Consider the following 111,222-nt stretch of genomic DNA (forward strand, 5'->3'; position numbering starts at 1 on the left):
AAAATAGGATGCTTGACTGTGTTTATAGAAAAATGTGAATTGGTCCACTTTGATTCTTAATGCTTTGATTTTTGTGCACGATTGTTTGCATTCATCCATTTGATAAATATCTTATCTCTGTGCAGTGGTGGCTCGTCTGTTGGAACTGTCCTATGAGTTATTTAATAATCTTAATTGTTTTAAATACTTATTTGTCTTCTTTCTTGTTTGTAAAGTTGGAATTTTGCAACAATTTTTTTTTTTTCTTTTCACTTCTTTTGCTCCAGGAGATTGAAATTCTGTGCTATGTAGCAGTCTCAATGACTATGCAATATATTAATATTTTTGAAATTTAAATTACCATTTGATCATTAATTAAACTAAGTTTTGGTCTCTCATTGTGGTGCCACCCACCGAGAAGTTTCAGAAATAGTAAATCTGAAAAAGAATCATTGATTTTAAACATCTTTTATGGTGGCGCTGGTTGACAAGCCGTCACTCATTAGATGTTTGGTATAATAATGTATTTATACTTCACTCCCACTTCATCTACAAAGTGAAAAAAAAAGTAATGCTCTTGTGAATGTTCCAGTGATATCTTAAAAAAGGAAACTCAAAGTAAATAAAGATGAATTGCTTAGAAACCAAATATGGAAATATGGATGACAAGATTAATAGCTAAACTCTTTTAATGCAGCTCACGAGCTTTTAACCCTTTCTGGCAAAAATCATTATTTAAAAAAAATGAAGACTGGAAAAAAAATAAGCAGTTAAATACTTCATATTTAAAAAAAATTCATTTACTCGTGACTATTCACAAAATTATTAATCATTCATTTCTTAAAAGAATGGTTAATAGTTTTTATGTCATATTATCATCCAGGTTTCATCAAATTCTCTCAAACTCAATTTTTTTTTAAATGCGTAGACAGACATGTTACTTTGCCTATGCCAAATGTCCAAGAAAGGGTTAACACTCGAGAATAATGGAATTTTTGTGTGCACATAGCATAAACTGTTGGTTTCTTCAAAAGTTTTTTTTTCTGTTGCCCTCCGGAGAGATGACTTGAAAAATGGAAGAACCTTGTTGTTCTGGTGTTGGCTTCAGGGCTGAATTGCTCCAAAATCAACCCTAGTTGATGCATTTTAAATCTGTAAACGTTCTGTTGCGGGTGTAGGGTGTAAATTTGGAGGGGGGGGGGAGCACAAGCAACGTTCTCGTTATATGACAACTGTTCAAAACGGTAAAATCTATCCCCTAAAGCCCTTATGTGGTTTCAAAACGCTTTTGTTTGAATTTAACTAAAGAAAATTAGCCTCGAAGAAATTGTAATTAGCGACAAATTGAACAAATCGGTTATGGCAAATTTACTAGATCTAGTGAAGGTCTTATTACATATTTCTGCACTCTAGTGAAAATATGTAAAATCAATTTATTCCCAAAAGGAATTAAATGATGGTCTTTATTACTTAAAAAAATTTTTTTAATGCATGTGGTTTTTCTGTATGGTTCATTGAAACTTCTTTTAGATTTTTGCAAATATGTATTTGGAGAATATTGTTTACTATCTTCTAAACATTTCCTTAATGCCATTTGTTTAGGGCAATAGTCTTATTTGGCATTTGCCAATGATTTCGTTTCAATTTTTCCACAGTACGCGAAACTTCTCGCACATGTGTGTTCAAATTCCTCTAAAGATATAGAAATTTAACATGTAAAAGTATACGTAGTGACATAGCGAAGGTAAATTGCACCCGGAATTTATTGTCTTTATTTTTGTTCGCTCCCTACCTCAGGAGAAAACTTCTGATTTAATAAATACCAAAATATCTCTTCATGGTACCTCCAGAGATCCTCTTCCTTACATCTTCCCAGACCAGTGACCTGATGGTAAGTTCTGAAAGTTGAATGTTTCATGATCGAAACTCAATTCTTCTGAAGAATCACTTTGTTAGCAAACCCTTTGGAGCCAGGTGTTCTCCCAGCTCAGATGTCATACGACCATGGATTCAGACTTGCGAGGTTCGTTCCAAAATCGGCCAAAGATGAAAGGTTTCTTGACAGAGCGGTAAATTGACTCGATGAGTCGAATTAAATTCATATAGTACTCATATAAACTAGGTAAAATGACAGCATGTCTCATTGATTCCTTGTTCCGAAAGCTTTGGCGCAAAAAAAAGTTTTCAAACATGCTTCGTTTGTTATCTGTTAATGTATTGCCTTTTCATCGAAGAAAAGGGACCAACGTCATTGGTCTCAAGTTCCTTACGCAATCCACTAGTAATTACCTTCTGCGGTAATATGACAGCTAAAAAATTTTTTAATGGATTTAGAAATCTGTGTCTGAACTATGGTTGCTAGAACTTATTGATAATGATTCTATGATTTCAAAATGATGTCTGCTGCCGGCCTACTTGAAAAAAAAATTCTTTATAAGCTAAGCGATGACTACTCCAAACGCACTGGTTTCTTATCTTATGTGCGCTCGCTTATCTTTGCGTACAAATACTATGAAATTTAACTTCATCAAATGTTATTCGACCCCATTACTCTATTCGACTCTACAGTTGCAGAGTGCGAATGAAATGGCTATCAGGTTTTAATACGGTCTCTTCGCTTTAAGTTGTCGTCAATGACTGAGTGATGGTGAATGCCATTCCCGATAGGGTTTTATATTTTTGCCCGTCTATCAGAATTGCATAAAAGCACAAACATTGTGTTTCTATTACACCCGGGTCATCTGAACACTTTGCCGTTTTGCATCTTTGCTTTTTCAAACTCAATCTTCATCGCTTTTGATTAAACTTTAGCAGTCTCTTCAGAATCTGAAATTGCACCAAGGATCCGTGAAGTGGAATTAATGGAGTAGTTTCAGCTGATCTTGGTGAACAAACTGAGGGTCAGAATAATAATGCTTTCAACAGTAAACTCCGAGTGCTACTGTTAGCATATTTTGCAATTGTCTTATTGTAGTAAGGCATGCTTTTAATAAAAGTTAACCTTTCTATTGGACAAGTATATATTTCAATCCAAAGCTGCATTTCGATGCTCTTTCGATACTATTAAAACACAAATTTTAGAATGAGTGATAAAAAAGCAAACCTTCTAAAAGTATTAAAAAAAATGTATTACTCAAAATACAAATTACTGTTTAATACTGGTTTTTTTATCGGTTTTTTTCCGACAAAGAATTGCGAAATCTGCCAGATAATGATTTTTTGTTTGAATGAGATCGTAAAGTTACTTTAGTCATTTACATTGACTTGTGCGCTCGCCATTGCTTGATTTATTTTAAATTTTCGTGCGAGGGTTCCCAAATTCTACAGGACACTCGGGAAAGTAAACTTTTTTCAGAATCGTGGTAACGATGTATAACGACCACCAGGATGTGAGGAAAGCTTCACGTTACAAGGGAGAAAAAACGAAGTCTAAGAAATCCTTTGAAGGCAAGGAATAAAATATCCAAATCCCCTTTTCTTCATCTCTCCCGGGGTTCTTTTTGTTTCGGCACGGACATGAATGTTGTGTATCTAGTTGAATGCTTTTGTGTCGTTTGTACATAGGAGCTTTCTAGTGTGCATTGTGTCTGAAAAAAAAAGTAGCTTATAAATTGTATGCTTGTTTTATAATGGATGCAACAATCACACCTAATGTTTTCTGTTTCCTTTAGAGCCTTAACATGATATGTACTATTTTTTGTACAGTGCACTGTTACATGTTTTATAATAATTAAAGATAAGTTCTTCCATGCAGTCTTGTGCTTCTTTGCCGAGGGCGGGACCGAAATAAATCTGCCGAATAAAGAGCAATGTTTTAGAGTGGTTTTGTTAGATAAAAATATCGACACTTCTCGGAACTCAGTTGTGCCTTTAAAACATTATTTTGATACTATCATAGCAATTAGGAGCTGTAGGGTTTAAAGCCTCTTTCTGAACAGATTAAATGTGTTAAAATTTTGAATCAGTAAGAGCGATTAGAAAGGAGAGAGAGAGAAGCGCCGAACTGGCGACTCAAGTGCGATCCGGTTGTTTTCGCGTTTTTTTATTTGTTTGAAGAATTATTAAAGCTTTTGCTTTCTTGCTGGTAGTTTAATAAATCTGTTGTCCCTCTTTCACCAAGAGAGGCCTTTCGTAATATTAGTACCTTTTTCTGTCGTATGAGGCCTAGTTGTTTAAATTCTTTGTCGCAAGTTGAGATCGTCATCGAAAAAAATCTGTTTTCAGCTCTTTTGATTATCAGTTCGTAGGACAGAAGAAATGTGGCCCAGACTCTGCTTATTACTATTGCATGGGCCCGTAGATCATGCTATTGTTTTATACTATAGAACTGTATAATAATGATCTTTAAAATCAACAGTTTGTGGTGGCCTCCTGGTAAGGTGACGGTTTTGGACCCGGAAGGTTGAGACTAGATTCCATCAAAGAGCCGTTCTGTAAGCGAGGCTGGTACATTTTAAATCCGTCGGTGCCAAATACTCTCTCTGGTGTGATGCGGAAGCATGGAGAAGGAGGGGGGCATCTCAGATATCGTCCTTGTCATCTGACCGCAGTTCAAAATTACGAAGTAACTCCCAAAATAGTCCTAGTGTTGCTTGAAAACAGGACTTTAATAAACTTAACCCTTTAAAATCAACTGACAATATTATGAAGAGTGATTGAGTGTCTCATGAAATGAAATAGTTTTACTATTCTTGATAACTCTCTAAGGGTCCTTACCCTGAGCATTTGTCGTGTTCTATTCTATGTTAAATCACTATTACGTCACTTGTCATTCTTTCACATCTTTCATTTCTTTTAGTTTAAAGATGGAGTTTTGTAATTGAATTTCCTTCACTTTAGATGAGTTGGAAGAGGTGTTCTGCGATTCACGTTTTAGAACCGCATCGCCACTGATTCATTTTAACCTCGGCACATTGAATTCTTCGGTAGCGAATAGCACGCATTCTTTCAGATAGAGGTCTTAAGGATGAAGAAGGAACTTTTGCGGGAAAAAAAACATTAATCATGATATATAATCAACATTAATAAATATGATAATAAATTTTTGTTATGCATTAATAAATATAAGGGCTATTTTAGGACGGACCTCGTCATTTTAAACCACGGTCAGATGATGAGGACGACACCTGAGCTGACACTCCCCCCCCCCTTCCCCTCACCATGCTTTCACATCACACCTGAGAGAACATTTGGCCGACGGATTTAACGTGTACCAGACTCGCTTACACAACGGCTCTTTGGTGGAATCTGGTCTCGAACCTGAAACCCTCATCACCGCTGCCTCACTTCATATATGAAAAAGTAACAAAAAAAATTCTGCCACAACATTCACCGGGAGTATGTGCCCCTCGGCTTATTCATGCATGTAGATTCATATCATCTTTCTTTTTTCGGGTGTCATTATAAAAGCATGCATCTTTTGATCGTATTACAGTTATAGGGATGAAGGAGGGAGGCAGCAGTTCCTCCAATGTAACAAGTTCGCAAGAACGAGTCTCTACCTCACTCCCGCCATCAGCATTCTGTGACACCCTATTTAGCGTTTCTGTTTCATAGAATAGTGTAGGAAATGGAATATAATTCTTGAACTTCTTTTCTACAGATTTTTATTTTTTAAATTTGAAAATAAGGACAATTTTCAGAGTCGCGTCAACTAAACAAACACTGGTCTTTGCCAAAAAATACGGAGAGATTCCTTTGTATTTCCTACCCCCACATCTATATTTAAAACACTAACTACATGTGGAAAAATGACTCTTATTATAAATTATGGAATGGGAACAGTCAGATGCAAACAAACTACCGTATGAACGCTTCAGACTGTTTCATTTAAGTTTTCACATTTTCACTTTCATTGCTTTGTTAATGAATGAAGCTTCAAAATATCATTACAAATTCTTATGATAGGACTCAGAAGGAAAAAGCCAAAAAAAGAAATTAAAAAAAAATAGTCAAAATTTAATCGAGCGCCTTAACCATTGACATATGAGTAGTTTTTATAAAAATCAATAGCCATACTTTTCCAAATTGTGATCACTTAAAAAGAGTTTCTGTGCTAACTCAAAAATTGCCTTTTTAATGGCATAAATTTCATTTCTGTACCGTGCTGCTTTTGTTTTTAAATAAATCTTTTAATGTATAAACAATTTTAAATGTTTATGACGAAATTCAAAGTCATGCATCAAAACATTCAATAGTATGCTTTGCAAATATTAAAATTAAGATTAAAAAAAATACTTTCTTTGGTTATTAATTTCAAAATAAGATTTTTATTTCGTCGCAAATACTTTTATTAATAAGCAAGCATTATAACGTGTTTTGATTCATTCATTGTGCTTTTCCGTCTTATCAAATAACTCATTGACAATTTTCTAACAATATCCATTCCATAATAATATTTTGCAACATAAAAACTCAATACGGTACACTCCCGAGTATCCGACCTAATGTGGTGCACGGGTGATCCGGAATTATATGAATTCATTTCTTTGCCCGCCAATACCAGAGGACGCAGTTTTTTATACCAAAAATCGCTGATATAAAAACTATTTTCTCACTTCATATTGAGTAATAAACCCTCCATTTATCGTAAGCCACGTAGAATGTGAACACGGCAGCGGTCCGGTGAATCATAGAAGCTTTAGTTTAGTTATATTAACGTCCCGTTTGAAGCAACACTTGGGCTATTTTGGGACGGACCTCGTCATTTTGAACCGCGGTCAGATGACGAGGGCGACACCTGAGCTGGCACCCTCCTCTCCACACCACACCGGCGGGATGACGTTTGGTCAGAACAGATTTAACGTGCAACAGACCCCCTTACACGACGGTTCTTCGGTAGAATCGGGCCCCGAACCTGAAACCCTCCGGTTTCGAAGCCGAGACCTTACCACCAAGCCACCGCGGCCCTTAGAAGCAGAATCATTGAAGCAGTTGCCGGTAACGTGTCGAATTAAAATAGAAGGCTTTGTACTGGTAATTTATATACTGCACTGACCGTTTCAAGAATTTATTAGTGAAAAAGTAAGTTCAAAGATATAAACTGTTATTTAACACACATTCTGAAATGCCTAATTTAAATGCAGTAAACACTAACAAAACATTAACGTAAATCGTAGACTTGGTTCTTAAGAAAATGAGCTCAAACTTAATTTATTTTTCACTGATAAATGATTACACTGGTAGGAAAAGGGAACCCTAATATAAGAATCAAAACTTACAGTTTTTAGGTTTTGAAAAAGTGCTTAATAGATAACTGCTTTTGCATTTTAGCTTTCTTTCAATATCTTTGGCAATGTTGTCAATTCAACGTCTTGTCTTTCTGATTTCATTACGATAAGAAAAAAACTACACCGGATTGTACGGAAGCCGGATACTCGAGATTGTGTGCTTTAATCTGGACGAAAAAATTTGATCCCAAAGGCGGCTAATATAACTCAAATGGTAACCATTAGGCAATGTTTGTCTGGGCTTTTCATAAAAACTTATCAATAGTGTCAGTGATTCATAGTTGAGAAACATCCCAAAATTTTGAAAAGACTATGCCTATGAAAAGCATTTCTTCTACAATGAAACAGGCTCTACCAAATGTTATAACGGCGAAGGGTATGAAGGCAGAATTCCTGTTGATTGGAATTTGGCCATTTAATTAGGACAATTTCGACGGTGAAGACAATCCCCTTCCCGCAGACTTATCTTAGAGATGAGCAATGGACGTGCAGCAAGCTCCTTTCCTATCAGATGGAAGAACTCTCCTGCATAGCAAGCATTCATCAGAAATTGGTCTCTTCTTCAAAAGATGGGAGGCGAGACTCACAGGAAAGTAAAGGCGTTTTTAGAAGATGAGATCCATAACCAGTAACCGATAGTGAATGCCATTTTAACAGATTTACTAATGAAAATTACAAACTAAGAACTATCACGAATGGGAAGAAAAACTGTATCAAACAAAATAAAATCTTTCTGAGCCCTTCTCGAATATAAGCTGGCTTCAATGTTGCCATTGATTAATACGTGCCCATCGTAAAGCTTCCCAGCCAACATACCTAAAAAATTGCAACTCAAGTCGTAATTATGGCGATGGATCATTAGTATGGCGTACAAAATCAAGTGAATTATGAATAAATTCCGTAGAACTTTTGTGATTCAATTGAAATTATTTAAAAATAAAAACAAAAGTATTATATTTGTTTTAATTAATATATTGTATGTAACTATAACCCCATCTAATGACGTACATTATATTGTGAGGTAACTGATTACAATATACATGGGTGTATAAAACTGTTAATACTTTTTAATTATTACTAAACGTTTTTTAAAAAAATATATTTCATGAATCTTCAATAATTAGAATAAATTTTAAAATATGTTCTTGAACGTTCTTATAATAGTTTCGTCTGAATAAATTTCTAAACCTTTTTGTAATTACTGACTCCGATCTTCCCATCTTAACGGTACCCACGTACTTATAAATAAAATTTTTAATTCAGTCCTGAATTGGATTCAAATCAAGTCATTTCTCGGTTAAACATTCAAAATTAAAATCCGAATACCTCTTATTTGTTTTGAAAAAATGTGTTCCAGACTTTTTCCGCACCGTGGAAACTAGATGAAATCATCTTTCTAAACTCTCTTCCGATAGTGAGAAAGAGATTGTAACCGGCCACTTTCCATGTAACAAGTAGACAGACATCCCGGATGTCCCGAGTTTCCACTCTAGCCGGATTTGAATTGAGTTTATCAGATTGTTTTGTTTGATCATAATTAAGGAAATGTCTCGTTTTTTTGTAAGTTATTCATTTATTCGATTATATTATACGATGAAATATAATCTTAAGTGGACAATAAACGCATCTCGCATTATAAAGAATATAATTTTTTTTATATATATGTAACAGAAGGAAATAAAATGGTGCAGAAGAGTCGCTTTGTGACCTGGATGAAGTTCAGAAAATTTTATCACTAACAAGTCTCCAGACAAAGCTCCAATGAAAATACTGTTTCATTGTCATTTTATTAAAGTTGTTTGGATAGGTGTGCAGCCATAGATGGCTGAGAAGGAATGGAACAAAGCTGCGTCTGTGTTTTCATGAAATTTGGTCATTCAACCCAATGGATATCGACGAAATAAAACAGCAACGAAATGTTTGTTCTCCCAAAAATGCTTGAATATCCTCTTTTTGGTTCCCAACATTCAGAGACGCGAAACAATGACAACATATGAAGAAATGAACTTCGTGTCTCTATTCCGAACAGTTCAACTTCAAAGAGGCATCTTTTTCTGTTGGTCGAAATGGCGCTGTTTCTATGTAGATAAGAGTCCTTTTACTTTGGAATGCACTTCATTTTTCATTCTGTCTTGAAACAATTCGGATGACACACATCACTTGATGAGAAGGAACTGGTCAGGCTGCTTCAAAGCGTATTGCGGCTTTGCCATTATTCCACAGGAAAAATGCGTTCGGCGTCACAACCTGAAAGAGACCTCCATTCAGTATCAAATGTAATAATCTCTTTTTCAGACAAAAAAAAAATTGTTTTATTGGTTTTAAGTATAAGATATGCAATATGCACGGCGATAAAGTTTAAGAGCAGGTCGAGTGCATCCAAATACGGTGGAACCTCTCTTAATTCGTTCCCGAATCTTATTCGTAATGAGAATCAATGTAAAATAAGCCAATGCATTCCATTCCGAATATATATAATACTCAAAAAATTTATAATAAAGCATGCATTATAAATAATAAATGACATTATTTTATTAGAAAATTATCTAAAGACATTTGTTTTTGGCTACACTCGAAATGTTGCGAAAATGAGACGCAGCATTATCATTAAATGAATTTGCAGAGTTCATAGCTACTGCCTTATCAAGGTAACTTCTCAACATAAGGTGCAATATATGGTTCCCATGTTTTCAGTGCCTTCCATATTTTATTGGAAAGTTGTTGCTTCTATTATTTCTTCCCTTCCTCCCCAAATCTCCTCCGCTGCTTTTAACACAGAATGTAGCACCATAAGCGTTTCGATGGTTATGGCTGTGTTCTTCCATCTCGCTGATGTTGTTGCTATTCTCTTCTAGCCCCATACTATTGGAAAGAAAAAAAATCTCGTTGATTAAGACTCCACAGGTAATTGCCCAAATTCCTCGGAATTGCCTTTGACAATGCTAATCGATCAAAACATTTTCCATGTAGATGTAAGGGTTCTCTTCAACCAAGCCCTCAACGCATACTGAAACAAGCCAATGTGACAGCACGACGTTTCCTCGCCACTGATTCTGTGAAACAACGTTCGTTAAGCAAGTCACTTTGTTACACTCATTAAGCAACTGTAGTTTTGTTTAGCGAGAATAAAACTCAAGCGTGCATCACAGCCACCGAATTTCTCTGAAATAAGCCTTCCCAAATTTATTGCATCCCTTTAGTAACATATGGAAGCACCGCACGAGGGCATATCTTTCAGTATTGTTACGGAACTCATCCGGAGAATATTCGATGGCAAGTTCGATAACGACACTTGATTTAACAAGAAAACGCAGGTAGCAACGCACAGTTGAAGAGCGCACAAAAAGCATCACTTGCAGAAACGAATAAAACACCCGCAAACAGCAAATCTCTACTCAGTAATGGCACAGCTAGAGAGCACAATCGACATTCCAAACAAACAATTCACTCCCCGTATGGGCACTTCTTCTTTCACAGCATTTCACTAGGGAATGGAATCTTCTGGAAAGATACCTCGATTTAGATTCTTATATACAGGGTGATTTCAAATTCATGGTATAAATTGAGAGGGGAGGTAGAGAACAAGAAAGCGAATAATTTTCACCTAAAAAACCCAGATCGCAATCCATTTCTTTAATCATAAATACAGGGTGTCCCAATTCGGCTATTTTGTTTATTTCTGCATTAGTGAAGGTATTTTTATGAAATTTTCAACAGTGACACATTCATTTAAAACAATGTATTTCACAGAATTGTATGAGCACAAGCAAAGCAAATAAGAGACGAAAAGAAAGACGGAGCGTTTAATGACCGCGTCGTTGATAAGTTGCAAGAACTGTTCAAAACCGCGTTCGCCAGCAGCGATGCGTGCTTGTGCGCCCATACATTTCTGTGACAACAAATGAATCACTATTAAAAATTTCATCAAAATATCTTCACTTGTGTAGAAGTTAGGAACAAAACATCTCGTTTCAGTTCAAAAGAGGCACCCTATATTTATGACTAAGGAAATAGATTGCAACCTGGATTCCTTATGTGTAATTCTTGTTCTCCAACCTGCCGATAAGTTTGTACTATGAATTCGGAATTGCCTTAGAAATAATATCGTGATTCTTGTCAGGACCTTTATTTTTGTCACCAAGTCGCCACATGTTTGATAAGATGGAGGGACATTGACCTGGCTTTCGACATCAGAGATGGACGTATAGCCAGCCTAGTTATCTACTTGCTTCCCAGTGATTTCTTTCTGTATGAATTCTTGTAATCTCTGAAGATTAGGGGCTGTTTGAAGCAACAGCATATGCATTATGAATATATTCATCTTTGCAAACTTTGTATCTTTTCGGATGGCAACGATTCTGTAGTGTTACGTACACATTGATTGGCTAAATTGTTTTGCGAATCATGCACGTATTAACTTATTTTAAATTTTTCTAGAATCGCTAATGCGCACATGTGAGACTTACGCATTTACTTTCTTGTATAAATTGTAATGTACGGTTATGCCCGACCATACACTTATAAATTGTTGGAACCCTTGTGCATTTTATCTCGTGTGTATAGAATTTATTAAAATCATATATTTTGTTACGATTTCATATATAAAAAGCAATACACCGCCTTTAAAAGTTTAAAAAATACTATTATTAAATTTTAATTATATTAGAACTTCAGAAAATATAGCATTACGATGAGCTGCTATAGAATATTTTTTTTATAAAAATTACCCGAGTTGCAATTTAGGATAAAGGCAATTTAGGAAAGGTTTTTTTCCTGCTTCTATTATAAAAATTTGCTCAGTGCAAATCTAGTTCACATCCTCAAATTTGCGCTATGTTTGAACAAAGCAACATGCAGGTAGATAAAAATAAGAGTGGCAATATGCGTAAAACAAAAGCGTTTACCATAGGGTAGTCGGTGGCAATGTGAAGTATGAGAAAAACTACTCAATCAGCAGTCAACTGCAACTTTTATTCTTGTTCAACGAGGCAATGTTGAAATCTGGTCATTTTAGTGCTACTTTTTCGCAAAAAATTTGTATTTGCTGATAGTGTAACTTCGGGACTGGTGGATTCCACGTTCAAAACCTGATTCCAATAACTCGACTAACATATGGGCCTGTTGGATTCTCAATATCAGACTTAACACACATCTTTCTGATGGTGTGGTCCTGATCTTTGAGGTTTCATTCCCGCTCCTTTATCATGATTCAAAAAGGCGATGTCAGTTCCCAAATAACCTTCGTGTTACCTCAAAACGAAGCACTAATATAACCATGAGCATCATCTTCAGTCTATTCGAACTTACAGAACATTCCACAGTGAGATTCCTTCCTTTCGGGATCCTGTGAAGTTTGACGGCCACCATAGGCAACAGATACCTCTCTGGGTTGAATTTGGAAGAAGGGAAAAACAGGTGGGAAAACCCCTTATTAGGATAGATGGTGATATTCGGCGACAAGTCCTGACCTCTGTCTCCCTGTCAAAAGAAAGACGCATTAAATATATAAATGAACAAAGTAAATACATGTTCTTTCTTAACCTTCCGATTAAAAATGATAACATGATGATTTGCACCATTTCGAACTCTGCCGTCGTTGTAGAGGAAGGTATCCGAGAGCGTGCATAGCATCATGACAAGTGTTTGAATTTAAAAAACAAACAAAACAAAAACAAAAAACAAGCATTTTAACAGTGCTTGGTTTAAAAAAAAAAGAGTCCTTATAAAATGCTTAATTTTTTTCGAAAAATGCAACTTTTTTTTTTTTCTTTTTTTTTTTGGTTTTCGCAGACGCTGAATACGATACTTCGGAAACAATCATAAGGGTTTGTTTACTGCATGTACCAAGAAAGAAAACAACAAAATTGAAGAAATCGGAGCATTAACTCAGGGTGAGACAGATACAGAGTTGCCAATACATATTAAAATAACGCTTAAAGACTTTTCTTCTGAAATATTGGAATGTTTTTTCCGAAAGGACAGTACGAAATTCTGACTGTCGTACTTGTTGAGACTCAAAAAACATTCGAATTTCAATTTTTAGTGCTTTAGATGGTGCAGAATCTATTTTAGTTATACCTCATAAAGATATATGATCAACCTTTTATGTGTTCTTAAAGAATAATACATAGATTGGTCCGATTGAAGGAAAATAAGAATACAGCCAGATGAATTCGATGCACCAGATAGTTGCTCCAATAGCGTTTCCAGTGAATCCTCTCTAGTTAGTGCGTTACATGTGCTATCATTGTTTTCGTTAATAAGTCATTTTGGTGCAATCCCTTGAACGACTTATAACACAGATTTTACTGTATATATTGAATTGTAATTCACTGCAATGTTTAATTGTATTAATCAACTGCGTAAAATCAATCCAGTATGATAAATTTGAACTCAGTTCCATAAGTTTTCAATGATCATGATTTCTTTCGCCGTGTATTGTTTTTTAAAATGTTCCTATATTTTGGACAATTGTTTCACTAATCATGTCAAATTCTGTTAGATCTGGTACTTAAAATTTTTGGAGGGAAAAAAAAAGATTTTGCAAACTTATTCTTTAGCGTTTTCAGATTCAATCATTTTCAACAATTTTAGTTTCTTCTCTTTGTGTAAACCTTAAAGAATTTTTGTTTTTCGGTGAAATCCCTCAGTACAGGTTAGAGTGAAGGTTTGTCCTGATTGACAGAACAACACACAGCATGAATCATTGAAGTAAAGAACAGGAAATTTGACTGTTGTTGCTTCATAGGTATTAAAACCCTCCAAGAACAGAATTTTTGAAATTTTAATAAGAAATTTAACTAAAAAATAAAAACTAAATTTTATTTTTAATAATAATTTATTAATAAACATTTTTTCTACTTTAATGTCAAAACATATTATCGCACACAAATTTTTATACCATCTTAAAGACTAAAAAAGTAGCTTTTCTGTGATATTATTTTGTTTGAATGAATTAATGTTCTCTTTAGTTTCAGATTCAAGTTGTAACAATTATTTTTATTGGAATAGAATTCAATACTTTCATTGTCTCATTGAATCGCTAAGTCACGTGATTTTACTGCTGTTATCATCAGGATAAAAAATAATACTTTCAGTGCTTTGATTTAAATTTAAAAACTTAAAGTAATTGAAAAATAAGATTCTTCACTTAATGAGAGTCGTTAAATTTTAAAGCAATGTTATATATTGTCGCGTGCTTACTTCAAAAAATACATTTCAAAAGTATATCCCCTGGCATTTTTTACTTTCATTTTGCTTCTGACAACAAAGTTGGTATCTTTTTAACTTCGTGAACTTATTTCCATTATTTATGAAAACTAGGAATTGTTAAATCACTTCCATTTCTTCGTAAAATAAATAATCAGGTTTTTCTGCAATTTTTTAAAAAGTTAAAATAAGAAATTTGTTTTTGCAAATAAGTTAAAAAGCAGGGTTTTATTCAAGTTTTGAAATGTGAATTGTATTTAAAAAAATGATTATAAAATAGCATTCTTATGTTGTCAAATTCATGACAGTTTTGCCAGTCTTAAAATGGTAGCCATCCTGGAATGCTTTAGCTCTTAGCTATACAAGGGTTGCAAATAAAATTCTCTAGATTGCTAATTATGGCGAGACGGAGTAAGAAGAAATTTTCATTTTCCGCACCAAATATCTATAATTTTACTTGCTACTGCATACATAAAAATATAATACGAAATTTTTGGTCCTGCTTTGCTTTTATATCAATACTGACATTTTCAGAAATGATGTATCCCAGACTTTTATTATTAATCTTATAAAAGTTGACTTACGTTTCTGATAACGGTAGATTTTTTCATTTTTATGATCCTTTTTTATGCTTTTATCAAATTCAAAAAGACAATTCGTTTTGCAGTAAAAGACTTTGCCGAATATAGAAATAAATATTAAAATTTAAAAAAACATACATTAAAAATTATTTTTAAAAAAATTAATAAATATTATGCATTATTATAAAAAAGAAAGTATCCTATTCTTAGAAAATACACAGATTTACGTATGCATGCATATACAAAGAGGCTTAATTTTTTTTAAAGCTAAAATACTTTAAAAATGATAAAAGTACTAAGTTTTTTGCAGCAATTTTTCCACTACTCACCCTGTTTATTTCACTTTTAATCACTTGTTTAAGTATCATTGGTGGAAAAGGTATCTATTTTATTGTTGGGCACTTATTTAACTAGACTTACTTCATGCTTGTAATAATGTAATTTTATAAACAACTTTTCATTTTCTTCCTCTTGTGCTAGAATTGTGAAAACTTTGTACATTTGGCCGTTTGATAGCAGTATACTATTTGTAGCTGTACAGTGTAGAAAAAAGGATGCATTTTTGGGAAGAGAAATATTTTTCAATGCTTTCATCAATTTTAATATACCGATCGATATTTTATTATATTGGTTATGCCTTGGAGGATAGATAGCACTCACTCGCGTATTTTTCAACATTGACACATTTTATTTATTTATTTATTTTTTTTTTTATTTTTGGAATTAAGAATGTCCTTAAAACCCCGAAGTGTCTTTTGCAATAAAAAATACCCTTATTCATTCTTACAGGATCAAAAATATTCAAGAAGAGTTCTGATACAACTTTACCCAATGGGGAATTAATAAGCATTGGAATGTTTCTCTTACGTGGGCGTAGCAGTGAACAGGCGAGAAGCCAGGGTCGTAGTGGTCAGCGGTGTCCGTTGGTATATGGTCCGAGAAACGGGGTCTCCAGTCACCCGTCTGCAAAGAGAAATAAAAAAAGGGAATCAGGGTTTTCAGACATTTTATCACTATTGAGCCTTCACACAGTGCAGTAAGACCCCGAACAGGTGGGATTGAAGAGGTCTCTTGGCACATAAATAAACGCGAATTTTAATTAATTAGCCGTTTGCGTGAATATTTGATAGAAAAACATTTATAATGCAATTTTCTTACAAATCAATACACATATCAAAACCAGAGTGAAGGGTTTTTTTTTAATATTAGGCACGTTTTGTGGTTCATTTTACAGAGGAGAAAACCAAATATGGAGTCTGAGGGACTTCCTATCCATGGACTGGGGCCAAGACCGGACAAAGATCTACAATGTTTGGGGAAAAACTCCGCTTATCAAATTTCATTTATATAAGACATTGCATTGTCGATTTATCATACTCACATTCTACGAAATACAGGGTGGCCATAAAATAACTTTCCCTGTTTGGCGGCATCTGCAGCTAAAACGAATGAACGAAATGAAATCCACATTTCACATACAGACTGTAGAAGGCATGGGAAGATAAATTCCTCAGAAGAAAAAAAAATGAGTACCAAAAGTTGCCGATAGGAAAAATACTGACGCTGTGAGAGTACAGTTAAGAATGAATTCCTAAAAATCACAGAAAATAATCTTTTATTCATCAACATAAGGATCCCCTGGATGCCGTGCAACATCTTCAATATTCTGACCTCCCCTATGTACAACATATTGCATACGTTCTTCACTACTGCGTATAGTCAGTTTCGATGTTCATAACAGTCCATCTTATGTTCTGTTTCAAGACATGCAGGTTTGCCTTAGAGCAGTCATGGCATTACGCTATCTAGAGAAGAACAGTTTTACCAGTAAAGCATGCTGACGTAAAGTTGGGCACACATTAAGCAAACATCAACAGTCAAGAACTGCTAACAAGTCATTTGCTTTACAAGGAATGCACAGCACTGCTTGTGATGCACACACTAAGAATTTTATATTATCCATCTCGATATGTAAACATCCTCGTCAGTACTTGACAGCAGTACCAATATAACTCCTATCGGCAACTTTTGGTACTAATTTTTTTTATTTTACGGAATTTCTCTTCCCATGCCTTTTACCATCTATATATGAAATGTGGCTTCATTTCGTTCATTCGTTTTAGTTGCAGAAGCCGCCAAACAGGGAAAGTTATTTTATTACATTAACAATTGACAGACAATTAATTCTCAAGGATTAATCTCAAAAATTGTTATAAACCTAAAGATCTAATGGTTTATGCTTGATTTCGTCTGTTTAGCTATTTGCTTTTTGAATTATCGTATTCGAAGATCCAATGAATTTTTTGATTCGGGAAAGTGAGAATTGGAGTTTCATTTAAAGTTAGAGGTAAAAATTTTGGTAGTTGTAATATTTTTTTTCTAATATATTTCGTGTATTAGAAAGAAAAAAGAAACCTTGTTCCTAAGCTACGATCTGAAAATATTTTTTCTAGCAACAGCAGTGATTGTCTTCTGACTAGAGAGACTAGGCAGCTGCTCAGATCAGCAAACAGATCGATTTAAAAGTCAGTTTATTTTCTTAGTTGCCATTTAAATAAGGTTGTAAAAAAGGATAACTCTATAGATTATAAAATATAAGGATAACATTAAACTATAAATTGTATTTAACCAGGATCCTATATATTTCATTTTGTCTGAGAATTCTTACAAGTAACGAGCAGTAACATTGCATACAAACGAAGTATACCAAACCGCTTAGAGTCATAATAAAAATGATGCTGCAATAGAAAACTAACAAAGCTATTGTATCATAGAACAGTAGTTAATTTCTATTTAATTTGTGTTCTTTTTGTCAACCACTTTAATTATAAAATATGTTATAATATATCTCATAGTTTACGTATTGCTTTTCGGCTTTTTTTACAATCTCAAGCAAAAACATCTGTTGTTTTAGTGTTGTTTAAGTAAGGAAAACGACAGTGCGAAATCGTTCGTTTGCTTAATGTGCATCGGCAAACACTATCTGATGAAATATGCCGTTTCAAAGAGCTTGCCAATGATAGTCAACGTCCAGGAAGTGAACGAAAACATACGGTGAACACTTCCAATAATCGTCAGGCCATCAAAAAAAAAAAATCTTCAACGAAATCCGAGGGTTTCCATGAGAAAGATCGTTCATGAAATGGGAATAAGAGGCCGATAAGTGCGGCGAATGGAAAAACAGAGCTTGGACTGAAGCCTTTAAGTTCTAAAATCTTCAGCTTCTCTTTGAAAAAAAAAACTTGTGCGGCTTCAAAGATGCCGAAAACTTTTGGGATTGGCCGCAAATCAGCGCTGGTAGAGATTCCTTTTCACTAATGAGAAGCTCTTTACCGTCTAACAAACTCATAACACCCAGAATGATAGGAAGGTTCCTATAGATGCTCCAAGCACCTTGACAATTGTCAAACATTGCCAACACCCAAAGTCTCTATGAGGTGGAATCTGCAGAAGGGGTAAAACTGCTTTTTGTGGATGAGGGTGCTAAAATAAATCAAAAAGTGTACCACCGAGACATTCTAGAAGCTCTTGTATTTCCGCAGACCGAAAAGCACATCGGCATTGTAAGCTGGACATTTTCACGACTCCGCAGCAGCTCACAAAGCAAAAAAAAAAAAAAAAGTACAGGAGTGTCCGGGCGTGACAGCATCTGGAGAATAGCCGACCTGCTCGCAAGATTTCAGTTTCATGGATTACAGTGTATGATCCATTTTGGAATCTAGAGCCTACACCAAAAGTTTCTACTCTCTAAAGCAATTGCTTCTATTGAAAAGGGGCAGATTAAAGGCAGAAGATTAGCGGCCCATTGCTGAAAATTTCAATAAACGTTTGCGGCCTCTGCATCGCTGCTTAAAGCGGCCGCTTTGAAACCAGTTAAATTTATTTATTAACAAATGTCTAATCTTGTTATTATTTGTTTTATTTTGTTAATTTATTTAGTTTTAATAAAGTTGTATTAAAAATTGTTTGTCCTGGTTTTTTAAGGCATCTTGTATATTTATATTTATATATAATTAATACAATAAAAATAGGATTAATTGAAATCAATTCATTAGCATGTTAAAAATATATTGAAATCTGGAAATACCCTGCCAGATGTTGTTTAGGATGTGCATTGCTTCCGGCCATAAAATATCTAAATCTACCCCTGCGTAAGAGCGACTCACCTGCTCTAACCTCATGACGAAGCAAGGGCTGTAGTATCCTTCTCTCTCCTCGTACCCGTAACTGTTCTGCCTGGTGCACACCTCAGCGAGCCATGTAGTGTCGAAAAAGCAGGGGTTCTCGGCAGATGGATTTTCCAGCCAGCAGTTGCGGTAGCGGTCATCGTGTTTTGCGGGATAAGCTGTTGGAAGAGAAGAGGGCGCACTTGCAAACACATTGCGAGAACAAAAACTGCACTTAATGCCCCTTCCCCCTGCACGCTTTCGGGAACTAATTGTTTATCTGTCACCTCACCGAAAATGAGGTGTGAATCTCATTTTTGAACTTTTGTAGGTCGTACTTACTCTATTTACCACCTATACTGATAATATTCTTAGGCGATTCCCGAAAACCATATGTTAATTAGCTATTAAATCTAGATACACCTTTACAGACCTAGTCCTGTGATTTCTTTTTTGAAACGTTATTACATGCTAACTTTGGTGTAAGCGTTATTTCGACTGTTTGCCGTCATTACTTCAGCATGAATCTCAGCTGTAGTATAAAGTATTATCAAACCGATGAAGAAAGACGCATTCATCGAGAAAAGGAATCAATCGAAGTAATGAGTTCAAGAAGCAGGAATAGACTTTCTCAGCAAGATTTCATAATATGTAGACGGTCAGAACGTTGTTTATTTGCTGACGATGCAGCGCTGCTCTGTACTGCCAGTGATTCCGACTTCATCTCAGAAAAACTACCCGAAACCATGAAATTATTGAAAAATGGCTTATCCAGTGGAAAATCCAGGTCAACATCAACAATTGTCAAGCCGTTTATTTCTCCTGTAAAAGAAATTTTCCACCACCACCAAAATTGTTTCGGAAAAATATACAATGGAACAATGACACAGATTTCCTTGGCGTCATTTTTCTTTCGTATCACGTATCTGATGGACAGCAGCAAAAATCCACTCCACAGCAGTAGAAAGATTGCTAAATGTGCCGATGTGGAAAACAGTAATATTCCGTATTTTGTCAGAAATAATATTCTCACGGACCTCAACTTTGCTACATTAAAGGATTTCCATAAAAGATATCAAGATTCTTTGATAAAAGGGGCAATATTACTATTAAAGAAATTGAACCATACGACCCCAAGTTTCCGAAGAACGTCAAGAGTCAACTTATCCATACATCAAGTCCAATTTTTGCTGCACCCCTTCGGCATGGCTCTGGACCGAATTTTGCCGAACATTCTGTCTTTCTTTCCCTCAAAATATAAATATTTATTAATGTTCAATGTAACTGATAGTCATCTATCATCTGATCATCATTTTTTTGCGTCCAAAGTCTAAGAACTTTTCACTCAAGATCCGTGAACAACTCCTTTAATCAATGCTCAAGAAATATTTATTGGAACAATGACAGTATTTTGCGAGTTTTGTGAACTTATATTTGGAAAAAAGTAAGTAACATTTTTCTTAAGGGTGTGAAATGCATTCATGATGGCAAAGGTGAGTTTGCTGTTGTTCCCACTCAACTGCATCCCACCATTACCGACCACATATTCGCGAATACAATGCTGCTTTCAAATACACGGCTTTCACACCTGTGAGTACAGAAATAAGTATTGCTGGAGGTATTTTGTCCAGGGCCGGCTCATTTGAAAGTGTTACGATGCTCCCTCTGAATATTTCATTGTAGAGAAGTACTGTGCACATTCATGCAACTATGAAATAGCCCTGTGTGTAATTTATATTGCGACACGTATCTATATCAATTGTCTTAGAGAATTCTAAGAGATTTGTATTGATTATTTGCATAGCATATATATACACACAACGTTAGATTCGCACTGAATCACACAGCAAAAAAATGCAGCAGCATAAAATGCCATAATTCTGAACAAATTTAAAAGATAGAACAGCTATTTAGGAGGAAATTACAAATGTGCGCAACGTTTAGATCAAAGTACAAATGTATCAAAAGTTTAATATAAAATAAATGTAAAGTATAAAGCCCATTCCATTTTCCAACAGGTTGCTGCTCTGGAAGTCATTCAATATTTCAACAAAAACTTGCTTGACAATTTTGAATTTCTACTTCTATTTTTTTATTAAATAAAAGGAAATATGTGCATTTTGATGCTTTTTAGAATAGATAGCTGAGAAGAGCTGTCGATTTCGTCACAAAAGTACATCAAAGAATAAAAATATGCATCATAATATTGGATGGATCTTTTTTTAAAATTTCAATTAAAAATTAAGTGAAATTTTAAAGTTTTCCCGTTATAACCTCCAAACTTTTTATTGCACAAACATGATTTTAATTCCATATTAAAAATCAGAACCAGTATTTTAAAATAGAACCATCCAATTGCTTATTTTTTCTTCAATTTTAATAAATTTTATTGAATATTTTAAGAACATTGTACAATAATGTTTACCATAGTTACAACGAAATTTAAGTCGTTTTTATAGAAGTATTTGATTGCGTCTCTCTCTTTGTTTGAAAGGGTAGAAAGAAGCTTATTTTTTTCATATTATTTGGTAATATATTAAAGACTTTATTTAATTTTTAAAAAAGAAAAAAAAAATGCACTTTTCTTTTTTTTTTTTTGGAAAAATCTAAACAAAAGGCTCTAAGGTGTTAAATGTGTAAAGAACTCTATGACAGGCGTCAGAAATCTTCCAAAATGACAAGACATCATTTAAGGGTGGGTGCAAACAAAATTTCCCTAACTTTTCTTAAAAATATTATTCAGTAATTAATTTCATATTTAAGTTATTATTTAATTTCTAATTTAATGCAATAAATAATTACTTGTAATAACTAACCATTTGTACGGTGAAGGGAAATAAGAATTGTACTTAGGAACGACAAGGTATAATTGAAAATGAAGAATCAATAAAATAAAGAATCGCAGTAAATGCACCGCACGAATATTTGGATTGGAAACAAATATTTACGTTATTTGAAGTTTACAACAAAATAAGATAATAGTCAAAATAAATGAAGAAAATTGCTATTATTAAACCTGTCTATTGAACGATATAGATTAGGATATACTTTAAGAATTGAACTTGAATAAATTGGTGTGGGTGGGGGGCAACCTTTACTAAAAGAGGGGCAATTGCACCCTTTCACCCTATATTGTCACCTTCCCTGCACTGAATACTGAAATACATCCGGTAAGTTCGAATTTTTCATTCCTTTAAACTTTGTTTTGATTCCACCAACAAGTTGGTGTGGTGAATTTTATATCCAACATTTTAATATTGAAATCAATTGCTCATTTTTTTTAAGGAATAAGATATTGAAGTTTGCACTGAATACGTGCATCTGCTCATTAGGTAAAACGGACATTTATTTGACTCCATTAGAGAAATGCATGCAGGCAGTGAACAAAGCAGCTACGCATGCATGTTCATTACAATCTGAAGTTTAAAATTGCTTTGTTAAAGAAAACAAAAAGTGACAAATTATATATTAGAAATTCAAATGAAATGAAACACAATCAGTATTCCGGCGAACAAGCCGGGTGCACAAGGTTCGCCAAAGGCTGCTAGTAATCCTCAGTTGGCACAAAATGTGAACTTCACTTACCCTGAAAAAGAGCATCCAGCGAATTCACAGCTTGTGTGAGATTTTTTGGCGGTAGGTAGGTGAGGTAGCGACTTTCGATGCCGACGTCGGTCCGCATGAGGAAGGGATACACCTCGAGGGAACCTACGGTATGCAAGATAAAATGTTACAAAGGAGGAATTGCATGGAACAAAAATAGGCTCGAGCCAGATGAGTTCAGACATAGAATAACTTCTCCAGCATCATAATTAGCTAAAAAAGTGAAATAAAGTCACTTTATATAACATTTTCTAAGAATGGCGTCCCAAACTTTTATACCACTTTCTCTCAATCGCTATGCTATTTCATATGAGAGAGGATTCTAACGAGCTATCATGGTAGGGATAGCTTGGTGGGTAGGGCGTTGGATTCGCATCCTTTGGGCTGCGAGTTCGAACCCCGCCGACCAAAGACTCTCCGTGTGTATGGTGGCTGGTGTACATATAAATTTGTCTTAGTCACAAAGCCCTCCAAGTCGAGACAATACTACTGGGGGGGGGTACTGGATAAGAGGCGATCGCTCTATGATTCAGGTCTACATTACGATCTGTGGATGAGTGAAGGAAATGTATGAATGAAGTTCACCCCGTAAAAAGGACTGTGACGCATGACACCTAAGATGTACTCTTGGTCCTAGATGACGCTACTGAAATAAGAGGCGTTTAAAATCGCTTACTTCGCCAGCGGGCTTGTCTATGACAAATGCTATAAACAAGAAGAAAGAGCTATCAAAATTGATTGACCACGTCAAACCACTCGGTTTTACGTAGGAGCATAAAGGCAAGAATTTCTCGTGTGTGATAAAATATTTTTATTAATGTACCATCTCGGAGAAACGTAAAGAATATTTGGGGAAGGAATTTAACATTTTGAACCATGGTCAGGTGACCGAGATGACATTTGAATCAACAACTCTCTAAAGTTTGGCGTCACGCCAGATCATGTCAACACTTAACGCTAAGTTCACATAAATGGCAGAACTTTTCTTGAGATTCTGAAGTACATGAATTTGCAATTCGTAAACGATCCTTGCTTGCTTGAAAAGCTCGAATTTGCTTATTTCTACGTGTTCCTCTGGTGGATCTACTAAATGACGAACACTTGGGTGGAATATCTTATGGCTACGCAATTAACACGATATACGATTGTATAACTGAAATATCTTTTGTCGATTCATTGAATAAATAGAAAAATTACTGTTTGCACTGAAACATTTCCATTATATATAATTTATCTTGATCGGCATCGATAATTATCTATTTTGTATGTGTGAGATAAACTCTGAAAAATATGTGCGGTTAACCACAGACAAAATATTATGCCCGCTGAATGATACAGTTTATAAAATACGAACAAATAAAAATTCTTTTTTATGCATTAGATATGTAATGATATCTTAAATTATTTTTAATTATTTTCCTAATTTTTATTTTCAATTATCCGATGTTATTTCATTCCAGGTTTTCATTCCTCTTATTGCTTGATTCCAAATCCAATTTTTATATAATTATTTCTAACACGCTCTCTATAAAATTGCTGAGCATTTTTTTTTTTTACGCCACGTGCGAAAGGATAAAAATCCCTAATACCTACGCATTTTTTTCAAAGATACCCAAGATTCCTTTTCCTAAGTCGACACATGTCAAAGAGAACCCTATCGGAATATCTTAATAAAAACATTTAAGGGAAAAACTTCACTGACTTCACTCTTATATCCCTATGCATTCCGCATGTCGCTGCTTGCACAAAATTCTCCCCTTCCTTAGTGAAATAAATTTAAACGTTCAAAATTTGTCCTCTTCTCGGTCATGCATCACAAACATTATATATATATTAGTCTCTTTGTAGTTTTTAAGGAAAAAATATTTTAATTGAAATAACAGAACTTATAACTGGGAACCAAGTTCAGGATAGTTAAATTCAGTAACTCGTGTAGTGTATAAAAAATTAAATGAATTTTTTTAATTACAAATTATTTTTAGTATAATCTAAATATTATAAAACAGAATTCGCTATAGTCATTGACATGCGGGTCAATCAATCGACTGTTGAAAACATGCGGGCTCATTCACAGATCTATGAATTATGCTGACCTATAGTCAAATTTGAAAACACAAAACAAATTCCTAAGAAGTTCTGAATTATTGAATTTTAATAAGAATATTTTCCAATACATGACTCTTTTAAAACATATGAAAGTTTAAAATTATAGTGCCTTAAAACTACCTTCCCTAATGAGTAACGAGTTCCCCTAAAAGTGCGGGTCCATAGACAGTTGCCTTTGATTATCCGGCCCCACTTTCGGTAAACCGAGAGAGGAGCACATCGAGGCTTTCTCTTTCAAAAGGGTGTCGTTATCTTATCCACGATGATGTCTGTTACCTTGATGGGGAGCTTGTTGCTCAGATTTCGAAATATATCTTGCAAGGTCCATTACGTTTAGCCTAGTTTTGTTTAGTTTCAGTTATAAAGTAACTTAGACTTCCTTGAAAATGCATTTTCTTTGAATGAACTTTCGCTACTTCTTGTTTCTTTAACTCGAGTGCCATCAGTCGAATGACTCAAAAAAAGTTGAAACCTAAATGGCGACATTCCACAAATAAGGGAGAAAAGTATGCCAGTGGACTAAGCCCTGGAATTAAATTTAATTGCCTTTATGTAAACATTTATCCAAAAGGATGCACCCACCTTGTTTCATGATGAGCACGAGGTCTGTGGAGGGATCCACCCCGACCAGGAAGATCTTGTGTCCTCCGAACACGTAAACACAGATGAGGAAGGCAGAAGCGAAGACGCCCGCCATGACAAAGGCACACCCTGAAAAAAAAAATATTTCCACTTGGCTTTGCAAATTCATAAAGTTCGAGCACTTTATCAAATTTAAGCGAATAATGTCATTTCCCACAAGATAATAAAAACAAGTCTCATTCAATTCAAATACTTACAGCGCATGCATTTAGCTAGGGATTAAAGGCATTCGAATCTTCCCGTAGCGGAAAAGGTTGAATCGTGAATTTTCTGTTACTTTAAGACATCAGCCCGCAGAGCTTATTTCTAGTCTACAACGTTAATTGTCAATACGTCACATTCTGGATCTAGTTTAGTTTAGTTATATTAACGTCCCATTTTAAAGCAACACTACGGCTATTTTGGGGTGGACCTCGTCATTTCGAACCGCAGTCAGATGACAAGGATGATACCTGAGCTGGCCTCCTCTCACCAACAATCTGGACGCCCCTGTCCAAAATTCCAAATCTCACCAATGGGAGAACGTTTGGCAGCGTTGGATATAACGTGCACCTGACCTGCTTACACAACGGTTCTTTGATGGAATCGGGTCTCGAGATAGAATCTCTCCGGTGCCGAAACAGAGACCTTACCACTAGACCACCGCGGCTCTGTCACATTCTGGAATTTTCCACAACAAGGTTATTTTCGTGATCTCGTCCCATGTGATTTTTTTACTTTGGTTGAGGAATTTACTTAAGAGGCAACGAGCAGCGATATTTGCTAGGAAGTGAAGGGATAAAAGCATCGGAGACGCAATCCGTTCTTAGTACAAAAGACAACAAAAATGCATATGGGATAGTTTAATAAGGAAATCTCGAATAGCTAAATATATTAATTCTTTTAAACTGTAGTGATTCTAATTTCATCCATTCTTTCGGAAAGTTTGAACATAGTACTATAGTAATTAAATAATAGCAAGAGCAACAATTCTTCTATATTGTTTGGTGTAAGAATGGTGTGGCACTTTTTTTTCTAAGTTGTGAAGATTTCAAAAACATCATGAGCAAATATATAAAAATAAATGCGAATGAGATGTAAATTTTTTTTCGAGAAACAGGGTGTTGAATTGACCAAGTCACCAGTCTACGATTTCCTCAATGCATCAGAAAAATGGCATAGGAATGCGACATGATTGATAGATCTCAATTCGGCTAACATAAGTGTATGGCGAACAATCCATCAGTCACATCCTATGTAGTCGTCGCATTTCTGTCGTTTCGGAACAACTGGCGACAATCTGAGTACAGATCATGGAAGCAGAAGAAAAGGATTGTTATGGAGATTCAATTTCCTCTTCGCAAGGGAAATAGAATCAAGAAAAGCAAGAAAACTTTTCAATCATCTTCTCTTAACAATGTTCGTTTAAAAACGGCCAATTCAAATAAATAGTCTTCGACTATCATTTGAACAGCCAAGACATTTCACCGTGTTCTGGTGATTTTGCAATGTTCGGTGATCAAATAAAGTTTTGAGAATAGTGCAACCAGTTCAGATGATGAGGTGAATAAGTGAATCGGAAACAGTTCTGCGAATCATTTCAAGATTTCTATGAACATAGCATTGTCCGTTTGGTATCCTGTTTAAATACATATGCTAACAGCTACAGTGCATATTTTTGAGAAACAATAACTATTTGCACTTGTTAGTACCAAGTACAAATGAGAACTTAGAATGCTGAGTCATTAGTAAATGAAGGACCTTTTCTTAAATGAATTTATACAAATGTAATTCAAAATTAAATGTGTAACCTATCAAGGGAGAGAGGACTCTCCAACTCAAGCCATCTCCACATTTCACACTCTTCCGAATCTTAAAAAACGAAATTCTGGAATTATATTCACGTCCGACAACTCAAAAATGAAGTGAGCTAGAAGGGCTGAAATTTGTTAGGAAGTTTTGCCTCAAAATTGATCTATATCGAGTTAGGTACGAAATTTGTCAAAAGGTATTTGTTTCTTAACTCTATTCCGAAAATACACAAAACAGCATAGTATGTGATGATATGATGACACATATCATCACATACATACTCGATGCATATATGTGATAATACATACATTAAATTAACTACAATAGTTAATTTAACGTATGTATCATCATATACATCGAGGACAAAAAATTAGAGTTAAAATAAATAAAAGTTTTGAGAAACATTATAGAAATACTTTCGAAATATTTAGAGAACATTAGTGTGACAATTAAACTAGTAAAAATGTAAACATAGATTTTTAAATTTTCAAATGTATTTTCTTGAGATAATAGTTTCCAAAGTTGTTACTGAAAAATATCATCATTCTCAAACGAAAACATCAGTGAAATCGTTTACGTTTTGCAAAGCTTCTTTTTTATTGAAACTAGTGTGAAGCATTTAATTACATCTAACTTGAACAAAATTATTCTTTGCATGAAAATGCTTTCAGCAATGGCGACTCTTCCAATAAAGTTGCAAAGATGCAGCCCCTTTTGCAATTATTTTTTAAAACTTGCTTTTTCATTCTTAAACCTGTATATTGTTTGCCAACGGATTCTAAAACCTTCCGCTCTTTTGCGCTGCGTTAGGACGGGTTTAATTCATCATAATAGGGGTGAGAGGAAAGATGAAAAGGAGATGTTTACATTTAACAGTAAAGTAATCTCGGGTTAGTCGCGGACTTGCAGATAATTCGCAATAATGTCGGAAGAAGATACTAATTCCCAATAAAATATTTTAGAGCACTTTTTATTTGCTGTAAGCGGCAGAAATGTTAAATTATATTGAATAGATGGAATATTTCCTCATAGGATTAAGTTAAAATTTGGTAACATATTTTTAGGAAAAAATAATGATTTTTTAAAAATTAAAATGCCTCTTTTTTATGTTATTTAATTTTTTGACAATATTTTGAGATAATCGAGAGTTTACTCTATTGAAAACTTTTTTTGTCATTTAGGGAGTTGCTGTAAATATGGAAGGTCTTAAGAATATTATTTTTAAATGGTATGTTTAAAACTTATTATAAATGATATTTTTATTTTAAAATATTTTAAGTATATGAAATAATTAGAATTTGAACCAGCACTTGAATGAGCCATATCAACCATTTGAATTAAAATAAAATAATGCGGTCAAAAACGCCACACACGTGAAAAAAAATTTAACGAAAAAGTATCTAATAATGCCGAAATCAAAATCAAAGAATAACGAAGAATTCGGAAATGTGCTCTTCCTTCCGCGTCTCATAGATAGAATCGTCGAAAAGTGCTCATCTCAGAATATTGAAACGAAGAGTATTTATTTTCATACATTGAAAGTTTGATTAACAGCAGAAATAAAGGTAATTAATTAAAATAAAAACAAGGAAAGAAGACAGAAAGTGAATGAGTAAGCAGGAAATATATATGAGCGACGCTGATCTTTGAACATCTCTAGAAAGCATTAAGATCCACTCACTGAGCAGCAGCGAGAGAGAAAAAACTAAAGATGAGGACAACTAAAAATAACCCAACGAGTTAGAAGATACTCGGCTATTCTGGCCGCAAACCCAATTTAAGTATACGATGCTCCTTCTATTTTTCCTCTCTCCCATTCAAAGTTCACTTTCTTTATTGGGACCATATTTATCAAAACTCTAATTTAGTTCCAATTTTGCTTTCAAGTTGTCTCGACGGAAATTCATCTGCTTTCATACATATTTCGTTTTCTTTAGCTAGAAATCCCTCGCCGAAAAAAAATGTCGTTGCAGAAGTTGCATTACTCTATCTTCTCTTTTCGATAATAGATGGCGATTAGGTACGCATCCCATAATGTACTGCGATTGTATTGAACCTTTTAAAGGGCCATTTTTTTCTAGTCATATTATGTTAAAATATTTTTAGGCTTGAAATTAGAATAAGAAAAGGGATTCATTTAGCTTATTAGATAAATTTAATTTGATTCATTAATTAATTTGGTTCATTAATAATTAAGTAACAAATCAAGACACATCATTTTGTCTGAGATAAAAAACTGAAGCATCTAAGTTTCTGAGTTACTAAAAAAAATTGTCAGAACTTAGGCCAACCTACATCATTTCATACAAAGATTGATAAATTTGGTGGGAAGCATACTTCCCGCGGCCCTAGAAAGGGTTAAAATGAGATTAGATGCTGTTCTGTGAGGTGCGCGCGTTAATGCATTGTGCCTTGTCTTTCATGTTTTGTGTGAGATGCGATCATTAAAGAATTTTTCCCGAAAACATAAGTCCTATTGCTTCCACTGCGAGGATCATAATAATCTTCATTCCATCACATCGTTCATTTTTTTAAAATTGCAAGTCAGGTAATTACGATTAAAAAGTGTGGGCTATTTAAAAGTAAAGTTGTTTTCTAAATTGAAATATCATTTGGAGTATTTCTTATTTCTGAAGTTACGTGCTGTCACTGATTTTAGCACACTATCTGCAAATTGCATGATGGGTGGGGAAAAAATCGTTCGAACGCTTTACAGGACAAACAGTTAGAGCGATCAAATGGGTATGTACTTCTTAAAAGGTTAGTGACTCGTTGATGAAGGGGTTTTGAAATTTTAATAAAATTTTAATTAATAAAGAAAAAAATCTAAATTTTAACGGTTTTCCTCAATAACTTCGGAGTCTATTATTGTACAAGAATTGTGTTAATTTCTTTTTAAAAAAAATAGATTTTAAGTAATGTATATTTTATTTATCTGCAGTGTTTTTAAATTTAATGTTTTTGATTAGATTTACTATACAACATCCGGCGCAACTGAAGCTTATAATTCTTCGCTATTAAAACACTCCGTCATTTGTTTCATTCGAAATGGAAATCGACATTCACGCTATAATCTTTGATTAAAAAGCATTTCGAAAATATTTAATTTTAAAGACTTCCTTGCGTATCTTCATTTCAAATCTTAAAGAAGTATCACGGATTTTGTATCCTTTTGCTATATTTGTTTTTATGAATTCATAAGCTTAAATTACGTATGACAACAAGACAGTACAATAAAGATGCAAACCATAAAATAAATTACTCTTTTTTAAATGAAAATATTTAATAATGCTTGGATTAAGATCGAATTTTCATTTTTTTAATCATAGGCTTAATAACGATACCTAGCTTGTAGAAATACCCACACGATCTATAGAGGCAAGCAGTACATCTTGCTTTATACTTACATCCGGAACAGAGCGTACTGTTTTGCGATTTGGTGCTGTAACTCACATGGGGCTGCGGCAAATTGACTTGCACCGTGGTCACGGGATAACTCTGGCTGTGGTGCATGCTGGGAGCCTACAAAAAACAGAGTTTTCAGCAATATTTTTAAAAGAAGAAACTATTTATTAAATAGAAAATGGTAAAGTAATGATGGCCAATTATAAGTGAATGATTTTTCTATCATTCGTCAAAAACAATACTGGTATTAATTTATAGTTAGAGAAAGGAATATTTAGGAAGAGAATAAACAGTTAAAAATAAGAAGAAAGAACATTACGAATGTTGACTGCTTTTACAATGGCACATAAAATTATCTACCATTAAAAAATATTCACATATCTCAATATTGCTACAATTCTGTACTGTTGCTTCCCAGCACGATTAGTTCAATCACTGGAAAGATCATTTTACGATCAGATTTGTTGGACGTTGATAGGATGAAGAATCGGTAATCCCAGGGCTTGGCTACCATTTGGCAACAAAATAGAAATACTGGAATCTTCCAGAATTTTGGCAATAGAGCCAATAGGAACCTAGATATGCCCAATTGTTCTAGAACCTTCTCTGCCCGGCTCCGGGAACTATAAAAGGCCGGCAGTCTAAGTTGAAGACAGTCGTGGAAAGAGTCGCCGAAAGGTTTAGAGCTGCATAGCGAGTCAACGGCGGAATAGTTACCCATTGATATAGCCTAGTCCGCCGTCCTACACTATGAACATGCTTAATGTTTTATTTTTAACCACACATTCATACCCAGCCATTACAGTTCTTTACACTATGGAAAAGAGCACATGCATCTCAAGAATCTCAACCTTCTTTTATACTAACTACATCAGCAAGATCTTTCCTTTTCTCTTCTCATTCATCCACCCATCAATCACTGTCATAAGCAAGACGCATCGTCAATATCTTCCGAGCAAAATCCCGATTTGGAATCTTAGTTATATCAGTATCAAGAACCAACTTCGACGCAACGGATATCTATCGAACATCCAATTCATTCTGATGGAAAAAGAATCCAAGAATACACTAGCCCTATCAAATATAAAAGTTAGCAAGGTGGAACTTCATTCGCGTTTTATAATGTATTTTCATATTCAATCAAAATTTAAGAATTTTCTCTGGTTTGTTATTCACCGTGATTTCATTTCCTCGTGCTGTTTTTAGCGCCTCGGGCTGCTTTCGAGTTTTATTTACACCCAAGTTTTGATTTTTAAAAATTTTATTTCTTCTTACATTAAAAAATAATGTGTTTATCTTTCGTCTTTCAGTCTCTATTTTTATAAATATAATGAATTTTTTTAATGAATGAATTTGTTTGAACTGCAGAAACCTAGGAACATTGTCACCAGGAACAACATTTCAACATTCTATCTATAAGGAAGCTATTGAAAAATGGCTTACAAAACCCCATCTTAGCAAACATGAAGGAAGTCAAATTCAATAAAAGCCCAAATACCAACAAAATTTCTGACATGCGTTTGAGACGCCATTCAGAATCCTTTCCGGTCCTTTGTCTCAGCGAAGGCGATGCGACTAACACAATGATGACAGGGGTTTCTACGAAATCAATCATCACTCACTCGAGTTGCGAAAAATGAGACATTTTGAAGAATAACAAATGATATGTCAAGGGATGACTGAAAGAAACTACCTGTAAAAGACACATTTCTTCAGTATGCTTTCTTTGTGTAGAGGAATTGTTAAAATAACTCTTTAAATTTCGAACTTTTTGTCCAAAATATTGCAGTATGGCGAAACCTCTGGCTTGATTGCATCAGCCATTATTTCACTCTGTACTTAACTGAATTGACAACCCAGTTAACCAAGACAATTAACAGAAAAAGAGCGAACCTAAAAACATTATTAGGTTAATAGAAATAAAGTTAAAGGAAGCAATTGCGAATGTTGAATTCTATCATGGTTTCAACATTCGCAAAGGCGCAAAAAATTTGGTAAAGCATAAGATTGCTTTGAATCTCATTACAACAATGAAAAGTGTTGTGAGTTATTTTATTTAAACAGATTCAAATTTGATACACATCTACCCTTAATATGATAAAACTATTGACCACATTTTATTTCCCTAGTTCTATGTTTTGTAGTTATTATATTCTCAGACCGACAAATATGTTTCCATGGACTGATTTCCTTCAGAATTTGATACAATTTTCATGTAAAGATCACAACCAAATTTCTTCTGTTCTAGCTCAAAGTGATTTTGTTTTATCGAGTTTGCAACATACATATAGACAGACATACCTCACAAAATGGGTTTTGGATATCTGATGAGGCCTGAAAACGTTAAGATACGTCAGCATCTCGAGTTCGAATTTTGTAACGATTGCTGTTCGGATACTGGAAAATAAAACTCGAATTGAATGAAAGGTTTGTTAGAGAGGATCCTTTGGGGTGAATTGGATTCGTATTTCACTCTGGTCCTTGCGGTGAAGTAAATTTTCTGAGACAAGAAGATTGAAGTAACCTTGAATGTAAGGTGCTTTGCTGGAAAGAGTACTTTCTTCTGCCTGCAGTTACCTGGCGACTTCAGCGATATGTAACTTGCGATTGATAGCTGCCCTTGAGAAGTCGCAACGCATTATTGAGGCGAATAAAGTGTTGTATGATAGATTATTGAATGCATGGCATCTAAAAGATTGTGTGAACGAATTGAATAACAGAAAGAGAAGTAAAATAAATCGCAGAATTATTACCAGATATTTCAAAATTCCTCAATTTCGTGTTACTTAAGTCTAATTAATAAGCTAAAATCATTTAGAAGAATCAAATAGAAGGCTCAACCCACACGTCCCTTTAAAAATTAAGAAACGATTGTAGAAATTATTTACAGGGATTATATTCTTGGTAAACCATCTTATACCATTTTCTCTGGAACCTAGCAACACATTTACAAATTCGGGCGTTCTTGAACTAAAGATCCAAATTACAAAAATATATTTCTCTCAAAAAAATCAGATTTTAAAAAATGTGTGTGTGTGTGTGTGTGTGTGAGAGAGAGAGAGATCTTAGAATCTTTTAGCTTCATTTTTATTCTATCTCAGGAGCATAATTTATATACAAGATCTGTCAATCTACAGCATGGCACAAGAGGGAAGCGTTTATTCCCAATGATTATATACAATGAGATTCTGGTAGGGAATACTTTCCACGTGTCGATTTAGGTAAGAGAATTATAAGTATCTTTTAAAAGAATTCGCTTAGCTTGACAGATTTTTATCCCTTCACTCGGAGAGTGTGAAAGTGCAGATTTAAGCATTTTTAAAGAGATCGTGTTGAATAAATTAAATAAAAAAAAGGTGGAATTGGATCAGGAAATAAGAGAATATTTTAGAATGTAGGCTAAATGAAAAATCTTTGGGAATTAATTAGGGTTTAAGTTAGATTTTAAAGTATCATTACATATATATTATATATAATAAATAAATTAATAAGCAATTATTTTGAACACCAAAAAGTCAGTAATGAGCAGGGCGGTGGCAATTACACAATGGATTTTGATACTAAATTGACACAGTTCAGTTAACATTTACTATTTAAGTGTGAATGCTCCATTCTTTGAAAAACAAGGGTATTTCGAGAAACTGAAATCAGCTTCCAGTGCAGAAGCCACAAAATGCGGAAAGGAACCGGCAGCCGTTCCTCAACTCACCTTTCTAACTCTTCTCCCAGTGGGCCGGAAATATTCGGCCGGGAATTTCCCGGAACGAGTCGACCGCGAGACGTCGAAATGAGCAGGAAAGCTAAAACAAAGGAATTGGAAATTCGTGCAGTGTGCTAAATCGATGTCACTCGCAGATCGCTTGTAGTTATTTTTTCTTTTGCAAAAATTAGGGAAATTTCGATTGTTCTTCATCGAAACAGAAGACAAGGTCGAATTTATTTCTTTTTAAACGCACAATTGATTCGTCAAACGGAAACTTGTTGCAGAATATCTTGACTCACAACCATGTTATTGATTTGGGACATGCGTTGTTATTCCCTAATTACACGAGATTTGAGTAGTTTTTGTTTTTTTAATTGCAGTGTCGATGCCAAGGATACGTACTTAATGATTCAGCAGTTGTTTTTGAAATATATTACGCAGCCTCTGCCATCCGCGATTTGCAGATTTCATCCTTTTCTCATTCTTTCGACAAAACGGGAATTCCATTCAGTTTTCTTCATATTTTGGTAAAAGTTGTAAAACGTGTTATCAAAATGTATACATTTTTTTACAACGATAGGAAGAGACAGTACACAGTGGCAAATTTAGACATTTTGAAGCTCTAGGCAGCGCGCATTATAAGACCTCTATTTTTAGTCAATTTAGATTCATATCTCTTTACATTTTTAACTTTACATATTTTTTAAAATTTTTATTAATTAATATTTTGATAATTAAGGCAATTTTAAGTTAATTTCTTTGCTTTAGTAACTTTGTAAAAATGTTCATGCTTATTTTCTTATTTCATTACTAGTCATCTCAGACGACTAGTAATGAAATGTTAATTGTATTTGGATTCCCCTGGAATGCCATTCCTCTTTGCTGGATTCCCCTGGAATGTTAATTGTATTTTACTTTAGATAAATCGATTTTTATAACTTCATCTTCATGATTCAGCCATATTGTCCAATATTAAAGCCATGCAATTTAATTGCATTAATTGAGTCCTTTATATAATAAATAAACAAAAAACTTATTCTATTCTATTCTTATTATTCTATTCGCTCTATTGGGGACAGTCCTATAACATCATAGCCTACTAAAAACATAAAAAACAAGTTCATCTTTCTTCCAAATTTCGTGATATTCTTTTTTTAAAATCCGTTTCATAAATTATACAAATATTAAGCAGATTTCTTCGTTAGCTTTCAACAAAGAAAAAATTTGAGGAAACAAAAACTGTTTGAATTTTAGAGTAACAATTCCTTGGTGGAAATCAGGCAAAATTTTTAAAAAAATTACTAAAATTCAGAAACATTCGTATGACTATTAAATTAAAATCATTAATAATATATTTTTTTAATTCTTAAGGCTATGTAAAATCTATTTTTGTGCAATAATATTTTCGGAAGTTAAAATGTGGCGGGAACACTCCAAAATTTATCTTAATTTTTGTTATTAAAAATCACAAAAAGCTGCACTTCCTTATCCTCCCTGGTATATATGTACCAAATTTGGTAACTAAGTCAAACGGTCTGGTCTGTAGAGCGCCAACACACACACACATTCATCTCTATTATTCGTTGGTGACTCGAGACTGCACTACATCAACGTTTGCACCGAATATTAGAAAGAAAGAAAAAAAGAAGCAAACAAAAAAAAGAAAGCAATAAAAGTTCTAATTAATAATACAAAAAATAAAAACAAATAGAATATACTGTTACAAATTTAAGACAGCACTGCGGAGTTCGTATTTGAAAAAAAAAAAAAAAGACCTACTAAGACACTGGAAGAGGACAAACAATGAATACATTTGAGCAGCTCATTCAAGAGTTGGCTTCCAAGAAATTGAATTGCAACAAGACTTTCAATGGAGAAGTCGAAAAACATTATTCTCGTGGTGATCAACAAAGTCCAAAATGTCTTTAGTTTCAGATGTAAGATGATAGAAAAAGTTGGTTCGGTCAGATATCCTCTTTTCTGGGTAATTAGTGGGAAAGGACTTGACTACATCAAGCTAAATATCTCCATCATCTACACAACGACAAATGCAATTGCGAAGAATGAATCTTCTCAGATATTTGGGACACAATCCATACAATTCATTGGCATTTGAGAAAGATGTCTGAAAGTTATACCTCTCGAATTTTTACCTCCGAAAATGTCTCAAAAGTAAATCGCCCTTTCTCTTCATTATCCCAATGATTTTGCCGCGCCTTCAGAAAGTGTTTTTAAGCGATATTTGATTGATCCGTTCGGAATATTGAGATGTATATCAACTTCTGTTTTAATCTGGCAGCCTTAGCTGTTTCATCGGCCGCTTCAATTCCAGCTTTACCATTGTGGCCTTTCATTCAATTCAACGAGACTGTTTCATCAACAAGCTTTTGGATGTCTTCAAAATATTATTCTCAGGATCTTTTGAAGGACTTTCAGGCCTGACATGGTCATCAGTGAATAGATGTCCAATATCATTATGTCTGTTATATTTTTTTCCAGATTAGAACTTTGTTATGTCCAGAAACTCAGCTTGAAAACCGAGTAATGGTCATCGTGTGCACTGAATTTTCTCCATGTAGTTAGAAGTTATTGCTCAAAATACAGACAGCTACTCCCACATGATCCTTAATTTTGGAACCATCTGCAAAGATAGAGAGGTCTGATGGGGAGGGAGGTGAACAATCCTACAGTACTGAAGAATATTGGCTATGGTGAACCATAGAATACTTGTCACAAGATATTAGAGCCTTCCACCAATGTACCTAGAAAATGGACATCTTTCCCACAATGTTTTATATTAAACAAGACAGTTTCCATTTCGCAAATCAAATACATAGGTTCTAGTTCTGCAAAAAAAAATTTGAACAGCTGGTGTGGAACTAGTGTGAAAGGCACCTGTAATCTCTAGCAAAGCTTGAAGCTGGAAACTATTAATTTTTTAATTTGTCTTGCTGTGGCCAACTACTATGATGGAACCATGTATTTCCTCGAGTGCTTTTTTATATAGGATCTTAGAAACTTTCTCTGAAAGGTCTTTTTGATGCTTAGCAATGTTAAGTTTGTTGAATATTTTAGGCATTTCTTTTTTGTCCAACAAAATTTTGTGGACTTTAATTGCCAGGTAATTAAAGCGGTCATCCAAGATGACCCTTAATGTCTTTTCTTTCGAGCTTTATCGATTTTCAAATTATTAACAATATTAGGGTGGATTGCGTCGCCTTTCTTTACCAAATCGAATGAGTGTTGTCTTTTCATGAGCAAATGAAATCTTTGCACTCTTACTCCAGTTATCAAAAATTTTCAAGGGTTCTTTTTGCTTTTGCTAGTATGATTCGCTTACTTGTCCCTACCATGAGCAAGTAAAAGTCATTTGCATAGCAATCAGTTCGGTATCTGCTTCAAACTCCGCAGTACGGACATCGTTTGCAATGAGTAACTAGTACAAAGGTCCAGAATTGGAGCCTTAAAGGCAAACCATTGAAATCTTGTAAAAGTGTGGTCACATAAGTAAGAAAGACTTCTCTATCATCAATGAAGCTTGAGACTACTTTAAAGAAGAAAGAATATTCATTTTCTTTGAATTATGCAATACCATTGGTCACCATATCCGGCTAAAGGCAATCTTAACATAAAGTGATACTATTAACCCTATGTTTAGAGCTTGTACTTGATTTTCCAATCCAATTTTTAATTTAAATAATTTCTCTATAGCGCTTCTTCTTGTCATGAAGAAATATTGATGATGAAGGTGGTGGTTGCTAAGAATAGGGGAAAAAAAATTCTTTGTGCAGTTAACTTGTCCAGAATCTTTGACATTGTGTCTAACAAGCATACTGGTCTAAACGCTGCTGGGTCTGTATCAGTCTTGTTTCGTTTATTGAATGAAAGTAATTGAGCTTTCTTCTACTTTCTAGGGAAATATCCAGAGTAGAGACAACTATTGAAAAAACTGTTAAATAATTGACTATAACAGGCTGATGACATCACTAGCAATTTCATCCACTCCAGGAATTTTTCTTATTGTTCATGGTATTGACTATATGTTTGTGCTTTCACACAAGACCGTTGAAAGTAGAGAACATTTTGTAAAATCTCTTGAATCCTTTTAATAAAGGATTTTATTTTCAAAGATTAATTCGTGCATCTGCTTTATGTGGATTTTCGCTTCTATTTCGCCATGAAATCATTTTCGACTTTCTGGTTTTAAATTCATTGTATTATCTACTGAAATTAATGTCAATAAAATCCGTTTCTTGTTGCCATTTTTTTTCCAGGTTATCTACCCTTTCATTTCGAATTAACTTCATATGCGTTCCAAAAGAGCTCAATTTTATATTGATACATATCAATTACTCTTATTTCATCGTTGCTATTTTTTGGAAAAGGTGTTGTAAGAATCTAGAGAGAATAGTTGTAAGAGAGTTGCAAGAGTAAGAGCTAATCTAGAGCATGAGATAATTTTGTCACATTATCTATAATACATTCAACTTCCTTCCTAATTTTAAACCGCTTCCTCTTCCTTTTGCAACTGCCACAACCGAGTAATCTAAATATTTTCTGATCAGGCTTCTTTCTTGTTTTGGGGAAATAGATGAGACGCAGCCAATTCAGCTATTTTATTTGATTCGTGATTTTATTCGATTTGATTTTATTTTATTTGATTTGATTTTACTGGGGAAAATGCTGGATTCAATAGAAAATGGACTGATTGCCAACCCTCGGAAATCGCGGGATAAGCAGCTGGAGGGTTAAAAAGAATTTTAGTCATGTCAATCAGCTTTGATGGATTATGTCTTATCACACACAAAAAAAAAGATGCCATATTTTTTATCATATTATTTTAAATTATATTCGAGCAATAATGATAAAGCATATTGTGTAATTAGATGCACTTTAAAGTGGCGAAATTAATTGGCGACGGAAATTGGCAATGCTCCTGTAGTTTGGAAATTTCTCTCCTTATACAAAAATACTTTAGACCTCCGTTTCCGATTGGATCTTCTTATGAATTATTTTTTTTCAATTGCATTCACTTTTCCCTTTCGACGATTTCGATTTACAATCGAAGCTATTCGACTTTGACTCATTTATCCCGATTCTACTTCGGACTGAAAGAAGCAACAATTAAAATTTTTCAGGTCATTCCCGTATTAGGGCCCAAGGAAGTCTACTTTCCGAAAGCAGCATTTCATTATAAACAGAAACAATTCCTCATTTGTTAAATCATTTCAATAATATCTAATAAAATGAAGTGAATGTTTTGGCGCCTCACAGCTGCGAGTGCATTTTTCTTCATTTGTTAAGATTAATCCGAAACGAGATGCTTCAAGAGTCACGTTTTAATCAATAATTCTGCTCCCAGTTTCGAAGAAACAGGAAATGACTTCAGCGCTCCTTATCTTCTATTTCTTTCTCTGTGCTTTAGAGAGTAGATACAAAAATCATTGCACCCTTCGATGCATTAGATCCCCAGTGTTGAGGAATGTTCAAGTTTTAGATGTCTTCGATATAGATAAAAACCATATTCGGAATTATATTTTTGTCTTTGTGTACAATCATTCAAAAACCATTATCATTGAATTTTAGAAACATATTTTTTTTTTAAAAAAAAGGCGTTCTAGGACTACAAATTCCCAAAATGGAACAAGCCTAAGATATCCAACTACGTTCGGAAGTCATTCTTTTAAATAATAATACTTGAAACAACTTTTTTTCCCATTTTCAGATGGCATTTATGGAAAAACTTCATAATTTAAATATTTCTTTCAAATGTTTAAGATGGGAATTTTTTAAGAACTTTTTACGCCAAATTAGAATTTTTTCGAACAATCTTAATCTCAATCAAATGACCGGTTTTGTACATCCTATCGTTTATACATATATAATCGTTGATGTTTTCATTATAAACTGAGCCAAAAGTTTAGCAATAATTCAAAATTCTAGCAAATTATAAGAGTTTTAGCAGGATTCTTCGAAGTTTTTACCGTTTTTTTTTTTTCAAAGCTTAAATGTTGCATAGTAGCACAATGCTTCATCATTGCACTTATATTTTGTTTCAGCCTTTAGACACTATTATAAGCAAAATGTATAACACATATCAAGCATATAATTTAAGTAGTATTTTAGTAACCGTATTTGAAATATTAAATGTTATGGGAAAATTTCATTCCAAGAAAAACGAATTAAAAGTTTATGTTTTTAATATTCAATGAAATGAAACAGGATTTTGTTTCAAAACTTCTTAAATTTGTAACCTATTTCTTTTTTTTTTTAAAAATACTCAGTTTTGCAGTTTGGGAATTTTTTTTTTCTTTGTCATTTTTGCTGGCACTTATGAATATTCACTGTGATCGACTATCCTATCGTCATCGGAATTTTTCAATATTTCTTATGTCATTTGACTTGAAAAAAGATGCATGTAAACACGTATTCATAACTAATCCGATGATATTTTTATCAATTCATTTGATATCTCGTCTTGAGTACCATTTAAATGGTTTCACTGAGGCTTATTTTCAGAAATTATTGCATAAATGAAAAATCAAGATACTTCAGTGTTTTAGAATTGTTTAAATGTGCGATGATGTAATCAGAAATAAAGAAAATCAAGTTGAAAATATTTCATAACAATAATATCTTATAATTGATAGAGGAAAGATTGTCAGCTCTGCGTAAATAATGATCCTTTAAACTCGTTAAATATTTCAGAATCGAATCGCTTGTTTTAGAAACTCGATTACTAAGAAATTCGAAATTCAGTTTATACTAGTTTCTTGTTCATTGCTGGATGCGTCGTTTTGTGCAGAAATAAACTGAAACGTAGCTTTGTATGACTCAATTTTGTTTCCTGGAAATATTTGCTCATTGCAGAAACTCCACGAGTGACATCATTTAAGACATGACGGTGGTAAAATTGTGTAACAGGTGGTCGTTTCGTTAGGATTGATCAGATATTAACGCTTTGAGGTTCATCGACTTTATTAAATTGTTGGTAAATGAGTTTGAAAATTCACAATGGATTATAAATGTAGGCCATTTTAGTGAAGTCGGTGAAAGTGAGTGGATTAAGATTTAAAAGAAATTAAAAAAGAATCCTTGTAAATATGTCAATGAAATACGCCCAGTAGTACTAGACATTGGGCCTGTTCAATAAAAATGTGATGTCTAAGAGTACTGGATAGTAGACTGCAAAATTTTAAAATGTTGTCCAAGTAGTTTTTGATAATTTTTGGTTTTAAAAGCTTGTCTTCGGGGTTTAGCTATCATTTTTCAGTCCTTATTTTTAAAGTTTACTGAAATTTGTCAAATCAGGTTCATCTCTGAGATCACATAGCCGTATGCCTGTCAGCTCAGATGTTCTAGAATACACCTAATAAAGAGAAATGGACAGAACGCTCAAAGTCAAGGAGTGTCGATGGATAAACATTTTTCCTCGCGTATGCTAGCATCACCTTGGGATAGAATTCATTTTACAGCGTTTTTTCGTTTTAATAATGATTCATCACAAATAATCCTTTGTTTAAACCAATAGAAGTAACCCCCCATAACTTTCCTGGATACTCTTTAATGAAGGAGTTATTTCTGTATCTACAGAGCTTATGATTAAGAGCATTACGTGCTCACATTTCTATTCTCAGAGGCCCGCGCATGAACACTTTGGGATACTTAATATAATGAAACATACCATTATATATTTTCGGCAATTGTTATTTGACATAATTCGTTCGTACATTTTCCCAGGTAGAATGAAAAATTGTTGGTAACTAATGAAAATTATCCACTTTTTCAACACAAAATGACAGTTTTAGCAAGGATTACTTACCAAGTTTTTTTTTTTTTTTTTAATCTAAATCGTTTTATTTTTAGTGCATTTTTATTTGCATACATGCAAATGTGCAGACAGACAGATCGTCAGTTTTGTAAAATTTGCTTTAAATATTAATAAATATTTAGCATCTAGATACTTAGATGCTAAAACTGCGCCATTATCTATCTCCTCCCATTTTGTAGATACAGTGTGCATTTGTAGTCGGGCGAATATAAATTTCCTTCATAGGGATTTCATTCACAATTTGATAAGAAGTCTACCTATTTGTTGTAATCTGCATACGAAATCTCATCCGTTTAGCTCAAAACATTTTTAGTTCTCGTGTTCGCAGATAAATCTAAGTCCAAAAATGTGCTCTTCAGATTCAGGAAGATACGATGTGTGGAGACCGTCAAAATCTGCAATTCCAATTTTTTTTGACGATTGCAATATTTTCTCTTTGCATACTTAATATAAATAATTGAACTGATATTATTTTTCAAACATTGCTCATTCTAAATCAAATAATCGTTGCATTATTTTTAAAAAAAATTCTTTAAATCTTTGTATTTAAATAAAGCATTTAATAAAAAAAACTGCATAGGAATTATTGTTCTGGTAAAATTGTTTTTTGTTCTTTTGGCAGTTAATGCCAAAGCAATCATTTCTCTATTTTTCAAGGAAAACGTCTTTGTTGCCATTTCTCCAATAAGTAAGATCCGCGATTCTCATGTCATAAAAGAAGGAATCGTATTTAAAATTTCCTTTTTAAGTGCTTCGGAATGTAAATCATACATTAAAAGGAACGTTTCCAGCAAAATGATAAAATCTAACAACTACAAATGTATTCGGCCATTAGACATTTAAACGAAAGGCTCTTTTTTTTTTTTTTTTTTTTTTTTTTTTTTAGCAGACGAGGAAAACTGATGTGTTTTTTTAAATATAGAAGAGAAAAGCGATTTTTTCCTTTTCAGTGTTATTTCGATCCACAAGCAAAGAAAGTCCTTCCTAAAAAAATACTGTCTTTTTGGTTAGGTGATACTATATTAACACGATCTCTTACATCAGGTATACAAAAATATTAGGTACACAAAACCGAGATGGATAGAGTATAAGTCCTTGGTATCTGTTTTCAGAGTAATAGTACAATCGATACAGTCTAGTTCGCCGCCCTACCTCGTTGACATTATGAGCATATGTGACATTTTTTAACATTATACTTCATCTCCTTACTTCATCACAACCCCTTAACCCATGTCTTGTTTCACAGAAAGCAAAAGAATGAACGCCGCCTCTTATACTAAATGTTAGGTGCTTGCATGTATTTTGATCATTTTTTTCACTTAAAAAGACATTTATTGAGAAACATTGATGTAATATATATCAATCAAAATATTTTCCATCACTTTCTACGATTTTTTTCTATTTTTGTTCCGTAAGTCTTGCAATTGAATGTCTTTGATTTTTTTTCTCTTTTTTTGTCGTCCAAGTTGTTCTTTGTCATTGACATCGAAATCGCCACTCTTTAATCGTTGAAATCAAAACTGAGAATTTGGGAATGACGGAGAAGCATCACCACAAATATCTAAAAGTGTCTGATGGACTTCAGAGCAGATTTGTTCAAATCAAACAAACAAAAAAAAAAAGCAATGAGTGTCGAAAATGCAATTTGGAGCGTTCCGTGATTGTGGGTTTTATACACTGAATAATTCAATAATACTAAATATAAAACTTTCAAAATGACAACAATAAAGCAATAGTAAATAGGTAAAATCCAGAGCCATGTGTCGTTTATATAGATACTTGGCATGTTGACCAATAGATGTCGCTGATTAAAATACATGCAAGATCTAATATATCAACAAAACTTTTCCTTTCTTTTCTCAAACACCCATCACTCTCTGACAAAACCAAGGCCACTGGCGCATCATTAATACCTCTTCTTAAGAAACGAAATCCCAAATTGGAATCATATTCATATCTGTAAGTATTAGCAACCAACCTCAACGCAAGTGGGAGATCTTACATCTAATGAACACCAGTCTAATTACAATGGGAAAAGAATCGCTTATCGGCGGCTGTATTAAGTATAGAAGTATCAAATACAATCATGCATCAGTACCCATTTATACATGATACAGCAAAACCGAGGTTCAGCCCAAGTTTAACCCGTCTAATTCCAACGGGAAAAGAATCGCTTATCGGCGGAGATCAGACACGATTTAAATATTTAAAATTTAGCTAGAAATGTGAAGCATTATTTAAATGGGCCAAAATGGTGCAGGTCAAGAACATGTCTGTGGTCGGGTCACTCATTTAAAACAAGGGCATATGACACAAATTTGGGAATTCAAATTTGGAGATAATATTATAAGAAATTTTCAGCATGAATTCTTATGTACTCTCATATCTATTACTGATTTTTTTTCCCCAAAAGTCTTCAGATTCGATGTGTTATTTCTAATGATCTAATGATGTAGAATTTGATCGGATAATGAGGGCAACTTTGAACTGATATGGTCCTTCCGCACTTCACACCAGTAATGAAGAAGGAAATTTAGAGAGGGCGTGTTCAATCCTATGGTGTAGTCATTTGACGCAAGTTTTAACATATGCCAAATATTTTAAGAAAACAAATTGCATGACAAAATATCAAGGAAAAAATTCTACATTACTAGAGCAAACAGAATATCAAGCTTTCAATTTAAAACTTATTTGAAACGGTGAAACTAATCTTTTGGGATAAATTTATAACATTATAGGGTCGGATAGCAAGCAAAGAGGAGACCAAAAATTCATTTCCACCTGAAAAACACAGAAGCGGTAATCAAATGTTTAGTTGCAAACTTATTGCTGGTACAAAATTCTATCTTAACAGCTTAACTGAAATTTAAAGAAAGTGCGGGTCATTTCTGAATTTCAAAATGGTACTCTGAAACATGAGCATTTACAAATTGCGATTCCTAGTGCGATTCAGATTCCTTTCCTGATTCTATACCTTAATCCCACTGAACACGCAATAAAAAATTAAGAACCCGATTTCTAGCAGGCAGGACCTAAGAAAGTGTTCTGGTCCAAGAATGGACTAAATGGACATATAATTTAGTACTATATCACCTGCAACAGTGTCAAAAATGTTAATGATGGCCCAACAAGATACAAGATATTTGTTGTTGTTTTTTATTATCTTTAATTTATTTTCTTAAATGAGTCACCATTGTAAGGAAAGCTGCAATATATTTGAGTCATCAAGATGGGATTTATAAGAGTTAGATCATTCTTTCATGCTACTTCATTTGTGCAAATTAGATTTACATTAAATTGAATCTTTGAAAATTGTATTGGACAATAGTTTGAGCGAAGTACACATAGGGTATCCCATATAGGTATCCCATATCTATAGGGTATCCCACAAAGTATGCAGTGTCTAATTTTTACCGATTCGGATAGAACACGTTAAGACGAGTATTTTGATACATAACTTGTGGGGTCTTCAAATATAGCATCATAGTCTAATGACACGAGAAACGTTAGTTACGAATCCGACAAATTGTATTCCAAATGACGATGCACACGACGATTGCACAGCATGGAAGCTTCCCTGGGTAACTATACAAATTCGTGGCAACAAATGAGAGGAAAAGTGCGTCTGCGAGTGAATCTGCAGCGGCATATAAGGCTAGCAAACCGGTTTGATGAGAATGCGTCGAGTGTTATTCGCTAAAAAAATTATTGTATAATTGTGCGTATCCGTTGTGGTTCTTAAATGAGCAAATATTCGACTGAATGTGCTTTCATGGTGTTGACTTATGAATTGCAATTACATCACAATGTGGTGATGAAATGTGGCAATCACCACTCAACATGAACGGTAGGACGATCGGAAGAACGTACGAAAGATTTAAGAAACGCGGCACTGTGTTGGACAATGTGCTGGCGATGAGGGAAAAAGATGAGTGCAAGAACGGAACCTAGTGTTCCTTATCTATAATTCATGTCTGATGCTTCTCTTATTAACAAATCCTTGACTCAAATTTGACTTGCTCCAGAGCTGATAAGAGAGCAAAAATAATCGCTGCTAAAAGATTTAACGTGATTCAATAGAACCTTTTGCTTAAAGAAAAATCGATTACAAAGTGCGAAACAATTTAAGCTGTATTTTTTTTAAAAACTATGTTTAGTTCTGCCATTAAATTACTTTTGAAGAGAAGCAAATTTTTAAATATTTTTTGTCACTAATCTGTTATTATGGAACAGTTGCGTTCGGGCGGAACCAGAAAGTGCTTCACAAATTTTCTTTATTTATAAGTGCAAACTCATCCCGATGAGCCCTAGCAGGAGAAACCCTCGAAACGCGCATTAATTGGGGGGTCTAAATCTGCATACATTTAATGCGAATATTAGCAAAACATATCTAGGATAAAATTATCAACGAAGAATGCAGCTTTTAAACTTATTGGCTTCATTGTTGGAGTAAAACTAAACGAATTATTTTTGGCGATAGTGGTTTCATAAAATCTAACAAACTCACCCGGCGATTCAAAGACATTTTTTGTCCCACGTAAAATTTAGTCGCCATTCTTTTCAAATATCGATTTCTACTGCGGAAAATTCGTATATATTTTTTATTTGTTACCTTGAATTTAGAAACTCTAAAACTTAACACATTAAAGTTTATTATTTCGAAAATTTGTGACCCATTTCCAACTCAGCCGAGGTTTTCTATCAAGTTTGCAATATGAATTTATTTTACAGAAGATCTGGGCATTGACCACCAAACATTTTCAAAAAAACCCTGATATATCGCAGACAATGCCTGCGGCGGCCACTATTCGAGTAACAAGGTCCATTTCACTGTCGACGGGGGTCTCGCACACATGGGTTTTTATGGCGCAGCGCAAAAAGAAATCCATGAACGATAAATCAAGTGACCTGAGTGGCCAAGTGGTCGATCCACCTCTGCCGCTCCATTGAGCTCCGAATATTCGGTCCAGGAAATCACGTGCAACAATTGTGATGTAGTCTGGAGCTCCGTCATGTTGATACCACATATCTAGGCGGATATGCTGCAGTCATTGTACGTGTTATGCCAGGCGGTTTTGAAAATGTTTGGTGGTCGATGTAACGGCGCTGTGAATCCCGTTTTCTTGTAAATGTTGCAATTTTGAGCACCAACTGTGTACTTGTTCGAATAAAAATCACATTCGTTATACCACTTAACTGTACTGTTTCCTTGTGTTCACTTCACTTGCCCATTTTGTCCACGCAGATGACATTTGCGGGCATTTTTTCCTATGTGAAATCGGTTTCCAGACTTATTCCTATCTCCCCACGAGATTTGAAAGATATATTTTGAATCCCCTTCTATAAATCCATTGATTCTCAGCATTTTGCAGTACGAGTCCAGTATCATCCATTCAAATCAACTTACATATTTGGTAAAATTTACAACTTCTTCTATTGACATAAGATATTTTGCCAATTCCGGCTCACTTTTGAAAAAGAATTTTCTATTTATTTCTAATATTCGTCTTTATTTTTGAATTTCGCACTTGAATTATTTTTTAATAGAAAGCATTTGAGGTGGAATGGAAAGATATGAAACCACACAACTGCGTGCAGTGTAACTCTAGAATTGAAAGAAAAAAAAGTAGTGTTTTACTTTCCCATGCTTTATTTCACCGTCCGTTTAAAAAATTAGGATTCACTTTCACATGCAATAATTGATAGTGAAGAATATTGGAAAGAAGATTGTAATAAAAGTGAGAGGATGTTAAGTGCTCTTTTTTATTAAATTTCCAAAAACGTGAACATATTTTTAAATCAAAAATTAGGAAGCTAAAATCGTAAAAAAGTGAAAAATAAGGAAATACCATAAAGAAATGAAGCCATAGAAATTTCAAAAGACAATTCGCAATTTGTAAAAATTTTATTGATTAAAATTCCGATTTTCTTCGAGTATTTCAAGGCAGAAGTTTTTCTTCGTACGGTTTTGTTTTGATTTCCATATTTTTGATTTTTTTTAAAAAAATCAACTTTATATGGTATATTTTAAAAATACATTTTCGTATGAAATTATTTTTACCAACTGAGTGGTAAAAGAAGTAATTTTTTAGATACTAAGTTTTTTCCGATACTCTATTTTGTAATATTGAAATTATGTTTTTTCCGTTTCCAAGAGCCGTAAAAAAATCGTCAAATTGTTGGTGATTTTTTTACGATTTTTTTTCCTTTTTTGTTGGCGATTTAGTGAAAATAATTTAACTGTCTCCAACGACCCTCGGAAATGGAAAAGTCTCTTCAATCAGCTTTTATATAAGAATTATTTTTCCTCAACATCTCACCTCAATTGATGCATTTTTGAAAATATGAAGAAAACTTTTAAATTGAGATCATTTTTTTAATTTGTAAAAAAGTATGCATTTAACAGCAATAATCTTTGATTCTGTTGTATAATTTCAATTAGTTCATGGAGCAAAAAAAAAAAATATTTCTAGTTTATTCCTTTCCATTATTAGTTACTAGTTTTTTACTTCCATTATTATTTTCATCATCCTAATTTTTCAGGTATTATTTATAATTAATTTTAACATACTATTTATGATATATCGCGAACAAAGGGAACTTTGTTTTAGAAATTTCTGTTTTGAAAATCCATTGCCGTTCTCTTCATTATTGGTTTACAAATTTTTACTTAACAGAAATTGAAAACTTATCATCAACTCGAAATATTATTTTATCAAATTCAAAAGATCTCAAATCACCTTCGCATCATTTATGCATCTTTAGAAATTTATAACATAAAAATTAAGCATACTTAGTGCATAACGACTTTCTGATGTTCTTTTAATTGTTGAGATTGTTCTGATTCTAATTGGTTTTAGTTATATTAACGTCCTGTTTTAAAGCAACACGAGGGCTATTTTGGGACGGTTCTCGTAGTTTCGAACCCAGGTCAGATGACGAGGCTGACACCTGAGCTGGCATTCCCTTTCCAAACTTCCACACCACACCATCGGGTGTCAATACTGCCTCGTTTGTAATGGCGGGGTGGTTGGCTGTACACAAGAAGTACCACACCGGCGGGAGGACGTTTGGCCCCAATGGATTTGACGAGCATCAGACCCGCTTACACGACGGTTCTTCGGTGGAATCGGGTCTCGAACCTGAAACACGCCGGTTCTGAAGCCAAGACCTTACCACCAAGCCACCGCGGCCCTACATCTATTTGTAAAATACAAAATGGAGGCAATAGGAAAAAAGAGGAAAACGTTTAGCATGAATATTATTCAATTTTACAAGCCTAATTTAATTATATTGTCCGATACTTTTTTGTAAGAAATATAGATTTTCAAATTTTTCATCATTACTTGGAGAATATTTTGAAATCTTTTTTTTTTCCACATATTTGATTATTTTTTTGCTTATTATAAATAATGAAATCAGCTCTTTTACGTATCTAGAAAGTCATTCATCTGCTCAGTGACTTAATGATCAAAACTAAGAATTAAAAAGAAATGAAAATTTACTACTTTTTTTAATTATTTATACACCTGACTCAACTGTGCTTTGTTTGAGGATAAAAATAGATTTTTTCGTGCATGTAAGCTTTTTCTTTTTCCCTCGTTGGCTAGCTTTCTTAATGTCTTGGAACTGAGATTGCACAATTCAAAAACCTGTTTTGGAATCGGTGTTTTGACGTTCTTGTGTTTTCTGTATAATAATTTAAATCTATTCCTTCGTCTGCTCACATTTCTTTTATCGAATCCACACAAATGGCTTCTCTAGTGAGTGTGGCTTTTATTCACATACTAAATTTCGTTACAACTCGATTATTTGATATGGAAATAAGTATTTCGGAAATAAAATTCAAATTCCCTGGGTTTCATTCATTCGAATTCGCATAAAACTTCGTCATTAGAATCGGAGATGTTGGAATTTCAATCCACCTAATATTGAAACGCCAATTTTAAATATACCTGTAAACATAATAGATTGTTTTCAGTAATTGTAGCTTTCATTAAATACTTAATGTAAAATAAATCTAAATTTAGCATTTTCTAAAAAACTAAATATAATCTATAAATGATGACTGAATTTATGTATTAAATATTGTTAAACAAAACACACAAAAAATGTCATTAAAAAATACTATTGTGCAAAATTTCGATCCTTTTCATTCAGTAATTCTGATGGCAAAATTACAGATTAATGTATGGATAAGCTGGGGAATAACAACAAAAGTATAATAAATTATACAGCAGATTTTTGGAACATTATTTGCTGGTTTGGTTTACTTTAATTTAGCTATATTAAAGTCCCATTTTTTTAAAAGCAACATTTATGAGGGCTATTTTGGGACGGAATTCTTCGGCAAATCTTCGGTGGAATCGGGTCTAGAACCTGAAACTCTCCGATTCCAAAGCCGAGACTTTACCACCAGGCCACCGCAGCCCCATTACTTGATGGAATAGTGCATTCAAGAGGAAATTTCGATTAAAGAGTTCTTCTCGTTTTCTGATCACGGTTCAAAATTGTAAGATCCATTCCTGAATGACCCTTTCTGTTGCTTCAAAATGGAATGTTAGTATAATTAATCTAAATTTAAATATTATCTTAGTTGATAATTAATGATATTTGAAACAAAATACACCAATGTGGTTTATGTGCATTTAAAGAACATCCATTAGTGAAAGGATATATTTAGCATTATTTAACACTAATAAAACAGGAGTATCCGACGGACGGACTATATTATGCTGTTTAAATGAGAGCATGGTGCTATACAAGTAAAAGATAACTGTTTAGGCAACAACTCCAACTATTAGATAAAACAGTAGTTCCAAGCGATAAAACATGTCTTCGTTTTCACCAGTGGGAGCGGTCTCTTCAAAAATTTCTGGAATACTTTTTTTTATCGTACTCCTATCCCAGAGAACGCCTTGCAGAAAACTGGCACACAACTGTAATGAAATAGTATTATTGTTTGGCTTGAATTCAGAATTTTTACGGGATCTTTCATGCGATCATTTTCAAGCTTTTTGGCGATTAATCCCAATCATGCGGTTAATAGAGTAGTTTGGATCCCTTATCTTCAAGTAGTATTTTTTATTTGTTTACTTGCATTAGGAGAAGAGGGGAAGCACTTTGTTACGTAAATTATATTTAATATTAGTAATATACGAATTTCATAATAAAGGAATGCTGAACAATGGGGAGAATATTTTTACACTTTTAAGTATTTTGAACCTTCCTTGTATGAAGCTACTTTGATAGTAATTTAAAAATTTAAATGTGATCTAAGAAATAATAATCTATTTTTTATGGATAGTAGCCTTAAAAAATTAACATTCCGTTAAATATGCCTTCAAATTTAATACAAGATCACCAAAACTTTAGCCTATGTTGAGAAATTACAGTTGTTACAAAAGTATTATTATGCAATTTAATTATTTATTGTTATTTACTTAACAATATATTAATAGGAAGTGATTCATTTCATTTTAATACGAATACTAATTTATGTAATGGAAATATACTGAAGATTTAATGAAAGTTTCATGTATTAGGGTCGAAAGTAAATTACATAAATAAAAGTCAATATTTATTCACATAATTGCGAGGAAATAAAGCATTTCTTTTAAAATTACTTTAATGTTACAGCTAGAGATTCTCCCGCATTGCAATAACACAAGTCTGACTTTATTACTTTTAGTAAAGAAACTGATGCTCTTAATTCAATTGCTCTTGAAATCTTATATTGATCTCGAGTGGACTTCTGCGAACTATGGGCTCATTGTGTAGATAACCAGACTTTTTCCATAGCAAAATGTCTGCAACATGCACATAGTTTTCACAAAAAACCTGCTTAAGAATATTCTAATCAATGTACACATCGAAACGTGTCCGTAAAACCGTTTCTAATACATGTAATTAAATTCCCAAGAGATTTGAATCTATAATATGGGTGCTTTTATGCCAACAGATCAAAGAGATTAGTTAAATAATTCTAATCAGGGGAGGGGGGAGGGCAGGATTTTTAAATAGGCAAATTTGGCAACTGCCAAGGAACCCCTCAGCTTTAAAAAGTTATTTCATTTTATATTTTCATTTAAAGACAGAGGGCCGCACAGTCGAATTTATTCAAGTCATAATCAAGCATTGATTGAATTAATTTGGAACTTCATTCTAGTAATATTCCTAATTACCATAGTTATTCATAATGCTATTTTATAATTCTAAAAAATTTGGTGCTTTTTCATTTAAAAAAATGTCCCCCTCCTTTTACAATATTATTTAGAGTGGGGGTTTTTTTTTCATATTTCAAACAATGTAATTATTATTTACAATTTTAGAAGAATTCAATGCCGTTTTGAACCTTCCAGGGGCCCTGAGGTTTAAAATGGCCTTGTCTTGTAAAAAGAAATTTGTCTTCTGTTTCTGGTATTTCGCTTAAAGTTCATTTTATATTTTAGCTATGCACTTTTTTTTTATACGTGAAATATTGAAATGGACTTTTAGAAAGGAACTTGCAATTGCAGTTTTTCAAAATTTGCTACTTAAAACTGCAAAGTAAAAATTAAATTGAAATCGATAAAAAAAATTGAGAAAAAAAGGGGTTTCGGGATTTGAATTACCTCAGGGCCCCCTGGAAGGTTTAACATGGCCCCGATTTCTTTTGAAATTATAACAATTATTTTATTTGAAACATGGGAAAAAAGCATAGTTTATGAGTAAACTTTTATTGTAAGTGCAGTTGCATACTGTTGGAGAGTATGTTACCAGAACTTTATCAGTATTTTTAATGACTTATTTGACAAATAAGAACGATCTGCAAATTTCTGAAAAATATATACTACATATATTAATGTGAAAAATGTATTTTTTATGCTGTTTTATTTTTCAGCAGTAGATTTCGATTATGGTGTAATAAATAGTGCATTAGAATTAGTTACATAGAGCATTTGAATAGTTACATTTGAATTCAGCTAACATCTCCTACAGATTTTTTCAGATGCAAATGATCACTTAGCGAAATATTAATATTCTTCTGTATTGGTAGGCTCGCTCTTTTTATGCATTCTGTACTTGAAATATTTCATATATAAAAGGAAAAGTTATATAACAAATAAATAATTTATCAGAATACAGTTTTTAAAAAGAATGTAATAAAATTGGAATTAAATTGACAATGATAAACAGAAAAGTTTAAATTTGTAATGGCGCTTCTAGTTTAGAAACTGACTTTTCGAAACTGATATAACATGAAAACGTAACATCTGTACTTAGAAGCTTTTCATACTAATGATAGTTTTTGCAACTATATTTAAATAGCATATTTTTCAGTGTTTGAACTTATTGAACTAAACAAACGAATGAAGAAGAAATAAAGCAAAATGTGATGAAACCAAAACCCTTTCCTTTAATACAAATAGCTAAATTTATGAAAAGTAATGCATTTACTATTTAAAATCTAGAAAAAATTATTATTGTTCCGAAGTGGATACACTATTTATATGAAAAAGAATATCACTCGTTCTTCATTTTTATCACACATTTTTCAATAAATTCATTGAAAAGCGATTCATCTTTCATAACAGACAATGTGGAAAATATTCAGATAGTATTAAAAAGCGTGAAATTGTATTAAAGAACGTCACTAAGCATTCAAAATAGCGAAAAACACCATGTTCACTTTCGCCAAATCTGAGACTTTATTAGAGAACATTTAAAGTATCGTAACCTCTTCTAGAACTGATTCTTATCAGTAACACAACCACCTTGTAAACGAGACTATTGATTGACAATTTTATGATATGAAATGTCCCGTATTGAAAAGTCATATAACCAAATTTAATCCCTGACCAGTTTAACGTTTAACAAGATATTAGATGCGTATATTAACGTTTAACAAGATACCTACTATCTTCTTAGCTTCTTTAACCTGTTTTGTCTTCAATAGAAATACGAATTAAAATGGTACTGGAAGGACCGAGTTTTAATAGAAATTGACTGAAGAAAGATCCAGATTTTCTTCAGCTGCAGAACCGCATTCATAATACACAACTTTTTACTTTCTTGCGTGTGAAGCATATGAAAGAAAATATTGTAATCGTCAAAAACTCGATTTCGACGAATCTCTGTTTTCAGACCTTTCCGAATCCTAACATTTTAAGAAACAAATATAGAGTATTCTATGTAACTGTCTCGCCGTCCATCTGTGTGAACAAGATAATTCAAAAGTTCTTTGAGCTACAAGGACGAATTGGTTTTTGATTGGTTCTGATTGGTTTTTGCACCAAACATTGTAGATTTCTTTCAAATTTTGAAAGAAATCCATTCAGAGGAAGTCCGAGATTTATCCGAGTACAAATAAGCATGATCATTAAGAAACATAAAATTGGCAACATTCGGTACGCAGGTTTAGCATCTGTCATATAGTTTATCAAATTAGGAACCAAATCCATCCAAAGATGGACCGATTGATGTTCGCATGTATGAAAGGGCAATCATTCAACAATGCAATGACAAATGAAATTTGGTATACAACCTTGTGACTTCAATGGTAATTGATATGCCAAATGCTGGTTTCAATCGGTTGGAAAAAAGATACGCAAAATAAATATTCGATTTTCTGATCATTTTCTATTTACTTTCGGGCAATGATTAAATCCTTGGCTGAAGCATCGAATTGCAGAATGTTTCATTTTAAACCTGAACTTAAGTGAAGGTATTAAGCAATTTAAAACACAAAAATCACTTAGAAAGGCTTGACATCTCAAGCGCTCTTATATTACTATAAAATGATAATAATAATAAATGTCCTAAATAGGATGTGTCATCTTATTAGAAAGTTGAGTAAGTTCATAAATAAAGGGAGTCATTGTTCCCCGCGTCCCAAATCGCCAAAGTTCAAGAAATTTCGAACCTGCTGTTCGACAATACCATGCAATTAATACAAAAGAACCGGTTTTCTTCAATATATTATGACGCATACAACTATCATGCGAAGAACTTTTAAATTAAAATTCTGAGTATTATTCATAGCCAGGCCCAAAGTCCACAATTTTATTCGGGAGGGAGAGAAGAACGCCTTTATTCAAGAGAATGAGAAAGAACATTCTCTGACAAAGGCGTTTGGGAGCTTGAAGGTGTCCATTCCGGCTTGTTTATACACTCGGATCGGGGGGGGGGGGAAGGGGAGATTCTTGAAAATAAGTCTTAGAAATGTTACAAATGATATTTTAAATATTCCTTTTCAGAAAATTTCACGCGAACATAGTTTAGTTATATTAACGTCCAATTTAAAAGAAACACTAGGGCTATTTTGAAACAGACCTCGTCATTCTGTGTCACAGTCAGATGACGAGGACGACACCTGAACTGGCACCCCCTTCTCGACACCACACCAGCGGGAGGACGTTTGGTCCTGACGGTTTTAACGTGCGCTAGACCCGCTTATACAACGGTTCTTCTGTCGAATTGGGGTTCAAACCTGAAACCTACAGGTTCTGAAACCGAGATATTATAAAAACGTTTTCCTATGAAATTTTTCTTCAAAATAAATACAAAAATAATTTGCTTGCATATTTATTTATTTATTTATTTTGGTATTATGCTCCAGATTCCATCCTCAACTTCGAAACTTTATGGGGAAAAAATTAATAGTCCAAAATAATAATAATAAGTATTTATTCTGAATGCAGTCATTAAAATTAAAACTATAAAATTGCTGCATTTCTTTATTTAAAACTGACCTACGTTATTCCAAAAACAATTTTCAATTTCTTGTATACGAGGTTTCTTTTGTTGTCCAGCGTGTCATCTTTCCAAAATGCCATTCCTGCACTGCAATGCGAATAATAGAACCGTCGGGTGGGAATTCAAATCGCATTGAAACAGCTGCAAATTAATTCAGCAACACAGTTTCCGTCGGGGCAATGTGGGTTAAATACACATGGAATGTGTGCGGGGAGAATAAGCTTAATTCAATAAAATGTTTCTGTGTACTTCACTTTAAGAAGCTGCATTTGTTCAATTACAGAATGTCTCGTCATCGTCAGAAAATTTGGCTTTGATTCTTTCACGTTTACAAAGTATAAAATACTGTAATTGTCAAAAAAAAAAAAAACTCGAACTTGATATTTTGACTAATATCTAGGTTTCAGACCTTCCTTAGTTCTAAAAATATATATTTGGAAAATGTCTGTATGTCTGTGACAAAGATAATTCAGAAACGCTTTCACTCAGATGGATGCAATTTGGAATACGTCTTTACACTGAATTTGTAGATTTCTATCAAACTCTGAGCAAAATCCGCTTAAGGGAAGTCTGTCTCTAAGGCTGTTCTAATATAAATTAACATAATTACAAAGTGAATACAGCTATATGGATAAAATTCAGCACCTAGATTAAGCATCTATAATATAGACACCTATCTCATTTTGAGTCAATTACAACAAAGAGTTGAGCTTCATTCGGTCTGTATTTTCAGAAGCATGTAAATGCTATAACTCAAAAACGTAATGTGTTAAATAAGCTTAATTCAATCAAGTTTGGTGTGTGATTTTGAGATTGCAATTGTCGAGAATATGGGAGAAAGATTTGGGAGCCACTCCTGCTACCATCCGAGACACGGCATTCTTGGATGAAACGGCAGAGCGTTTTTTCCTACTTTTTCTTATACCCAGTACATCAAAGAGAGAGTCCTGCTAATCCTTATGAAATTCGACCTCCAGACGTTGACGATTCACAAGCATTTCAAACTTTCTCGAGTCTGAAAAATGCATTTTTGGAAATTCGTCTGTCTATGACCACGATGAGTCGAAATTGAACTTAATAGCGATTCTCTTATGTCTGAGTTGGAAGAAAATGGGTGTTAGGCCTAAATACTAAATCTGAAGATTTTTTATCAAATTTCGGAAGGAATTCCTTTATGCTGAATCTGTGTTTTCTGTCTGTTTACACGCAATAACTCAAAACATGCGATAGTTCAAAAACGTAGCGCTCTCGATAGATGAAATGAAGCAAATAGATTTGTAATTCGAGTTTTATATTTTAATCTAATTTTGCACCTACTTCATGTAGAGAGTAGATAATCTGCCCGTCTGTATAAATTGTGTATTATATATGTGTGGGTGTAATGACATATATATTTTTTTAATTTAAAACCTAATTAATATCCTATTTCTTAAATCTCAAATTAGGCCACAGTATTTTATTGCAAATTTCCCTTATTTCCTCTTCCAAATACAATTTTTTATTTAATTCTATGAGCTCTGCGAGTGCGAGAATTCCAGTGCCTCTAATCCCGGAGCAAATTTTTGTGCACAAAGACAGAAACAGAATCGTTTCTTCCGCATGAGAGGATGGTCGTACATTTCCTTTCAGTTTTAGATTTTAGTTATGGGTCCGAAAACGTCCGTATTTAGTTCTAAAATTATATTTTTGGAAAATACATGTCTGTCTGTGACAAAGATAACTCAGAAACGTTTCACTCAGATGGATGCAATTTGGAATACGTCTTTACACTGAATTTGTAGAATTTGTGATGGAGCGGGCATTTTGGGGCGAGTCCGGACTCACAGGGTTAATTACTTCCAACACGCACTCTCAAAAGTAGCTAATGCAGGTCTTAAAATTCAAAAGCAGGAATAAAAATCCCTAATGCTCATGCATTTCTTTAAAAGATACTTTCCCTTTCCTAAATTGACATGTGTGAAAGAGATTACATCCTTATAAGAATCTCTCGGCAAAAAGCAGTGAAAGAAAAATTCCTCACACTTTCGCTCTTGTGTTCTGCTGCTAACAGACGAGTTCCATTTTTGTGCCCATGTATAAATCATACCCTCCCGTGGAAAAATGAACTGAATTTAATATCACATTTGTCTTCTTATCGGCTACTCATCTGCCAAATTATGCTATATGTATGAACGCTGTAACATCCTGACCTATCAGATAAGAAAGTACCGTAACAAAACAATTCTTTTATTTACAACCTTATATGTGTACAAAAAACAACTTACTCTTATCTAGGTTAATATTTACAAAATTCACACAACAGTTGAAAGTTTAATCATGAAATGGTTCCTCGATCAAATCCGAGAATAGACACTCAAAAGACGCTAACAGGCTGTTAGCTCAAAACGGCTATTCCAGATACATCTCCAGAAATCCACCGATCTTTATCAGGTGGATGCTAACACAGAAACCCGAATCGCACGGTCCTTCTCACAAAATCAGGAACAACTCCTCCGACTTCTATCCAACGCCTTTCACTGCTCTCCTCTCTTTTGTTCTCAAACGAAAAAATAAAGCATTTTATTTCCGTCAGATCTCCGCTTCCGATTTTCTCATTGGTGAACTTGTGTTCTCTATCACCAAATAGCTGCTCAGCAATGCTTCCACAATGGTCTCCAGTCGATCGTGGGAGTGTTTTGTCAAGGATCCATTTTTGTAGCTGACCCTTCCCGAACACATGTTAATTATAATCAATTCACAGTTAACACCGGCTGAAGTCCACCTGAATTCGACACTTAATGACAACGGTTGCTGGTGATTGATCGCTTCTTGAGGATTTGAAGAGTCTCTTCATAAGAGAGAAAATTTAATATCTGGAAGATTTGGCGTTCTTCCTCCTTAAAGACATGATGGATCTATTTGAAACGACGAGAAATCCATCTGTGGCCCCTTACCTGGATACAACAGACCGGACACTATGACTCTACTAGTAAAAGGATCCACATTTGGCGGTCTCTAAGCACTTAACTATGTGTGGGAAAACGGGTTACGTTGCAACTGGCCGGAATGCCAATTATCATGTGGGGGAAACGTTACAGTGCGTAAAAACACAGTTGATTAGATAAATTTGTCAAACGGTTTTATTGGCAAAATCGTAATATGTATCAAATTTTGGACCAATTGTTCATCATTCTGAGCGAAGTTTCAGACATTCAATGCTAAGTTTTTTTAAAAAAAAATTATTATACTTCGAAGTAAAATGCTTCATACTGTAGTTATCAGCGAATGTTCTTGAGGGGTGACATTTATTAACTTTTTCTGTTGTTTGAAATGTCGGAATTCGAGCCTCACTCTCCCCAACCACGCTTTCTAAATTGCGGCTATTGTAATACATTGTATTTTATCAATATCCGAGAAAGTTGAAATCCTATTTCTGCAAATAAAAACGAGAAACCATGAACCTTTTGAAATAAAGACATGAAATGAAAAGCATAATCAAAAATGTATTTACCTAACATTATGATTTAATTTGATTAACGCACGCATCTTAAAAAAATCCTTTCAAATCTTTTGAACTTGAGTATTTTTGGACTATGGCTTCGTTAACTATAATCTGATGAAAACAAATGAATACCTCCCCCTTACTTAACCCTTTGATTCCACCATTCAAGATGGTGCTTCATCTACTGTTTTAGTCAGTCTTTTTAAATTTTGATTGTTAAAAATGTCTACACAGATATAAGAGCATATAATTTTTTGGGGAAAATTCTATTTAAAACAGTTTATATATATATATATATATATATATATATATATATATATATATATATATATATATATATATATATATATATATATATATATATTATATATATATATATATATATATATATATATATAATGTAATGATATTTTAAACTCTTAATTTCAATTTAATTAATTTCCAAGATTTTATCTTAATTTAGCCCATAGTAACTTCATTCTAAAAATATTCTCTTATTTCGTGATCCAATTCCACTTTTCTACTTAATTAATTCAAGAGAAGCTTCATAAAATTGCTTAGTCAGCTAAACACCGAGATACTTTCACACGCTCGGCGTGAAGGGGTAAAAATGTCCAGTAAGCACATTCTTTCTTAAAAGATCCCTGTGTTTCCCTTACATGTGATCGACATGCGTCAGAAATCCCTATCAGAATCTTATTAATATATTGGCACTGTGAAGAAATATTTTCCCTATCAAAATCTAAGGTTATATAAGGCGAGGGATAATTTATTTCGGCCCTTTTTCCCCACTTCGGCTTTTGTCTGCTCTGTGGCGGACGTCTTGTCTGCGTCTCTGCTTGTAAATAATTATGCTTTCCCGATGGATATTAAAAGAATTTTAAAATGTAAAAGGAATCTCTTCACTGTCTTCAAACTGCATCATGCTTCACAACAAATAATATTACATATATATGGAATATTATTTGTTGTAAGCATGATGCAGTTATGACCAGCAGTGAAGAGACTTTTTATCTTTTTAAATTTCTTTTTAATCCATCGGGAAAGCATAATTATTTACAAGCAGAGACGCGGACAAGACGTCCGCCACAGCGCAGTGCAAAAAGCCGAAGTGGGGAAGAAGGGGCCGAAATAAATTATCCCTCGCCTTATATAACCTTAGATTTTGATAGGGAAAATATTTCTTCACAGTGCTAATATATTATTAAGATTCTGATAGGGATTTCCAACACATGTCAATCACATGTAAGGGAAACACAGGGATCTTTTAAGAAAGAATGTGCTTACTGGACATTTTTACCCCTTCACGCCGAGCGTGTGAAAATATCGGCGTTTAGCTGACTAAGCAATTTTATGAAGCTTCTCTTGAATTAATTAAGTAGAGAAAGTGGAATTGGATCACGAAATAAGAGAATATTTTAGAATGAAGTTACTATGAGCTAAATTAAGATAAAATCTTGGAAATTAATTAAATTGAAATTAAAAGTTTAAAATATCATTACATATATATTTCAGAGCAATAAACAAATCTGCATTAAGTAAAAGCTCGAATCTCTTTTCCTGAACGAAAGAGTCAATTCCAAAATTCTTTTCAACCAAACTAAACTGATCGCTCTGCAATTTTTTCTCCGAATTCATTTTTATTAAACTTCATTGTTTTACTTTTGTCAAGATGGAATTCTGGAATAAACTTTTTCTTTTTTTGCTTTTTTCATGCACCAAACTTTTGAAATTCTAGATACTTGTGTATTTTCGAACAAAATATATTTTAATTAATTCAGAACATTATTATTAATAAATAATAATTAGTGTTTAAATTAAATTTTCATTAAATATGTGTGACACCAGAAGTGAATTCAAGAAGAAAAAAAAAATCAGAATTCGTAATACTTACAATAATGTGTAATTGAAAATTAAAAATAAATTCAAGCAGGAAATATTTCTAGTATTTCAATTAAAGTCACATTGTTAATTTGTTTAAAATCTGAATTTAATTTTAGCCTTAATGCAAATAGATGTGCTTAGTATTTAATTGGGCGAAAGATTCTCCACCGGAATTAATTTAAAATTCAATAACAGATTTAAGATTTTAGAATAAGTTTGGTTTAGTTTACGTCTCGTTTCTAAAGCAACACTAGGACTATTTTGAGAAGGACCTCGTCATTTTGAACCGCGGTTAGATGTCGAGGATGCCACTTGCACTGGCATCCCTCTTCTCCAAGCTTCCACACCACATCAGCTAGAGGACGTTTGGTTGCGACGGATTTAATGTGCATCAGACCCGCTTACACGACGGTTTTTCAATGGATCGGGTCTGAAATCCCCCGGATATCCGAAGCCGAGACCTTACCGCCAGGCCACCGCGGCCCTCTCTCTCTTGCGAAAGTGTTCGTAATTCTCTAAATCCATTCTTCAGGACGAGCATCACTTCTCCAAAATATCTTACAACTTCGTTCAACAATCTTTTTTTTTCCACCAGAGGATATATTGCATTTTAAGCTTTAATGTTTTCAAGCGATATTAAAATTTTTTATGCATATAAAATATACGAGAGCAGTGATAAACTATGGACTTGTTAAAGATTTTATCTAATCCACTGGATAATTAATAAGGAGGAAATTAAAATTGTACAATCAGCACATTTAGATTTTAACCAGATGATGAAAGAAAACTTCATCCAAAGCAGTCGCAGCTTCATTTAACGCAATGTATTTATAAAATTTAAAAAATAATTTTTTGTTCCTTATTGAATTTTATAACACCTTTTAGGAATCCATTCTTCAAGTTTTCTTGGAAGATGTTCTAAAAACATTTGCACTTAGTTATGCCATTTTTTTCACGCGAGTCCTTAACTTTAGTCCCGTAAAGGAAAGAAATTGTATGTTCCTTGAAATTTTTAAAACAACTTGGATGTAGATTTTTTTTTTTTTTGTTTCAGTACATTTTTTAACTGCAATAACAATAAAGCAGTGAAGTTTTTAAATTATTTTTGTCATTCATAATTACTTCTTTACTAATAATTAAAAAAAATCGGGTCCAAAACTTTTTTTATCACTCTAATTGATAATTAGAATTATTGGAAGATTCTTCTTATTTTTTATTCTTTCATCATTCATTATTATTAATTAAGCAATATTTTTACAAGTTGAAGTTTTTTTATCGCCGTCAATAGAGTTATATAGTAGTGGCAGCTGCATTTTAAAATTTCTCAATTTAATTCAATAATATTGAACTTCTCGATGGGGGTTTTTGCATTCCTCAAATGTGGTCAGATAACGACAACAAGGCCCGAGTCGACATCTCACTCCTCAAATTTACGACATTTGATTTTTAACCATTCCTTCAAGCTTGCGTACTCAGCCGGTCATCAGGAAGTCGTTTTGATTGCGAAATCTTCAAGGACCGGGGAAAATATAACACTATCGTACAATTTTAGCCTCTGTATCAAACATTAACTTCTTACAATAAATAAGAAAATCGTTTTTCTTGCATGTTTGTTGTTTATTAAATCTTGCGCTTTTGCTATTTATAAAGATGTTTTAACATTAAATTAAAAAATTCGAACTTCGATATGCATTGAATCATGATTCTCAAATTTAATGAGTGGATAAACGATAGATTTTTCTGGGCACATACATAACTTCATTTTATAAGAATAGATTATCACTGGAACAAATTTAATCTTGCAACGAATCAACGAAATGCGGACAGAAATGAAGACTTAATTACATTCTTTGCTATCCGTATTGATTTAATGATCATAATATATAATGAAAAAAAATCATTTTAAGTATAATTATAATGATAACACATTGCGTACGGCGCTCTACGCTCTCCCAGGGCCTGCTCATTTTTGAACGCTCTAGGAGCATGCTTGGCAAGCAATAGGACGCCTATATGCACATGTTTAATTTGCATTTGGTATTATATTTGCATAAAGTATTCTTAAATATTACTATATGTTTTATACATGTATTTATTATATAAGATTTTTTACACTTTAACTCTTATTTATTTCACAGACTTGAATAATGCTTTAGAGTGTGATGTTTGGTAAAGCATATTCCCTTGTGCAATGGTGTTCTGCACGATTTGCAGCAGTATCTTGTTTTAAGATATTAAGGACCGCTCACGAATTTTCTCGTGTTTCGCATCCCATCTGTTACGGACCGCTCACGAGTTTTCTCGTGTTGCGCATGTCTTAGATTTCTTTGCGGTCCTTAACGAGTTAAATATTTGCTTCTGGTTGGTTATGTACCGATTTAGCCGAAAAAAACATGAAAACGAGGTATTTCGTGACCCGGCCACAAACGCTCGGCCTGCTAAAAACGAGAAATCTCGTGGTTCGTACGCAATGTGTTAGTATTATATCATATTTGGAAAAATCCCCTTTTCTACATTATTTACTTCCCAAGATGTCGACCATTTAAAATTCACTTTGTAAAACTCCTCAAACATTTCTTCAATTAAAATATTTACCAGCTTTATGTTGCACATTTTTTGTTTATGGAGAACTTTTCCTGCTAGTTAGAATTTATTTCCAAGCAACTGTATTCCCTCTAGTTTCCCTAAACTAATCATTAATAAAATCCGGTACCTTTAACCAGAAGTTCTATCTTCTTCCCGAAGGTTCCTTCCTATCCACTCATTCGATATTTTTTTCCCGCTTGATATCATGAAAGAATTAATAAGAATTTATATAAAATAATATAATACAGCTATGAAAACGAATAATTTCAAATACCGAGTAAACAAAAGGAAGCTGTCTCTAAAGGTTATCGCAACTGTCGTTTAGAACAGAAAAAACACGAGTCAGCGAATCATGCGATTTCTGCACTAATTCTTCTCACCAGCTATTAACATTTCTTAGAGCCAGACTCGTGTCATTGCTTTACGCATTGTGTAAATATCTCTTCAGAGGGTAAAAACAGCATAAATGTACCAATTTTAAAAGAAGCTTGACCAATCTGGTTACTGCAATCAATGATTCAGCTTAACTAAGCCAAACTAAAGACATGAGGAGAATTGGCATTTTAGCACACATTTGTTTTTCAACATAAACTAGTTGATGTGTAACATTTGGACATACGGACAGTTTTCCCAGTTGTCGCATTTGGAAAAAAAAATGCAAGAAACTACAAATAAAATCTGGAGTAATTAAAGAACTCGAGTAGATATCATAAAAAGGGATTCATCGAAACTTCAAATTTGAATGTTTAAAATTAGTGAAATGAAAATTTCGAGAATTTCCTTTTTCTTTTTGTTAAGAAGTTTCAAATTTCCTTCCAGTTCGTTAATACCACGAATTATGCTACTTCTTATTTTCTCACACAGCTTCGAATATCCTTCGAAAAATATAATACAAATACTATATTCACAAACAAAATCCGTTCATTCTTCGAAAATGAACCGGAAACAACGGCAGGAAAGGACATGCTTAGTTAAGTTATATTCAAGTTCCATTTTAAAACAACACTAGGGCTATTTTGGGGCGGACCTCGTAGTTTTGAACTGCGTTCAGATGAAAAGACGCCATCTGAACTGGCATCCTCTTTTCCAAGCTTCCACACCACTGTTACATTTGATCCCGACGGATTTAGCATGGACCAGGCCCTCTTACACGACGGTTCTTCGGTGGAATCGAATCTCGAACCTAAAACCTTCCGGTTCCGAGGCCGAAACCTTACCACCAGGCCAAAGCGGCCCTAGGAAGGGTTCTGTCTCACGTAATTAGATGTCGATCTTCACAAAAAATAAGGTGCGTAATTTGATTTCAGGAGATGATATTGGATTCGAGTAGCAAAGAACTGAGAATCGATGATAGCAATACTAGAATAGCAAATCGCTCCTGGAATGACTGATGTCTCGGACACTAATTAAATTCTGAAAATATTGATATTGGCATTCAGAAAATGCAAAGGCTAAACATCAGAAAATAATTTAAAATCCACCACATACAAAATAGTGAAAAATTGATTTTTAAATATTATTTACAAGTTATTTACAAAATAGATTAAACGCATCAACGTAAAGAGATGAATGACACTTGGGTGAAATTTTTCATTGTAGATCACTCTATTGTTGATTTTTATAAAGTATTTAGAAATATGTGCAAAAAGGAATCTAAATCATTTAAATAGAACAGTAAATCTAAAGAAAAGAAAGCAGCATAGTTTCGGTCCTCGGGCTGTGCAACTCCGAGTCATGTGGTTTATTATTTTCCCATCCCTCCTCGAAGGGCCGTCGTCATCTGACCGCGGTTCAAAATTACAAGGTCCGCCCCAAAATAGCCTTAATGTTGCTTTACAATAGAACGTTAATATAACTATATTAAACCAAACCAATCCTCGAAGGGCCGCAGTGTCCTAGTAGCAAGGTCTCGGCCTCGGAATAGGAGGCTTTCACGTTCGAAACCCGATTCTACCGAAGAAGTGTCGTGTAAGCGGGCATGGTGCACGTTAAATCCGACGAGGCCAAACATCTTCCCGTTGGTGTGATGTGAAAGTGTAGAGAGGGAGGGTTGCTAACTCGTCAACTGATAGCGGTTCAAAATTAAGAAGTTCGTCCCAAAATAGCCCTAGTGTTGTTTTAAAACAGGAATTGCAATTAGATTCATTCTCAGTTCAGTTGAAAATGGGCTACAAATTTGGTTGAATATGCCTTCCAATGTTTAGGGATTTTATCTTCAGGGCAAGAAATGGGAAAAAAATATGTAAGAATTTTCTACAAGACCTTTTACTTGAAACAAGAAAGGCATTGAACCGTCAGAATAATTAGGTTTTTATGGAGCCAACGGCATTCAAAATAGCGCCTTTTTTTTTTTTTTTAACTTCTATTTTGCGCCGATATGCACGAAAATATCCTTTGTTGAATACTTTTCTGATAGATATGCTTATAGAATGTTTTCTTTGCCCTTTGCATCTAATTAGTTTGAATTTGCATTATATGCAGTGAAATCATACCCACCCCCTCATCTTGTGAAGCAGGAGGGATGGACGAAAAGCGCGCAACTTCGGGATTCACTGCATTAGAAAGTGTCACTAAAGAATTTGCTCTTATGCCTAGTTTTGCTCGCAATTCTACTATTCACTTTTATTTAAAGTTAAATGGGTATTCACGAATGCTTAAAACGTGTGAAGGAAGTGAAAGAGCCACTCTTTTGAAATTGAAAAATAAATTCATTACGGCTCTTAAAATCAAATATTGGCAGTTTTTTTTTTTAATCTAAGCAAATTGTATGTTATTACACACAAACTCTCCCAAACATTTGTACTACTTTCTTGTATACTGAGCATAAAAAGAAAAAGCATTGCCAAAAAAAAAATCAGATTTAAATGATCTCTACATTTCAGATTTACCGTAAATCGGGGGGGGGGATATTTTTTTTGGAACATATTTTTCTAAACATAACTCAAAACACGCAACGAGTACGAAATTTGAAACATCTTTTCCACAAATACCCAGATTTTCTCAATTTTTAAATGAAATCACGTTTAAAGTTAATTATTCGTCCACCCATATCCATTTGAATTCGATAATTTTAAAAAAAGCACCTAGCTAAGTGGATCGAAATGAAGCATATCGATTTATCGTTAGAATTTTAAATAAGGACCCGTTTTGCTCTCAGTCAGCCAAAGGGTTGATCCTTTGTATATCTGCGCGCGTGTGGATACGAGAATTCAACCAGCGGCAGCGGACTCCCCAAAATGTCTCACATACTCACCAATAAAGTGAATAAAGGCATTTTAGACGCATTTTCCGCATTTTGATTAAAATCAAAATTCGACACAGGGCTACCATTGCGATCATAAAGACATGCACCAAATTTGAAGCATCATTGCGTTTTTGAGTTATCGCAAACCCATACTTATGAATGTACAGACTGACAGACGGCCAAGCCCTTGTTGGATTTGGCTCCGAAGATGTGTTTTTCTGAACCCAGGGAGGTGCGAAACGCGGAGATTCGTTAACATCTCGATTTTTCGTTCTAAACATTCACACATTCTTCCTCTGTACTTCGCATAAGAGAAAGTAAAAAATCGGGACACGTGAAATTCGACGCACGATCTCATCAGCAACGTTGTATATCTGCATCTCATTTCGAACTCAATCATTCATGGAATGGAAAGCATCCAAAATCCAAACTCAGCTTTCCTCACTGTAGTCTGAAGCACAAAATGCCGAGGATAGAACCTTCCCATGGGTGAAAATGGCCTCACATGTACACCTTTCATTTTCCAATTATTGCTGCTATGCATTGATATCTCAATTGTCCAATTTGATTTGGCCGTCATTTTCCAGTTTATAAGGAGCATAGAATTACTGCAAGCGTATGTAAAGGAAATTTGTCAAAAAAAAAATTTTTAGAAGCACCAAAACTGCTGAGTTTTACTACACCAGAAAGTTCAACAAAAGGCATTAAAAACTGCTTTACCTGCCACAAAACTAAAACTCTGGGTAGTAATCATTTTGTGCATCTTACTGCTGCCAAACGGAAACGCCCCCCCCCCTCTCGATTTTGAACATGTGTGTATGTATTTGATCTCAAATAATACCTATTTGCATTTAGCAACACAAAATTTTACTAAAATATATAAACTATCTTATTCGGTTTTACCTTTTTTAACATGTCTAATTTAATTGAAAAAAGATATACAACAATTTAAGGTCATTAAATATACAGTTCTTTGTAATAAATTTTTGTATTGTACGGAAGCTTTTTCTGCCTTTATATTTTAATCCAGTTTTATGCTGTCTCCGTGCAAAAACAAAAATGAAATAATCTTAAGAGAAACGATAAAAATCTATTAAAATTTGACACTCAAATCTAAAAAAGCAGCAAAACTCTAATACACATACAACACAATTTACTAGAATACGCTTAAATGCTTTTATTGATATCCTTGCAAATTTCAAGGAGACATTCAGACCAAATTTGAAAACAAAACTCTCGGTATTTCTGTAAATATGTGAAGTTTTAATGCGGTAATGAAAATATCACTTACTAAGAGATTATCAGAGTCTTAAAAGATTAAATACCTAAATGAAAATGATATTGCGAACAATTAATGTTTTGTTGTAAATAATGTTATCCAAAATCATATAAATTCATTATAATTTATCGTAATTTCTTATAAATTTAAAAACCATCATTGCCAGTAAAATTTTATAATCAGTGAACTTATAACGACTTCTATGAATTTTATAGAATGTTGAATTTCGTTCCAATTCATTTCGCAAAAGACATTGCTTTCTAAATACGGGAGACAGTCATCTCCCCCCCCCTCTCCTTTTTTATAATACTATGCATTGTCAAAAATGCATAAATAAAACCGTAGCGAACCTTCAAAACTTCTAAAAGAACTGTTAAATGCAAACTAAAGCAGACTTACCTTTCGAATGTCTGTTGACGCAAAAGTGCTTTAATATTCCCGGTACCGCTGCTCCGTTGAAAACAGATTATCTTTATTTTTACGGAAGGCGAATTCTCAGCGCATGCGCTCGTTTCGCACAGACGATTTCCTGAATCGAGTAGATGAGACTGTAATTGGAAAGCATCAGATTTTTTGAATTCTTTTGTTTTAAGCAATGGCAACACAATAAAAAGTTTGATTTGAATTGCTTTAGAATTTACAACATCTCTTTTCGATTAGTTTTAAAGAACTCTCATGTTTTTTGTCAAACTGTTCTAGGCAAAAATTATATAACTTTCGGGGAAGTTTCTTCGGCCCATTTCGACAGTTATTTTGACTATTTATTCGTCACGCGATTTTTTTTTTTTTTAATTTCTTTTTACCAGAGCTCGGCATGTTCATCTCGAATTCGATCTGCTTTGCACACGTAATGTTTGTGACATAACTGTGCTTTATTTTTGCTTCATGCCTTCTCTTGTGAATTTATTTGTAAAGAATGAGTGAAGTTTTCTTTTAGTTGGAGTAACTGATAATATAATAATAATAGTTTTATTGGCTTTACCATTTTTTATTAAATAAATGTTCCGTTTTATTTTGTATTGAGTCATAAAGATTTGATCACTTAACTGTTTTGTATTTTTTTTATTATTATTTATTTAGATGACACCTTACTGTGCGCCGTTCTACTGATTCAATTAAGAGTCCATAGAGCACTTGAGATAATATGCATACATAATGAACATGAAGAAGTAATTTTTAACATGTGAAAAAATTTAAAAATTAGAGTTTAAAAATTTTTAAATTTCAACATACTTAATTCCTTTCACAAATCGAAATACAAGACCATTTTAAGGGGACATACAAGATTTCAGCTCATTCCTAGGTGCAATTTTCCCGTTACATGAAGTCTTCTGTATATTGCTCTTGAAACCGTGCGATCAAGGGCGCATTCACAAATTTCGAAATATCGACAGCTGTTTATATGGAATTAACATGCTGTTGACTATGCATTCCTTGAAACAAATACTGCTTTTTGCATTCGTGTATTATAAAATTATATTTAAAAAATTCATCAGCGGCAGAGAATCTGATACCGATTTTTTTTTTTTAATTGCCATTGCCATATTATTTTATTAACAGACGCAACTTTTAAATGTGAAGGATAGTCTCTGTCCTTGTAATAAGATAGAATTTTTACTTGTTAGCTCATATAATGTCACTTACAAAATATAACACATTCTAGAAAAATTAGAATTTTATTTTACAGATATTAATTACTTTGTTGAATTTAGCTAGTTAATTTTATAAACATTTTGATGCATTATTTCACTTAATAATATATGGATCCTATACTTTGCAACAAGAAAAGGGCCGTCTTCGTTTGTTTAAATTTATTAATGTTTGTTTAAGTGCATCATATTTCTTACACAAATCTCAAATTTTATAAGATTATTTGCCGTAATTATAATTATTGTGAATCAAGTTGCAATTATGATTATTAATTGAAATATAATTAAATTATAATTATAATTTATTGTAATGTACCTATAATTAAATGAAAAAAAGTATATTTAATTCTATATCTAAATACATTCAACAAAACCTTCTATTTTGGCAATAGAGAATCAACCTCAGGAGCCATTTAAACAAAACTTTCAATGCTCTTGAAAATTACTTTCTTGATAAGAATCAAAATTCTTCTAAAATTTTCGCTATAAATATTTTATATTGAATGAAATATCAAACGATTTTGCTGTGTGGATTGGAGCTTTCCATTTGCTTAAAAAGTATGACAAAAAACATACTATTACCGACGTCCAGAGAATATCTAAATCTTACACATTTAAATATGGAAACAACTCTTTAACAGAAAATGTCCAATACCTTTCGGTGTTATCATGGTATATTAACCAAAAGTCGGGTTCCAGATATTTTTCTGTGGGAAATCTATTTATGACATCAAAGAAGGGTGTTGCCACAGGAAATTTCACAGCATGTGCCATTTTAAATGTGTAAATAAACTCCTACGAAAATTTAAGGCAGGGCATCTTTTAGTATTCGTTACTACCTTTAGAATAGTACTCTGAGTTTTCACATAGGAGGAACAATTTATGAAATAAATCTGGGTGGCTCCTTTTTTTTTTCAGCGATTGCAAAAATAAATAAATAAATGAAAAATAAATTGAATAAAACTTTTTGAAGAGCAAATGTTTATTTCGTAGAAACTGATGTGCAGCTACAATATCCATTTCATGACGATCAAAGCGCAATTCCGAAAAAACTAGCAACAAAATAATCATCAAGCGCAATCTTTACTCATAAAAATTTTTAGCGTAACTTTATACTCGATTCTAAATAGTTTGTTCTATGTTCTATAATCATGAATGGAACTGCATGAGCTCCATAAATCCACAAATTATAGCACGATGACACATTTCAACAAAATTTCGAATGCAATAAAATAAAAAGTTCTCTCTTTTTCTATTTACCATCCTGTGGAATAACAAGTCATTTAGTTAAAAAACATTCAGTTTAATCTAAAACCAATAGATAAATTAAACAAAATTAAACCAATTTTGCTTTAACTATGCAATTTCACATTTTTGACTGATTCAATTTGATCAAGCTTTCCATGGGTGACAATTCTTCCCGATATTCTGCTTATCATTCGTGAAATCTACATAGAGATGCTTACATCCTTGCAATATAGTCTGTTTGGAATCCCCCCCCCCACTTTCCTTTTTACTTTCTCCCAATAGAATCACAGATAAATGATTGTAATCATCCAAAAATTCGCAATCAAGATTTTGACGAATCTCCACATTTTAGGCCTTCCTCGGTTGAAAAAACACATTTTTGGAAAATGTCTGTCTGTATGTGATAAAGATAACTTAAAACACTTTGGGCTAGATGTATGAAATGTGTTATGCGGTCTTTACACCAAATATGTAGAATTCTATCGATTTTGAGCAAAATCCGTTAAGAGAAAATAAATCTGTCCGGCGAAACGTAACTACAAAACGAATAAAGCTAGATGGATGAAATTCCCAAATTTGTCATCTACAGTATGGACACCTATTAAATTTTCGGCCAAATTTAACAAAGGTTTGATCGTCTGTCGGTCTGTACTTTCAGAAACCTGTAAACCCAATAAATAAAAAACAACAAAGACGTAAATATATTGAATTTGGTATTTTATTTTATGACTATAATTGCAATTCTGTATCAAATGTTGTTTTCAATCCGTTCAGAAAACGCATATAAAATACAAATTCGAAATGCTTGCCAAATCGCCGAAACAATCGCCAAAGATTTCATGCTAGATACAGTAAAGATGTTAAATTCACACCAAAGATTATATTCGTAACAATTTGTACTTCAGTGCCATGCAAGGCACTCTCTGGGATAACACTTTATAAGAGATTATGCGTGAAAGTTTGGAGGAAAACACACTTGCTGGTTTACATTACACGTTGTATCGCAGAAGACAAGCATTTAAATGATGTATGCCAAATTGAGGACATTCTAATTTATTTATAATGTAGCATCAATGATTAATGTAATGCCTTCGTAACGATATATAGTTGTAACTGAAAACCATAATTAATTCACCATTTTTGAGGTACTATTTCTTTTCATTAACCTAAATTTATTTTAAAATGCTTAAAAGACACTCGTCTATGTAAAAAGTGCACTTCCGGAATTTTTAAATTTTTTAAAATCCTAAAAATTTTTGCTATCCTAAAAAATTTTGATTTTAGAAATCGAATTTGGCATTCAGGAATTTGTAAGTTCTTCGAATAAAAATATTAACTCACAATGGATCTTGACTTTGTAAAAGCGTCCGAAAAGTTAAGACTACCGCACAAATGCTTCGAAAGTTTGAAAAAATTTCAACTATATAGGGAATTTCACAAATTTTCATTTCAGGAACCAAATAAAAAGGATTTACATATCAAATTGTAAAATAAAATTTTAATATCATCACATGTCATATCTAATTTAGAAGCGTTTATTAACAAAATAGGCGTTACGGATACGTGTGAGCAATTAAAAAGAAGAAAAGGAAAGGAAAAAGAAAATTGTTAATGATGCGTAACTTCAAACTTCAGTTATTTTATTCCAACCAAATCATATCATTTTAACTAAGACTTTCACTCTCATTTTACCATCGTCTTTTGTAGAGTATAACCTGGATTTGCTCAACTTTTTCAATCAATATCGATTTTTTTTTTTATGTTCAGGTTCTAAAATATATTTTATTGTTAGATATTAAATATTATAATTAGAAACTCAATTTTAATCATTTGCCTTTCTTTTTAGAATTTTGAAATGATTTTTATTACTTAAATTGCATTTTAATTTAAAAAATTGCGTTAAAGATATCCTAAATTTCGTTTGAAATTTATTAATGTCTTGTATATTATTTACTGATCGCACACAACAGATCGGGCTGTATCGGGATTTTCATTAACTGAACAAAATTATGATGCATCGATACAATTATTAAAAGAAAGATTTGGCAGAACAAATATAATCATATCTTCTCACATGCATAAACTTTTATTGATTGATCCTGTAAAAACTTGCTCAAATGTAACAGGCTTAAGAAAAATGTATGATGCAATACAAACCCAAATTAGATCGTTGCAATCATCAAATGTGGCTGCAGGTACTTATAGTAACCTATTGTGCATTGTAATATTACAAAAGCTACCCGAAGAATTCAATTTAAATTATAATCGTCAATGTAAGGCAGGTGAATTGTTTGATATCACTAATTTAGTAGAATCCATAAGAAGTGAAGTGGAACGCGGGGAAGCTTCGTTATTATTAGCAAATCCAAAAATTTCTAATGCAAAAGAATATTTACTTAGAAACAAAACTGATCAGGGTTACCGAAATAGATATTCTTCGCATACGAATGCCTTAACGTCACACGCTGACTCATTTCACCATAAATTGGAATCGAATCGTAAATTTCATACAAAAAGAGACTATTATCCTTCTTCCAATGACAGACTGAATAATCAAAAACGTATCTTTTGCTCTGAAAAACACATAAGTCATGATTGCTCACTTAATATTAATGAAAAGAAAAATCGTTAATGGCTAAAGGAAAATGCTTCATATGTTTTCAAAATCATATAAGAAAATTCTGCAATAGTAATGATCAAAATTGTAAGCTCTGTGGTTCTTTTTCGCATAATTCTTTAATTTGCGAAAGACCGCAATCCGAAACCGAAACTAAGAATATTTCCCCTCCAGTCAAAGTAGGGACTTTTATCCCCAAAGAAAATAATACCGCTTCTACCATGATATCTATCTTTTGTCGGTGCAAACAAAGAACTTAAAAGGTTGTATAATCTTGTCAACTCTCCTGATCAAATTTTAAGTGAATTTTTAATTTCAGAATCTATTGAACGGAAGTTCATTCCACCTAAATCACCGAATTTTGGAGGTATTTGGGAAGCTGGAGTAAAATCCTTTAAATTCCTTTTAAAACGTGTGCTAGGAAATCAAAAACTAACTCTGGAAGAATTTCTAACAATTTTGGTTGAAATTGAAGGCGTCCGTAATTCTAGACCGCTTACTCCGCTATCTCCAGAATTCGATGATTTTGAAACTATGTCACCTGGTCATTTTTTGATTGGCAGACCCATTAATGGAATTGCCGAACTCTTATTAATTAACTTAAATGAAAATCGATTATTAAAATGGCAAAAAATTACAAAATTTTCTCAAAATATATGGAAAATATGGAAACGCGATTATCTTTGGAGTTTACAACAACGTTACAAATGGAAATTCGAAAAGAATGTTGTAAAACACGGAACACTTGTTCTGATAAAAAAATGAAAATTTACCTGGAAAAAAGTGGTTGTTAGGAAGAATTACTGAAGTTTTCTACGGTAGTGACAGCCAAATCAGAGTAGTCAATATTAAATTACCAAATGGTAATATCTTAAAACGAAATGTTCGAGATATAGCTATTTTACCCTGTGAAAATTAAGTATATTAATGTCAATGTTATTTGTTTTAGTTTATACCATATATAATGAGAATTAATAGTCAGAATTGTACTTGTATTTATAACAATTGTATCATTTGTATTATTGGGAATTTATTGTTTTATTGTAACTGCAGTATGCAATTTTATGAAGGTCTTCATCCGGGGGGTGGATGTTAGAATTTTGATTCCCTCCGGTAGAGAAAAGAGGAAAATCTGTTCACCTAACCAATGTATTTTGAGACGCCGACGCGCCGACATGTAAACTCATCTCTCTCTCGTCTTTGTGTTGTGGTGTGCTTGTGTGGTAGTTTAGAGATGTCCGTGTCCATATATGTGAGAAAATAAAACCTATGAAAGTTTCAACTCCTGCTTCGTCATTAATGGAATTGTCATGCACTATATAAACAACTACTTAATCATTAGATTTAAGCAATTAACTATTTAACATGTACTTTTATATGCCTGTATATTTAATTTTCAAGAATGAATACATTTTTGAAATTTAAAAAACAATCCATTCTTGAATTAAAATTCTCTCATTTTCATTTTTTAAAGCTTGTTGCTGTTAAATACTTTTCTTCCCTCAGAGTAATTGCAAACTCGTATTCTCAACAACAACAAAAAAAAAAAAAAAAAAAAAAAAAATTAAGATTTTTCATTTGCTCTATTGGTTTTACTCAATGTGTATGCATATATGTTGCTCGATATATGAATATTCTATGAAGAATCTCTTATAATCATAATTACATTAAGGCACTTTATCCAAAGTGCATTAAATATTCAGAAGCATTTGGAATTATACAATTTTTATCGCAGTGTCATTGGCAGAAAAAGAAAAATTACATTCTATTTGCATGGTTATAATATTGAATGTAAAATCTGAAAACTTTAGGTGCTAATTATTAGGTTATGTTTCTTATTAGATACGAATAAAAAACGTAATTACCATGTCTTAAATTGGCATCATTTAATTCTATTTAATTAGTCTAAAATTGAATTTATTTTCAAATCGAATGAATAATGTGTTTGTAATCTATGTATATGTCGATGTATGGCACATTGATCTCTACTCATAACAAATAAGAAATCGTGCCTCTGTACAAGACGGACCACAGGATCCAGAATCACGCCATTCCACCCAGATACACTTTTCAGGGTGAAAATGGAAGCGATTTCTTTTTATTTAAATCTTATACTCATTTTTATTATTTGCATTTATATCTTATTTAATTGTTAAACTTCCATCGGAATTTGGAATGACTTTGCTAAGAGGACCATTACAACTAAGTTAACATATAAAATATCTAATTGAAATTTTTCGAAACGAATGATTAGAAAAAGACAGCTAGCGTTAATATAAAGAATTATTTAAACTTTCCTTCCTAAATTAAAACAAATTTATCTCACTTTAGGCGGTACTTATTTTCTATGGGAAGTCATTTTAAGTTAGACATTTTCTTATGTAGATCTTAATTAGTTTTAAATTATTATTATAATTTTAAATTTCAGATAAAGCATATTTGAACTAACCGTGGTTATCACCATTCACAAAATCATAATATTTTTTATTTACATGTTAGGCACTGGATGCCAATAGCTCCCGAGTATATATCCGATGGATGGGCAATTCGTGAATCTGTGTTCGAAACAAGCTGAAATATGCGTGTACACTGCCTCATATTTTTTGAATTCTCTAATAAACTCCTAGAATGATTAGGAAACCGATACAAATTTTAAGCTAAGGCGGCGGTTCCTGTCACGCTAGAGTTAAGAGAAAGAAAACCACCTGCAGAGGATCGTTTTTCCCAAAATATTAGGGATATTTATCAGATACCTCGATTTAGAATCGGTTTCCTAGACCTAAATAACAACGGATCTTTTAACCTAGAAACTGCCGCGATCTACTTATGGGAATTTTGGTGTCAAAAATTATATTTGGTGCGCCTGACATTTTGGTTCCATTCAATATATATGTATAGTGAAGATATTGGGCAATATGAATGATACTGAATATTGGGAAGCGCGAAGTGGAGCATTTAAAGTATCTCAAAATAGGGACTGGAATGCTAAACAAGAAAATAAATTGCCTTGTTTGCACTTTTGTGCTTTCTAAATGAAGACATATTTCAGTAACAATGAACGTTTGGGCCTGCTGACGTAATCAAAATGTCGGCATAATTGTAAAAAAATACAAACATCGTTTTCCGAATTCCCGACACCCTTCTAAGTGTATTTACGGAACAATTTAATGATTACAAAAAATTAAAGGATCCTTATTTGCCCCGACAGAAATAGGGATGATACATGTGATGCTGAAATTGACATTTTAGCTTATTTATCAAATTACTTTTAAGCTAGTGTGCACACAGTCATTCCAAAACTCAACATTCCAAAACCCACATTTTAGAGATTAGTTCAACGTAATATCTAATATCCATAGAATCCATGGATTATCACAACAGTTACAGAAGCAATTACTTGATCAATGTTTAAAATTTTACAATCGGACTCTACCTTAGGTAAAATCAATTTCTTCTTTTCTGAAAAATACTACTTAGGCAGATGAATATAGCTTTAATCGAGATAGAAAAATTAATCTTCGAAACTGTCACTTTTGGAATGGTAAAAGTCCATTTTCCGTACACGAGATTCCGGACAAATTTCTATAAATTTATGGTGTGACAATTTTAGAAACTCTTTGGTTGGTTCCATTTTGTATAAAAATATGCTGCATAGCGACTAATATATTCGATTCTTATTGTCCTTAAGGATGAATGGGCCTTGGCCCGATCTTTGCAGATGAATTCAAAAAGGATATCTTTAAGTTGCAAGAATTCAAATGCACATGCCCAAGTATTGTTAAAGGAATGCAACTTTGTACAGTTGACGGAGGTATTCATTTAGAATCCATTTTTAAGCACTTCTATGCATTATTTGCCCATATTCTATAATTTAAAGGAAGTTAATAAATGCATTTTTATTTTCTCATTCTTCCGTCTTAATAATCTTTCATGTTATCATTCAAAATTATGATAGACTCACTCAAGCATCTAAGTCACTAAATGTGTATTTTATTTTTCACCAAGTTTTACAGATGAAAGCATGAAACTTAACTTTTTATAGATGAGTGTAAGAAAAAAAAAAAAAAAAAAAATTCATTCATTCTTTTTCTCTAAGGGGAGAGATATAAAAATTTAATTTATTAGCATTGTTTCCCTCTTCAGAAGACAAAGTATTTATGTACCTTTTTGATGAAATTTTGCAATTAGAAATACATGTCTGATTTCAATAGTTAAAGAAAGAAATGCTTGTTCAACATTTTTGAAGATAGCCTATGTATATACGTATATATACGATTTAAATAACTATTTATAATTGAAAGTTAGCTATTTAATTGGTGGATATTCCTGCAAGGGAACATTAGATTTTGAAATAAGCAAAAACTGGCACAAAAAAAACCGTACAATTTTATTTTTATCGTTTTATTACCAAAATATATGTTTATATGAAATAGTGTTATAAAATATATTTTTCAATAAAATAAATATTTGAAGGGTTAGGAGGGGGGAAAGTACAACTTAATGACTTTTCTTAAAATGATATTGTAATTAGATTTAAATATATTTAAAATGTACCAGGTGTCTTACATTTTCAAGAAATTCAATGAAATTGGTAATAAAGATTTCGGTCAAATATTAAAAGAAAAAAGGATATGCATTTATGTTTCGAATGTTTTTAGATAGTTAAAAGTCAATTTCAATTCAGAAAAACATAAAATTCCTATGAAAATGCAGCAAGTGTGCATAAAAATATTTCTAAGAAATAAGCATTTGATTGGAATTACAAAATCATACACAGTTTTGTCCCAAATAAATTTACATTGGGTAATAAGAAAAAATAATAGAAAAAATTAAAAATTAAATCGCCTGAAATATTTTGAAATTTTTAAAAATTATATATCAATTTTTAAAAAATAACATATTTTGTTTTAAAATGCATTTACGTAATTTACGAAATTTGGTGTATTTATATTTTAATACATTTGTATAAAAAATTTCATAACCCTAAGTAAATAATTCTCAAAAGTGTCTAGTAAAGTCCAACGTCCCTTTAACACTAAACATACTATAACCGATCAAAATAACCGATTATGAACTTTTGCATCGAAAATGTGCGTATCATCTTATCGTTGTATACCGTTATCTACCACAACCGGTCATTTGACCGATAGAACAATTTATTGCTTTATAAGGTTATCGGATCAGAAATTATGATTTAATGCGTATTCATCGTATTGTATTCAGTTAGTCGCACATGGATTTAGCTGCCATCAATGCCTAGATTTTGTACAAGCAAACGATAGACGAAAATATCTCGAGACAAGGTTTTTTACTCCAGTTAGCAGTAGAAGTTGCCGCCGATTTTCGAGAAGCCCGTAAACAACCAAAAGAAAGAACAAATACAAAACGATCTATTGCAGATTCTTATCAACGTAAGACATGTCAAATAGGATATTGTAATGAAAATAACACTATCAAAATGTGTTCTAAATTTGAAAAATATGTTTGCGGAAAATGTACAATGAAAACACCCTGTATAAGCAAAAAATGCGATAAGCAATGAATTAAAAATTCTTATTCTTTGTGTTTGTGATACATAGAAATTGATAATAGACAATTTTGTTTCATTATAATGAAGTAATTTGTTTATTTCCTTCCTGACATTCATATTTCATACATTCTATCAGGAAACATAAAGTTCGGTCATTTGACCGGCTATGGTAGAAATAGGTATGTATTAAGTATTGGTATGTTTAGTGTTAAAGATCTTACCTTAGAAATGTTTAGATAGTATTTGGTTCTCGGCAGACTGCACATTTATTAGTAGCAAGCACGCTTATTTTGTCTCTCGTACTTTCCACGGTTCTTTGGCCCTTCTTGAAGAGACATTCGTGTACATTCATGCAATCCCGATGTATTCGCAACCATTGTTAGGTTAGAGGACTTCCTTTAAGTGACTTGGTTGAACATCGTTCTCCCCGCTCGCTTCGAGATTACTTTTGAAGAGTAATGTCAGACATGATGCCAATATGGAATGACTCTAAAAGGATGAATTAACAATAGATAAATTGTCTGGGGCTCATTTTAGCAATGAAATTATTTCACCTGCTTTTAAAAATGCAACAGACTCATTTGAAAAACTCTCGTTTACTTCATTTGTGAAAACATTAGTGTTAACAATCCATGACCTTCATTCGATTCATAATGCTATATTTAATATTCACAGACATCAAATGAAGATATATTTTTTGATTAACTGCCTACCTGTATGCATATAAAATAAAGGGATAACTAATATTACAGACAATAGGTCCCCCTATTATATGATATATATATATTTAACTTCAGATATTATTTTCAATTCCATATAGAAGCTTAGCATTCTTACAACTTGACTAGACATCTTTAAAATGATGAGATTGTAAGCAAATTTCCAATAATAGCCTTAAACCTCATAGTTTCCAAATTGCAAGCATTGTCCATTCAATTTCTTTTCAATGAAGGGGGGAAAACAGACTAGTTGCGCTGTTTGCATTGATTAAAAAGTTCAAATCAGCAGGTTAATAAAAACTCATTCTGTATTTAATCATCAAGATTCTTAAAAAAAATCTGTAAAATGTAATCAAGATAAAATGACGTATCATAATTTATCAGCATCTATATTGTCGTACTTAAAAGAAATAAAAGCTCCGTCTATTTTCTTTCCTTATCATAAACTTGAAAAATGAGATGCACGTGAACCAATTTTCTGCTCTTTTATCTCATTTTCTTATTTAATCGACAATATTGCGCAAAATTAATTATTATCTTTAAAGTAAAAATGTGAACGGTTTTTTTTTTCTCTCTCTCTCCCTCTTTAAAAAAAAACCTTTTAGAATTTGAAATGAACCAAATTAGTTTCTAAAATTGATTTTTCTAGAAATAAATATATCTAAAAGATAAAATGTTAATTTTAAATAAAAATAGATTTATGTCATATAATGTGATACATTTTCTCAGTAAAATTCTGTCCATCAGTACAGAATAAATTATTAACAACTTTGAATATTGATGCAATACCACATTCAAAAAACAAGTCAATGCTTGAGATTTCGTATCCGCGTGACTGCTTTTTAAACTAAAGACAGTTTTCAATTGAATAAGAAACTTAATGTAAAAACAGTAAATTATCTATGAGAAATAAATAAGTTTTCATCTCATCTAACTCAGATTTTGATGAATGTTTACTGATTAATAAAAAAGAACTGTAGTTTTAAAATTCATAAAATAAAGAAAATTAAACAAGCAGCAACTTTTGTAGAAGCTACAGGGTTCAAAACACTTTTCTCTCAAATGTTTTAACTTTTGACAGCTCTAACAGACTGGTGGTCTTGATTACGTTAATAAATTCTACACTGCTTTATTCTTACATTACATTTTATATTTCAAAATAGAAGGGTGCATAGGAAGAAAGATTAATTCTCGTGCAAAAAATTAGTAATTTTAGCCAAAAAAAAAAAAAAAAAAAATTAAGGAAAATTAAATTTAAGGAATTAATTAAACAATTAAACATTTCTACATGTATGCATACATAAACCTCCATATTTTCTAAGATTAGGATGATTTATGTTTTATAATAATGTACAGATTTTACTGAATAACTTTTTAAAATTTATTTTAAATGGCCTTTTTTAAATTTTAATATTTATTTCTATATTTGCAGAACATCTATTATAAAACAAATGGTGTCTTTTTGGTTTCGACAAATATTTAAAAATGACAACAAAACTGGAAAAAAAATTATCAATATTAAAAATTTAAGTCAATTTAAATTTGCGATCTTTTTCAACACTTCTTAAAATTAACAAATTATCAATTCATTTAGATGGATATATCATTTCAGAAAATATCGATATTGAAGTAGAAGCATAACATGATCGAAAATTTTGTATTCGATTTTTATATATTCAACAAAACTTAAGATTTGATATGGTTAGGATGGAAAGAGTAAATTTCCTGCTGCATTAACTCAATTTTTTTATTTGCAATTTTACAAAACTAAGAATTAAAGCATATTGAATGGCTATTATCATAAGATTGGCGAAACTGCTACGAAATTGACGCTAAAACAATGCTATGTTCTAAATAAATTTTTTCAACTAATTTTTTTAATAAAAAAAGAATGGCAGTAATCAGAAATGGTCAGACTATAGAAAATTGTCTTGTCCTTTCTTAAGAAAAACTTGCTTTCTAAACAAAAAAAAAAAAAAAAAAATCATAGCTTTAAAATTACAGAAAAATGTAATCATATTTTATGAAGAAATGAAAATGTTTTAGCTTATTTTAGTTTTTTTAATTAACAGAAACAAATTAAGTTTAAAAAAAGTCAATTCTATATTAGAAACGAAATGAAAAATTTTTTTTTAAAGTGACAGCTGAAGCATTTTTAAAAAAGTATTTTTTCACACAAGTGCACGACAATATATCGCAGTGCTTTAAAATTTAACAAAACTCGTCAAATAAAATTAAATGAAATGCTTTAGCTTCAAATTAAACCCCTTTTTATCATGCTGTTAACAGCGATAAAATAACGTGACTCAAAGAAGCAACAATTTCATTATAATAAAGATTCATTGTTACAAATTGTGTTCAAAATTATTTTTTCAAAAATTGCTAAAACTAAAAGAAAAAAAAATGCATTCATTCACACAAAATTCGCATCATTAAAAAACTGTTTTATAACCTCGAAAAGCAGTGTAAAGATAATTTTGGTGCAACATATATGTTTTGATGTAATGGCAAAAACACATTAATGTTCTTTTTTTTTTAAATTAAACTTTAGATGAAAATTTTGAAAAATTCCTTCATCTTTTAATAACTCCAAAAGTAACTCTGAATTTTAGGCTCTTAATTTCAATGGTTTATGCAGCATGTTGCTCTGTTAATCAAGACAAGCCTTTATACATAGTGAAATGGTACATGAAAATAGGATGTTAAAAAAATTTTATGTAACAGATCTAGAAAGTTTTTTTTTTTTTTTTCCTTTAGAAAAAATTAAAATTATCAGGGTTAGTTGAACAAACATTTAAATAGATAAGAACATTGAAAAAAAATGAGGAAGAATTCACAAACATTGAAAGCTTATGGCTTCTAGTTAAAATGTCACGATACTGGATTTTATGCAATTGATTAACATAATTACATGCAGCAACTAATTACAATTCAATATAATAAAATCCCTTTAATGCATCATTTAAGGGATTGCTCCAAAACTACATATTAACAAATATGATGATCGAAGGCATAACGTACTAAAAGCTCTTCATTGTGAATGCTTTTAGAGCAACTTCTTCCATGTTCAATATATCTCACAGGTGCATCCAACTTATCCTGCTGTATTCCTATTTTCCGTTGATTGGACCAGTCTATTCTTTAACAACACATAAAAGTTTAAACACATATATAAGTTAACATAAGTATAACATATTAAGTTTAAACATATGTGTCATTTAAACTCACTACCTAAAACATTAAAAATTGAACTTTAGATGTTTTTCGAATCCAACAAATATGGCACATTATGTACTAGTATTTTGTACGGTCCATTCTGAATAACTATTCCAATAAACAGTAAAGCACATTGTTGAAGAAAGAAAAAAAACGGGAAAAAAAGATTCATTAAGCGTTATCTTAATATGTGTTGGAACCCCTCTATCTAAAAACTTTCTTTGCAGCTTTTGAAAAAAGTAAGTACCTTTTAAGGACCATTTTTTGCTAAATTAAAAACTTTAAGATACTTAAAAATGGTTTTTGATTTTAAACACTTTTCATTACACTACACATTCTTCCTTTATTGTTTTCCATGCTTCTAACAAATAAATCAAATTCTTTACTTTTATTAAATGCATTATAAAAAATTATAACAGTTTAATGACAGATGGCAAATTCTCTTACAATTTGAAAATAAACCAGTCTTTATTTTGTATAATTGTATAAAATATACACAATGAAAAGACACAGGAAATCTAAGAATTCAAGCTTTTAAATTTATTTTCTTCTAAATACATACACAATATTTGCAACATTTTAATACATCTCATAAACAAAAATAAGAGAATTTTTCATTTATTCATATTGTTTAATAAATTTGTGCATATTTTTCTTGCAGTTTTCATTTTTACTAACTTCTTTCAGATTATCAAGAAATCTGAAGAGAACAACATTTTGAAGAGACACCTGAACAAATATTTGGGTTGTTTTTCATAAAATATGCGGAGTTCCAATATTCATCACACTATATCCAATGTCACAGAAGTATCACAATGAAAATAAGCCAATGGCAAATCAAATTTGCACACGTATATCAAAACTGGTTTTACAACTAAAGAGATAAAATATGCTATTTTTACAAATTTAGAGCCCATCCCTTAAATATCAGTCTTAATAGGAACAGAAGAGATTTTTTTTTCCAAAGAAAGAGTGTGCAACATTACATTAGCACCACAGGACGAAATACACGACAAAAGAAAACCCGCATCATTTCAGAAATGTTATATCTTATCCCCACACAACATGACTGAAAAAAGGGAATGAAAATGGAGATCCTTGCAGAGATGTTATTTTAATAAATTGAATTCCTAACTCATATTTTAGAAAACTTTTAGAACAGCTGCCTGCCAATTCCATTAAAATGTATAATATCAAGTGCCAAACATTTTATCAGCTTAGTCTCACATTCACAAAAAATCTTTAGAAATATATCAATTTATATAATTTCACAACACTTCATTTGCAGAACATAACAAAAAAAAATGCACACCAAGAAACCAAATATAGTTTGAGATACATTTAAACACTTGACTAAAGTTAATAAATCTCACAGTGTAAAAAGTGCAAGCAAATGACAAACTCTACTACAACCTGAAAAAACAATAAACTTAAAATATGACAAACATTGCCTAAACAACATTAAAATTTAAACTATAATAGATTTTAACAATACAATGATATGTGTATGTATGCAACAAAATCCAGCAAGATAATTTTTCAAGAAACAAAAGGCTGAATAAAAAAAGTAAAATTTTTCACAATATTTTCAGTGAATCACATCACATATAACTTCACGAATAAAAAAAAAAAGTTATGGGATATTTACTAATCAGAACAGTGGTCCACATTTCCATGAGAACAGCATAAAAGAAAAATTAAGGTTACTTCCATTTTTTTTACAATAACAAATAATAAAAAAAAATATACATGAAATTCAGTATGAAAAAGAAATTGCAAAATATATAATAAATTGACTCACTCTAAATTCTACATACCTAAAATGGATAGGCGAAAGCATAACTGTTATTGCAGACCACTGAAAAGGGAACAGATTACAGAACTATTGCACTACTCACACAAACTGCTAATCTAGATCTAAATGCACTCTGTTACCAAAGGTAGGCAGTGTTTCACACTGCTCCAGTTCCTACCAAAATTCAATAAGAATATTGAAAGTTTACATTAGACAAATATTTGCCATCCTCTGTTTAAGGAAACATTTGGCATCAACAGTATTTTATAAATACTTCATCTATAAAAGGGTTTACAACACCACAATCTTTTCCACACATGTAACACACTATTTGAATAATAAAGCGTTTAAAGCTTATGTGCATGTCATATGTGCTTTGTTTTCCTCTTAATAATAACTTCAATGGCAAATGGCACACATTTAAAATGGGGAGCAATACACAAGTCCATTCAGAACAATCTACAAACAAGAAAAGGACTAAAACTCAATGATAAAATGCAAGAAATTGAGAGAGAAAGAGAGAAAGTGACGAGTTTTAACATTGAATTTCCTTAGAGAAATTTTTTTAAGTGTACTTTAATCTACCAACAGTTCAAAGTGAACACTTCCTAGTCTGTCTCCTCTGTCAAAGTGGATGTTCTTGGCCCAGGCACGACACTCTACGTTGACGAGCACTCCACGGTTGATGTGGTTGAAATGAGCGAAGACGAAGGGTGACCTGTATCCTACCTGATTGGTGAAAGGGAAGTACATGAAGGGAATGCCCTGGCTTGGACGATAATCGATCTCTCCTATGTTGTCTTTGTCGGCAGAATTCTAGAGATAAAAATAAAATTATTAATCATAAGAAGAGGAGGAAATAAACAGAAAAGAAATAATAGAGAAAAGATTTATCTCATCCTCTAGGAAATAATTGAAATGAGTGTCATCCAAGAATGACTGATGCAATTTCATTTCAAAAATCTAGAAAACTACAATAAAAAATCTGCTGCTTTAAATTACTCAGAATATTAATGCAATGTCAAATATATATGGATATACTAAAACAATCTCATTGGCAAGACTAAAAATAATAAAATAATTTTGAAGAAAATTAATAATGACTAACAATTGATAATTTTATGAAATTTATATCTTCAATTTTATTTATCAAAACAGTGAAATATTGAAAACAATTATTACTCACTACATTTCACAATGTGATTCTCTATGGTTTATTTTCTAATCAATTTTTAATTTGCATTTTGATAAGCAAAAAAGGATAATCGTGCTTGCTTTCTTTTCTTTTGTAAAAAAATGAATGCTTAGTTTAATCAGCAAGGCATTTTGATGCAGACAATGGCTTTTTTTTTTATTTACCTTTAATCCTTCCATTAAGAAAATTAGAATCTGAAGTAAAACATAAAAACAGGCAATAAAGAGGAACTATAGTCAGAAAAGAGTTAACAGGAGGGAAAAAAATTTGTATGTATTCTAGCTATTTAATAAATTTTCTCTGGAAACTTCACCAGTTATCTTGTGGGATTTTCTGATCTAAAAAATTTCACATGTATTTTTTTTTTTTTTTTTTGTTTGTTAAATGAAAATAAATATAATACATGCTACATGACATTCAAAGATGCTCACTTTTGTCATCACAGTACCACTCATATGATTGGACTTTCAAAAAGTCAGTCTATGAAAGTGAAACAGATTTAACTGTTTTAAAAACATTTAGTATTTTATCTTTCCATTTCTTCCAGTTTGGATATCTCAGCCCAAAGTTAACATAGTATTCCAACTTCTTCAGAAAATTTCTTTTCATCACTTAAAATTCTATTTGGCAAATTAATCACTAATCTCATTTAAAAAAGGGGGAAAAGAAAAAGAGCTGTTATGTTATCTTGCACAGCAGCATTCAACCTATTAAATTCAATGAATAAGTCTTTTTAGAGCAAACTTTTAAAGTACAAAATCAGACCATTTAATGTATATTTGTAGCAGAATGTAGTTAATTTCTTTTCTATATAGCTTTACATAACCCACAGTAATTTAAAATAATTCTACATCACAATAAATTAAAATACCAGGAAGATTAAATTTTTTACATTGCCACTGGCAAATTATCAACTGAAAAAATGTAATTTTTTGACCACAGATAACACACAAAATTTGATATTGCAAGCAATTCTTGAAAAAAAAATTCAGAAAGTAAGAAGAAAGAGATCTAGAACGAACCATTCCTGGTCATTTGAAGTGTCATTAATAATGCTTCAAATGACCAACTTTCTGCCATTCCCATATGAAGTGGGAATGGCAGAAAACTTTTCAAAAGAGCTGATATTACACTTTCTGGATTTATTTCCATTCAGTCAAATTATGCTTAATCATATTTTATAGATTACTTTCCTAAATGACGAAAACAATTCAACATTTGGAAAGTGATAACCTTTTAAGAAAAATCAAAACATTCTTTTCTAGCAAATTGTAAATTAAACTATTCCTAAATATGTACTTTTAAAACTATTCTTGATCACAACACCCATTAAAATAGCTCCTTTTACATGCATGTTTCTATTAATAATTAAAAGCATTTTTTTTTTTTTTTTTTGCCCCTTAAGAGAAGTTTTGGAATTATTCCTCCAACTAATGAAATCAAAAATCCAATGTTGACTAATCATTGTTGGAAGAGATAATTTTGAATAATTTAAGAGAATCTGAATGGGTGACAATCAAAAAGTTCAATTACCAGATACAAAACATAGTTATAGTTTTAACTACGGATTAGAGACAAAGTTATTGTGTAGAATCTCATGAGAAGATTGAGACAATACATGATTATTTAAGGATTTATTTACAAACTGCAGGAACAAATAATTTTTTTTTATTATTATTAAACATCTACTTTTTCAGAATAAGGCTGACAATCACTTACTAATAGCTGAATTTTGATATTGTTAGAAAAACAGATGTATTTAAATATATGCCCCAATGTTTTTAAAAAGCTTTGGTTTTTTGTTAAAATATAATCACCTTTTGATTATATAGTAACATGTTAAAAAGGGTAAAAAAAATTTTAATGTAAAGATATAACAAAATGATAGCAATAGTTAATGGCTAAAAGAAAAACTATTAGAGTGATTGCACATTCAGAATAATGCTTAAAACAGTGTTGCCATTCAAACTTTGCAGAAAAAAAGTGTTTTCCTGTATGTACATGCAGTATAAAAGGAAATGTAACTGACACATGAGTGCTGTTTGCACAACAGAATAACAATATCCTCCCCGCAGTTTATTAGTGTAAAAGGTCTGAAAGAGTAAAAAGTTCAAAATTACCTGAAATAATAGTATATTAAATGCATGTTAATTTCTATATGCAGAAAAAACAAAATTTTCTTAATTTATTGCACAGAATTCATATGTCAAGGGAGAAAAGATATTAATCACTGACCTCATGCTAATTTAAAGTTACACAAAATTAAAAACTCCAAGGGATAAAACAAAATAACATTTTAGCTATCATGATACAAAACATTTAATAATTATTTAACAAAAACGTTTTTAAAAAATCTTATTTTTGTTTGCCAATTCATATATTTGAGCATCAATTTCTGCAATTTCTGAAGAAATTTTAGCCATCAGACCCCACCCCCTTCTTTGCTATAATTTAATTTACAATGTTATTTTGCACTTGCCACACTTTTTCCTGTACATTTTTCTGCTGTTCTAAAGTTTCATAATATTTTACATGTACTAATTTTGATTCCTGGCCCAAATCTCTAAAGATTAGAGCACTTCAAACATCTCTATAGAAGTCTATGACATGCACAGTTCTCAGACCAATTACAGAATATCCTTTCAGCTTTTCAACAAGCATATCCTAGTTGTTACTAAATTCATTTATCACAGTCACGGATAAGTGATTGACAATACAAGAAATATTTTTACAACTTTCAAAATTCAGAAAGCATTAAAAATCCTTTAAGCAAATTTCTTCATTAAATGAACCATGCAATTCTTTGTATTCCCTTTTTAATCGAAATGAAACTTCACATTCCCTGAACATGCAGGCAAAATTTGTGATTTAGAATAATGAAGTTAAGCAAAGCATTTATTCAATAAATAGGCACAAACTAGATTAAAAAGAAAATTTCTGAACATGTATTCAAATGTTTTTTTTATTTTATTATTATTATTATTTTCAGGGGAAAAGGGGGAAAAAAAGAAACCTAATAAATCTTCTCCCCCCAACCTCAGCATCAGTAGCCGCACTAGGTATTCAAAGTACCAAGTAGTCACTGCTTCTCCCCCCCCCCAAAAAAAATAAAGCTGATCTAAGCAGAACAAAAGGGAAGTGAATAAAAAAAAAATGAGTTTTCACAATTTAACAGTCTTGAATGCTGTTTTACTTTCAGAGCTATGGCAACAATCTTTTATTCCTGCCATGTTTTAAAAAAATAAGATTTTTAGATTCTAAAAATTTCGAATTTAAAATTTTCTACATTTTTCTAATTTGTAAGAAAAAATTCAAAGTTCCCTGCATTTTCTCCTTTTTTAAAGAAAATTTCTAAACTTCCATGTAAAAATTCTATCCACTTTAAAATATGATATGGAAATTAATTTTTTTTTTTTTTTTTTTTTAAAGATTACAAGAAAAAGAAAGAATAAAGGAAGGAAGAGAAAATTTATGATTTGCATCTCAGTTCAGATAACCTATTTCCAATTGAATAAAATAATTATCATAAGTCCTAAATTCTTCTTTTTAAAGATTTAAGCCTTATTTAATTTTTCCAAAATCATTAAAAAATAGAATTGTAAGATGCAAAATATAGTTTTTCATTCAAAATGCATTTCTTTACTAGATGTGCAGTCCTTGTAAAAAACAAGTAATTGTTTAAACTTGACAAACTGAAATACAAGACATTTTTCATCACATTATATATTCCTGTATCTTTTGCTTATTAAAACAAACTATATACCTCTCCAGTGCAAGTGACATAAATCTTGTCTTTGTCAAAAGGTTCCTTCAAGTGGGGGACAAGTTCTTGAGGAGGTTCTTCATAAGCTTCGGGGATCCAGTCAAAAATCTGAAAAATTCACCTTTACATAAGTCACCAACATTTACGCTATAGATTTCCTACAACTGTGTACTACATATAAAATGCATTGATTTACAAACTGGTTCAAAATGTTAATCTTTTAAAATACTAAACATGTTAATTATTCAAAACAATAACAAAAAAATGAAGGAAAAATTAAAATTAACCAAAAAGTTAAGAAAACATAATAGCAAAGTAAACACCACATAAAAATTTAAATATCAAGCACTTTTTAAAGCTAAAAATTACATTAAGAGTAGGTGGGGAAATATGTGCAATCAAATTTTCTAACTATCGATATATACCAGGAATAGAAATTTTTTTTTTTATTGAATGTATAAAATTATAAAACTCAAAGAGATCTGCATTCAATATTTAAAAGTAAAGCCACAAAATTAATATCTAATAAAGTTGTCAACTAATATCTGAAGTATCTTAATATTATGAGAAAATGAAAAATATTTAATAAAAAAGTATAACTTTAAAAAACAGTTTAAACTCAGAATTCAATCTTTAATTCTTACAATAGCTGATCACTTAGAAACTGATATTAGATACTATGCACATTGCTATGAAAAATTTATTAACAAAAAAAGTAATTTTAACTAATTTTTGAAAGAATAGACAATTTTGAATTCTTTTAAAATTTAAAAAAATGGTCAAATAACTCACTGTAAGTACTAATTTGATTTTTTAGAAATTGAATTGAACATCTCAGCAGTTCTTGGGAAGGTTATACTTCATTTGTATTTCTCTTTTGCCAGTATTATCATTTTAATAAGATCCCTTATGATAGAAAAGTATCTAACTAGAACATTCTTTATTTTCTTAACAAAACTATTGTACTGTTATAAACTGTGATTTAATAATTGATTTCATTTCCTTAAATTCAATCTGCATATTCAGGATACACTCAGTATGAAAAAAAAATTTAGATATTTAATTGTCCCATTTCTTGAGTTACAATTGGATGAATTTAAATGTTTTAATATAGAATTGTAATGTTTCTTCTTTTAAAAATTATCAAAGTAAAGTTAGCTCTAGACAGAATGATAATAAAAATAAATCGAACCAAAATATTTAATAATTTTTATTTTTCACTAATTAGCCTATTTCCATAATTTTTGCTAAATGGTAAAGTTTTATTTCTTAAATAAAAATGATTTTCATCTAAAAAAATTTATTTAGAACTGATACATCTGCATAAAACTGAAGTTCGTCTTGTTTTTAATACAATTTTATACCTGATTATTAAGCATCTTGATTTCAATTGTAAAATTATAAAATATAAACAAGAATTAAAACTTACTCTGTTCAGTTTAATGAGAATGCAGGGTTTTCCTTCTGGGAACCCAAACTGTCGTTCTAAAGAGCAAGGCTCTGTTTTTCCTTCAAGCAACGGGAAGTTGCAAACTCTTTCTCTGGAGGCAGTCTGCTCTTTTGTGCAGGTCTGTACATTGGTTCCAGTGCGATACTTGCGGTAAGCTATGGGAAAAAAGGCAAATTATAGCAAAAAAAATTTTTAATGTTATTTAATGAAATAGTCTAAATACATATTAAAGGCTTTCACAATCTGAGTATGACTTTGAATGCTTGTAAAGCATGCATTTTAAAGGCTAAAAAAATTATTAAATAAATTAATTTAAGTAAACAAAAGGGAAAACTAAGTTCAGTATTACACTTTTCAATGAACTAGAAGGACAATCGTGTAAGTTAAGAAAAAAAATCCAAATTGCATTGTTATTTAATTAGTTACCATTTAATCCCATCTGAAGAGACCAACAAAAATTCATGTTTATAAATGAAAAAATATTTAATATAGGAATATATAAGCAGAATAATATTGCCAAAAAAATACTATTATACTTACATTTTTAAAACCATAATTAATTTTTTTAGATCAAAAATCAAAAATGTTGGAACACAATTTTAAAATTGTGAATTAATTTTCAGGAATCTTGGGTACAAAAACTGATTTATTAATGCTACATCATTACTCTTCCAAGATTTTCAAAGAATAATAGGGATAAACTACTGATTTTATGAATTCATTCCTTAATAGAAAGCAGAAATTGAATTTTTTTAAATATAGCTATTGATAATTAGATCAAAATTCAAAATAAAGGCTAAAAATGTATTGGCATAAGTTGTAACAAAAGTAAAACAAATAACTTTTTTCTGTTTTGATTACAGAATTTGCACATAGAGAAATACTATCTTAGATTAATTAAAATAAAAGTTTTTTTTTTTCCACAATGTACAGAATTTGGCCACCTACTTTAGTAGAAAAAGGAAAAATTTTTTTTTTCTTATTCTATTTAGAGTTTCAATTAGTTTTTATACAATTATATTTCATTGTATTTTTTCAATTCTTTTTCTTTGTTTTTCTATGCTGGTGAGTGGAAAAAATGCTCCGAGAGAAAAAGGGCAATGAAAGTATTTTTTAACTAAAGAAAATTAAGGATTTAAGTTCAGGAAATCTGGTAACACTAACATTATGCAGAAACAGCCACAAAGATTCTTTTAACAAATCACTGGTCCCACAGCTGGAAAAGAAACACCAAGCTTACTTACGTTGAAGAGTTTCATTCAAGTTGGAGACCCAGTATTCGACAGTATCGTTGCGGGTAGCATTGAACCAGATGAGGGTGCTGTCAATATTAGCTTCTGGTGGGGATGGTCGGAAACCAAGTCCTGAAAGATTTTTTTTTCTTTAAATTTTGATTAAACAAAAGAAATATTCAAGTGAGGGGGAAATATAAATCATAAGTAGTTGGAATATATTCAGATTTGCATACTGCTCTTAAGACAGCAATGTATACTGTATCAGGATGGAAATGAAACCTAATTTATCGAAACAATAATTCATGGTACAGGTAATCTCTCCCTCATTTTTTAAAATAAAACAACTTATACTTAAAATAGCTGCTTTAATTTTAAAACCATTAAAATACCTCCGCATGACAAGATTAATTATGCAGCATGTTAGATGAAATTTAAAAACTGTTGCAATTTAATTGAGCAAATAAATAGTAACAGAATTTGTTTTAATGACTGTTGATCCACAGGAATAAATGTTTTCTAGAGACTTCCAGCATTTTGAACATGGGGAATTAAGCTGAATTCTCAGCCCAAATAAAAATGGATTTATACTGTGAATACCTCACAGGAAAAAATGTAACATATTTCCATATGTATATTCATTTCACATATTAGGTAAACTTACATTAATATTTGATACTAAAATAAATTTTCATTACAGGATTTTAAAAAAAAATATTAAATGTAAAGTTAAGAATTTAATTTTTCTAAATTTAAGATTAAAAATCTGCATTAAATAATAAACAAAAGAAAAGCATTTTTTTAAAGATGGCAGACTTTTTTTTTTGTACAAAAAATTATAAAAAAACAGGTTACTTCATTAAATTTTCAAGAAATGTTTTCAAAATATACATGAAAAAGAGAAAGAAATTTAAACTAAAACATAAAAATATGAAAAACTAGCTAAATTAATATATCACCATCACCGTAAAATAAATAATGCAAAATATATTAGAGTATTTTTAACACAGACACCACAATCATAATGCTTATTTCATCATAATTACTAATTCAATTATCAAACAACTACTCTAAAAATTTAGAATTACACAATTATCCAGGAACGAATTTTTACTATACCCATCTAGAAATTAAAAAATAAAAACATGTTAAAGTACTTACCAGGACTTGAACCTATCCTACTTGCATCTAGTTTCCATTTAGGTTGATTATCGTCTAATGTCTGGTAAAAAACTACAAGCATGCATGTCCAAAATGCAGCCAGGCAGGCATAGAAGATGATGTAGAAGAGTGTGATTTTGACTAGAAAAAAAAATTAAATGCATTTAAACAATGTACCAAAATTAAAATTTTACATCATAAAGTCTAATACATATAAGCTACTAGAATATAAAGAGGCTTGAAAATTATTCTAATATCACATAGGAATTCTGTGCAGATACACTTCAGAAATCAGAAAGTGAGAAATACTTTTAAAGACATAACAGAAATCAAATAAGTAACTTATTTAGCCCTTTATATTGGTTTGTCAATGCCAATGGTTTTGAAACTTTCCATTCATGGTACCTTTATAGCTTGCAGATTTTTCCAACAATTATCTTTTAAAGTAGTCAATTTTATATCAGATATAAATAAATGTATAATTTGTTGAATATGCTTCAATAATAAGTGGGTTATAAAAGCTTTTAGATCACAATACACCTTCTCAAATAGCAAAAATTTGAATGTAGTTTCATTTTCTTTCCCATATTGATTTTCTATAATAAGCTAATCACAGCATCTGCCCAACTTTATAGTAATGAGAAGTAATAAATAGAATTAAGATTTTTTAGCCCTCAGCTCTATTGAAGAAGTTGAAACTTCTCAGAATGAGATGGTGCACATTTTGGGAATCACTGACTATGGAATCAGTACTCAGCATCATCCTCTGGATCCTTATTTTTAAGAAAAATTCTTTTATGGCTAAGTTTTATATATTTTATGATCCCCAATTATGAAAAACTGAAATGAATTAAAGTTTTCACAAGCTTAATTTAATTAATTCTCTTTATATCCATGAAAGCATGAATAAATAATTAATAGCAAAGTTTCATTTAAAACAGACCTGAAGCAGAAACACTCGTAGAATTTTCGTTTATTAACAGCCATATCATAAAATATTTAAATAAAAATAGCTCATCCTATTTAAAGACCTAACAGAGCCATGAAGTATCAAAAATTGACAGAACAGTGTGTAGTTTTTAAAAAATCTGTTTTTACATTAAAAAAGTTGATTTTAAAATTTATAAAAAATACAGATTTAATATCAGTTCATAGATAAAGAAAAAAATTACATGTACCATCTACCGTACGAAAAAAAAAACTCAGATTTTCTCAATTGTAAATAAAATTACCTCAGCTTATCCATTGCTAGTATCAACAACAATAACTACTACAATGACATATTTCCTAAATCTTTGTTTCATATTTAATATTTTAAAATACAGAAATCTAATTAAGCTTTTCATATATATCTTGCTAGCTTGTAAAACTATGATTTATAAAAAATATATTTTATAGATATTCACTTTTAAATGAACCAAAGTCACACTTATGAAACACTTTATAAAAGGAAAAAAAGGAAGAAAAAAAAACTAAGAAATTTTAATTATAACATGACCATAAAAAAAGTCCTAAATTCAATTAAAAAGAAAAAATTCATATCAGTGAACATATTACTTATTCTGGAGTTATAGATATGCTTTAAAATAGCATTTGAATTGCACATTAGTAAGAAACAATATCTAATTTAAGATATTCATACAAGTTTAATAATTATATATTTCAATAAAATATTATTTATATATAAGTAAAGGACAAAGGTAGTAAAAACTAATACAAATTTTATTTCCAACAAAGTTTAAGAAAAAATGTAATGATCCAGTTTGCCATCTATTAGGGATAGATGGAAAACCATTATATGAGAAGCTAAAAAAAGCAAAACATGTTTTATATGTTTTAAGACTGATTTTATGAAGCTAGCTTTTCCACTCATAGAAGAGTGTTTTTTGAAACTATTATTGAATAGTAAATTTTACAGAAAATAATAAATAAAAAGTTTATCATATACTACATTATCATATTAGTTATAAATTACATTTCATATTGCAATGACATGATTAAGGTTTTAAGTTTGTTTTCAGAATAAATAAAATATGTTTTATAAGTCATTAATTCAAAAAGGATTTTGTATTAATCAATGAAATGTCCCAATTAAAAGAACAAAATATTAGATATTACTGTTAGAATTAATTTGAAAAAATAAGAGCAAAATTCTAGCTAGATTTAAATTCTACAAATCTTTTAATTATTTAATACTACTCTTTTCATGCTGAATAATACTTCATAGTTGTATCTTTATATGCTTATAAAGGCAACAATTAAAACAAATATGAATATATATATATATATATATATATATTGAAGATAAGAATTTTTTTTATATAAAATGATGCAAATATCTAATCATACTTTATAAAACTATAATATTACTAATTCATCTACAAAAAAAAAAAAAAAAGAAACTGAAACCATGCAATTCCAACTCTGAAGTCTGCGAGAGATAACTTTGCCCTATCTAGGTTCTGGATATATTTATCATATCTAAGCTTCACTTAGCTTTAGATTTAATTTTATCTATACCAAGTAGATTAAAAATAGCACTTCAGATAAAATTTTGTAAATATTTCATGAATTTAAATGTATTTTATCCAAAACATGAAGATGTAATAACTTAAAAGTATTGAAATTATTTTACAGTTAAGAAACATTTCTAAAATATTCAGATGGTTCTTCATGAATGTATAATTCATTAACTGCCACAGATTAACAGCTAACAATAGATTTATATACAGCAACATACATAATTTTAAAAAAATAGAAAATACATGATTTTATATATACAGATTAATTAAAATCAAAAGTATAAGTGTTGATTAAATCTTATGAATATTATCTTGATTTTTTTTAAAAATAAGCTTGTCATTTTTTATTAAATTTTATAGATTACTTATAAGAAAATTAATTATTTAATAACTACTGATTAAAATAAAAAAACATAACATATTTTTGAGTACTATAATAAATAGAAAATATATTTCTTAGCTAAATTCATAAAAAAAAAAGAACATTGTTAAAATTTTAAGGTCAACTGCTAAAATTGAAGCTAATACTAGGATAAATTACCATTTTAGAAATGTTAATATCTAACACAAAATAATTCTAGAAATTTTTTAAAAAAATAATTTACTCAGCAAATTAAAATTTAATATTTCAATTCATAATTCTTCATTAATATGAAAATGAGCGCCTTAAATTTTAAGTATTCTTTTCGTATTATCGCAGGAATATTGGTACTTTTTTATTATTATTATTCTTCCTCTCTGAAGGAGAGTATCTAATCACATCTGAATCTCAATTTAAACAACTGCATAGTTTTATTGCACAAACTTAGTAAGATAGTGCACAAATATATATACATATCAGGCCCTTATACAAAAATAAATATATGAACATAAAATATTTCGCATAAATTTTAAAAAAAATTTCTCTATTTCAAGAATACAATCTATGAATAAGAACATTTCAATTTAAATAGGGCATCGTATATTAGTAATTCAGGGCTTAGGGAACCATATTACACTTTGCAGATTCTAAAAAACATTGTGAAATTTAACTTCTGAAGTTACAAAGAAAGTACAGAATTGAAATCCTTGCATACAAATATTTAAAGAAAAAAAATATACGAAAAACTTGTACTTACACCAACTTAACCCTGTTCTTCCCAGGCATTCTTTAGTTTCTGAATTCCAGATCATTTTCTTGAAGCTCTGCCACTTGGTTTCCTCTTCGTGAGATTTGTAATAAGTTTCTCCTTTATCTTCCATCTTGAAGGAAGCTGTTAATTTTTAATTAATAGAATTATTACTTTAAGATAAATTACGAACAGCTTCCAAGCACCCTTGCCAATAACCCGAAGGTGATCCGAAAATGAAGCCCGTCTGCGCTTGCGCAATATCGACAGATCATCGCGCACCCTGGTGTAAAAAAGCAATACTTCCCATATCTGATTTGATAATTAGTTTTTGGAGGCACGTCTTCTACATGGTCTAGTTTCCAATGGCCTGCCGTCTTGCAAAAGCAGTGAGAAAAGAGAAAAAGAAAAGAAAAATCAATTCCATTAAACTGCTTGAAGAGCAAAGTCAGACGAATGGTTTAATTAAAACTGTTTTAATAAATTTCATAGTTATGTTGCTCATACTTTCTTGAATCAAAATGGTGTAATATGAGCAATAAAAACGGAACACGATAAAAAAAATTATAACAAATTATCTATAAGTACTGAACGGTTTTAATACATATCTTTTTAAAAAATACATCCACAAAAAATGAAAATAATCAAATTGCGATGCAAAAAATACTAAAGATTTATATCATACTTTCAATCTAAAAGGTATCCCAAAAAGCAAACCTCGATTTTTTTTATTATTTATAACAAAATTGTAGAGTCGTTTTATAGGATTCTAAACCTTTTTATTTGAATGAGAATATAGAGAATGAAATTTATCTTATATTTTAATTTAAAAGCACGTTATTACTTCTAATTTATTACAGATCTTTGTAAAATATATTTTCTAACAAACAGTATCAATTTTTTTTATTGAATAATGATGTCTGATCAGTGAGGTATATTCTTGACACTAATTTTCAAAAAACAGAGGTTATGGTTATTTCATTAAAAACGAAGATAGTGGTGTAGCTGTCGGCAGGGTAAGAGGGAGGGGGATGAAGCCCCTGTCACCAGTCTTCAGAGGTTTCATGGAGGCAAAATATTAGTACATATATATGCTTTTTTTTTTATATATATATACAAATGGAGGCGTCGCATATGATAAGTTCAGAGATAAAGTTATCAATTGAAAAAAATGAGGAATATTTGTAAATTAAAAAGATATAATCTTACAGAAAATCATAGATATAAAATCCAAAAGTAAATCATTTTTATGCAAAAAATCTAATTAGTTTTGATAACGGTATGTTCTATACTAACAGGTTGGGGAGGGGAGAATGAAAAACAGAATCGCTATTATCAAATAATAATAGATTAGATTTATAATAACTTTTCAAATAACTTATATTTAAGTGAAAAACATTACATGGTAATGTAACTGATCAACAGATAATTAATTAATTGCAACTTGAAGAAATGTTATTTAATATCCTATATAGTTCTGAAATTAAAAATTAATTATTAGTAAGATTATCTCCGTGATAAGAAAATTTATGACGAAGAAGAGATTCCAGAACTCGGGAAGAAAACATTAATTATGTCTTCTTTACTGGTCTACTTCCTTTGTTGTTGTTTTTCTTGTTCGAAAAAAAAAAAAAATTACATTTTAATACTATACTATTTTTTTTTAATGATTTGCTTACATATTCTGAAGATTCTGAGTATTTCAGTTTTTTTTTTATAATGCATTTAAATGTAAATGTTTTCAATTTTTAAAGTACTTAATTGGTTGTTCTTTTATTCCATTATTATATTCTGTGATGAGTGGATTTGCGTATGTTTGTATGTGTTTATTTTGTGAATCATTGTTCTTTATTTTAGGAATTTTTATTTTTTATTTTTGTGTCTTTCAAGACATGACGCACTATATATAAATTTATAGCGCGTACTTTCAAATAAATAAAAATAAATTTATACTTATTCTTTGTTACGGTTAGCCACCGAGTTCGATATATTGTCTAAAAAATTTTTTGGTAGGCTTTAAATTTTTTAGATTTTAATGAAAGATTCTGAGAAATTTTGGAATATCGCCGAAGAAATAAAATTTATGATCAACAAAAAAATTGGAGCATATTTTGAAAAATTTCGTAATGGACACAATTCGAAATATTTACAAAAATTTCGTAATAATATAATTAAAGGCAAAACTTATAGGATTTTTTAAAACTCTTAACGTATAAAGTTGGAAGCAAACCACAAGAAATACTGTGTTTGGTCATGATATTTTCAGGAAGAAAGTTTTCACAGCTGATTGCCAAGAAAACAATAAATATGTAGCACTTTTCTAGGAAAATTTATTTAATAATGAAAAATTGCTGCAAAATGTGAACACGACGTTTTATTTTCGGCTCAAAACAAGTTTTTCTTTACTGTTAAGTCAGAAAGCAAAAAAAAAAAAAAAAAAAGGAAGAAAAGATAATTGTGAAAAGGTTTTGGGAATTATTTTTAAAAGGTATGCAATGGAAGCTTCATATAGAATTTTTAATCTTGCATATATGAAATATTAGAGATTCATAAAATTTGGAGATTTCTATTCATTTTTTGGGCGATATTCGTTTATTGAAAATTTGTCTGTTCATCAAAAATCGATTTGCATGCGATCATTCAAAACAGAAATAGATAGATGAGATTTGTCATGTGGGTGTATTATTAGAAATGTAAATCTGTCCCACATTTTGAATTCAATCCGTCTAATGATTGACCGTTTGTCAGTCAGTTTATATGTGAATAGAAGAATGAACATACTCGAAAAACACAACTGCATAAACAAATAAAAATGGACAAAAGTTTTTGTTTGGCATAAGTTTGGCAAATATATTGCAGATTTATACCAACGTTTGGAGCCTATAAGTGGAAAGGTAGACATTCAAAATGCATTCTCGGTTTATATCACTGTATGAAACACAATGGCGGGAGTTATCTCCACGAAAAATTCTCATATACTTCCAGAGGAGTTGTCCCTCCCATAAATTAAAAAAAAAAAAAGAAATGTTATCATTGGATAGAGGAATAAACGTTACGCGTTGCTCGGGTTTTTTTTTCCAGGTTTTTTTGCAAATGAGCATTTTGCGTTTCGTAATGGAGGAAAGAAGATCGAGTATGCATTTTGGGCGCCTTTTTGTCTACGTATTGAAACCAAAACTTGATATAAAATCACAGTATTAGTAAAGCGGTCAGATATCAAATATCATTTATCTAAATCATTCTTTTTTTTTTCTTTTCTTTTTTTTTCAGTTTGCATGCACACGGAAATGTACAAACCATCAGAGGTTCAATAGTTTGGCTAATTTAGTTCTAAGTTCGATGTGTATCTACATTTCAGATGATAAAATTTTGCGTCAAATATTATCCATCTACCTCTCTTAATTGCATTCTGACAGCCATCTTCCTGGGAATGAATTTCATTCAAATTTTGACAGAAATATACAAATTTTGTGTAAACACAACCTACCGAATTTCATCCGTCTAGCTCATGGATAGACAGACAGACTTTATTTTTCAATGTGCTTTCCAGACGTCGAAATCCGTCCACGTTTCAAGGTTATACATTTCGATGATTGCGATATTTTCTATTCGAATATTTCAAATAAGAGAAAATGAAAATCACAATATCGTGTTAACATGCGAGATAGCAGACGGGAAGACACATCCGCGGGTTCCAAGTAGAAAGAAAATAAATTTGAAAAATAATAAATAAATTCTATTAGTTTCGCCTGAATCGTTCAGATTTTACTAGCCATTAAAATGGATTCCTTTCATCGGATACATTCGTTCCCAAAGCCTAAAAATAAACTTTGTTGTTGCAGTTTTATTACCTGAAACTCACAAAGCAGTAAAACAGGAGCACGGGAAGTAGAGTGTAACCCAGTACATTTCTCTAAATCAAACTGTCTAAAAAGTTTATTTTTCTTGTGCACGAAGTTTTAAAAAAGAATAAATGATAATCGACAAAAATTTGGGTTACAAAAAACATTTCTGAAATATGCCTGTCTGTGCCTCAATAGATGATTTTGATTATGATTTTGCTTTCAAATTTCTTAACGATAGCATAAATTTAAAAATAAAAAAAAAACTATTCTTTAACATTTTTATTTTGTACATTTTAAATTATAGTTCGCAAAATGTTGAAATTTGACCCAAAATAAAATATAAAGTAATAGCTGCACATGTTTTTTGAATATTTAAATAATCACAGACTGATTACTCCGACCCTCCCGAAGGCATACGGAGAAACTTGAATGACCGGACAGCCACAACAACAACTCTGGCAAGAACTGTGTTTGAGTCCAAAGAGCCATCATCGGCCACGATACAACCCTTCCCTAAGAAAGTACGTCCCGTCATCGATGGGAGATAGCCACCCCCACCCGTTAGTGTACCCTCAAGGGTGGTGAGAACCAACCACCATGCTCGCAGCTGCCCATCCTCACTTACAAGCCCCCCCCCCCCCGAGGGACTAAACATTTAGATGAAATAAATTTACATTTAAAAAAATTTTAAAAATGTCGTAAAACATCCATTTTTTTACCCTCCATCCAGCAATGCAGATCAGAGCATTCCAGCACGCTTTTTACAGCTTCTATGTTCCATAAAACATTTTATCTGTGTTACTCGCTTTCATCTCGTGTTCCGTAACGAAGATTGTCATTACGTGATTGATTATTGTTAATGGCATTGGGTGCATTAGAAATATTGCTGGCCCATCAGACGAAACTGTTATCTGCCCATTCCCTCTTATAATAACAGCTGAGATACAACATGTTTTTAAATATGTTAATGAACTACCGATGCTTAAAATGCAAATTAATAAACTAAAAAAAAATTTAAATAATTGTTTTAATAAACTTAAAATTTAAATTACTAAAATTTGTTTCAATTTATATGCAATTTTAATCTTTTGCTCATTTGAGACAACAACATATTTTCATATTTCCTTTTTACCTCCTTTTACTCTATTTGGCTGTGCTCGTGAAGACGGACAAAATGTCTTTCTTTGGATTCTTACGCCAACTCTATCCATTGGAACGTGGCCTAATGATGGCGTCAAGGTCAGCTTACCATGGATGCAAGAACTAAAACTTTCTTTGGGGCAATGCGTTCTCCTTCTAACGTAGATAGCTCAAATGTCGACCTCTACATCTGATCAAGATCAACAAGACCAAATTCGGCCCATGGTAACTTTCTTGCAACAACTAAGCTAAACTATTTCATTAACGTAATTTCCCTCCCTGTACTTGGCTGGAATGTTGTACACCATGCCGCTCCATTTTTGTACACCATGCCACTCCATTTTTTGCTCTCTCCCATTTAGTTGAAAACTGACCCATGCCACCTGCGTCACTTCAGTCCCTCAATGAATTCTTTGCTACAATACATAACAAATCCACCTTCTCTGCACCGCAAACATGGTACGAAGAATTAATAAAAATGGCGCACGCACATGGCAGTGAGCGCAACTTTCACCTCAATATGCTTCTGGCTTAAAGCAGCACGATGACACAGATTCCATCTTCTGTGCCAATGGCAGGAAGAGATAAGCTTCATTCCAAAATAGCATTGTTCCAAGGATTCATCGAAGACCTCATCGGAAGTGGGGTCACTTTCACATGAAAGGAAATAACGTCAAGTTCGACGCGTGACGTGGAATAAGGACTATGTTTCAAAAGGCACTCGTGGGGAGCTGACGCATCCTTTCCAAAGCAAACAAACCACACTATTGAAAAGACAGTTATAGTAATTCCAGAAATTATCTCTGATAACTGAATATTAAATATGGATTTATTTCTGCTGAATCGGCAATTTAATAATTTTGATATGGATTTAAGACCAAATTTTTAGATTTCTATCCAATTTTTCATTCAAAGGAAGTCCGATTGTCTAGCTATTCAAATATAAATGATCTCGAAACATTAAGAGCTGGATAAATAAAGTTTGGTGCATAGGTTTAGCATCTAAAACGAAGAAACCTACCAAATTTTTGAACCTAATCTGTCAAAGAGTTAAGTTGCCTCTCAGTTTGTACATTCGCATGCATGTAAGCGCAATAACTCAAAAGCGCAAGGACTCAAATGGATGGAATTTAGACTGCAACTACAGCTCCGTTTCAAATTTTGGTTATAATCAACAGGAAAAAAATACATCCAAAATATATTTCGCAAAAATAGATTCAGCTAAAAAATTTAGATTCACGCCAAAGATCTATGTTTCGTTACTGATACTTGCCAATGCTGTACAAGGCATTCGTGACCTGATCCAAGTTCCATGATTTATAGGGAGGGGGGGGATAAGACTTTTATTGGTTTTAGTTTAATTTAGTTATATTAACGTCCCGTTTTAAAGCAACACTAGGGCAATCTTAGGACGGAACTCATAATTTTGAACCACAGTCAGATGACGAGGACGACACCGAAGCTGGCACCCCCCCCCTTCGCCAAACCCGCTTACACGACTGTTCTTCGGTGGATTCGAGTCTATAAACCTGAACCCCCTCCCCTCTTCCGAAGCCGAGACTTTAACCACCAGGCCACCGCGGCCATAGACCTTTAATGGAGAGTATGCGAAAAAATTTCGGGGTGGTCTCTTCTGCTGGTTTTATTATATTTTGATAATGATAAGAAATAGTTAATCAAGAATGGTGCTGATTCAATGACTAAATTAATTTTAAATTACTAAATTAATTTTAAAATTTTTAAATTATTGGCAGCTTTTAGCATTCATATTTATGCTATTAGTAGAGCCATATGTACCAATTTGGGTCAAACAATCTTATCAAATTAAAAAAAAAAAGAACTATTTCGAATTAAGATTGCTAAATACTGATAGAGAATTCTGATTGGTTTCCTATATTTGCAAAGTGGCGAAAATGATTTGAATGAAAATTGGCGAAATCGATCCTATAATCTTTTTTTTTTTTTTTTTTTTCTTAAATTTATCGTGTTTCTGCTTTTTCTGCATTCTAAACCTGCAGTTAGTAAAAACTTGAATGCGAATTCTGGAATTATTCAAGCAGTCATTTTTCATTTGGAATGTCACAATACAATTAGCCTTTACCGCAATGTATTTTCTTATTTTCTTCTGATTATTGATTTGCTGGGTATTAGATGTGGGCTTATTTACCAAAAAAAAAAAATGAATGCGTAGATGTCACATCAGTTCTCCCTTTTATCCCTTATTTTGATGAAATGAATTGCCTCAGCATTTAAAAAATACCTTCAGTGAAATAGACCGATATCTCTCCTTATATAACCTTATATAACCTTTGAATGAAGATTTCGAGGTTATAAAATTTCCAACATTACATAAAAGTTGTATAATGTTCGAAAGATGATGATCAGCAGAAATTTTCTGATGTCGTAACATGAGAAACATTTACAATATGCTGTATTCTTCAAGAATCTGCAAAATTTTCGCAAAGTGAATTAGGCAATATAAGAAATGCTGCACGAAGAAAATGCTTTCAAATATGGAAGACATGAATTCATAAGCGTGGCTGAACAGATTCAACTGCGCTTAGCGCAAAAATCACTATCTGAAATCTTCGCAGGGCATTCTCCCCCCATCACATCTTTTATCGACAAAAATTAGGCGGTTGATAGTTCCATTTTCAATATTCCTTGTCGCTTCATTTTTCACTTAAAGACGCAACCATCCAGCGCTGTGCACAGATTCCACTTGATATATACAACCGTCTAACAAAGGAGCTCTTCAAAGTCGAAATATTACCGATTTACCTGAAATCCCACCTGAGTTTGAAGACCGCGGTGGCCAGGTGGTAAGGTCACGACTTTGGAACTGAAGGGTTTCAAGTTCTAGACCCAATACCACTGAAGAAACGTCGTGTAAGAGAGTCTTGTGCACGTTAAATCCGACAGTTCCAAACGTCCTCCCGTTGATATGGTGAGGAAATTTGGAGAGGAGGGGGAGAGAGGTCCTCGTCATCCGGCAGCAGCTCAAAAGGACGAGGTCCGTCCTAATATAGCCCTAGTGTTACTTTAAAACAGGATGTTGACATAACTAAACTGAACCCGGTTGTGGTGAAAATAGTTTTGAAATCGAAGAGATTGTAAGCAGGTGCTAAAGACAGAAATAAAAAGGCTAAATCATCGAAGATGAGCTCCCTCAGACATTATCGAACATTTCTTAGTCCCCATTCATGAAAATCAAACAAGGCTGGGGCTGATGCCGATAATAAGAATTTTATTGTCTCAGGAATCTCAGACTAGAACTAGACAGACAGGAGACAGTATGAGGAGATTGCCCCTCCCCCCCCCTTTGAATCTGATTTGTGCATAATAGCATAAAACAGAACTTTCTATGTTTAGTGTAATGCAACAATGTCTTGGGTTGCAAGACAGCCAATCAAATTTCGTTTCTTTAAGTTATGTAATTTTGAGTTTCAGCTTCACATGTGTGCGAATATACAGAGGGAAAACTCTTTAAAAAAATCCAAAATTTCATACAAATCTGCAGTTTTGAGTGCAAAACTGTGTATAAAATTTCACAAATTCATTTTTTTTTGTTGACTTTGTTGTATCTGAAGTATGAGGGGGAAAAGTATTGTAATAGTCAAAAAATTCAAACTCGAGATATTGATGAATCTCTGCGTGTTTCAGATCTTGAGCCACAAAGACACATTTCTGGAATATCTATCTATAAACACGATAACTAAAATAGCTTTGGTCTAAACGGATAAGATTCGGTGTGTGGTCTTTGCACAAAAATGATGGGATTTTTTTTTAAATCAATTTTAAATGAATCAATTCGCAGGAACTTTGTGTGTCTGTCCGAGTGAAAGGGATTATGATGATGAATAAAATCTGGAGCCTAATTTTAGAGACTAAAGACGCGATTCAAATTTTGAACTAAATCCGACAACGTGTTGACAGTCTTTAATCTATGCCTTTCGATGGCATGCCAATACGATAATTCGAAAACTGTACAAAAATAAATTAAACTCCGTGTGGGATCTTCTTGTTACCAAAAATGTATCTCAAGTCAAATTTTGGTTTCAATGGATGGACAAAATGCATACTCGGTTTTCTACATTATACAACGAAGCACAAAATGCTCATGTACGAGGTTCAGAAAATAAAAATATGAGCACTTGTAGCATTCATGGCTTTGCTCTAGTTCTCAAATTGTTATAAGGAGTGGAAGAGGAAGGATTGCACTTGTAATTGGGATGCCAGCTCGACTGGAAAATTGGCTTTTCACAATCAATGTGACTGTCTTTAATTTAGAAAAATGATTCGATGAATGTGGTAAATAACACATGTACCTTCAATGGAAATATTATGATAAAATAATAAAAATTCTCTCCGAATTCGAGAGACGTTTTAAAGAATTTACCAGACTAGAACCAAATGTTACATTCATTTGGCAAATTGGATGTGGAAAAAATAATTGAAAATATAAATTATATATTCTCTTTATCTCTTGCGAGAAACAAAGTTTTTCTCCTTCAAAATGGCATCATTTTAAAAACACACAGTTCAGAACACAAGAATAACTTTTGGAATCTAATGAACAAAGTAAAGTATCCTAAATTAAAAAAAAAAAACCGTTGCACATCATTTAATATCCTTCTTTGGTTCTACCTACCTGTGTGAATATTCATTTTCAAAGGTGAATATCATTAAGACAACCTATCGTTCCCGTCTCACAAGCGACCCCGCAGTGCAAGATTAACAGTTAGTCATTATACACCGTGGTATTGAAGACTGGCAGACAGTATGATTAAAATAGATGACGATGATGATAATAGATGATTTAGATGAAAATGATTTTTAACGTATTTTGAATGATTGGATATTAAATGCATCATTTGTTAATATAAGGTTTGTATCTTGCTATTATTATTATGTTTGTAGTGATGTAGGAAAGTACCTATTCCGTATTTTTTATTGTTATATTAAATACTGTAGAACCATTTTTTAGCTCACCCCACTTACAACACTGGGTGGACCGCAACCCTTGAAAAAATTAGAAATAGCCCCTACCCTGGAAAAGTCTGCCAGCCCCCGGTCTAATTCAATGTATTTTGAGTTTTCGTGTTTCCAGACAGACAGACATAATAGAAAAATACACTCTTCGGATTCAAGGACGTCTAAAATATGGATTTTTGTCAACATTTCAAGATCTCATTTTTTAACGATTATAATATTTTTTTCTCGCGTGTTTCCTATACAAGAATGAAAAAAAAAAAAAAAAAAAGAAGAAGAAGAAAACAATTTTGCAAGAGAGTTAATATAGACAATTCAATCTGTCCGAAGGGAAAAAGAAAGACATACTCACTATGCGAGGAAACAGCGGGCAGTCGAGTGACGGTTCTGGCGGCAGAGTGGGCAAAACAGTTTTGATCAAAAGGAATTCCGAGCAGGAAATTAAACGCGGACTCATAAATAATTCACAAAACAGGAAAATACTGCCGCATTCCTGCAAAAAAAAGCAATGCAAGCTATTTCTTCCCGAAGATGAAGACGCCAGCCACTGAACGACATGGAATTCTTCATTTGTCGCGGGGCGGCCTTTTAAAGAAGCGTTTCTCAGTTGATTTGGTATTCGAATTTTCACAACGATTGGGTCGCCTCCTCACTGAAATGACCGAGGGGAATGTGTTTGATTCGACTTCAGTCCTATGAGGCGTCATGACGACACACCATAACCGCATTTGTTTTATAGTCGCATGCCAGTGATGCAGGATCAATTCATTTTGACGTGGAGATCAATACGAAACTGGAAAGGTTAACATTTTCTTCCGACAGACGTGGTGTGAAATTTTGAAATGAAAGCTGATTCCTGTCTCAATAAAAGTTTAATCTTTCTTTCTTTCTTGCTTACAAAATAAACGAGGAGAAAATATTGAGAGCGTCCAAAAAGCTCGAAATAGATCTATTCACGAAACTCCACCCTTCAGAGCAGCCCATAAAATGCATTTTTCATAATTTTGCTTATATATCCGTCTGTGAACTCCATAACTCAAAAACACCTTAAGCTAGAGGAGGAATGAAATCTTTTCATCAACATTCTAGATTTCTAATAAAATTTGAACGAAATCCATTAACAGGGAATCTGTTAGTCCATTATCATGTGAGGAAAAAGGGGAAAGGTTACCCTTCCTAAGGGAAGCTTATTTCTTGATTTCTTTTTCATCTTTCGATGTTCATTCTTATTGTCAAGAAATTTTTGAATGGATTTTTGGATAAGGATGGATTTTGGATTTGTGCAATTTTGTAATACCGGTATTCACAAGTTTAAATACCGGTTTTTCGGTATTTACTAGAAATTTTTAAAATTGTCTCCACTATATGTTCAGGGATCGCCAACATAGCAAAACAGTATATGTTTTTGTTTTTGTCTCCCTAACGGGCGAAATTAATTAGCTAATTGATGGCTTACTTAATTGCTTAAATTTAAATTAGCGAAACATGGATTTTCCCTGAAAGAAGATATTGTATCCATAACGACTGATGGAGCAACAGTTATGAAAAAAGTTGGAAAGTTGATTGGTGCAAATCAGCAGTTGTGCTATGCACATGGAATTCAATTAGGAGTAATAGATGTATTATACCAAAAAAATAAAGAACAGAAGAATCCAAATACTGTGAATATAGAAACTTCGGATTCCAACTTTGAAGAGAGTAAGAGTGAGAGTGATATTGACAATGAAGATAATGACAATGTAATTGTTGAAGAAGATATCGCTAATGAGCATGAAATATTAACTCATCAAGAATTGCTTCCTATAATTTATAAAGTTTGAAAAAATTTTAAGATATTTAAACGTTCCCCTATAAGAAATGACATATTACTAAAATATATACTAACTGAAAATAAAACAGAATATATGTTAATATTAGATTCTAAAACACGTTGGAGCAGTTTACTTCTAATGATGGAACGATTTTTGAAACTGAGAAGTCCAATCCAAAAAGCAATAATCCACTTAAACCTGTAAATTAATTTTTCAGATTGTGAATTCGACTTAATTTCCAGAACTGTATCAGCTCTACTTCCAATAAAGCTGACTATTGAGATATTATTTCGGAGAAATGATAATTTATTAACAGCTAATGCAACAATAAATTTCGTGTTGCAGGCACTGAAAGAACAGCACACGCCACTATCTGAAGAATTATATATTACATTGAAAAATCGCACAGAAGAAAGGCATACTGAAATAGAGAATGTCTTATGGTATTTGCATAATTATAATGATTTTAAAAATGAAAATGAAAAAGAAGAAAAGAAAATAACCAATTCAAATCTGATTACGTTTATAGTAAATTTTCTTAAAAATTTTTACCCACAAGTCTATGCATATTCAGAACAATTCGGTTTAGTTATCGAAGAGCATGATGACACTAATGTCGATAGTGAAAAGGAATTGTCTCTTTAACAAAAATTAGAATTAGCGATAAACAAATAAAAAAAAATCAACGAACCATAATGCAATACAGAAATCAGTTATATCCAAAACCACCCGACGAGAAATCGATTTATTTGAACATGAGAGATTTAGAGGTAAATACTTGGAAAAAGTATATCGCGCATTGCTAACAGTACTACCAACTAGCGTAGATGCCGAAAGAGCGTTTTTGACAACTGGTAATTTTTGCATAAAATAACTTTTCTGGCTTAATGACAGTACAATGGATGCATTATGTTTTTTAAGATCACATTTCAAAAATTTGTAATAGTACCACAGAATGAATAGTGATATTTACACTTTTTTGCAATTTAAATAAATAATATGTTCCTTTACTTTTTGTGATTCTTTATATACTGTCATAATTTATAGGTTACAAATTATTTTTTGTGATATTTACACTCTCTAATAAAACTGGCAAATAAAACAAAGAAAAACCTGTGTTTTCTTTCTTATTCTAAAATTTCTAATACCGGTATTAAAACCGGTATCCCGGTATTAAGATCTAAAAAATACCGAATACCGGTATTGAAATTTTGGTCCGGTATTGCAATCCCTAGCGATGACTCATTCTTTATTCTTTTGAAGTAACTTTCTGGAATTATGACTCGTTTCTATTTTATTACAAGAAAAATCCTTTGCTAAAAGTACAAATAAAAGGAAAGTTAAATATTTTTTTTTAATCAAGAAATGTTTCGATTCTTTCTGTAATTATTGAATCAAATGAGGTTTATAAAAATAAGTTTCAATCCGAAAAGCATTCATACTATTTAATTTAATATTTAAATATCATTTTTCGTTTTTTTAACTTTCTGGTTATTTGAATTATACAAAGAAAAAGTATTGAAATCGTCTAAAAATTCTAGTTCGGGATTTTCACGCATCTCAACCGTTTCAGATCTCCTTGAGTCTGAAAAACACATTTTTAGAATTATACCCATCTGTTTATTGGTGGTGTTGGCAGGGATTTAAATATATGAGCATGATAATGCGAAAATGCTTCGAACTAGACAGATGAAATGTGGTATGCGATATCTACTGTGAAATTTGCTGTGAAATTTTGAACAAAATCCATTCAGAGGAGGTTAGTAGAGTTT

General features: G+C 32.1%; 2 protein-coding genes across 2 annotated transcripts; both read right to left on the minus strand.

Annotated features, from left to right (window-relative positions):
- Window positions 1-8,965: 8,965 nt before the first annotated feature.
- On the minus strand, window positions 8,966-69,002 carry LOC129957612 (sodium/potassium-transporting ATPase subunit beta-1-like). The gene is made up of 8 exons (XM_056070030.1): window positions 68,856-69,002; window positions 30,714-30,828; window positions 25,456-25,584; window positions 22,750-22,872; window positions 19,165-19,343; window positions 15,866-15,961; window positions 12,516-12,686; window positions 8,966-9,455 (listed from the first exon to the last, which is right to left on the minus strand). The coding sequence occupies exons 2-8, from the start codon at window positions 30,817-30,819 to the stop codon at window positions 9,387-9,389; spliced, it is 873 nt and encodes a 290-aa protein (XP_055926005.1). The 5' UTR covers window positions 30,820-30,828; window positions 68,856-69,002; the 3' UTR covers window positions 8,966-9,386.
- A 14,952-nt stretch (window positions 69,003-83,954) lies between these two features.
- Window positions 83,955-97,911, minus strand: LOC129957009 (sodium/potassium-transporting ATPase subunit beta-like). The gene is made up of 6 exons (XM_056069114.1): window positions 97,672-97,911; window positions 94,032-94,172; window positions 92,883-93,002; window positions 91,618-91,793; window positions 90,189-90,296; window positions 83,955-86,046 (listed from the first exon to the last, which is right to left on the minus strand). The coding sequence occupies exons 1-6, from the start codon at window positions 97,793-97,795 to the stop codon at window positions 85,807-85,809; spliced, it is 909 nt and encodes a 302-aa protein (XP_055925089.1). The 5' UTR covers window positions 97,796-97,911; the 3' UTR covers window positions 83,955-85,806.
- Window positions 97,912-111,222: the final 13,311 nt, after the last annotated feature.

The sequence above is a fragment of the Argiope bruennichi genome, chromosome 11, assembly GCF_947563725.1.
Source record: "Argiope bruennichi chromosome 11, qqArgBrue1.1, whole genome shotgun sequence".
Lineage (NCBI taxonomy): Eukaryota > Metazoa > Arthropoda > Arachnida > Araneae > Araneidae > Argiope > Argiope bruennichi.

Bases quoted from the DNA above. Each gene is read 5' to 3' on its own strand.
- LOC129957612 (XM_056070030.1), bottom strand. From the start codon at position 30,819: ATGCACCACAGCCAGAGTTATCCCGTGACCACGGTGCAAGTCAATTTG. The intron at 19,344-22,749 runs GTAAGTGAAGTT...CTCTTCCAACAG, and splicing joins GCTGGATGCTCTTTTTCAGG to CTTATCCCGCAAAACACGAT. The intron at 12,687-15,865 runs GTAAGAGAAACA...TTCTTTTGACAG, and splicing joins CTGTTCACTGCTACGCCCAC to GGAGACAGAGGTCAGGACTT.
- LOC129957009 (XM_056069114.1), bottom strand. From the start codon at position 97,795: ATGGAAGATAAAGGAGAAACTTATTACAAATCTCACGAAGAGGAAACC. The intron at 93,003-94,031 runs GTAAGTACTTTA...AAAATCTTTCAG, and splicing joins TAGGATAGGTTCAAGTCCTG to GACTTGGTTTCCGACCATCC. The intron at 90,297-91,617 runs GTAAGTTTTAAT...TGAATTTTTCAG, and splicing joins TTCTCATTAAACTGAACAGA to ATTTTTGACTGGATCCCCGA.